The sequence below is a fragment of the Podarcis bocagei genome, assembly GCF_964188305.1.
Source record: "Podarcis bocagei genome assembly, chromosome: 9".
Lineage (NCBI taxonomy): Eukaryota > Metazoa > Chordata > Lepidosauria > Squamata > Lacertidae > Podarcis > Podarcis bocagei.
The window spans coordinates 31,648,438-31,777,626 of NC_138134.1; the positions used below are offsets into that span (position 1 = coordinate 31,648,438).

At 41.1% G+C, this 129,189-nt stretch overlaps 4 protein-coding genes and 2 long non-coding RNA genes across 27 annotated transcripts in view; 3 read left to right on the forward strand and 3 right to left on the reverse strand.

The window, feature by feature from the left end:
• The window catches only part of LOC308595209, an 18,200-nt gene extending 11,210 nt beyond the window's left edge, over nt 1-6,990 (forward strand). Inside the window, exons 2-3 of the long non-coding RNA XR_014011918.1 lie at nt 2,079-2,158; nt 6,834-6,990. This is a non-coding gene — a long non-coding RNA (uncharacterized lncRNA). The remainder of the gene's footprint in view (nt 1-2,078; nt 2,159-6,833) is intronic.
• A 5,397-nt stretch (nt 6,991-12,387) lies between these two features.
• On the reverse strand, nt 12,388-19,301 carry SPCS3 (signal peptidase complex subunit 3). Its single transcript, XM_081209173.1, has 5 exons — nt 18,848-19,301; nt 16,667-16,742; nt 14,896-14,970; nt 13,621-13,736; nt 12,388-12,534 (listed from the first exon to the last, which is right to left on the reverse strand). The coding sequence occupies exons 1-5, from the start codon at nt 18,988-18,990 to the stop codon at nt 12,402-12,404; spliced, it is 543 nt and encodes a 180-aa protein (XP_081065299.1). The 5' UTR covers nt 18,991-19,301; the 3' UTR covers nt 12,388-12,401.
• Nucleotides 19,302-22,060: 2,759 nt separating this feature from the next.
• LOC308595168 lies at nt 22,061-56,874 on the reverse strand. Of its 10 annotated transcripts, XR_014011836.1 has the most exons (9): nt 54,774-56,874; nt 52,556-52,648; nt 52,320-52,464; nt 50,836-50,950; nt 46,505-46,576; nt 44,955-45,045; nt 37,906-37,947; nt 26,820-26,902; nt 23,533-23,604 (listed from the first exon to the last, which is right to left on the reverse strand). It is a non-coding gene; the product is annotated as an uncharacterized lncRNA (long non-coding RNA). The 10 variants fall into 10 exon arrangements; XR_014011832.1 differs by lacking the exons at nt 23,533-23,604; nt 37,906-37,947 and adding an exon at nt 22,061-22,251; XR_014011835.1 differs by lacking the exon at nt 37,906-37,947.
• On the forward strand, nt 23,860-51,748 carry ASB5 (ankyrin repeat and SOCS box containing 5). Of its 3 annotated transcripts, none has more exons than XM_081209049.1 (7): nt 23,860-24,189; nt 43,419-43,498; nt 44,660-44,767; nt 45,121-45,271; nt 45,369-45,503; nt 48,910-49,101; nt 50,838-51,748. In XM_081209049.1, the coding sequence occupies exons 1-7, from the start codon at nt 23,994-23,996 to the stop codon at nt 50,963-50,965; spliced, it is 990 nt and encodes a 329-aa protein (XP_081065175.1). In that variant the 5' UTR covers nt 23,860-23,993; the 3' UTR covers nt 50,966-51,748. The 3 variants fall into 3 exon arrangements, with proteins under 3 accessions (XP_081065175.1, XP_081065176.1, XP_081065177.1); XM_081209050.1 differs by lacking the exon at nt 23,860-24,189 and adding an exon at nt 34,083-34,457; XM_081209051.1 differs by lacking the exon at nt 23,860-24,189 and adding an exon at nt 40,729-40,879.
• Nucleotides 54,114-62,664, forward strand: SPATA4 (spermatogenesis associated 4). Of its 2 annotated transcripts, none has more exons than XM_081209095.1 (6): nt 54,114-54,327; nt 56,925-57,001; nt 57,499-57,617; nt 59,134-59,354; nt 59,969-60,082; nt 60,889-62,664. In XM_081209095.1, the coding sequence occupies exons 1-6, from the start codon at nt 54,189-54,191 to the stop codon at nt 61,014-61,016; spliced, it is 798 nt and encodes a 265-aa protein (XP_081065221.1). In that variant the 5' UTR covers nt 54,114-54,188; the 3' UTR covers nt 61,017-62,664. The 2 variants fall into 2 exon arrangements, with proteins under 2 accessions (XP_081065221.1, XP_081065222.1); XM_081209096.1 differs by having other exon boundaries at nt 54,116-54,331; nt 56,872-57,001.
• Nucleotides 62,665-63,786: 1,122 nt separating this feature from the next.
• Nucleotides 63,787-121,649, reverse strand: WDR17 (WD repeat domain 17). Of its 10 annotated transcripts, none has more exons than XM_081208710.1 (30): nt 121,550-121,649; nt 107,429-107,557; nt 104,088-104,271; nt 102,877-103,107; nt 98,491-98,742; nt 97,375-97,497; nt 94,538-94,725; nt 93,666-93,834; nt 92,331-92,422; nt 90,714-90,796; nt 89,718-89,804; nt 88,732-88,896; nt 86,922-87,124; nt 86,668-86,817; nt 84,547-84,677; nt 83,460-83,585; nt 82,766-82,921; nt 80,966-81,030; nt 80,204-80,336; nt 79,368-79,459; nt 78,759-78,858; nt 77,345-77,484; nt 75,303-75,323; nt 73,204-73,315; nt 70,333-70,474; nt 70,129-70,231; nt 68,711-68,812; nt 65,511-65,609; nt 65,139-65,322; nt 63,787-64,998 (listed from the first exon to the last, which is right to left on the reverse strand). In XM_081208710.1, the coding sequence occupies exons 2-30, from the start codon at nt 107,549-107,551 to the stop codon at nt 64,879-64,881; spliced, it is 3,876 nt and encodes a 1,291-aa protein (XP_081064836.1). In that variant the 5' UTR covers nt 107,552-107,557; nt 121,550-121,649; the 3' UTR covers nt 63,787-64,878. The 10 variants fall into 10 exon arrangements, 8 of the variants coding, with proteins under 8 accessions (XP_081064836.1, XP_081064835.1, XP_081064834.1 ...); XM_081208709.1 differs by having other exon boundaries at nt 121,495-121,578; XM_081208708.1 differs by having other exon boundaries at nt 121,450-121,553.
• Nucleotides 121,650-129,189: the final 7,540 nt, after the last annotated feature.

Consider the following 129,189-nt stretch of genomic DNA (forward strand, 5'->3'; position numbering starts at 1 on the left):
TAAAGCATGAAAATGTAAAATCCTTCTGTGTCATGTAAGCAGCATGCATGTTCTATCATCTCATACATCATGCTCACCTACAATTTAGCCTTCCTATGCCCACACTTTCCTTTGGCCTAAAAAGCCAGGGATGTTGGCCGTGACCTGAAGTGGCTTCCATACAACCTGCTCCCTTGTAACCATTGATACTCAAGCCACACACCCCCTGTCATAACAATGTATTGTCCCTGGGAAAAGGGGGGCAAGCAGGCAGGTCTCGCTTGGCAGTACAGAGGAGCATGGTTGGGCTTTTTTAAAGGCTTGGTTCTTTATGCAGTACCTTTGGAGCATTCTCAGTGTAGGTATATGTAGAAGAAGCAAAGTCCTTGAGTATGACAAATGTGGGAAACGACTGGTTAGTTACACAATGCTGTGCAAATATTGGAAAGGACAAGGAACCATTTTGAATGGAGGCTTTCTGTGGTCTAAGTGCTGCCAAAGTCCTCCACCTTGTAAGTGATGACATGAAAAGATTTATGATATGTGCATATGCAAGCAAACACTCATAAGCATATAAGAATTTATGCTTAATTCTTTTCCGTGTGAAAACCATCACATGAATTATGATGATGAAAACTAAACCTTTGGAGACCCAGGAACTCATAACTCAAAGTTACTAGGATCCCTAAACTGAACAAATATTTCAGGAATCCAACTGTGGTTTGAGAGAACAAGCAGCCATTACTCTATCAGGCTAAAGCATCATTTATGGAGATATTACCCTTAGGGAATCATTGAACCAACTTCACATAGTTCCATTAATCCATAGCATTTGTGTATCATTACTAGATTTTTTAAAAAAAGAACAATATATGTAGATTATGGTGGTTAATAGGGCATCTGCTATAGCTAGGAATAGCCAGTAGTGCACATTTTCATGTTACATTCCAATAAAAGACAAAAAATGGGGGGAAAGTTGTTTATAATGATACATCATCATGTTTTGATATTAGCCATGACTATACTGTATATCACCAAATTGTTTCTGTGCACAAATATGCTGTATATTCCAAAATGAACTTTACACAGTTTTAAATTTAAGCAATCAATCAAATGTATCGCTGCAAAGGCCATAGAAGTCCAAAAAGATTCTGAGTAGCATTTCACTGAAATATTTATACATCTAATATTGCAATCTATTGCATTTTCCACAAAAAAGCAATGCACTTGCCATATATAATAGAGGAAGTATTTTGCTAAAATTCACAACTCTGAGAAGCACTCCCTTTTGGCAACTATTGGGAGAGCTTCAAAGCAGCACACAAATGTTTGCGCAAGAGGGGAGTGTCTCCATTGCTGAAGAAACCAGGTTGATCGATAGTGGACATAACTGAGCAACAGGGACCCTCCTTTATCCACAGCAATTTAAACTGAGGGAGGATAAAAGCCTTTTGTAAAGCCATCTTAACAACAGCCACATGAAGGGAGAAGGCATAGCGAAATAAGATTACTTTTATTAGACGTGAATTCTTCAGAACATACGTTTTCCTTTTTCAGTACAGAGCCAAATTAGTTTCCTCATCATTTTCATTCTAATGGTAAAAATAAAGACGCAACTTCAGAATTATTTTATATTCTGAAGAAAACTTTTTAGCAAACAAGAATCTGTGTTTGTCTGGTTATATACAAACCAGCTAGGGAATACAATCTGACAGTGTAACATGCCGTAGTTATGGCGTACTGTTGCTTTATCAGGAATAAATACAGAAAATCTAAAACCAAAGCCAATCTGAGCGCTGGACAAGCAGTTTTATAAAATTTGGGACAGGGTGCCTAACTGATTCAGATTTGACCTGGTGATTCTACAGTTCGGAGGGTACATTAAACTCATTAATGTTCTTCCCTATGGAAGTAATAGGGATGTGTTTACAGTCTGCCATTTTTGCATACATTCACCCACGATCCATTGGGCTGATCCATTGGGCTTTCATATTAAATGTGATTTTTTTAAAAATCATATAAATTTGCATTAAAATACATAGTTTAAAACCTGCTCACTTTCAAGATATGCATGTTCTATCCTTTCATTCATCTGGGAGGTGCAGATCAAGTCAATTCAAAAGAGAAATGTGCAAAGACTGAATTCCTCAAGCATCATTGGCTGTGATTTCCAACAGTGGTTTGTACTGTAGTAGAAACCTTGGTAGATATCCAGCATCAGAAACCACACCATACATTTAAAACATTCATACCACTTTGCAAGTCAAGGCTTCCCCCAAAGAATTCTGAAAACTGTGGTTTATTAAGGGTCCCCTAACAACTCTCAATGCACTTACTGTAACAAGCTACAGTTCCCAGGATACTATCGGGAAATCTTAAATGCATGGTGTGGATGTAGTGGCTCTCAGTTGAAGACCCCTGCATTATAATGGTTAGGTCCTGGAAAAAACTAGTCCTCAGAGGGTGGGGTACATCAGAAAACTGTACTGTGTGGGACTAAGAGCCTCTTGACAAATCTAAGCTTCCGCTGAAGTTGGAGAGAACAGAGGATCCTAGGAAACTATATGGCAAGGCTGCAAGAAGTACATCACAACTCTTCAGGAAAAAAGGAGCCATTCAATGACTCCAATGTACAGGGAAATAAGTTTTATCACTATAATAACTCAAGTGTACAGCATAAAGGCAGGAACTCTGGTTTGCCCATTTCTAAAGGAAGAATTTGTTCTGGGCGATACAGACCTAATTAAAAATAATGCTGGCTTCCCTTCAATATTCTGCCAGATTTTGCTTTACATTAGAAGGTCTGCTATAATGGGAATCTACAAAATAAGCTTGAAATATGACTCACTGCTATTGTTTTCTCTGGTTTTTCCTCAGCTTCCTATCCTGCCCCGTTTCCCTTGCTCACATGAATGAAACACACTGATGGAAAGATCAAGGCTTAAAAAGATGTTGGTTGTATATTCTGAGTAATGGATTGCAATTATCTCACACTGCAGTGCACTTTTTTAAAAATTAAAATAGGTTAGGTGTTGGTTTTCACTTTAGTTTATAGAAACACATGGAGATGGCTTATGCAAAGGAAGACGACTGAGCCATCTAGTGCAGTCCTCTCCACTCTGAATAGCTGTAGCTCCCTAGAGGTTGAGCAGGGATCCTTTGCAGCCTGTGTAAATTGGGATGATAAAATTTTCAGGAATTATAATGTAGAAGATGAGCTCTGCCATTGAGCTTATGGCTCCTCCCTAAAATACTAAGCTACCTTCACTAAATCAAACCATTGGCCTGTCTTGCCGAGAGATGAGAACTATAAATCTAAACGATGTATTTAGCAATACAGGTATCATTTTAATCAAATCATCCTCAAAGCTAGAAATGTACCCCCAAAAAGCCATCAATAAAAATGAGTTAATAACTGTGCAACTGCCAGTAAAATCCAATAAAATTTGAATGATCCCTAAGTCTTCAGGGTTATTCCTATTGCATATCCTGAACTTCTTCTCTGATCCCAGTCAGAACTCTGACATGCATGTAGTTGCTGATGCTTCCTAAAGCATGCGAGTACCAAAGGTGGCTATTTACAGAGGATGAAAGTGCTATTAATTAGATGGCTGGAAGGGCACAGTGAAGTGTAGCATGTTTCCCACTAAATACATATATGTGGCTATCAGTCTGAGTGCTTTTATGTCCAGTGGCGTAGCGTGGGGGGTGCAGGGGGGCCGGCCGCAACATCTGGGGGGCGCGCTCGCACTTGCAGCTCTCTGCCCCTACCTGGCTCCACGGGTTAGGGGGCGCTTGCCTTGCCCCGGGTGCTGACAACCCACGCTACGCCACTGTTTATGTCTCCTCCGAGGCATTAGAGATTATAAACATTAAAAGATAGACTGGATTCTTACTAAGTAGTACATCCCACTGAACACAGTAGGACTTTTAAGTAGATGCATTTTTACACTTTGGTCTTAAAATGAAGTTTTCTGGAATCAAATATAAAAATGGGCACCTACGTAACACAGCTTTTGAAGAGGCGTGGGCTGACACCTAGTGGAATCTGCTATGGAAACTAAGCAAACAAATTTTTAATGCAATACTTAATTTTCTTCACACTTTTAGTTGATTTGAAGTATTTGAGGATTCTCCGTTCACCTATATCAGAAATTAAGATGGAATTCTACCCCTTTAAAAAAACTCTGTCCCCAGTTATGTGGAATGCTACTCTGTAGCATTCTGTCTGTAGTTGATCCATGTGATCTTTCCTCCCAATGATGGGAGATGGAAACAGCAGTGCCCACGGATAAAGAAGTGAGAGTTATACAAATAATTTGTTTTAATATAATTTAACAACTGACTTAAACAGCACTATGCAACAAAAATGCAAAAGTGTTGAAAATGAATTAGCACAGCCCTTATTAATTTGTCCCCAGACTTTGAAATGTTGATTCCTATGCTTTTATCATTGAGATAAATGTATGGACGGTTTCTGCTCAGAGCAGGAACTGATCATCTGTGCCAGGGTCCAAATTCACCTTTATCTGCTCACAACATCCTCCCCTGCCCTAGTGGGACACTTATTCACCAGCTGATTTTTCAAGTTGAAATATATAAGAAAGAGATAGTGGGAGACAATACGAAACCTCCGTAGTCCTCATTTGCCATGAGGGATGTAGCAGGCAAAATGTCCCAGAACCCACTTTCCAGTCTGAAACTCTGGAGGACTGCTGCCATTGCAGACAAACAAACCTAAATGGTCCAATGGCCTGACTCAACATAAGAGCAGCCCAAAACCTGAAGAGAACCAGGTGTTGTGTGGTGCAGACTATGCTGATCTAGAAAGACCTATGTTTCATTTCCCTGTCTGGTGTGCAGCCTCTCCCTGAACCAGGATAGCTGTGTGACCATGGGTGTGGGATCTGGTAAAGGGTAAAGGGGACCCCTGACCATTAGGTCCAGTCGTCGCCGACTCTGGGGTTGCGGCGCTCATCTCGCTTTATTGGCCAAGGGAGCCAGCGAACAGCTTCTGGGTCATGTGGCCAGCATGACTAAGCCGCTTCTGGTGAACCACAGCAGCGCACGGAAACGCCGTTTACCTTCCTGCCGGAGCGGTACCTATTTATCTACTTGCACTTTGATGTGCTTTCGAATTGCTAGGTCAGAAGGAGCAGGGACTGAGCAACGGGAGCTCACCCTGTTGTGGGGATTCGAACCACCAACCTTCTGATCGGCAAGTCCTAGGCTCTGTGGTTTAACCCACAGCGCCACCCGCGTCCCTTCATGGGATCTGGTAGATAGACAGGCATTAGTGGTGGGAGGGGGCAGGTGCAGTTTCTGTTGACTGCTGTATTGCCCCATGCAAAATTATCATTAACTCCAAGTGACTGTACAATTGGGGGCAAAATCTAAGCCAGTTTATGGACTACAGAGTGCGGCTAGCAGGGAAATGAGCTAGTGGATCCAGCTGCTTTTCAAAAGGAAAGAATCTGACAGCCATAAATCCAAACCAAGTTCTACGCCATTTCATTATAACGTCTTTTTTTAGTGCAGGATTCTATCACATGGATCTGATATATGTGAGCATCCAGAACTGTGCAAATTAGAATACACATGTAAAGAAAATAAATGCTCGTTCAAGTACAGGCCATAAACTCACTGGAAAGAGGTGAGCATAAAACAAACACATCTGTGAACAAACTCGGTGCCCGTGTGACTATAAAACGCTTTTAACTATACTCACAGATTTACACCATTTCACTTTAGCCTTTGAAATGTATGCATTGTAATCATGATGAAAGGGAATGTGCCAGGTGAAGTTTACAGTCCAAATAAGTCAACCACCGCCAACTTGCCTCATTTAATATAAGGCAATAGTGCCACCTAAAGCTGAATAGCAGTATATGTCCATGCATTTGTTTTGTTTTTTAAACTTAACTCCTTTATTTGGAGCAAGTAAAATGTCAGGGTAGTGAGCAAGGTTTCACTGCTCTTCAGGCAGGATGTTAACATAAGGACAACCATGCTCGGTCAGGCAAATAGCCCACCTGGTCTAGTATCCTGTTTGCACAGTGGCCAACCACCAGATGCCTAAAGGAAGGAGCTGAGCACCACAAACATGGCGTTTCCTTAAGCACAGTGGATATTAAGCACAAACAGGCAGGTGGTAGTGGTGATGGGGAGATTGCTTGGCCTCATAAAAGAGCCAATTTGCAGTTTACAATAGCATTAGAGTAGGGGTCAGGTAGGTCTGTAGTAAGTGCAAAGATGGTCTCCAGTTGCTACAAAGACTAATGGGGAGAAATGAGCCATTGTTGCACTTCTTTCAAAAATGTAACACCATGGCTTATTAGGATGTTTTTCTAACAGTTGTCAGAACACACTGATCCTTTCTAAGCCAGAGAGCAAAAAAAAAGAGGGTAGTTCTAACATATGCAAAGTTGAAGATTATTATTAGGTAGTGTACAAGGCAAAGCATTAATACGTGGCCAACTGGGTATTGCTTACTTTTTCTCCCACAGGCAAAGTTCATTATTAGGTTGTAGGTTTTCTTTCTCAAGTTCTAGGACACTGTCGCCTTAGACAAAAGATTCCTATGTCTGTATAACATCTCCGCTCAATTTTTATGCCATTATAAATTGTAACAGGGATTTCTCACCGCGTGCAATAAAATCTTCTCATCCTGACCATACCCCCTTCATATTGCTTCATATTTAGCTTCAAGAAAACTCTGGTGAACTCAAAAGTTTCTTCACTACTTTGTAATTTTTTTAGGTGATCTTAATATTACACTACTGTTGTCCCACCCCCCTCCCAAATTAATCTAATGGACCAACCTGCATTTTTTATTTCTTCCATATTTCGTCCAGCCGTAGAAGTCTTCATAAGAGATGTTTGAGGGGAGACTTTGTGCTGGCCATCAGGCAATGGCTTTTTTAACCTGCCTTGCCCCTCCCTCCAGCCCTAGGAGTCTTTCCCAGATCATGCCGTTAGGAACAGCAGAAACAGCTGGGAAGGGAGAAGGGGAGTTCAGGGATACTTAAAAAAAAAATTATAAGTTGTGTGTCTTTGCTTCTCAATTTGTACTGTGTTATTTTATGCACTGTCACTTGCTGTTATTTTTATTGATTATAGTTTAGAAACTATTAAAATGGTTAAGAATGAATTTCTGTTTGTTATTCACTGATATTTAATTTTATTGTGTACTATTATATTCTAATGGATTATTGAATATTACTTTATTTGATATGTTGTTTGTTTTAAAGTTGTTTTTATTGTAAGGTTTTTGCATTGGACCGGATTGTTATAAGGTGTGCGATCTTGCTTTTCTTCAGCTTGTAAACTAATATAGAAAGGTGGTATACAAACTAAAAGTGAAATGAAAAAATTAAAGTAGCAGAGATTCTGAAATTATATAGGTATACTAGACACCCCCTTATGTTAAAGCATACTCTCCACAATTCCTGGTGATGTGACTCTGCTTCCAGAAGTGACCCAGATCTTTCATGGAATTTACAAGTTGGATCCTCCTAACAGAGGGTCCATGTTGTGCTCGGCCCTGAAACTCTTCCCTAACCGGCTTGTGGGTGGGGCTTGCCCCGCTCCAAGCCGGTGGTGCCACAGTTATGCCAATGGCCTTTAGCCAATCAGCCGCATGGCAAGGTTGGGGGTTGGGGATATTTATTTGGCAGCGCAACGTAGGGACCTCCTCTTGCTTCGTGCTGCCGAACACCCACCCACAAAGGTTGTGTTTGGCCTTGCCTTGGACTTCAGTTGGTTGCCTGTTTTTGGAATGGGGGCCAGGTAGGATTTTTTTCCAATGTGGCAGATTGGCTGTGGCCACTTGGTTTTTGCCTACCTCTTAGCAATCGTCACAACTTTGTAAGGTTTGGCGGTTAGGCACTGGTTTAGGGGAATGTGGGGAGGGGAGGTGCGGCCATCACCTGCTCCTCCAATTAATAGGGTATTCCATTAAAGGAATCCGGGGGTCTGGATCTCGTCCAAAGCCCGGAGAGGGGCTAGGGCCATGCCAGGACCCCCGGGAACCCCAGGGGTGAGCACCAGTCTATATACATTGATGGAGCTCCCCCTGCTGGTTGTTTACCCTTCCAGGCTTCCTACAGGGTGGGGCAGGAGCCAGATAGTTTGATACCAATGCCTAAACCAATACCAGTCACATTTGTGTATTTTAATAAAGTTGTGGCCAAAATTTGCCCATTAACATTTAAACTAAATTCTGTCTCCACTGTGTGGGGGATGGGTTTTGGGGCTCGAAGCACAAATGACTGAAACATTTGTGTTAGGTTGCTAGCAAAATGGCATACTTTACATATACAAAGAGCCCCATGTTCAATTCCAAGTATCTCCAGGTAAGCCTAGGAAATCTACTGGCCTGAAATGATGGAGAACCACTGCCAGTAAATGTAGACTAGCCTTCTCTTGCCTAGTGTCCTCCAGGTGCTTTAAACTATAGTTCCTACCATCCCTGATGGCTGGAGAGCATCCAAAAATCTGAAAAGCACCAGCTCTAGTGTGGTGCAGACAATACTGATCTAAAGAGAGCATTGATCCGACTTGGAACAAGACAGCTTCGTATGTTGCAATGCTAGCGTCTTGGGGACTTTAGATCAGGCTTCTTCCAGCTGCAAGTGATGAGGGAACAGAGTAGCTACACTACAGAGGGCAATATAAAAATGCATGCCGTTTGGCATATAGGGGCAATTCAAACACGACCCTCCGATTGAGGAAAGATGTACACCTGATTCCCTTCCTGCTTATTTAAAAATTTGCTTGAAGGGAAACTTAATTACACCAATGAGCCAGTACAAGCAGCATACTTGCCATGTACGCCCCATGTTCCTGGAGAAGGAAAGAAAAGGAAAAGCCCCATCACATATACCAACCCATTCGCAACAGTGCCAGGCATAGCACCTAGCTGTCTGACCACAGGAGTGCTGCACAAACCTTGTGTGTGACCACTCTCCTCTACAAGAGAAGGCAGCTTCATTTGCAGCAAGCAAAGAAACTATGTTCAAGCAGCTAGGTGCTGTGACTGCCACTCCCATCTATGGTTTCTGTAAGCAGCAGCAAGTCATTCTTCTTTTTGAAAACTTAAGGCAATAGAAGCCAATGAGTTTTCTTTGCTTGCGCTGGCTGCTAAGGGAAAGCAACCTGCTCCCTTCAATAGGAAACCCACCCCCCACTCTCCTCAAAATTAAGAGACACCCTCTTCTCTAGGAGGGTAACAAACAGGTTGCTGTTTGCAGCATAATGCACGTCCTAAAAACAGTAGCCCATTACAAAGAAATTGTAAGTTAAGGGTGACCAAGATCATTATCTTAAGTACTTTCATTTTATATGACAATATACAATTTTGTATATACAATTTGTATAGATAAACCAATTTTTCTTGCAGTTTCGCTTGTCAAATTGTTGTTGTTGGGTTTTATTTGCAGTTTTTAGAATACTAGAAAAAGACTTTTGGGCTTTCCACTGAATAATGCTCTACTTGTTCTTTTTTCACTTCAGCTCCTCTTAATGATCTACACCAGAATCATTGTGGGCTACTACTGGGCAAGGTTTTTTTCCTTGTTTTTTCTTGTTTTGTTTTTTGCAATAGCTGCCATTCCTGATTTATCAGATTGACTTGTATGAATAACTGCTTTAAAAAACAATTTCTTGCCAGGGGCTCATTTTCTTTTCCAAAACACTTACCTGAACTCAGGGTAGTGTGGCGACAGCTTGGGCTCCTGAGGGGGGTGGATAGGTCACTCTTGCCAGAAGTTTGAACTGATTGCTTGCAGAATTTTCTTCTTCCTCCTCCCGTTGCTCCATCTGTTTCAGCTCATCCCACCATCCTTTTCTCCTCCCAAGGCGCCCCCTCCCAGACAAAGAGCCCAAGGGCCACAGGCTACACACCCACTAGAGACACAAAAATACACAAGTCCCAAAAGCTGATGCTCTCAGCTGTTTTTGTGAAGATATGCTGCGTACAAATTAGTGTACTTGTGCCATCGAAAACTTGAGAGCCAGACTTACGTTTCCTACAAAATAGGTTGAGCTGTCTTTGACCAAATTGCTGGGGTAAGTAGTGTAATGGCAATTCTATCATTATGCAAAGAGCACATGTTGTGGGCAAGAGGGGCAGAGAACAATTACTATTTTCAGCACTACAGGAAAATCCCCCAAAGCGGTATGATCAGAATGAAAGTACATGCATCTATAATTGATATCAATGAAGAACTACCATGACCCACTAGCACTGTTCTAAGAAGGTACACTCAGTATTACCGTGCACAGATTAACAACCAAATCACTACAATCACTATTTAATATTAATAAAAGGGTCTCCTCGTTTCACTATGCTAAAGAAGAAAATTAGAAAGTGCAAAAAAGCGAAGAGAAACAGAGGAACAGGCTAGAAGAATATTTTTATGGAACTCTGATGTCTTGTCTTCTACCTTGATCAATCATTGAGAAACTTCTGTCCCAACTATTGATTCTAGCAGTTTTGTTCTGGTATTTGGGGGGATGTAGAAGATGGTTCTCACAATTGTAACTTTGCTTAGCAGGATTACAGATGCGGTCCAGAGATAATAAAACAATTCAAGCATATAGAACTACCATGTGGTTGCTAAAACCATACCAACCCAAGCTTTGTTGCCATTCCACCTACGCTTACATGCCACAGATGCAATGGTCTGGCTGATGAGGAAATAACACCATATATGAAACCATATAGTTAAAGATATAGTGATGCTAATGTCAAGCCTTCTTACCTTTCTAGGTACTCTCATGCACAGTAATGCATGATCCACCTTAATAAAAGTTAAACTTTTAACATTCTAGTATGTAGTATTTATCAATAAGGATGGCAAAAGCACCAGCAGCTTGTTTACTTCCACAAGAAGATACTTTCCTTAAGTTCCTTTTGAGTTCTCATAATCATCTTTCTTTACTTGAAAACTAGTGCTGGAATACTGAAATTACTTCTTAGACATCAGCTGAAGATGTACCTATCTTTGGAGGCCTACAGTAATGATTGAGAGGTACTAGCTACTGAAGAGTTTGCAATTTCTGACTTTTGTGTGTATAAATGCTTCTATTTTGATGTCTGGTTTATTCTATTGTTTCAAGGACTTTGTATTACAGTATATGCTTATATTTTGCAATGAACATTTGTCTGAGAACCTTTAGGCAATGGAAATTTGTTTCCCTAGAAAAATAATCACGGGATTGCAGTTTCATTGTTTTTTGTAGAAAAAGGTAAGCTGCTAGTGGGAAGTCTTAGAGAAATGAACCATTTGTTAATGTAAAAGCCCTTTTCAGGATCTTCCTCCTCCTTCCTCATCTAAGAATTCAGATAATTCCCTAAAGTTCAACTGTAATTGATCTTGTGGTAAGCAATAAATGGTCATCACTGTAAGAAGCTATGTATATTCTGGCTTACAATAGTGTGAGAAACCATGGACATCTCTGCTTGCTGAGAAAGGGGGTGCTATAGCCCTGTTCTCTGCCTTTTATAAAACTTTTCTTCTTTTTTGCAGCATACGATCACCTCCACTCCCCCAAAACGCCTCTGCTAAGTTTTTTTTGGGGGGTGGGGGAGAACACCTGGGGAAAGAGCAATGAAATGTGGGAGAAGCAAAAGTCCTAAAAATCACATAACCCACTTATGCCCATTGTTTAGAAACCCAATAAAAACTTCAGAAAGGTATTTCAGGAGGCACAGATGACTATAGATAGAAGAGACTATGAAGCATCTTTACTGTATCCAATGATCGAAACTCTTGTATTCATGATTGCTGATTAAATTATTCATTCTTTACCTATGAATTCTAACTTTCGTTGTATTTACACTTTAAAAGGAAACTAAAAAAATTAAGGATGCAGCACAGTTTTAATAAGGTGTAGATCATACTCCATAAAGCTTTTTAGAAAATCTTTTCATAAGAAAAGCTGGACTAAATCTTTATAGGAAGTTATTTAAGTCCTTCCCAACTCTGCATCATTTATTAAGGTCTTTTAATTTCGTCATAGCTTTGGATCTGAAATCTCAAGACAAACATCTCCTACCTATAGGGAAATGTGAAAGACCGGAGGGAAACATGAACTCTCAATACATTCAAACCAAATGAACTGTTTCCGGTTTCAAAAAGTTTTATTTGTAAGAAAGTTATTACCTGTCCTGATAACCAGAACAATAACTTTTTGCCCAAAATTTAAAACAATTATTCACCTTTCCTTGAGATTTCAAGTTCATTTTTTTGAATTGAAAGTTGAAAATAAACCAGACAAATTATTTTTCTTCCATCTCAGCTAAACCTAAAGAAACTCAGTACAGTACCTTTGAATTGAGGTGGGCGGGAGACGAAAAAGCGATAAAATTTATAATGTACAAGTATAAAAATATGTTACTCAAGGTTCAGCATAATAATTTAATAGCTTTTTGCCGTTTTATAAGTATCTGGGAATGGAACAGATATGTTTCCTGCTCCTGTCACAAGAGGTAGGATGCCAGCATTTGGTACGACATTCCATGAAAGAGTCAATGTGATGTTTCTGTTGCCCCTGCAATTTGAACACAGTATTAGTAGAATCACTTGAATGCTCTAAGCAGTGTACATTGCAATAAATGCTGCAGCATGCAGGACCATGTATGCCAGCATTAAGAATTCATTAATCTTATTTATCATACAATCCATTGGCCACATGCAAGGGACCAATTTTTCTCACCAAGAAAGTATGACAATGACATTTATGATACTTTGCATCTTAAAAACATATCAAACTTTAGATGTGCTAATCTGCAGAAAGTGTCCTCAAAAAGATTACTGTTAAGCGTTGGAAGTGCTGCAGATCTCAATAGGACTTGAGAAAATCTTCGCAGAGATTTTAATAACAATCTTCGCAGAGCTCTGGCCCAATGGTTGCCAGTGGCTTGAATTAATTAATTTTTATAATGAATGATTTTAGAATGTTGTTTATGTTGTACTTTTGTACTGTTTTATTGTTGTTAGCCGCCCTGAGCCCGGCTTCGGCTGGGGAGGGCGGGATATAAATAAAATTTATTATTATTATTATTATTATTAAAACTAATGTATTGAACCTTAAATCCAGAACCTTAAACAGAAGCACTATAAAAAGTAGAAACTTTGTGAGCCCTTGTAAACACTTTTTCTGGTTGCTGCTTTCCTTCCATCATTTCCAACGTTTCTTAAATAAGAACCCTCTCCTAGTATAACTGTTCCCTGTGCATCTTGCTCCCCATCCCCACCCTGCTCATTGTCTCATCCCTCGTGCTAATTCGTTTCATCTGCTTAGCTGCTGTAGGTTAGATTGTGCTTGCAGGTAATGAGGCGACTACTCCAAAGTTTTGACAGCTTCCAGCTGGCACAACCACAACATTAAATGTGGCTGCAAAAGACACAAGGGGAACTCAGATTTTGCACATAGTAAGTCATGTGAACTATGGCTGTTTGTAAAATGCGTTATGTTGACAGAAAGCCTGTGATAAGAAAATGTTATTCCACTAAAAGAATGTAGATGACAACATGAGCGCATTCCTGAAGGTAAACATTCTCTCTGCTGACGAGTTCTCTCAGCTACATCACTGCATACATAATCAAAACGAATACAGGAAGGGAATTTACTCACTTGAGACCATTTCCATCATCAAAGAAGAAGTATTTTGATTTCATGTCTTTCAACAGCAGCTTTGGATTATCCCCTCTTAAAATAATTTTGTCCCAGAGGACAACCTGGTTCAAAGCCTGCAATTAAAGCTGCCATTAATCACTAAAAGGAATAAAAAAAATGGCAAAAAATTCTCATCAAGGAAGCTGAACATGGAGATAGCCATTCACCCAGGGCTTGAGGGGTGCTGTTTTCTTTCAGTGATATCGTAAGAGTTATATGCTCAAAAGTAAACTACATAGTAAAGCATCGACAAAAAAAGTCCTTCCTGAAAAAACATTGCAGCATTACAATAAAAAGAAGTAAACAGTTCATGAACTGCTTTTGGAAAAATTAACACCTAATAAAATAGACTTTGTTACTGTTATCAAGATTTGTATTGTGTGCATAGCTGACTAGTAATTCAAAGCTATGACTGTGCACCAGATAGATTGAGAACTGCAGCCCACTTCCCCAAAATGCCAATCTGTTACTAAAATAAATGGAAATTGGAATAAACTAGTATTTCCAGCCTATTTACATGTTTTCTGCAGAGGACTTGGTGGATCTATCTAGCAAGAATCACAAAATATGAGTGGCAATGTTTCACTGTTTGCCTTCTTTCAGTATACAGAGACCCTGTTATCACACCACACTAAACCACAGATGGAAACAAACTATGCTTTAATGTAAATATACATTTGCACTTGTGCGCTGAAAAGTTTTGCTCTGCTCCTCTTCTACCACTCATGCTGTGCTGCTGGGAAACAAGACAATCCACCTTGTTACAACATGAATCTGGGCTCATGCTTCACCCTTCCACCACAAGCAATGGAAGCTGTGTTTCCTGTTCAATTTCCGAAGCGCATTTGAAAACTGAAGCAGTTACTTCCGGGTTTTTGGCGTTCAAAACTGAAACGTTCGACTTCCAAGACATTCGAAAACCAAAGTACCACTGTAGTGTTAAGGTTTAGTCTTATGATAAGTATTGCATGTTTTATTGTAAGTGCTGCAACTGGATTTTTATGAACTGTGCCAATCCTGAATGTATTGGATTTGTGACCATTATGCTCATTTGCCTCAGTAGCAGTAAAAGCTCTGCTGAATGAAGTACAATTGCCTCTGGTCTATTTTTTTTTGGGGGGGATGACTCTGCTACGTGTTTAAGTTTTTTCCCGCTCCCCCTTCGTGAGTCGACAGAAATAACTATACAATTAGTATGCATTTCCATTTAACCACTTTACAAGTTATACTTACATTCTTCTTTGTTGAATATTCTGCTGATAAATACAGAAATAATTGTTTCACATTCCAGTCAAATATACTGTGCAGATGTGTGAACGTTAAGGAACATATATTGTTTCAAATTTTGAATATTTTCAAAAACATTCGTTCAGTGCAGATCAACTATCCAAGCATTTTAAAGCAGAAATGTGCTATTCAGAAGGCATTTCTCAACTTAAGGCTTTTTCTCTGTGATAAACAACATATTAACTGAGGATTCATGACATTTTAATTTTTGTAGATCAAGAACAGCAGTTTACTTTTGTAAAAAAAAAGAAAACTGCTAAAGGTTCTTATTTTTGTGTTGGGGGAATAAGAGACAGAAAGGAAGGGGTGATCACTCACCATTTCCAAATCTATTTAACTCCCCTGCATTCTTCCATGAGTCCCAATTCTTATTTTTTTAAAAAATCTTCAAAAGGAAATCGATTTTTCATATTGTTTCAAATAAACCATTTTTGCTCATTTTAAAACATTTTTATTCCACATTACCTCAGATGCTGCTTACAATCAATAAAAGCCATACTATCAGATACTGGTATTAAACAGGTAATAGAATATATGCATGCCAGTCCTGTTTATTCCAGCTATAGGACTGAGAAATTTGGGATTTTGAAGAAGCAAAGCCGAAGTCTCTTATGTACTAGAGTTCTAGGCCAGTATCCAATAACTAGTACAACTAGTTCAGTTTTCAGACTTGTGTAACCCAAACAGTAGTTCCTTATTCTACATAGCAAACTACAGATGAAGCTGAAGGGAGTTTCTGATATGACACTGAGTATGCAGTTTCAAGACAAGAAATGCCACTGGGATAATGAAAACACTTAGGGCAGGCCTGCATAACGTAGGGTCTGTGTGCAAATTGCAGTTCCCTGGGGAAACTTCTAACTGAAACACTTGTCCACTGTTGTTTTCACTCTTTATGGAAACACCTTCAGATTGCAGGTGCCTGAAAATAGCAAGGGTGGGCGCTCAGCTGCTTCCTGGACTCAGGGCTGCATGGCTGAGTTTGTGCCAGTATGCCTGTCCTGTTTCAACCAGGCAGCCATACTAGGCAATGAGAGGGGGTAGGACCAGCAGCAGAGCAAAAAGCAAGACTGGAGGGAAAGGATGTGGGTGAAAAGAGAGGAAGGGGACGACGACCACAATTTGGTGAGGAGAGAGAACAGGGAGAGTTGTGACAGAGAGAAAGCAAAGCAAAGATAATGGGCAAGAAAATGAGGGTTAACAAAATGTGGCATTGTTTTCCATGAATAACTTAGTGGCATGGTCCCCTTCTGTTTTTGTTTTTCTAAATGTAAATATTTGTGTTCAGAGTATCCAGGGTTAGCTTTAACCATCATTTAACACCAGATTTATAAATTGGTTTGCAAATATTTGGCAACCTTCAGTAATGCAACACCATAGCGCTAAAAGGGAAGGAAGGGGAATTCACCACTGAGATAAGAGAAGTGTGCAAGCTTGTAGCCCACTCAACCATGGTTAAGTGATCAGGTGTGTTACATCAGCACCACACTAAAGAATCAGGTATCATTACGACATTAATAACAATGCTGTAGTTGAGAAAACACTAAAATATAAACCAAAAATTCTACCCTTTAATATCTGTATCATGTATTCTCCATTCCCAGCTTTTGTTAGAAGTAGCTTCAAAGATGTATAGATTTTTTGTTTTCTCACCCTCTAGTAATCAGTACTTAAAAACAGGATTTATTCTGAAGCTCTACAAATTTTTATGAAGGATATCTGCAGTAATGTCAAAAGTAATGATTCCAAGGTCACTTCTTTCTCCAGGTCCAGTGAAGTCTTCTACATTTTTCCTAAAAACACACAAAAAAACACATTATTCAAACTTCTTTGCAGCTGGCACAAGATAATATTAGTGTCTTCAGAGAAAGGATACTCTTATTCAGTGGGAAAAAATGGGAAACATAGGCAGTGCTGAGGCTGGTCCCTTGTAACAGAATGTAGAATGAACAATAATAATTACAGTTTAAATATACTTCCTGAAGTTGACTTATCTTAGAATCCAAGCCAATAACTTAACTTGGATATTTTAAACATGCATATCTAAACATTCTCCAAAATTTGGAAAAATTAAAAGTTTTAAACAAATATTCCCTTAGAGAATGCAAATGTTCTGTAAGTCATAAAGTATTATGGCTACACAAATGTTTACAGGGTTGTGTTTGGAGGATTCAACTGTTGAAGTAGCAAGGCCAGCTTATTTGTAATAAGGAAGTTACTTTGTGCCAGAGGGCAAATGGGAGGACCCCCTCCCTCACCTGGCTGGTAGTGAGAAGACAAAAGCCATAGTGAAAGAGGAGAGCTGTGCTAGAAGCAAGCAGAAGTCAGGGAGTGAGAGTCATGCCTGCTTTCTGCTGAAATCCAAGGCTGTGAATATGGGAGAAGCAAGACCTTCTGGGATGTTAATGCTGTGAGTCCCTCCATCATAAGGTATGTGTGTGTAGATAAACCAGACATCCTAAAGACATCAGCCAGTCTCTACTGTCCCTAGGAATGAGGAAACCAAACCCTAGGTAAGATCCTGGGACGCTCACACCGCTCGGACACTGGGGTGGCATGCAACATTATGCAGGGCAGCAGAAGGGAACTTAGGAGTTGGGCAAGAAATTTAGGCAAAAGTGAGCCAAGTGAATGTCACCTGTGATTTCAATAATGTATAGGCTACATAATTTAATTTCCTTTACCTTACGAGTTATAGTTATCATAGCCATTATGTGATGATGACATTTGGCAACTAATGTTAATGTTCTTGCCAAGAGGCACAATGCGAGAGAACACCAGAACAAATCTAATTCTCCATGCACTGCCATGCTTTTATTCATGAAGAGCAGTCACATTTAGCACATTTTAATAGCATAGAGTATGATGTTTGAAGCCCATAATTTAACACATTCAGCTGAGATGTTCCTACTTAGCTCCAAATGCACCAAGGAACATAAAATCAGTATGCAAGCACCACAAACGATGCATAGCAGTCTATGAAACCATTCAGAGCAACACCAGTCAGCAATGCTGAGAGCAGGACTTGTGTTTGTCAGAACAGCACGGGAATTTGCTGTAAAACAACACTGCCCCCCACCCCCATGGAAACAGACATATGCTTGGCAATATGCTGCCAGGGCAACAGCCACTGACGTGTGCTAAACCCAATAGACGAGTTGCCTTTCATATGTACACCCTGGAGGGAGCCTGCCAGAGGGCGGACACTACAGCACCAGAGAGTTCGTGGTGCTCGCTCATTGGCTCGCACAAAGGGGAAATGAGAGAACAGGAAGGAAAGGTCTACTGTTCTGAGACCCATAATCGACAAAGAGAAAAGGGAATCCAAACTTAGATGATAACACAGAGAACAACGTGCGATTATTGCAGGATCAATAATACACAACGCTTTTATCCGTCTTCAGTGACAATCCCATTTAACATGAACATTCCACTGTGCGACTTATTTGCAGCAGGAATGGGACTGATGTGTGTGGGGGGAAATAATAATTATTGCTGGGAGGTGGGGTAACTGTAATACACATCAGCCACTGCCATGGGCGCACACAAAGACATCCTGATAAGTTATGCCCCCGCCCCAAATCACTTCGAGGACCACAGGTGAATATTAATGGAGCGAAGGGAGATGGCTCGTTGCAAAACGTTTTGCACATGAGGGATGCTCTACAAGGAGGGCATGGATTTTTTTTGGGGGGGGTGAAGGGAGAATACTTCGAAGCAAGTCAGGCTTCGCCTTCTGCACCCCAATCTCCTCACCCCACATCCTTGCGGAGAAAGGGGTGAGAAGGGGAACATTTTCCGCCCACTACTCAAAAGACTTCGAAGAGGCTCAGCCCCCAGGAGGAAGAGGAGGAGGAAGAAGAGAGGACCCCCAACCCTGCCCTCGCCCCTCACTCACAGCATGACCCGCGAGACGGCGATGCTGACGGGCACCGTGCGCTCTTTGAAGGCGGTGGTGATGAAGCAGCCGAAGGTCAGCGCCGCCATCACGCTCAGCGAGAAGGCGAAGAGAGAGTTGGCGCGGGTCAGGACGGTGTTCATCTCTCCCGCCGGCCGCTCCGGCCTTCACCACACACACACAAACACGCACGCTCGCTCCGGCCCTCTTCGCCTGCCTGCCTGCCGGCCGGTCGCACCACCCGCCTCCGCCGTCTCAAGCGCGCAGGCAGGACCAGCGAGCGAGCCTCGGGTGGCGGGGAAGCGGACGCGGGAGGAGGGGGGGAGCTGCTGCTGCCGCTGCCGCCACCGCCGCGCTGCGTGGCTGAAAGGGAAAGGAGGCCCGAAACGGCCGCCGAAAAGCCGAGCCCGCCCAGTCGCCCGCGCGAGGAGGAGCCCAGCCAGCGTCCCTGCGCCTCCCTGCCCGCCTCCCTCCTTCCCTCCGCCCTAGCTCGGCCTGCCCGGAAGTCCCATCGGCCTCGAAGAGTCGCTTCCGCCCGCCCGCCGCCGCAAGAAAAAAAGAGAGATAAAAAAAAGCAGAGTGATAGTAGGGGAACCACCTTCTGGCATGGAATGGGGATCCGAATAGTCGGAGCGTCACGGCGTGTCCGCGCGCGAGTGAACGGAGAACAGCGGCGGCGGCAGCAGCAGCGGCATTCGGGGGCGGAAGGGCAGGAAAGCGGCTACCTTCGCCTCTGCTGCAGCCCGAGGGGGGTTTTGTGTTGAGGCGCCTCTTTCGTGGCATTTGCCATGCAAGGTGAATGTCTACTCAGAAGTAAACCCCACTGAGCTCAATAGGGTTTGTGCATTTAGAGATCGCAAGCCCTAGTTGTATGGACATTAGCGACATTAGCTTATCTGCATATCTTGTTTTGTACTGTAATCGTTCTGCCTGCATCTTGATGACATGCCTCATCTGTGTAGTACCGCGATGGAAACCTTTGCTGGTGAGGTTTCATTTCGCTAATAAAGACACTGTTTTGTTTTGTTTTTTAAAAAAGACTGAATCGGTTTTTTAAGCAAACAGTTGTTAGAGAGTTACTTTAAGTCATTATTAACTTCCGTCACCGCCTGCACTGTGGAGATCGTGAGGTTTGCTCAGGATTGTGATATAATCACGTTCAGGTACAATCCACCCACTTGCAGCTAGTTGAATGAATTGTGGCAAGGTGATAAAGAGACAGAGTCCAAATCAGCACCGTGAGAACGGACTATAGTAAACTCTCACTATAGCTCCCAGCTACCCCATCTTCAGGGTGGGGGGCAATGAACAATGGACATTTTGTAGGACATTTAAAAAACCCTTCTTTAAAATAAAATAACCCAAAGAAGACTTGACGTTGGAGAAACTTAAACTTAGTCCTTCCTTCTAGAGGAGGACGCGCGTTGCTCCCAAGTCACTGCACCGAAAAAAGCCGGAACATCTCCCTTGTTGCTGCCTTATGAGCAACTGCCTTGTTACCACTCTGAAGGTAAATAGTCAAGCCGTCAAAAATAGCCAGGAAATCCGGTCTGCAGGCAAAGGAACAGTCTAAATTCTCTTATGATTGTCTCCTCCCGTTCTATATAACCCGCTGCTAGTCGCCGCAGGCAGCGAGTGCCGCCTGACGGCTGTCTGCTAAAAAAGCAGCTTTTCGAATCCACCTATGAACTGATCTGTATGGAGGGAAGTTGAGCTTCTACACACGGAAATGCAATGCAGTATTTTGCCCCTTAACCAGCTCTTCAAGTGACAAGGCTTATGGGTCAGTTACTTCATGGTGCCTGAAAGCTCTCACTTGGGGGGTGGGGAGTGTGTGTTTTAATTCAATATATTTTGACATCCTGGCTAGGATCTAAGAAAAGCAGGAACTAGTTTAATAAGCCCATGCAAAATCTGTTTGCTTTAAACACCAGCTTCCCATACTGCAAATCAAGCAGGTTTTGGTTTTGTTTTAATTAAGAGTTGATCACTTCCCTGGTCCTTTGCCTACTTGCGTTATTCTCATCAGGGTGGTGGCTTTGATTTGCCTTCCTGTGATTGATCCATGTACACGGCTTTGTGTTTCCAACTCAAGACCCATTGAAAAACATCTCATCCAGTTCAAGCTTTGAAAAACTTTTTCATATTCTCCAATGTGCTACCCTTGCCATTGTGGCGGCACGGGGTTGCCATTCCGTTAAAGGACTTACGCTACTTGTCAAACGGTTCATTTATCCAGTCTGTATAACGTTTACTGTATATGTAACTTGTTAAGATACAGTTGTACATTTATTTATCCATTCCATGTTTACAGCATGTCCAGGCTTTGTCTTTCACATGGCACCTTAGCATGTTTGTTGTCTGAATAGTTATAGCCTATCTCTATTCTAGCTATTGTTCTAGTAAATTTGGTTTTATACTTATAAGCCAGTTTGTGGTGGTGGTGTTTTCCTGCATGGCCCAACCAGCTCTTTTGGACCATTCTCTTTTATCCCACTTAACTCCTCCCACTTGTCTGATAGGCCAGCTCTGCTAGGAAACATCTTCGTAAGCTTCATTGACGCTCCCCTTATCCTTAGCCAACTGTCTCATAGACCCTGATGGCAACATCCACCCACCTGTGCACCTTGAGAGGCCTACCTGAGTGAGCAAAAGTAGAGAGCCCACTGCCCCTGAGGTCATCACGCTGCCTGTGTCTTCCCTAGGGCCATCAGAAGCCAAGCCAAATTAGGCCTCCTCTCCTCCATTATTTAGTGGCCTTTCCTCATAAGCTCAGAAGTTGGATCTCTCCAAAAGTTGGATCTTCAACAGCCCCCTGGTCTTTTTATCTGCCATTTTGTCTGTAGCGACTCCTTCGCTGGAGGCTGGCTCTTCCCTGGCCCTGTCTTGGAGAACGTTTTCCTGCTCATGCACTCCTTTTCCCGCTCATGCACTGCCAATCATGTTACCAAGCAGCAGCTGTGCTGGGCTTTGTGTTTGTTTTGTGCTGCCAGACATTTCTAACCTTGTGACTAGTTCATGTGGCAGTTTTTTCCTTCTGCCTAGAGCCTTTCCATGCACGATTGTTTCCGCGTTTTTTCTACTATTAATCTCAAGTGTTGTAAACAGGCCAGGTGGGATGTTTTGAGAATGGGTAGCATAATTAGCCTGCGTTTGTTCTCCCTGTGACCTTGCATATCTCAGAGTGCCTTTTGCTTCACCATATGTAGGTAAGCTCTGTTGGTTACTTCCCCTTTTGATCTGGCAGCAGTGGCATGCCTGTCACAGCTACTGCTTTGGGATGGAATTCTGCAAACAGCTGTCAGATAAGAGATGGATTGGTGTACTGGCTGGCGATATCACAAAGGCACTGAAGTTGCCACCCACCTCTGTGGCTCTGAAGTGGCTCACCCTAGATGCAATTCCTGGAGAAAGAGATATGAAAGACTCTCTCTGGGGTCAACGGTTGTAGATTACTCAAACACAGAATATTATTTATCTTTCCTAAAGCTTTTAAACAAGCAATACTACTTCTGCGCACACTACTAAAGAGGACAGGCTCACATTAGTGTTGCACACTCCACTTCTCCAAGCACTGAGATGTAGGAGCACAGCACTTACCAAGATTTAGAAGGCCACTGGCATTTTATGTTTGAGGGTGGGGTTTTTGTGTTTTTTACACAACTATACAGGTTGAAGGTAGGTGGAGGTATAGCTTAAACATTCCAACAGACAATCAGAGTTCACTGTTTCCACATCAGATCTTTAAGGATACACCCAGCACCACAAGATGCTGTTAATTCAGAGTCCAAGAAATCAGGTACAGTATCTCTGTTTTCCCCCAAACCATAGTTTGTCTTCACAAGCTGGCTATTTCTTGCACAGAATCCAAATGATTCTCCAGTTACTTCCTAGGCCATTTATCTGTAATTTCCCTAACAAAGGAGATACTTGCCAGGGCCATCCTGTCTAAACCCCAAAGCTTCAAACCCTAGAAAGTTGGAATAGCTATCAGGCAAACAAGACTATGTTTCTTTTAAACAGGGGTGACCTGGTGGAGGAGAAAGTCTAGTCTTTTGCATCATACCTTAGTTTCTCAATCTCCCTTTTTTTAAACAAAACCCCAAAAACAATCATTTTCCCTGCAGGGCAGCTTTCTCTTTGAAAGTCTGCTTAAATTTGCATATATATATTTGCATATACAAATTTGTATCATGCGTTTGTGTGTCCCAAGTGTTTTAAGAACTTGGTGACACCTCTGCTTTCAAGACCATATTAGTATTTGAGAATGTGTCCATTAGTAGAAATCTGAAACACAGCCTTAGTTGGAGCAGTCAAGTAATTTCGTTGTCCCCGAAGGGGGCAATGACAATAAAGATATTATTATTATTATTATTATTATTATTATTATTATTATTATTATTAGCTCATATTAAATGATATTTCAAGCAAAGCCACTGGTGTTTAAACATACATCCAAATTGTTAAACAACATTCATTATAACAGGCATAGACAAATGTCTCCAAAATTGCATCAGCTTCCTTCCCTTCCAGGGATCTGTCATAGGCATAGCCTAGTTAACACACCAAGCCCTTTTTCCTGGCTTGGCTTTCCATTTCATTCTAATTAAACAGAACTCATCCTTTTAAAATAAATATGTTGAGAAAATGTAAGAACATCACTTTAATAAAAGATCCAACAAAAGTGTGTATGTGTGTTTATCACGTTTTCAGGGAGGGTGACAATCTTCTTTCTGATTGACAGCAGGTGGTTAAAACTGTGGAGTAAAACAAGAACAAGTTGTAAATAATACCGTTTGACAACTATTCTTCAGATGCAAAACTGATGTGATTATACACAATAGATATGTGAGCTGTGGAACGAAGCTACTGTTTTAGTATGGAGTGTCATATTCAAAGTGTTTGAAACTGTTTATATGTGTTCTTCTCCAGCTGAAATACCATCACACTAGCAGGAGCTCAAGTGAACTCAGTGCTATGTACAGTATAAATAATCCCCATATTTTGAGCTGCAAGCATCATGACCAGCTGATATTTTCTTTCCTCAGCACCAGCTGTTCCCTAGGAGTGTCTGGCTGGAGCCATACTATCTTAGCGACATATTTCGGAGCTGTATCTAAACACTGACAAAGCCTCTTGTGCAGCAATGACTGTCGTAGAGGAAAACCGTCCTTTTGCCCAACAACTATCCAATGTCTACTTTACGATACTTTCACTTTTCTGCTTTAAGCTTTTTGTGAAAATCAGCCTCGCAATACTCAGCCATTTCTATATTGTAAAAGGGAACCGTAAAGAGGCAGCAAGAATAGCTGCTGAGTTTTATGGACTTCCTCAAGAACAAGGTACGCTTTTGTTTCCTTTATCACCTTTGTCATTTCTTGTTATTGAACTGCTAACTTTTATAAGTCTTTTCTTTAAGCAAACTAATCTGTAATTTTCCATAATCTTTAGGCAACCTGTTACTGACCAGACTTTCCCACTTTATTTTCACATTGAATAGTATTTCATAGAATCAGAATTGTAAAGTTGGAAGGAACCATGAGAGCCATCTAGTCCAGCCCCTGCAAAGCAGGAATCTTTTGCCCAACATGGGTCTTGAACCCTTTACCCCGAGATTAAAAGTTTCATGTTCTACCAACTGAGCTATAGGCTGTTTTATGATTACCTGTTTTATGATTACCTATGATTCAATCTAACACGAGTAAAATGTTAAAATAGTAAATTAAAATTGTGAAATTAATCTTCATTTGCTCTGGTTCTGTTTTTATCAAATGGAGGAAGGAAAATGCCTATAAAGTACTGGCTGACATTAATAATGCTTGCATAGGGTAACTACAGCTCCTTGTTTACCAAGATTATTTGTGCCATAACACTATCCAACTTATAATGCAAAACTATAATATAGAGTGGAACCTGATTCTTAATATTTTTGAAGATGGTAGTAAAATCCATTTTTCATCTGGTTTATAAAATTTCAAACATTTATATTATGAAGATGTGATATTTTTTGTAAATGTGTTCAAAAGGGTATATATATGTCACAAGCTAAGCATACAAAGAGCTCGCTTTTCTTAGGCCTCAGCATTCAGCAATTCACTCCTAAGTAATATGCAATTGTGGTCTGTATGAGTAAGGGGCGTCTGCACTGCAGCATTTGTGTGAGTTCTTTATACTCAAAATCCCAGAAGTATGTGTGTCAAAGGAGGCCATCAATTCTAAACAAATGGGTATGGGATTTTACATTATGAGACTTATAATCACTTGATTCTTTGGTGCAGCCAGGTTTAAAGATTTCGGTTTCTGCCCATGATATTGCAGGAGCCAGAGGTGTTGCTGGTGCCAAGGATTGTCCAAGTCCAGGAAGGATTCCTATCTGGCGGCAAGGCCTGAAGTAATTATTTGGCACCCCTTAACCCAGCAAATTATTAACACAATCCTGCAACCAGTGGCGGAGAACATTCGGGGGCAGGGCTGGTGTGCATCCCGGGGGTGTGGCACGCGTCCTGGGGGTGCGGCACACCACCTGCGCAGGCGTGGCTCCCTGCGCAGGCGGGGTGGCAGCCGCGATGGCACCCTACCGGAATCACGCTGCCGGGGGCAGTGTGCTCCCCCCCGCACTCTTCTTCCTCCGCCAGTGCCTACAACTGCCTCCTCCCTACAAACTGCCTGTGATATTTACTTATCGATTGGGAATGGTTTAATGCCAACTCACAGGTTGCTGTCCCAGCTATCATGATCCCAAATACTATGTTTAAAGAAAGAAGTTAATTTTCAATGTGGTGTATCTCCTCATGAGTATATGCAGGGGTGCAGAATGTCTCCATCCATGACACTAATACATCCATGAGCCTCTCTTGTATTTGTTCCATGTGTAAATATTGTTATTGCAATGTACAGTGGTACCTCAGGTTACATACGCTTCAGGTTACATACGCTTCAGGTTACATACGCTTCAGGTTACACACTCCACTAACCCAGAAATAGTGCTTCAGGTTAAGAACTTTGCTTCAGGATAAGAACAGAAATCGGGCTCTGGCGGCACGGTGGCAGCAGTAGGCTGCATTAGCTAAAGTGGTGCTTCAGGTTAAGAACAGTTTGAGGTTAAGTACAGACCTCTGGAACGAATTAAGTACTTAACCCAAGGCACCACTGTATTTAAATGCAATGTAGTTCTACTAAAAATAGGTTTGCAATATAAACTAAGGTAAATATAACTCAATTTAAATATCAAATGTTTAAAAATGCTCTTAACAGGAAATGACAGCTAGAGATTTGAAGAAAGTTTCCCATTTATTTATTTAAAACATTTTTATACCACCCTTCATCATATGAGATTTTAAGGTGTCGTATATCATAAAACAGTATAATTATCAAATAAGTAAGATATCAGAAAAACAACAACCCAGAACATAAGCCTCATACTGTTTTAAAACTGAGCTGAATGCAGATGGGATACTATTTAATGAGATATATTATACTTCATTTCCCTGTAATTGAGTATTTTCTCTTTCTCTGAGGTGACATTGCCATATGTTTGCTTCTAGTGGAGTGCTTCTGAAATGCATCCTATTAAGAGTACATATTGTATGGAAGCTGGTCATCCAAGTTTAGTTTTATGGAAAAGCATTTTCCAGTGCCAGCCTAGGAGAATGGTTGACACAATGGCTAATTCTAATGCATGTGTTTATGGGAATCATTCCAAAAACATTCGCTTGGAGCGACTGGAAGAGATTCTAGACATAAAATATAGCAACAACTAGCATTAGGAAATTAGATGGGATGGGTATGTGTTAAAGTGCTAAGAGTATTTCCTTTGATAGAAATGAATGGCTAGAAGTTAGATACATTCCCAACAGCATTATCAAATCAGGAAGGAATTTTCCCCCAGTTTATTCTGAAGGTTTCTGTCTCCCTTGTGGTTCAAAATACACCCTCAACAGAATGAATCATCCTTATTTTAGGCAATACTTACAACATTGCTTTGGACACAAAAGAGGTTAAGTTGATTGAATTGTTGCAAGGATCTAAGTGCAGTTCTTCCAAACAACACTCCAGCTACAATTAAGATTATAGATATTATGATTTGTGTAGTAAGGGGGAAAGTGTTATGTGATTTTCCTCTTTCTAGTACATGCATGGGGAACCTCTGCACTGGGCATTCTCCTGGAATGACTCCCTAGGCTGGGAGTTGGGGGTCTGCAGATATAGGCAATCCCTGATTTGCACGGGGGTTGTATTCCAGATCATCATGTGTGGTGGCAGAGCGTGTTTAAGCCTACTCCATTACGCACACTTTTCCTGCCACTTCCGGGTTAGCGGCGGTGCGCATGTGCATGGTCATATGTGCTTTGAACGTGTGCAAAATGGTCATTTACTATTGCATGTCAAAATATATACCTTTTGTGCAGAGTGGAGACAGAACTCCCATAATACAGTGGCTGATGACTCTCCACAACAATGACCTTATGTGAATGTATCAAAGGAGCCATCCCCATGAAATTTAGCAGGGGTTACTTCTGAGTAATGTATAATTACTGTGACATAAACCCACACTAGAAATTGTGGGTTAATGGCAGGGACCGCCCCCCTTCCTAAGCCAAGGTTGATTTCCTCAGAAGTACAGTGGTACCTCAGGTTAAGTACTTAATTTGTTCCAGAAGTTTGTTCTTAACCTGAAACTGTTCTTAACCTGAAGCACCACTTTAGCTAATGGGGCCTCCCACTGCTGCCGCGCCGCCGGAGCCCGATTTCTGTTCTTATCCTAAAGCAAAGTTCTTAACCTGAAGCACTATTTCTGGGTTAGCGGAGTGTGTAACCTGAAGTGTATGTAACCTGAAGCGTATGTAACCCGAGGTACCACTGTGAACCTCATTGAGTTCAGTAAGACTTATACCCAGGTAATTGTACACAGGATTGCAACCTACATCACCCATCTCCTTTATTAGTCATACCTATGAATTGTCCCCATAAGCTCTGGAAATTCCATAGAAGCTCATATTTCTTGATGTGTTATCTGAAGAGGTTGATGGCATTCATACAGTCAGGAATGATAAGTAATGTTTTCCTACTACCCTGTTTAACAATTGCAACTGATAATGTCACTCAACAACAGTTGTTGGGCGAGGAAAAATAGTACAAGATGTTTTCTCAGCTCACATTCCAGATAGATCATAGTTCTATTAATAAAAACTATATAGGAACATCCTAGCTTTCTAGGTATAATAGAGCTCTAGTGGTCATGAAAGGAATATGGCACACGGTACCCAACACATAAAAACAGCAGGATTTAGCATTTTATTTTTCTTAAGCTGTGTAGTCAACAGTTGAGCACTGTGGTTTTACATGAGCTCTTTTCTTAAAAAACATGTCCACCAAATGATTAATACGCAGAGATTTGTTGAGATATTATAATGAGATGAGAAAATGGTTTAAAATAACATCCCCCCCAAACCCAGAAGCATTCCTTTTAGGAATGGCACAGATGGAGGTTCCCAGAAGTCGGGGGGGATTATGTATGCAACTATAGCAGCTCAGATTTTGTTAGCCCAAAAATGGAGGGTGGGGGAGGTCCCTAAGAAGGAGGAATGGCAACTTTAAATGATGGAATAAGCAGGGTTAGCATACCTAACCAGCAGAATAAGGGAACAAGAAGATCGAGTCTACAAAGAGGAATGGAAAATCTTGGTAGAATATTTGGGAAATAATTGTAAACAAGTGAAAACACTAACAGGATTAAGGTAAATTCAACAGTATAAAAAGATGAGGTAATATGAAAAGGGGGATGGGATTAAATGGTTGTAATGGTTGTAATAGAATATGCAGTAATAATGGGAAAATTAACCATGAAAAGAAAAGAAAAGAAACCATGGAAAGAGAAGAAGAGAAGTCAATGAATGTATTATTATAACGGTGGGTATTTAATGCTGGGAAATCTATAACTGAAAATTTCAATAAAAATATCTTTTAAAAAAGAGATTTGTTGAGGTATGATGAGTTAGTTGCATTCATATAGATGGTTAGGGTTACCACTTTCCCCATCTGAAGTGGACTGTCCCTTGTCAAGATCTTGAACTTGTGGATAAAGCCATAAAATCTCTTTCTTAATATGTGCATCCCTAATGTAGTATTCATACAGGGCTGCTTTTTCCCTTCCTTACTCTGACTCACTGGGCATTTTTGTAGGCATGGAATCTATTGCATATGCTGCATAGAGGGTCAAGGCCTTCTGACCGTGTAGTGTCTAGGGCCACCAATTCCTGAAAGACACCATTTTAGTACCTGGGAGGGTCCTAGGGGCAAAGCCTGACAGGTAAAGCAGCTATGCGCCATACTTTACAGAGGGCAGTCTTCTCTCTGAAGGTTTTCTGGTCCAAGACCAGTTTAACATTAAATAACTATAAGGGAAAGCAGTCACGACATGGTGACAGCAGACACGAAATTAAAAGACGCCTGCTCCTTGGGAGAAAGGCGATGGCAAACCTAGACAGCATCTTAAAAAGCAGAGACATCACCTTGCCAACAAAGGTCTGTATAGTTAAAGCCATGGTTTTCCTGGTAGTGATGTATGGAAGTGAGAGCTGGACCATAAAGAAGGCTGATTGCCGAAGAATTGATGCTTTTGAATTATGGTGCTGGAGGAGACTCTTGAGAGTCCCATGGACTGCAAGAAGATCAAATGCATCCATTCTGAAGGAAATCAGCCCTGAATGCTCACTGGAAGGACAGATTCTGAAACTGAGGCTCCAATACTTTGGCCACCTCATGAGAAGACTCCCTGGGAAAGACCCTGATGTTGGGAAAGATGGAGGGCACAAGGAGAAGGGGACGACAGAGGACGAGATGGTTGGACAGTGTTCTCGAAGCTACAAACATGAGTCTGACCAAACTGCGGGAGGCAGTGGAAGACAGGAGTGCCTGGCGTGCTCTGGTTCATGGGGTCACGAAGAGTCGGACACGACTAAACGACTAAACAACAACAAGGGAAAGCAGGAACCCTGAAGTTACCTATCAACAATTAGAACCTGGACAAGAGACTGAACAGACAGGCCACCTAGTCAGTTTTTCTCATTATAGTGAGATGAATTGTATTTCTTTTTAAATTATATTAAGTAATTCTGAATCTGCATCTATAAATACAAATTAGCATATGAAAAACACAAGCAAATATTTACTATTGTCCTTTTTCACGTGATATATTTCCTCTTTTTGGCAATATGCAAGTCACGTACCTGCTGGCAGTCTCAAAGGACAGTAGCTGGAGTAGAGCCCTGTACTCATGGGCAGAAGACAAGTAAAAACACTGTGTAATCTAGGTATAGACCTGTTCCATGTGTTTACTTGTCCCCTGCCACCAAACAATACATTCATCCATGATATCAAGCCATCATCACATATCATTCTTACACAATCCAGACTCCAACGGTGTCACAAAGGAAAAACTAAAATTCCATTTATAACTCAAGCAGATGAATCTAATGTTCACATTAAACGGCACCCACAATTCACTTGTATGCGACATATTGTTAAAAATTAAGATTGCCTTATAGAAAACATAGAAGCTGAGATGCTTTCTGATTGTTTTTCAGATTATGGCAAAGAACTCAAAATCTATGCAAAGCAGATCTCTTTCCTTCTTTTTCCCATGCAGGTTTGCATCCTCCCTTTCATATATGCTCATTCATCCAGTCTGTCTCACAGACAGACCATGATCTCTCTTTCACATGTACACACTCTCTCTCTCTTCCCCATAGTCTGTATCTGGTAGCTGTTGCTGCTTTGTTCAGCAGTAGTTATGTGAGATGGCTCCTTTCATTCGTGTAGGAGGTCTGAGGATCTGTGTGCTGGATAGGGGCTGAATCTGCTAAACCATCCAACTAAGACAGAGAGCTGGCATGTGGCAAGAGGTTGACTGGTTCAATGAAGCTGAATGGGCTAGCCCAGTTGCTCCTTCTGGCCTTTACTGTCCATCATTTTTATCTTCTCCCTCTCCAATAAAATCCAGAGCAAATGAGTAGTAAAACAATCAGTGTGACACTCACCACCACTCACAATAGGGAAGGAGAGTGGTCCAAAGTATGGCATAAGCCATATCATTGATTGCGTGCCAAGGCCCCATGACCCGCAGTTCCCACACAGACAAGTGGATTTTGGTTTATGGGTTTGAATAGGCCACAACTTTATCAATTATAGATGTGAGGGATTTGGCTTAGGCATTGGGTGAAGCCAGACTATATATTGACTCCTGCCTATCTGCCGGGAGACCAGCTAAGGGTAAAGCACCAATAGGGGGAGTCCTATGGCTTGAATGGCCCCCGGAAGTGCCGCGGTTTAAATTTCCTGTGGCCACGCCTACAGCCGGCACTGATTCGTCAGCAGGGTTGCCCCTGGGCAGAGGCCCACCCAGCGCTGGTGACATAGCTGGGCAGTGACAATGCGGGGGCTGATCTCTGCCCCCAGCCGGATCATTGCGGAGCCCGATGCCTTCGCAATGCTGCCCACCAGAAAAGGTAAGCGGACTTTTGAATGCCTTTCTCATCAAATACTTTCAGTTTTTCTATCTCCCAGAATAAGCATGTTCCTGCACACGTATGCAGAATTTGAAACGAATGAATAAAATACACCATTTTAAAAAAATCTGGTTGAAAAAAGCAGCAATGAGAATAAGGCCAGAGAAAAGGGGGGCTGAGAGAGGGGCCAGAAAGGGGAGAAAATATAAAACAGGCATAGGCAAACTTGGCTCTCCAGATGTTTTTGGGACTACAATTCCCATCATCCCTAGCTAAAAGGACCAGTGGTCAGGGATGATGGGTGTTGTAGTCCCCAAAACATCTGGAGGGCCGAGTTTGCCTATGCCTGATGTAAAGGTTCAAGATATGTGATTTGGCCCCCAGGTGCAAGTGTCCCACTCCCCACATTAATCTATACTGTAGACCAGTGTTTCCCAAACGTTTTTGGGCAACGGCACACCTGTTAGCCGGAAAAAAATCTCGCGGCACACCACCATTAAAGCCCCGCCCCGTGACGTCAGCGCGCAGCGTCACGCCGGGAGGGACGCACAAAAGCGAAAGTTTTTTCCCTCCCCCTTGCTGGGGTGGGAGGAGGCAGCAGAGCGAGGGCAGCTGAGGCGGCGGCGGCTGTTGTGGTGGCGGCGGCGATAGCGGGCGGAGGAGGGGGCGGCGGCGGGAGTTGCTGCTGCTGTTGTTGCTGCTGCTGCCCAGACATGCCGGCCTCCTCCTCCTCCGCTGTCTCGCGATCCTCCCTTTTGCGCGCGCTGCCCCGCCGCTCGGCACCACCACCGCGGAGCCGCCCCCGGCTCGACGCGGATCCTCGCTGCCGCCGCCGCCGCCGCCGCCGCCTCTCACCGCCCGACTCGCCCGCCTTCCTCCCACGGCACACCAGCCGATGTCTCACGGCACACTAGTGTGCCGCGGAACACCGGTTGGGAAACACTGCTGTAGACAACACTAGATTTGCTAATATTTATGGCCGGAATCATAAATGCATTGGCACTTAGAAAAGCTTAAGTTAGTTAAACAGGACCACAAGATAAGTAAGCTTCTTTTACTGGGGATACCACTACTGTAATAAGATCATTACTCTGGTTAATCTGTGTTGTAACTTTATCCCAGATTAGTCTCTTCTGTTTGCTTGTTCATGAAGATTTTCTTCCAGCACTACAAGGAGGTTATTTAGTGCCATGCCAGAAGAGTATTTGCTCTGGTTTACGAACGTTTACAGTTTGTGCTCCTGTTTAGGTCAATGTACGAGAAGGTAGTTTAATAGCTCTTTACAACTGTTACTAATGCTTAGTCCTTTCCCCATAAATTGTGGTTGGGGAAACCCAGCCAGATGGGCAGATTATAAATAATAAAATCATCAACATTCTTGTATCTCACAATGTTGTTGTTGTTGTTATTATTATTTATTAAATGTGTATACTGCCCTTCATCTGAAGATCACAGAGTGGTTCACAACCCAAAAAGAGAACACGAAATACATAATAAAACAAAAATAAAAAGCAAAGGCCAAAGAATATTAATCAGCAACCTGACCACCAAATTCTGCACCAGCTGAAGTTTCTGACGAATCTTCAGAGGTAGCTCCACGTATATGCGTTATAACTTAGAGGTTACCAGAGCATAGATGACAGAAGTTAGGCTATCCTAGTTCAGATAGGGTCACAACTGGGCCACCTTCTTAAACTCTGTGCCACTGAGGCCACCTGAACCTCAAAAGACAGCAAAGGATCCAGGAGTACCCCTAAGCTTCACTCCTTCAGAGGGAGTGTAACCCCATCTAGTGCATGCAACCTCCTTTCCATCCAGTCTAGGAAACTGCCCACTAACAGTGCCTCAGTGTTATCTGGACTGAGCTTCAGTTTGTTGGCTTTCATCCAGTCCATTACCAAGGCAAGAAAAGGTCCAGCACATCCACTGCCACACCTGCAGATGGAAAGGAAAAATAGAGCTACGTGTCATCAGCATATTGCTGACAACGTACTCCAACACACCTGATAAGCTTACTTAGCAGTTTCATGTAGATGTTGAATGGCATAGGGGATAAAATTGAACCCTGAGGAACCCCACATTGAAGGCTCCACAGAGCTGAGGAGCACTCCCCAAGCATCACTCTCTGGAAACGACCATCCAAGTAGGACCAGAACCATTGCAAAGCGGTGGTACTCACCCCTAACTCAGACAGCAACTCTACAAGGATAACATGGTCAGTGGTATGAAAAGCCACTGAGAGGTTGAGAAATATTAATAGGGACACATTTCTCCTGTCTCTCTCCCAGCAGTGATTATCATATAGGGTGACCAAAGCAGTTTCCGTGCCGAAACTGGGCTGAAACCCCGATTTAAGGATCTAGAAAATCTGTTTCCTCCAAAAGCACCTAGATCTGGTTATAATCACCTGCTCAAGAACCTTGCCTATTACAATATTAATATTTCAGTTTTGCAGTAAAAACTTGAAAATACTCTGCCCATTGCAAAATGGCCAAAAATTGCTTTATAAATTAATTTGCAAAATGCTTTACAATTGTTATTATGCTTGCTTTCAAAACATTTCTGGGTGACAGATCCCTACTGTGCCCTTCCCCCCCTCCCCCTTTACAAATGGAGAACCAACATAACCAGGGAAGTCTTTCTTTCTAGGACAAGTGTAAGTGAGGGGGAGGAATCAAACACCCTCTTCCATTTTAACTTGTGTAAACAGACCCAGGCTGCAGCTAAGCTGATTCTTTCTTGTTTTATAAATAGAACATGCCAATGCAATCCTTTCCTTCCCTCACTCTAGCTGCCCGTCCTGCTAGTAAATATTGCAGGATGGTGTAGTAGCTATTTTACTGCAAGTACAACCAGACAGCTTGTGAGAAAATGACAAGGAGGGCCGAGAGCAGTTAGCACTTTGTGGACATTCCAGAGGGAAGAGCATCTGCATTAATGACACGCAGGCTTTGGCAGGAGGGAAGAGAACGTTAAAATCATGTCCACAAACACTGCGGTTCAGAGGAGCTGCACTAAACAGAATCTCTCAAAGAGAAGCCTAGAATGCATAGGGGAGTGTTCTGCGAAACGAAAAGCTAGCTGGGGTATTCTCACCAGTCAAGGTCAGTACAGCAATCATTTCAACAAGCCGATGGAGGCTCCAGATTTTTCTAATGTGAACCATTTTTGCAACATCAATTTTATATCGTGACTGTTTTCCTAAATTAAATATTTCAATGTTATTGTATGGCAATAGAAGATAGACACAGCTTTGATCTAGTTTTCTTTTAGTGTGAAATTAGCTACAGCATGTTTTGTCTGAGGTATGCTTTTGCAGATGTTGAAGTCACATTCAATATACAGCAAACCAAATGCCAGGGTTGCTAAGTACCAGGGACTGTTTACAGATCTGAAGGGCTGGAGCGACCTTATATGTAAATTGTAAATATACATGGGGAGGTAAACAAGGCAGGAGACCTTGTAAGAACTACATGTGACATGCAAATACTGCAAATGTTAGTTAATATTATATAATCTGTCTGTGTGCACCTGCATTCAGAAGCACTGTGATGCATACAAAATAAGTTTACAATAACTATGAAAGGAGCTGTGAAATTTGTTATAAGTTCCTGTCATTTATATGCTACCAAAAATCAATAAACCTGGGTCCCCTCCACCTGAGTATCAGTTTATTTCTGGATTGGGTTCCACTTTGGAATCATTATTGAAATATATAGATTCATTTATTAGAGACTTGGTTCCAGCTTAGGGTCAAACTAGATGTGACGCTAACTAACCACAACCCAGAATTCTGGGCTTGGAACCCCCCCCCTTAAAAAAACAACAGCTGCCATGGAGGCTCTGATTCAGATTTGGATTGTGGCACAGAGAAGGTTTTTACCCATTTCCTCCATGCCAATTTCCCTGCCCCCAGGTGTTACTAGTCGTGGGCAGAACAATCCTACCTGGAGTCTGAGGGGAAGGGAGGAATGTTGTGACAGATCTATCACCACATCCGAAGCCCCATCAGATTGTGCAAACCATGGTGGAAGGTGGGGAGCAGGTAATGTCACAATTTCCCCCTTCACCAGCCATAGATCCCTTCACCAGGCACGTCAGGGATCTATGGGTCTTTGGATCCAGTGGGTGCATTCTCCTTTTTACCACCAGTGGTAGCTTTCCATCCTCTAACATTGCAATGCCCCCATGACTTGTGGCACTACTATCCACAGGTAAAGGGAAATGCCAGTCGTACTATTTATCATGAGGCCACTAGGCTGGGACATACCACAGCTTTCCCAGTTGGAACAGGTCTCAACTACAGCAAATTAAGGCATAAAAGCCTGTTGGAAAACTGCCAAAGGCAGCCTCCACAGATGCAAATAAGTCCATTTTGCAATGCCTCGTGAACGTGTTAGGAGAAGCCCAGGTAGCTGCCCTACAATGGAGCAATTTGTAGAAAAGGCGGCTGTGGTTGCTGCCGACGTGGTAGAATGGGATGTTAAATTAACTGGATGGGGTAATTTAAGAGTATCATATTGATACACACTCTGATCCATCTAGGCAAAGTGGGTGAGACTTTCCCCCTGCGTAGATATAAACAGGGTATTTATGTATTTTATCCTAGCAATATACACCTTTAGTGCTCTACAAACATCCAGTGAGTGCCAAGCCTTTTCCAACAGATGGGATATATTATCTATAAGAGGATATCTATGTAAGATAATATAGGTTTAAAATAAACAAACAAGCCTAATTCTTGTAGTTGATGCGTTACCAGATTCAAAAGGTCAGATTCAATAACATTTTGCATTCTGGAGTTTAATAATCTGAAACTCATATTAAGATGATCATTTTAAGGCACCAGGCAAAATCCAATGTTAGTCACACTCAGAGCAGACCCTTTGGTATGTAATGCACAGTGGCTGCTTTCAGATACCACATACTTCAACCCTCCAGTTGTTGTCTGGAGCACTGGGAAGAAGAACATGCCTCCTTCCTTCCCATTTCCTCACCAAGCCAAGTTTGCAAAATACAATTGACAATCTTCGTTTGGAGGAATCACCTCTAGTTTGCTGGTTCAGACATCAATAAGAATCTGTTTTGACAAGCCAGATTGTGATACATTAGGCTGGAGGTGTCAGAGGAGGAGGGAGTTCTGTGCACAGAACAAAATCCTGATCCAAACCACATAGACTGTGGGATCAGAGCATGTGACATATGAATGCTGTCGGAATACCTTGGTGTTAGACTCCTTTTGAAAGAAATTATGTAGGAGGAGTAGGAAATAGACCTAAACAGCAGTACTGTAGGAAAAGGTAAAGGACCCCTGACAGTTAAGTCCAGTCGCAGGCCGAGGGAGCCTGCGTTTGTCCGCAGATAGTTTTTCTGGGTCATGTGGCCAGCATGACTAAGCCGCTTCTGACGCAATGGAACACTGAAACCAGAGCAGTGCACGGAAACACCATTTACCTTCCCGCCAGAGTGGTACCTATTTATCTACTTGCACCCCTCTTTTTTGGCATGCTTGCGAACTGCTAGGTTGGCGGGAGCTGGGACCGAGCAATGGGAGCTCACTCTGTCCCGGGGATTCAAACCGCCGACCTTCTGATTGGCAAGCCCAAGAGGCTCAGTGGAAGTGGTGGAGCTTCATGCTCTGGCATCGGGGGGGGAGAGCAGGCGGGGGCTGGAGCGCATCCTGGGGGTGGGGCACACTGCCTGTAGGGGCGTGGCACACGTCCTGGGGGCTGGGCACACTGCCTGCGGGGGCGTGGCGCCCAGCACGGGTGGGGGGGCAGCCACGATGGCACCCTGCCGGGATCACACTGCCAGGGGCGGGATGCCCCTCCCCGCACTCCTCTTCCTCCACCAGTGCTCAGTGGTTTAGACCACAGCGCTACCCGCCTGCAGTACTGTAGAATGGGCAATTTAACCCTCTCTCTCGTGATATTTTTCCCCTCCCCCTAACCCTCCCATGCCATTCACTTTCCCCGTGCGTCTGTTGTATCAGCAGGCACAGCTGAACGTCGTTCTTGCTGAAAATTTGGTCTCTTTTCAGTAGTCCACGCCCTTTTAAGTCGATCCAACCTCTATACCTGTTTGTACTAACGTTGTTGTTGTTTAGTCGTTTAGTCGTGTCCGACTCTTCGTGACCCCATGGACCAGAGCACGCCAGGCACTCCTGTCTTCCACTGCCTCCCACAGTTTGGTCAAACTCATGCTAGTAGCTTCAAGAACACTATCCAACCATCTTGTCCTCTGTCGTCCCCTTCTCCTTGTGCCCTCCATCTTTCCCAACATCAGGGTCTTTTCCAGGGAGTCTTCTCTTCTCATGAGGTGGCCAAAGTATTGGAGCCTCAGCTTCAGGATCTGTCCTTCCAGTGAGCACTCAGGGATGATTTCCTTCAGAATGGAGAGGTTTGATCTTCTTGCAGTCCATGGGACTGTACTAACATACAGCATTTATATGGTTATATGACACAAATTACTTTTAAGCACCATTGACTTATACTGTTCACTTAAACACATGCTTAAATCCCTCCAATGTAAATAAATCTCAATTGAACATACTTAGCTTTTCAGTGCTTCACGGAGTAGATCAAGCTAATACTTCTAGTCAGAGGAAGAGGAATGATACAGGTATGTCACTTAAAACTTGTCAGTTTAAACAAGGAGCGTTGTAGATATCATTTGCTATTAATATAACTGCCATTTTGTTAAAGGGTAGAATTTGAATCTTTAGAAGACATTATTATAGCTTTGAATTTGATTGGAGACAGATTACAAGTTTTTTTCTGTATAAATCCATTAACCAGCCCACTTCAGTGGGTCAAAATACATGAGACATGAGATTCATGGCCATCATATCTCCCAACAAATCTTTAAACACTAGCTGATGTCCTGGAGCAGCAGCGTTGAGAAAACAGGATTCAATCATCCTCCTAGTCTGGATTTCCTGATCAAAAACATCTCCCAGAACTTCACAGGGTGGCAGATAGAGGTCCCTGCATTTTTCTTTTGCAACAAAACTAATAGCCACTCAATGGGGTGCAATTTAGGTTGAGAAAACTGTGCAGAAAGTTTAAGCATCACTCCTTCAGTACCATTGCTCAAATTCAAATTCGAGCCCTCAGCCAGTAATTTAAGTTAAGAATAGAAACAATGGGAGATATGACTACAGATCTGTCACATCCTGTGGAGCTTGGCTTTATTGCTCATGGTGAAGGTGGCAGATCCAAAAAACCTAAATGGATTGGCATGTGTCAGTGGAAAGATTGGCATGTGAGCATTAGGATATTCATAGAACCAATTATCTATTATAATCATACATAATAAATATTAAAATAGCAATGGTGCTATTTATCTGATTACTTGCAAGTATTTCAATGCACATTTAGGCTGCAGTTTCTAGAAATAAGTCCCATTAGGCCTGGCTTCTGAATAGACCTGTATACCTTTATGCACTATATATCTTGTACAATATAGTTTACATTTTCTAGATCTCTCAAGCTCCTTTCGCTTTCAAATTAATTACTGTAGGGTACTTTTTTAAAGCTCTGTATAAGATATATACGACGCCAATTCCTACTGATTTTGTTGGAAAAGGCAAGCATGTGCTTCTCTCTCTCCAACAGAAATAAATTGGTTTTAAAAGTACTTCTCTTTGCTAGAGCATGTCTGTTGTCATGGTGAAAATGAAAGATGAGAGGAGATATTCATAATCATGTGGTATATCTTTAATTTGGGACATTTTGATTAGAATTTCACATGCTGGGATTATAATGAGCATTGTGCAATAACTTTAACATGGCTCCTGAATGGTGGAAAGGTGTATGGGAAGAGGAAACAGCCTTGCAGTCTTCCATCTAGTTCTGGATAGTCTACTACATACACCCAAAGGCAGTAGCTCTCCAGGGTATCAGACTCCTTCCCTGTCCTGCCTGAAAATGCCAGGGACTGAATTTGAGACTTTCTGTCCACAAAGCAAGGACTCTACCACTGAATTAATACAGCCCCTGCTCTCCCTGCTGCAGATGGGCAAATGCTTGCTAACGAGGAAAAAATATTTCTGTTTCTCTCAATTCTTAGGTATTTTTGTCCCCATAGCCTTCCCTTACAAATTCCTTACCCATCACTTCTGGGTCCATTAAGCTTAGCAGCCCTCTCACCTTAAGGAAGCATCAACATCCTCACACAGTTCCTGCTGGGCCGCCAATCATTCACCCACATTTCTGAGGACAACTGCAGCAGGGGGTAAACAGGCCATGTCTACAAAATCCCATCTTGTATCAGAGTAAATGGAGATGGAGTGTCTCTGCAGACAAGATCCCATATGCACCTATACGACTGCTTCGATCAGCAGAACTGGCACTGTTACAAGTGCCACATAATACCGATTTTCACATTTGGAAGAACTCAATCTTTAATGTGGCAGCACCTACACTTTGGAACTCCATGCCTATTGAAATCAGGCAGGCGCCTTTGAAAAGGGCCCTCTAAAAATATTTTTGTTTAGATAAGCCTACCCAGATATTTAGAAAGTTGTTGCAGGTTTTAATCTGTTTTTAGTTTATTGTTACTTTAACCTTTCTAAAGTCTTGATTTATTGTTGTTAATTCTTCTTATTGAATTTTTTCGTTGCTTTTTTTTTGTAAACCACTTTGAGATTTTTTTACAATCAAACTATATAAATTTCATATAAATATGAAATAAATAAAATAAATAAAAGCTGATCTTACATGTTGGGCTTCCCTTCTAGCATGGCTAATGAAAGAGAACCATATAATCCTATAGTATATTAACTTAGGTCTTCCACAATACCTGCTTTTGCCAAATGTGTGCATAAAACTAATTGTCTTATAACTTTAAATATAGGGGTCATGTAGTTAAACTTTTTATTATATATAAATATATATGGATATGACAGGAAACAGCTCATATAGGCTATGTTTGGCATAATTTATTAGACAAAGCTTCATTTGATTTTTGATTCAGACCCACTGGAAACAATCCATATTCATAATGAAAATGATATTTTTTTATTACACGTTTAACTTGTAAAATGACTTGCAGCTTTTATTACATTTGCTCCCACAACAATCCTGTGAGGCAGATTACAATTCTTCCTATTGAGCTGAAGCTAAGAAATTGCCTTCCTGAAAACCACCTGACCAATTTATAGTGGATATTTTGATTTGAATCCAGACCCAATTCTACATCAAGTTATCTATTATAAAATGAAACAACAATTATACTTTATTTAAACTATGCATTATTATATTTAAACTATGAATTATTTCATGTACTGTGTTTCTATGGAGCAACGAAAGCTGGCTTATTCCTAAACTCAGGGCTTTGGATATCTGTTTACTGCAGAGGCTTTACAGGTGAAAGTTCATATTATAATGAGTGCAGAGCTCCATCTAAAATGGCTGAAGTGTATTAATAGGCAGCAGCAAAAGGAAGAGTTTTATTTCCTTGTTTAACATGAGCCGGATTTATAATTGCGATTGGCTGGAAATGCCATGGGGAGATGGAGATTTAGGTACTGTATACATTTCTAAATCATTCTTTGTACTTGACTGTTCGTTATAATTCTTAGCCTTATCTCTGCAGTATTACAGAACTGTATACTCCAGTAAATTAGATACCAGCTGGCCTGGAATGCAGAGTCTAAATATAACTTGAAGTAGTTTGCACTTCAGTCAGAGAGAAAAGAATCATAGGGAGATTGTTTTTGAATAAAGAGTATTTTTGCAACTGCCTTTCTAAAAGGTATATTTTTTATTTGAGACAGCTGGGTACCCAATCCCATCTCCATTACAAAAAATGGGAAAGCTATGAGAGCAGAAGGTCACTGAAAAACATGCAACAATTCTCTAAAATAAATATACATAGTGTATACCAGTAGTCTTATTACAATCTACAAGTCTGTCTGCAGTAGAACCAAGCACAAAAAGTCACTACCAGCCAAGACAAGTTGCTGAGTTTCATACACTCCAACTTAGCCAGGAAGGAAACCCAATGATCCTATTTTTCCCTTTGAGAGTGGCTTTTAAAAATGTTATTAGTGTGCTCAAGAGCACTTCAGGTTTCATTATCATTTCCGTAATAATCTTTAGAAGTTAGCTGTCTTGGAGGGAGGGAGATGCTTCTTGACTAGTGCATTTATACATATGTATACACAGAGACGCAAAACTCCAGTGGACTACTTCCTTCCAAACCACCCGTACAGATAATAACAGGGGTGAGGAACCCTTAAGGGTGGCCCTTAAGATGTTGCAGGACGTCAACACCCATCAACTCTAATCACTGATCATGCTATCTGGAAATTTTGGAAGTAGGCACTCCAATAACCTTTGGGGGGCCACTGATTTCCTTCCACTGTTCTAGATCCAGTTTAAGACAAAACACCCTCTTAAACAGAAATAGGGATGTTAACATGTACAGAAGTGTGTTTCCATTTTCACCCATGGAATGTTGCAATGTATACCCTGATGTGGACAGTAGTGGGCAGAGATACCCTGCATGCTTAGTGCAAAGCAGGACTTGGGTTATTTTCCAGCACCATGGGAAAAATAAAATTGTGTCACTGCAGCAATGAAATGTGCAGACATTTTTCTGCATAGCACAAGTGAACACATGTAAAAAGAGGCACAGTATTAGATAGCAGATGTAGCACAGATAAGGATAAATATGATTTGTAGAACTACAACTGCAATGCTGGATTAAGATTTTTTAAATAATCTGTGAAGTTAGCATCTGGGATCTTTTCCTTATCCAAAGTTCGAAATGCTAGAGAGATGTTAATAAGGTACTTTATATGCTTGCTACCATTTCCCAGTGCAGCAGCTCTTAACAAAGTCTTAGGGCGGCAGCTCAGTTTGGCAGTAAAACAAATTGGCACAAGAGAGAGAGGAATTCTCTGCAGTGAGGATGCGTCAGTGTGATTGTAAACAGCAGCCGCTAATAATTTGTTGCAAGAAGAGCAACATTTTCTTCTTGTTTTGTGGTTGTCGGATATACATATTGATTAGGATTTTTAAAGTGCTGATTGCTTTTCTAGCATAAACTAAAGGTGGATTTAGGATAACTTTCATAAATTGTACCAGGACACCCATGTACCTCAGAAGAGACCTGTTCAATGCAATGGGTGGTCACCAGAGTTCTCATGTTAACTTTTGGCAATTTTTTTGTTATCATCATATGAATACCATATTTGGGTCCTATATTAAGGTGGACCCTACATTTTGCTGTTGAAATTACTTACTTTCTGCAGCACCCTAGAACTGCAAAACAAAGCACTATTTCTGCAAGGCAGAGCAAAGAGTTGCAATCTCCATCTGGAAGCAACACTGGATTATAGATATTTCAAGCCACCTTCTGACTAGTCAACTTGCATTTCCATTCTAATGTGTTAACACTCAAGAAAGTCCCATTGATCTCAATAAGATTTGCTCTCAATTAACTGTGCGCTAGGGATGGGGGAAATTAGATTTAGCTTCCTTTGCAAGTGAGGCTTGCATTTGGTGCCTTTTACGTTTGGCACCAATTGCAAACCCCTAGGATTGCTTCCACTCAGGATGCCTCACTTGAGAACTCTGCCAAAAATGGGTTTGCAAACCCCAGAACTCCCAAGTGCAGCTGATCCCAACAGGAGTTGTGCTGACTGGAAGCGCCTTTTGGAAGGGATCTTCTTTTGCATTCTGGTTGCAAAGGAGGAAAGGAAAGAATTGGGAGCGGACACTGAGTGCACTCTCATTTCTTTCCTTTTGAAGCTAGGTCACCCAACATCATGGTCAAAGTGGCCTATGGGTTGGTGGTGAAGGAAGTAGCCAGATCCTGTTCCCTATTTTCAGGTGGGATCGTGTGAATTTTTTTTTTTACTTTATCATCTTTTTCTACATTTACAAAATAATTAATTTAATATTTAAACTGAAGGATGGGGTTTATATTTAAATAGGAATTATGTAGGATTGGGGTTGTCTAAACATAAAATTGATCATCAGTTTATTATTTTATATGAATTCAAACATATCCATTTTTGTAATTTAAACTATATGGTGGTATTTATTGTTCCCCAGGCTCTTGGGCAGATCGCTCACCACTGCATGATGCAGCGAGTCAGGGACGCCTCCTTTCTCTGAAAACTTTAATTGCACAGGTATTTCAATCACAGTACGTTTCCCCTCCCCCGTTCTTTGTTACAATCCAGTGTTTTAATATGAAAATTGCTGACATTCTGAACTAGCAGGTAAGAGATAGCTAAACAGCAAAATTGTAAATGACAAAAAAACCTCCATCCAACCTTATTAACTGCTCTAATGTATAAATCCCACTATCAACCCACTTCTTCCACCAATAGAATTAATTTAGCATGAGCATATGGGTCAAAGACATAAACCACATCTCCCAGCTGCTGAGATTGCAGGTGGAAATAATCCTTCCCCTTTTATATACATAGATCCTAATGCCATCAATCCACATGGAGTGCCAACTATATCAGGTGGTATTTACCGTTAGTCCTACTCAGAATATATCCATTGAAATTAATGATTAATCTGCGTGGGATTTAGGTTGTATTCCACAATCACCTTCATGATTACGCATGTAGGGGTATTTACCAGAAAAAGAGGCTTGCCAATAGCTTGTATGAGCTAAGAAGGCAAGCCTTAACATATAAATTAGGACCTGGGAAATCAAAACTTCCAGTATTTACAACTGCATCTTCTAATATGAAAAACTAGGTGTAGAGGCCCTATATAATTCTAGAGGAATCAAGTTTGGAGCTAGTATCAGCCCTAACTGTAGCATTTTATAGCTATATCTCAGGGAGAGGCATTCTAGAAAATGGAAAAGTTAACAGTATCTTTTCCCCTCCTTTCCTTCTCTCTGTATAAAGTAGTGAGGGAACTTTTTTAACTTCATAGCATGCAGCTTCCCAAGCCAGGAAAGTTACTGTAACTACTTCAGTCAGTTTATAACACTGTTTTCTCTAAAACATTTGTTTGGATTAACAATTTAAAAACTTAAAAAATATTTTGGTGGACTTTACGAATGGAAGGAGAGGGGAGGCAATATTTGCAGACTCCAGAATCCACCCAAAATTAGGAGCTGTTGAACCCCAGAACTAGGTGGAAGGTGTAAAAATTGCTAATGGAAGTGTCTGCTGGGTCAAAAACCCTTCTGTGAGCATGAGGGGGCACCAATTAGATTTCATCCTTTGATTTTAGACCTTATGCTGGCTAAGTAAAGTATATTTTGCCTATAATATTCTGTCACTTGGACAAACTGGCTTACAGCTGTTAGTTCTTTTCCTGTTTAGGGATACAATGTAAATGCTCTGACCATTGATCAAGTGACTCCACTACATGAAGCATGCCTAGGAGATCACGTAGGATGTGCAAGAATTCTTCTTGAAGCAGGAGCAAATGCAAGTATTATTTTCTAAATAAAATAATTTTCTTCTGTATGTAAGAACATAAGAATAGCCTGCTGTAGACCTTGCACTGATATCAATGTACTATAAATTGTGGCTGGAAGACTCTCAGGTGGCATTCAATGCTTTCAATGGCAAATTTTACTAAACATCGTTACAAGGTGGTATACAAGTTTCCTACCTCTGTTCCTTTCTTATCATCTGCATGTTGCCAGCTCTTTCATTCTCCTGATTTTTCATCGATTGAGAGGGGGAGGACGGGGGGAGACCACCTATATTCCCAAAGCAGAAATATAATATGCAAACAAGTATTTTAGTTCTACTCATAGCAATATCCAATACTTTAGGTGAATGCTACAACAATTGATGGAGTGACACCCTTATTCAATGCATGTTCAAGAGGAAGTGCATCTTGTGTAGAGCTTCTACTGGAGTATGGTGCCAAAGCTCAGTGGGAGACATGCCTCCCTTCTCCAACTCACGAAGCAGCTAGCAGAGGTAAGAAAAGAGACTAGCTGAATGAATCAAAAACTACATCAGGCATTATAAATCCAATTCTTAGTTTGAGAGATGAATTGCACTCTCTTTTCACTAGGTCATAGTGACTGTCTAGAACTTCTGATCTCTCGGGGCATAGATGTTGACCAAGATATTCCTCACCTGGGAACACCTCTATACGTGGCTTGCATTTCACAGCAGAAACAATGTGTACACAAGCTTCTGCATTCAGGTACATAAGGTTAATTAATATATTTTTACTCTGCTTCTTAAACTGGACCAGAGTTTCATTGTAATGCATAGTGTATTGTATTGCTATGAATGAACTAGTACATTTGATCTGACCACTTTGTTTTGCTAACTTATCTGCTAGGGTGCAAGTGTAAACATTCAAATGTACACATATCCTAACACATGCATTTTCCTAAAAGGATAATCTTGAGGTCATCTATCTTGAGATATTTACTGGAGATGACTGTGTGTGCATAGACAGAATTACATTGACTTTTATAACCTTGTAAAATTTGAGGGATTTAGTACGGACCATCCTAGTCTGCTCGCTCTGAGGAGCCAACAATAGGCACACCACGGTTTATTTTAAAATGAGTAAAGGTTTAAAGATGACAACATGTCAATGTACAACAAATAAATAGCAGCAAAAGCAGCTTTGTGACTAGAAATGCCACTACAGAAAAGTACAGAAAATAATAGGTTAATAATGCATAAACATGTGAGCCCAGCCACATGTTGCCTGGAACATTTACTTAATTGATGTTACAGAGACAGAAGGAAAGGAATAGAGATTCATCTAACAGTGTTTAAAGACACAGCCTTGCTATGCGGAAAGAGAAAGTCCCAGGGATTAGAAAAGGTTACAGTCATACCTTGGAACTCAAACGGAATCCATTCTGGAAATCTGTTTGAATTACAAAACGGTCGAAAACTAAATTGTGCCTTCTGATTGGCTGCAGAAAGCTCTTGCAGCCAATCAGAAGCTGCAGTAGCCCCGTCGGACATTCAGCTTCCAAAAATAGTTTGCAAACAGGAACAGTCACTTCTGGGTTTGCGGCGTTCAGGAGCCAAAACGTTTGAGAACTAAGCTGTTTGAAAACCAAGGTACAACTGCATATGTAAAATAGCAGTTTTTTTGTCTCATGAGAGCCAAGTTGGAGATAGACTGGAGGAAATACAAGTCACAGAGAAGAGTGCTAAGGTTGAGATTGTTGTTGTTACCTGTCCCAGTGAGAAAGGAATAAGATGGTAATGCTCCAGCTTCTGGAATTCTTGTTATGACAAGAAGGAACCCTGTTAAAGATAGCAAAACATTCCCCTTTAGTAAGATACTGGCTGGTACCTCTCTGTAAAGGGTCCTGACTAATTCCAAAAACAAACTAACAAACATGGATTGGAGACAAGGAAGCATGGAGCAGGTAAAGGTAAGGACACAACCTAACCAAAGCCTAAATGAATGAAAGAAGCAGCACACTTCCACATACCAGGACAGGAGTAGTGCATCTTAGAAAATATTGATGTGGAGCAGCCTCCCAATAAAATGAACAAGTTGGGGGATGCCATGTGCACCCAGTTATAGGGTGTGGGGAGAAAAATCTTCTTACTGCCAAACCCTGAATGCAAAAGGAGCTGTTCACATAAGGCTTGGACTTGTTGACTACCGTTTAGCAGCAAAGTACATGAGTGAACAATTCTTAGGACATCCAAGGCTACATTTCCTGTTGACAAAGAAGGGGGTGAGCGTTGACATTCTTAAGAAATGTAAATGGAATATTCTTGCCCCGATGACCTCAGTTTGTTAACAATGTGCCTCCACCTTGCAAAAAAGAGAATGGACTTGGATTTCTCCAGATGGGCAAAAGGATTAGTTAATTTAATTAGGACATGTTATGCTTTCCAGCTGATAATCATTTATTCTCACTGGGGTTTTGTTGTTGTTGTTTTTGCTGAACTAAGGGTATGTTGCATTAGATTAGATACTGGATTCTGGAATTAATTGGGTCATGGCGCAACCTCTTGCTTATGACTAGTATGTGCTGGAATTATTGTTGACTCATACACAGACTGGGCCTTTCCTTGTCCATCACAAGGATATGCTTATGGTCCAGAGAAAAGTCAAATTATACATATAATTTTGGGTCATGTATAGAATTCCAACTGAACCAAGACGATTAGTAAAAATTTGTTTAGCCAAAATCATGAAGCATCCACAATAATTACATTAAGTGTCATTTACACCTTCTCCTCACTTATCGTACTTACATTGTATTTCTTTTGACCAACCTGGTTCTAAGATGAAGATGTTAATCTAGAGCCAATTAATTTAAAATTCTCTAGGAATAGGAGTATACAATATCCATAACTAGCCTGCATTATATGAACTATATAGGATATTTCAAATGATGACAATTCAGTTTTGCATTCATTTAAAGACTGAGTTCCATCTTCAGCAAATCTCAGAAGTCACACTGATCTTTTATAATGTGAGGATGACAACATCAGCATCCACATCACATAGCTGAAAGTAAACCTGTGGTATCCCCTTTCTCACCTTGCCTTCCAGACTCTTAATTCTTGTAGCCCACTCCCAGGTCATTGCCAACTTGTCTTCAACTTGGGGCATAAAACCGGAAGAGATTATAAACAAACAAGGACTAAGCACAGTTTAGAGTAATGTTATTGTTTATTGAGCCTTGGAAACAATTTTCTCTTATCACAAATAAAATAGCATTTTAATTCCATAGCCTATTGTCTCAAGCAGTTGATATCCCTGCCAACTTTGTATAACCAGATTTCACGTGAAAGGGTGCCTGGGAATGGTAATGGATTGGATGACTGCCAATAAACTGAAATTCAATCCTGACAGGACAAAGACTTGGTGAGGGTGTTTGGCCTGTTCTGGGTAGGCTCATACTCCCTTCTGAAGCATTAGTTTCAAAGTTTGAGAATGCTGTTAGATCTGGTGCTTTCTATGCAGATTTAAATAGCCTTGGTGGCACAAAGCACCTTTAGACCAGGCATAGGCAACATCGGTCCCCCAGATGTTTTGCGACTACAACTCCCATGATCCCTAGCTAACAGCACCAGTGGTCAGGGATGATGGGAATTGTAGTCCCAAAACATCTGGGGGGCCGAGGTTGCCTATGCCTGCTTTAGACAGCTAAAGCTGGTGCACCAGCTATGGCCTGTCCAAAATAATCCAGAATCATTCGTGCCAGTATTGGATTATTGTCATGTGTTATACAAGGATCTAAAGTTGAAGACAATTCCAAAACCACAGTTAGCACAAAATATATCTGCTATGCTACTTACTTGGAGCACCTTTTGCCAATCATTAATCTTCATGATTACTCCCAAATAATTTCTGGAGGGTTTTACTCATCCCTAGCTAAGTATACACTACAATCCACTATCCTTAACAGATACAGGGAATATACAACAAAACTAAGAAAATTGTTGACAGCCTTAGCAATACTTTTATATAAAGTATTTGGTTCCAGTGTTTAGAATAAGAATCTAATTTTTGAGAACAAGAATTTAGACATTGTGATTTGGCTTTGATTTAATTAATATAAATTCCTCATTAATTAATATATATTCCTATTTTTCCTGTTCTAAATCTATAGGTGCTAATGTACAGAAAGGAAAGTTTTTGGAAACTCCACTACATGCAGCTGCAAAGCAGTCTAGTGCTGAAATAGCAAATGTACTTCTGGAGTTTGGGGCAGACATAAATGCCAAAAATACAGAGTTTGAACGACCTGTAGATGTAGCTACTCCACGGAGTCTGGTGGAAACAGTATTGCTTCTACAAGAAGGTAAAGGGGATATGTTTATATCAGAGTAGTAACCATGACTTGAAAATTTGGATTTGGCACTTTTAGGGGAGAGCTATGTATAATTTCTGGAAACAGTGAGTACCAAAGCAAATGACAGCAAAAACCGAATAAAATTAATTGCCATAAATTTGAAGGGACAGTGATATTCCCCCATTTTGGAAAACACGATTGGAACAGAAATCCCACCCCCACAGCAATTGAAAAGGTATACCTGCATTGGGGGGACATTTCCAATCTAATCAAGGATGAGGAGGGAAGTGATAAGCTCCTCCTGAATAATTGCATCCATAGTAAAACATCTTCACATCTGTAAGACAGGCATTGCCAATGTAGCACCCGCAAGTGGGAGGTGCCCACCAGTACCTCCTATGGCACCTGTGAAAGGTTTGCCTTTAAATGTGAACCAAATTGAAGTTCCCTCCCATTCGGAGTCAAGAAGCTGCAGAGATACTGAGAACTGCTGTGGGGGTTACAGAGGCTCACTTGGCTGCTGACCATAGCTTCTTTTATACGGTTTTAACAAAAGACCCTAAACTACCTCCTCTGTAAGTAAGATATGTTAGGAGAGTTTGCAGCTTGGGGAAATAGATTGGAAAGATCACTTACCATTTCTGGAGTTCAAAGGCTTTATTTATGCAGGAAGTAGAGATGACCGAGAGAGAGCAGACATATTGTCTTAACAAGTTGGGAGAGAAGCAAAATGGCTCAGCTTTTAGAGGGGAAGTTATCTTAGAGTCTACTAGGAAGTAGTGCCCTCATGTGGTTTGTAGTAACACATGCATTAACTAGAAGCTCAGAGGAAATAAATTTATTTGTTATTCTCCAGCAAGGCGAGCCAACTCCCACTCTATGAAAAATTGCATAGAAATCCCTTCCCTGTGAAAACAGAATTTCCCTATCCATTTTTTGAGGGAAACAATGGTTCCAAGAAAATGGAGAAGGAAGTTCTGCTAAACACTTGTTAACATTGACAGGCGTCTTGTCTGGTGAAGAAAGGTTCCTTCTTCTCTTTCCCCACTGCTACTGAGCTTTGGGTGAATTCTTCAGACTCATTTTTTATTTTCCCTCTATTTTGGTGCTGTCTGTTGCCAAGGGGAGAGCAACACATTTGATTTGAGATGTGACAGCTTCTTAACTTCTTCCTGTAGTCACATTGATACTGGGCTACCTTGACCAGCTCTGAACTAGAGTGGTTTTCATGTCTAGGACATTTTTTAGGTCTCAGATAAGTCTCAGATTTTCATTTCATGGAAAAACTGCCATTCTTTTCCTCTCATGGAACTGACTCTTCTGTTACAAGACATTTTAAGTGTGCTGCTGAACTTTCACATTCGGGTACCTTATATGATTACTTAATTAAATACCTCAGTGCTTTTTATAGAAAACTGTACTGCAAAATGACAAAACTTATGTTGGTAAAAACGGAGGGCACTTCAAATATTCAGTTGAAATATATATGTTTTTTAATGTTATGCTAGTCAACTGTGAGTTTGAGCATACCATAGATCAACTTTTGTCAACCTGGTGACCTCCAGATTTTTTGATTGCAGCTCCCATCATCCCTGGCCTGGGGCTGTTGAGAATTTTAAGTTAAAATATCTGGAGGATACCAGGTTTCCAAAGGCTTCCATTGTAGGTTGTAATATAATTAACACATTGCAAATTATTGAAGTAGTGAATTGCCACAATTTCTTTTTCTTTTTATCTACTTACAGCTACTCCATGTTCTCTTTGCCAACTGTGTCGGCTACGTATCCGAAACTACATAGGAAAAGCCAGGTTGCATCTTATACTGCAGCTCCAGTTGCCAACCATGTTGAAAGAGTTTCTGCAGTATAGATAAAGTAGTGACTAATTTTTCAAAACTTGAAAAAAAAGCAGTCTAGTATTTTACTATATGTTTCATGTGAAAAACTGTTGAGATGGGGAAGGGAGGGCATAAACCAACATTTACTTACTAATATATATCTCACAACTGAAGCTACATTATAATCCAGTGATATTTGGGATTCCTTGAGCAACCTGATGGAGAGGGGCTAATATAATTAAATAAAATAGAATTTGCTTATACTCTTGAAATTTGCTGTACACTGTAATATAATGTTCACTGATCAGCCACTTCATTTAATTTTATCTTCCTTTAGGGGCTTTTGTGGGGACTGTTCCTCACACAGCGGATGTGCAGGAATGTGCAGGGATTCCGGGGTCAGTTACAGCATTTCCCAACCCCCTGTGTATTATTGCTAAGGGAGTTTGCCCGTTTAAATGCTGTTGCTCTCTAAGGATCTGCTCTACTCTTCATTCATTGGAGGAGGGGGGATGAAGCTAGAGAAGATGATGGGAACTGCAGTTGTCAGGAGCAACAGCCTTTTCAGTGGACTGGAGGCTGGAGTGGCAATAAAGGTGTACTGTAATCCAAAAACTCTCACAGAATGTTGTGTAAGTGAGTGTTGTGCAATGCTCAAGACCTGTACATGTGTTTAAGATCTTTTGTTCACTGGCACAGATGAATTATTGTTTGGTTTTGTTATATTCTGGTTCAAGGTGTCTTGTTCTGTGTGTATCTAGAACAATGGGGTGTTAGATGCACTCTATAAATATATATACATATTGAAAGACCATAAAACAGGTGTCTTTTTTCTGCTGTCCCTGCTTAAGCACTTCATAAGGAACACCTACTATGAATTAAGTTCCCTTTCTTTTCTGTTGGTTACATGAGGCACTGTACCATGAACTATTTAATATACAAATCTTTCTACTCCAGCACAAGTTTAATCACATTGACTGGTATTTAAAACTCATTTTGTGTAAATTCTCCCTCTCTCACAGACACTTAGGGTGTTGTTGAGGGGCAGTGAAGGACTTATACCTATCAATGGCATTCATTATTTAACTGTTAAAAAAAGAGTATTATTTTGCAAACATGAGACTAGGCACTTATTTTTAAAGCCCAATCTGTTGCTAAGTAATCAGAACGTGAGTGTGGGATGAAAGTAGAACTCATATTTTTTTTTCCTTGTATATTTACCATTTAAAAATGGGTGTGCAGGTACTGTAATTTTTATGCTACTCTTAATGAGTAAGGGTGATAAACTCCCTCTGTTGTTTATCATCCAGTGTAAAAAAACAAAACTCTACATAATAATCTTGCTGTCAGATATATTAAGCTGGTGAGGTAATTTGGAAACAATACAAACACCACAGTTCAATATTCAGGCTTTGCAAGATAAAGAGGACTCTTTCTCTGCAACAAAGACTTGGGGAAAAGCCAAAACAAACTCTGAATGCCTTCCTAAATGTCAGTCAGATGACACAGACCATGGAAATCTGTTTCGCCTCTTCCTATTAATAAAAATAAGTAAATACATAAATTGCTTTTAATACTAACATGACATTTTAGAAACTGCTATTGAGTACATTTTACTAGAGATACCTTCTCTAATTGGCTGCTACAGTTCATTTCCACATGCTCAGGCAAAGATACAAAGCCTCTGTCAGCCAGATGGAGTCTTCAGAGTTGAAGAAGCTGGTTTTGAGGAGATATTTTGAGGGGAAGTGAAATATACTCAGAGTCGCAAAGTGATTTCATGCTCTTTATTCAGCTCATAGTGGTGAGGAGGAATGAGTGAATGTCCCCTCAAAGTATCTGCTTTATATACATTACTTACACAATGGGCTGCACATGATTGGCTAATTCTGGAATTCTACTGTAAGCCAATCAGGTTGTGGATTCACGTACATCTGGAGCATGATTGGGTGGTTCCTGCCAACCAATCATACTGCTGCATTGTTCTAGGACCAATCAGACTGCTGCATTCTGAATCCTATTGTTCTAGGACCAATCAGACTGCTGCATTTTGGATCCTATTGTTCTAGGACCAATCAGACTGCTGCAGTTTGGATCCTATTCAACTCAGTACATAACAGGAAGATAGTAAATTGTTACTGTACCAGGAGTTATCTCAGACACAAGGGGCAGTATGGCAGAAATCAGGAGGGAGGGGAACTCAATGGTGGTAAAATTGACATAAAATCTTGACAAATAGCATCCACTGGGGACAGATGCTAGCAGTCTGAATGTGGAACTAGTATATTCTTTAGAGGTTTTATTATTATGAAAGTAATAAATGTTATACTTACGAGGATTTGCGTGTAAGCTGTTGTCAAGTGTTGAAAACACCGTGTGCTAGGACACACAATACAATCGTATGCACACCGACTAGGAAGTTACCAGGATTGTCAACCAACCAAATGCCAAAGCAAATAAACAAGCAGCCTTAGGTTTATGGTGTCTTCATAGTCAGCAATCCATGAGTTTAACTCACTTGGAACTAAGTTTCATGGAAATTTTGGGATCATTTACCAGCAAATCTGGCACAGAAAATTTCCCTTTCCTGGGACCAAGGCAACTACGTCAATCAGGAAATCCTGAATAGGTTATCACTCATAATTTAAACGTTTATTAGTTGGTGGTGCTTGTTTGTCTTTTTTGTGTTATTTGTGGAGGCGTGCCCCCCCCCCAAAATCAGCACAAACTCCAGTCAAAGGAGATTTGTATTTACATAAACACATATATTAAAATTACAGATTAGCCCTCAGTGGCGCAATGTGTTAGTGTTTGCATTTTGTACGTTTATAATGTGAACTACCCTATTCAGATGAAGGGCTGCATACAAAATTACTATTAGTATTTTTTAAAAAACTTGCTGGTATATGTAAAGTCCCTCCATCTCTGATTCCACAGGCCATGTTGACTACTGGGCTAATAGGAACTGGAGTAACAGCATCTGGTAAGAGTAACAGCTTCTCTAAAAGCAGAATCCCAAGTCTTTCACCATCAACGGTGGGTGGTATGTGCGTGTTGTTTGCGTGCTGTGGTTTTGTTTTGTTTTTGTGTGTATGTGTATTTGGTCGACTTCAAAACAACAACCCCCCCTTCTCTGACGCAGAACACGCGTTTCCTAGCAACAAACAGCCCTGCGCCCAGGCGTTCCGACGCATGCGCCGTGGCAGTGCTCCTTTTTAAAAACAGAGCGGCGGCGGCGGTTGCTTTGGCAACTGCCGTTATGGTGCTCGAAAGCGCTCGCGAAGGGAAGCTGCCTCTCCTCATGTCCTACTCCACCAGCCCGAGGCGCGCGGGGCTGCCCCGGACGGTGCTGCGCTGGCTGCAGAGCCTCGACCTCAGCTTCTCGCCTACGCATTTCCGTAGGTGAGGCCGCCCCCCTTCCCACACGTTGGCCGCTATGACACTTCCCGCCGTACCTGGGCGCCTCGGAGGCTGAAGACGCGCCTCGGGGTCAGCGGGAAGAAGGGGCCTGGTTTGCTTTTGGCTCCCTCGGCTGCGTCTCTCTTGCCCGTGTGGGCGCCTCCCCTCCCGCGAGAAGCGACTGCAAATCTCCCACGGAGCTCTGAGGGAGCTTGAACCGAAGCCCTTTGTTCACACGAATCCCCCTTAAGGCCAGGCCGGCCGTGAGGGCGCTTGCTAGAAAACACGGGAGGCTCTGGGGGAGGGGAGGGATCGGGTGCCAAAGGCCGTCCTTGGGGAAGGAGGGGTTTTTGCTATGTGTATATCAAATGTTTTCAGACCGAAGGCTGGGCGAACCGGGGAGCTAGAGAGAGAGGCCCTTTTAGGAAGGGGGGGGGGAAAGCACCTGTGTTCTGTTGTCATCACTGCTGGCAACGCCTGGTAAGATAGCACCAGCCTCCCCTTTATCCGTTGAGAATAGGTTTCCTTAAAAATTAAACCTGTGGGCTTGCGAAGTTTAGTCCAGAATTATGGTCCACAAGATACCTTTCTTTCCCTAGGAAGAAAGGCTTTCATGGTGGCAGCCCCCTCTGGAGGATTTGTAGTGGCTGCATCACAATCCTGGATTTGCATAAAGGCAGCAAGCAAAAGTGAAGTCAGGTTGCACAAGAGTAGTGAGCATGGCATGACAGTGAGAAGGGAGAAACACTGAAAGGTGGAGGGGAGGGGGGAACTGGCAGTTTTAAACAATGATAAGAGGTTTGAATAAAGTACTCTACTGTGGAATATTTGAGAGCTCTCATGAGGCAGCTGAGGAATGGAAGAGGGAGTAGTTTGGTTACAGTGAGAAGGGAGATGTGAAAGGGGGAGAGTGGCAGTTTTAAACTTACAGAAGTTTGAGTAAAGCAAGGGTGGGGTGACACGGGAAAACTGGCCTTAAACAACACAGAGGTGGAAGAAAACAGGGAAAGAGACAATTTTAAACAATGGTAGATTTGAGTTGAGCAGAGCTTTCCTAACTGTTGTCACGACACAAGTGTGTCGGCTGCAGTGTGTAGGTGTGTCACACACATACGTTCCCTGCATTCCTTCCAACGCTGGAAAGGGGTTAGTTTAACTGCCTATTTGCTAGTAAAACTGAATTACTGTGTAGCAAAATGATGCATGTCTAAAAAGCTCCGGAATAGTGTTAGCAGGGGTTTCACTGGGTGAAATGAGCATGGCAGTTAAAATAAGGTTTGAGTACAGCAAGGACTTGGGAAGGGCTCTGTTAATTTTGGGTGTTAACTTCTGTGTTGTACCCATCTGCTATTTCTCCTTGTTAAAACTGTTATAAAAAACACCCCAGTGTCCCAACACTTCTTCTTTATACAAACTTCTATTGTTTTAGTACAGCAAGAAGACAAACTGAAAGGGGGGGGGGAATGTCTGTTCTAAACTTTCCACTTTTCCATTCGTCTTCTGTCTCACGTAAGAACGATAAAGGATGAAGAGCCTTCAAATATTCCATAGTACCTTCCCACAATGTATATCATTCCTGATACCATGTGTTGTCTTCAATAAGTTCCAGATTCAGTGCAGTAATTTGGAAGGTGCTTTATTAATAAATGCCCATCCATCAGCTGAACTAAGCCTTTTCTGAGTGAGCTAATTGACAGGCTTGCTCTTAAGATTAAATTCATCTTAAAGATAAGAGTAGGAAAAAGGTGACAGTGAAAATAGGGGTACAAAAGCGGTTGCTAAGGTGAGAGGGCAATGTTTTGTGCGCAAGAGGGGTTGTAGAAAAGGAGAGAGCATGGGCATAAAAGTGACGGTGAAAACAGGCACAAAGTGGGCTTACAGACCAAATAGTGGTGACTTCAGACATTGGGTTGCGAAGGTGAAAAGCTAGCTTAGTAGATATGTGGGGTTGAAAAGGGAAGCTCTAGGGGTTAAGGGGGGAAGGATTGGTGAGTAGAGCCCCTAGTATACTAACAAGCGAACAATGTGTATACACTGATGTAATATTATACATTCTTGTGCCTGCATTTCAGTGTTGTGAAATCACATATGATTCTTTTGGTTATTACTGGGTATTCCATTGGCCATAAGCAACAGAAGTTTTTTTTAAAAAAAAATCCTATCTATGTTGCAGAAATACATGTTTATTCAGTATCTTCACCTATTGATAGTTTAGTAATATATTATCTAGATTTCTGTTTAATGCTGTTTACTCCTTACAGCAGAACCTCTCTCTGGTTTCCAGGAAGACTTCCCTCTCCCTTCTTCTTTATTTATGTAACCTGTACAGCTGGCAGAGGAACTTACAGCTGTTTTGTTGACTTATGGATATGAGAAGGGGAGTGGGTAGGGATTTTTTCTTTCCACAAGAAAGTACTGTAATGGTTGAAAGCTCCAAAATTGATTTGGTAATGAAACAGAGGCTTCCCATCCAGGGAATGCCACTTCTTAATTAAGGCATGTAACTAATAGTGAACTTTTATTTATTTATACATTTTGAGTAGGGATTTTTCAAATGGCTATCTCATTGCTGAGATATTCTCTCGGTACTACCCAGAAGACATTCAGATGCGTTCCTTTGAAAATGGCACGTCCCTACCTGTGAAACTCAGCAACTGGTCACAGCTTGGAAAGGTATTTAATGTAGTAGTGAATTTCAAATATATGTTAAAGAGAAAAGGATGGGAACTTCTTTACTGTCTCACCCATTTTTATAGTGCAGTGCTATACATGTCTAAGATGCAAGTCTCATTCAGTTCAGTGGGGTTTACTCCCAGGTAAACTGATATAGGATTGCAACCTAATCTGTAATTATTTTCGTATGCATGATGCTTATGTACATACATGTATATTAAGATGTAATGATAATGGTATTTCAAATGCACAACTACTTGTGCTGGTTTTAAAATAGAAAATACTTTTGATGTATGTTTCTTTATTTGCTATGGCCCCAGTGAAACTTTGCATATTTATACCTGCCATGACGTATGTTATACAAACTGTGAGGCTAAAATTTTGGAGTCTACATTGTATTTCAGATAAGAATAAAAAACAGTTTTCATGTCCTTCAAGAAGAGCAGATTTCAAATGAATTAATGTATTTGAAACAAATTCTTCCTCCTTTATTAAAGTTCTTTGCAAAAAGAAAGCTGCATCCCATCCGAGAGCTAATTGATGGAACAATTCATTGTAAACCAGGAGCTGCAGAAATATTTCTACAAGACATTTATACAATGCTGACAAACAGGCGGTGAGTTATATTTGTAATAACATTATATTTGAATGTTGCAAGTTGATGGCTAAAGATTGATGATACCTGTACTATCTGGTTTGGTATCAACAAACTTATTATTTCTATCAAACAGCTATTAAATAGCACTAGTCTTTCTTAGACTTTTTTTCAGAATTAGTGGAACATAAATTCCCCCCAAAAATCTTTATTCCTCCTTACTAAAGGGGGAAATTAAAAGGGGCAATAGCATTTACAACTACATATAATGCAATTCTAGTTGGTGGTTTGATGCATAATATAATTGTAATAAAAAAATGCATTTAAAATACCTTATTCCTCAAAGTGCACATGCTGTGTTTTAGAAGTAAGGCTAAAAATATATGAAAGCCCTGGTACCTGCCTATAAATAAAATAAAGCTATAAACAGATTCCGTATAAGATAACGGAATACCAGCAATGATCAATGGAATATAGCTTATTTTAATATCATTAGATACCTTATGATGAAAAAAACCCCATGTCATAAACATAAATTGGTATATCAATGTGGTCATTTTGTAACATAAATGCCTTTTACAGGCCTCTTGAACATTTGCCTTTTTTTCTTTTCTCCTCCTCAGGAGCTCCTTAATGGAGGGAGGTGAGCTCATTAATCCATATGTATAATATACTGTAGTATATCTTTACAAGACATTACACAGGGTGGCCTCTTAGATGAACTCAGGCACCACTTCCTTTCCCTGATCTCCACCAAAGAAGTATTAATAACACACACTGGGTTTTAATATAAAGGCTTCAAATTTCCCCTCTGCTATTCTCTGGTCTTATTCTTCATAGGTAAAGGTAAAGAAACCCCTGACCATTAGGTCCAGTTGTGGCCGACTCTGGGGTTGCGGCACTCATCTCGCTTTATTGGCCGAGGGAGCTGGCGTACAACTTCCGGGTCATCTGGCCAGCATGATTAAGCCGCTTCTGGCGAACCAGAGCAGCGCACGGAAATGCCGTTTACCTTCCCGCCACAGCAGTACCTATTTATCTACTTGCACTTTGATGTGCTTTCGAACTGCTAGGTTGGCAGGAGCCGGGACCGAGCAACGGGAGCTCACCCCGTTGCGGGGATTCGAACCACTGACCTTCTGATCAGCAAGTCCTAGGCTCTGTGGTTTAACCTACAGCGCCACCCGCGTCCCATCTTTCCTCAAAAACCCCTTTATCTCTCCCAATCCAACAACTGTCCAAAATCCCAATTGTCTCTCTCACTGACAGTTAACTCCCCACTGAACTGGTATCTCCTGTCAATCAGAGCCCGAAATTCCACAAACCTATCAGACTGAATGCACATGATCCAGGCCTGTCTAACAAAACCTTAAAGTGATAGTCTCTTTCTCTTGCATCAGAATTTGTCACCAAAAACTACTGCTACATAGGCTTGCAACATTGTAACAGCACAGGGCCTCAAACTGTCACAGAGGTCTCAAAATTTTTTTTTCATTCCAAACACAAATACCTAAATAATTATAATTTCTCCCATTAGTATAAAACATATTCAGGATGAAGAGATTGACTTTACAGACAGTAATTATCAGGATAAATTACCAATGGTTGCGAGATCAACTGCTTCAAGGGCTATTAAGACCAACATTAAGCTAACAGAAATAATGGTGGAGCCCAATATTCAAAAAAACAGACAAAAAGTAAATGCCATTATCAATATGCATATGCAGCGACGGCAGCTTGAGAGGGAGCAGGTTCCAGGTGAGTAGCTTGGGAGGACAAAATGTTTCTTGAATGTCTTCTCTCTATTACATGCAAGAATAATGAACTGCAAGTTTTGCCTTTATTCAGGGTACATCAAGAGGGCTTCCTCTCTGGAAGGCTAAGGAACTCTAGATCCATCTATGATTTATTTTTTTCTGCCTTGTAATGATCTTTTTATTGAGGGAGTATTTAATTTTGGCTACCTGATTATTTCTTTGCACCCCTTGGGTTGCTTTCTGCAAATTTTCTTTCCTTTTTATTACTTTATAATTATTGCATTGTATTAGATTGCTTCAATGGATTGTTTTTTCATTGTTTTCTGTTAGCTGCCTTGAGCACTGTTCAGTGGAAAGGTGGGATACGAAATATTGCCAGTGTGTAGCTACACTTCTTGCCACACTGAGGGATAGAAGCTTCCCCCCCCCCCCGTCAAATTATTCCACACATTCTGATGTGGCACACACAGATTAATCTTCTGGTGGTAGTTCTTTATCTTTAATGAAGGATGGTTTTACCTTTCATCAGTATTAAGTCGTGTTGAAAAGACAATGATATTGAAAATGTGATGTGTAAATCGCAGTATTTGCACAACAAATTGCTTTGTTTTTAAGAACGGTTTGGTATTAAACAAACGCTGGGGGAGCGTGCCATTCGTCGCCCTTCCATGATAGTTCCTTCCGTGAGTACAGTGAAGATTCAGAAGGAGAAATCTCTTCCTGTGCCAAGTAAGCATTATTTTTCTCTTTTGAAAGTCTCACACTTACTACTTGAATGTCATTACCATTGATCAAATTTAAATGTACATTAATTTTTTCATGAAGGCAATCTTATGAACATTTAATTGAGAATAAATCATTGGGACTTTTGAGTAAATGTAACTTAACACCAGGTTGCATGTTTAAACAAATGTCTATGTTGCTCAAATGTATAACCCTCCCTCTTTAATGTAACTTCATTGTGGAGAAGGCTATTGGTTTCTTTTAAATTAAGCTTCATGTTATAAATCTATTCTAAATCTATTTCCTGCAAATATACTCTATTAAATATAAATCCAAGAAGGTGATCACAATATGGTGCCCTCCAGATATTGCTGGAATATAGCTTCAGTCATCCCTACCTCTCGCCCTTTTGGCTGGAGCTGATGAGAGTTGGAGTCCAACAACATCTAGAGGGCACCAGATTGGTTTCCCTGATCTGAAGTTTTCAACCAATTAAATACTTAATCGGCTGTCTTAATCTGTTGTTGAAATTTAGATAAATGTGTCTATTAATTACTCAAAATCTTCATACCGTGATGAGATAAAAGAAGTGCAAAATAACTTAGTTTAATAAACAATGTCAGTTTAATTAAAAATAAACTGATCGTGCCAGCTTTGTGAAGTTCAGAGATGATCCAGTAGCAGATTTAGAATAGCTTAGATTGATAAAGCCTGCCTTATAAAGGATTCTTAAAAGATGCCACTTAAAAAGTGCTTTGTTTTGTAACTGCATTTGTTGGGATGTAAAAGTACTGACCTTTTTTTCTGCTTAGGTGTAGCATCCACAGAAATCAGAGGCAAAACGGGTGTTCGTTTCAAAACCGTCCAAGTGAAACAAGCTGAGATGCCCTTTAGAGGTGAATTAAATTCTGGCACCTTAAACCATCTTAAAGAATTGTAACTAGAGAAGTTTGAGAGAGCTCTTTTTGAACACAACAGAAGTCTTATGAAGTCTTTGCTACCATATTGGAGAACATGTGCCTTACTACTATGCTCAATAAAGCATTTGTGCTGAGGCAAATACAAACTTGGAAGCTGGTAGGTGCACAGATATAAGCTAAATGAAAAGCAGATTATCAATGCTTTTTACACTTTATTGGATTCTCAAAAGTGACTTCTAATGCTGGTGTATCTACCCTTGTATTCATAGGTAATGGTGCAAGTTTAATAAAACATGATTATTAGGGCAAGCTGGGTTTATATTTTCAAACATTTTTCCTAGCATTAAAAAAAACACAATCTAAAATGATTTAATTTGGTGAAATCTATAATCCTGAGCAAGCTTTTGAGCAAAGCTTGGTAGAAAGTAATGTCATACATAATTAAATGTTAAAATCAGCCAACCTCGCTAACTGTAAGGAATTTCTCCCAATAGCATTTTAAGTACTTAACATATTTTTTGCACTCTAACTTTGGTGTGTCCCCTTAGATCACCTATACTTTGTTCTAATGTAAAAGTTTCCTTCTGTGTGGTCTTTCTGACTTCAGTAATGAAAACATTTTCTGTTTATTGATATGGATACTGAATTTCTGTGAGCAGAAACCCTTTTCATGGGAATACCCCTCTGTGAGGGCGTAGAGACTGCTTTTTTGCTGAGTTTGTCTCACCCTTACAGCCCGCTGAAAAGGTTCTTTAAGGAGTTTGAGAGACTCTGTTGAATAATATGAGAGGTTGCATGGGGACCTATAGCAGAAAGGGGAAACTGGTTGAAATAGCCTCCCTGCATTTTTCAGTAAGAACTTCTGTTGGATCTCAAACCCTTCTGCCAAAAGCCTCTATTTGCAGAAGGGCCATTCAGTCCAACACAGTGATAACTAAATGTATCTCATATGCATGTATTATTAAGAAGATATAATGCATTTTGCTACCTGTTGGTGCTCCTAACTTCGGTGCTGGGACAGGACAGAAGTAGAAAAAAAGTAAAATTTAACTATTGTTTTGACAAAATACTACCTATTCTTTTATAGCTTGACGTGAAAAATGATTTTTTTTTTTTAGTCTTTGGTTCCACATTTTTAGGACATTGACAAACTGGAGTTTATTCTGAGCTGGCTGGCCCGGATGGTGAGGGGTAACAAGCAGTTGAGTTAGCTGTGTGTGCCCAAACACTTTACAGCTTTGGTTTTTCTGGCCTCTTTCATTGCAAAATCATGAATTACCTGTTATATCTTTAGTCCACAAGCTCAGACATTTCTACAAACATGAAAGATAGGAGTTCTGCTATAGCTATTTTTTTGTAAACAACATACTGAATAGTGAAGTAGTGTTAATGACATGACCATATGCATCTGACAGTTTTTCTTAATCAGGTAGTCACTAGCTTAAGGCAGGGTTCCATCACAAACCAATAAATTTAGGTTACAAATTTAGGTTGCACAATTAAAGCTGGTTGGGAGGTTTTGTACAACAGACCAACTTTGCCCCCAGAATCAGACTTTAGCGATGGGGAAATGCACTAGACAGTGTACGATAATGTTTGTGTGACACAATGTCTAACCTTGTGAACAAATAAGGATGAATATGCAATAAATAGATTATCTAGAAGTGACTGGTCTCTATATTGAAATCATTTTCATCTTTGTTGTGTTTATTTACTTCCCTAGTTGGTATATTACCCAAACCAGGCTATAGAAAGTTCTTGTCTGTTTTGAACTGAAGGATTGGCTCTTTCATTTAGCTTAACTTCTCTTTTTAACCTTCTTACAGTTCTGGCTGCTTGATCTGTATTTATAGCCAGACATGGAATTATTGTCTGTGCACTGGACATTCACTAGCATATATTCTAGACCTATAAATCCTACCACCAACACGGGCTTCCATTGGCCTCGAGTTCTTTATGATGCTTTGTCCATCTTCCTTGCCTAGACAAATTTTGGGACTGATAGCTTTTGAAGCTGCCACACAAGCAAGCACAAGTTTTTATTTCTTACACTCTTAAAGTTCTAGTTTAACTGCAGAAATACATACTTCCTGTTCCAGAGCAGGCTTTCGGACAGCATCTCACTGCTTGTTCTGCTCTAACATTGTTACTGATTGGCTCCAGAAAATTTCATAAAATCTGGAGAATAGCTACAGACGGAAATCTAGTTCCATAAATTTCTTCAAGCTTGGCCAACATTTTATTCATCACTTTGTTCACCTCACGATACTGGGGTTGCAGCCTGGGTCCTAGTAGAAAAGTGTACCCTTCCCTGGTAGGAACAAATGAAAATTTCAAGTACTCTCGTTCACTCCCTGCCTTCAGATAAAACTCTTGTTTTATTAACACAGGAAGCTGCCTTATACAAAGTTAAGACCACTGACTCAATATACAGTGACTGGCTGCTGCAGCTCTCCAGGATTTCAGACAGTATCTCTCCCACCCCCACCTGGAGATTGGGCCTGGTACCTTCTGCATGCAAAGCATGTGCTGTACTGCTGAGCCATTGTGATTCCTTAACAAAAGAATTCATATTCTTAGTCAATTTGGTCCAGAGTAAATGAAATCTTTCCCATCCCCAATCCACCCCTTTTTCGTAAAACTCCTGTCCTCATCAAATGTCTTTCTACCTTCCCAGTGCCACAACCTCCAGACATCTGAATCACATAGGACACACTTAACTCTGTCCACAATATCTGAACCAGGAATCTGGCCTGATCCTTCTCTGTAGCAGGATTGTAAAACACAATCTGGAAATCAAGTAAACATTTATTTTGGCCATAAACAAGATATTTTTGTAGAAAAACAATGGTGGTTGCAAACATAGGACTTGTCTCTAGTATTATGAAGGAACAGCCACAGTGGTTCCTCCACAAAGTTTATTCAGTGAGGCCAACATGCATACTTAATTTACATGTGGTGTAGAACTTCTCACCTCTTTTTTTGCCATAATTGTGTTTTTTAACAAGAGGACAAACAGTAGCATAAACCCTTTTTATGAAACAATACCAATTTATTTAGGCATCTGGACCTCTGAATACAGTATTTTTACAATCACTAGAATGAAAGGAATTAAATACTTTAAAATTTACATCATGTATTTTGGTACATTCCAATAAGTAGTTTACTTACAAATTTTTCTTTGAAAATAAATTTTAGAAATATGCTTACTCATTTAAAATAAAGAGAAGTGTTGACAAAATATAAGAAAAAAGATTCTCATGCCAGTTGAAGTGTAAAACTAAGTATTCCAAAATACTTGCTAAACAATCTGTGTTTACTATACAACCATTTAATTTACGCATGAATAAATTATTAGATTATCAGAATACAATCCATCCTCTATAAGAGCTGCATAAGCTCCATTCGTTTCAGAGGATATTGCACGGCAAACATGTTGCATTCAGTAGGATGTGTGCTTAGCTTCCACCACAAGGATACAAATACACAAACTTTACCTAAAATAGGAATCGTATACTCCCCATCATAAGCTGCTAGTTCTAAAAGCAGCCATACTGCTCCAAAATGTCATAAATAACATGTGAATGCATTTCAAATTATGAGCTTCAATTTGTGCTATCCTTGCAACTTAATAGAGTGCAGATACTTCTCTACATGCTTCACATGTTTGTCCACAGAAACAACATTTTAATCTATTCTCTAAAGTCCATGGCTACCAATGATATACATGACTCTTTGGATTATCAAATTTAATATAAAATTAAATTTACATAAAACTATCCTTCAAGTGGGATTCAACTTCAAATCCTCCAGCTAATAAATATAAAATGATAGCAACCAGCATATTAGCTGTTTTTAGTAAAAGTGAGTTATGTTCTTTTGTTAGAATGGGTTGAGCCGTATTCCTGTACCCAGTGGAGAGAAAGGGTTCACTTTTGCCCACATTAACGCATCGTTGAGTGAAATTGTGGATTTTCCATCTTCAAGGAAAAACACTGGACCCTGTTGGATGTAAGAAGTATGGGGGGAGGGAAGCAAAATATTACACATTAAAAAAATACAGTACTCTTGAGATAGAGCAATTGTGGCAGAAGTTAATACTTTCAAACTTCTAAATGTAATCCAGCTCCACTAAGAAATACCTGTATCCTTAATCCTGTCAAGCAAGAGATGTGAACATCTGAATGACTAGGAAGGTTAGAGCCTGTAACGTAATCTGGTCCAATTGTTACTTTCAGAGGTTCCTCTTTTATTCGAGACGTCAGTGTCGCATATATCTCTTGTTGCAATTCAGATGGGGGTGTAGGGGGCAATTCATCAGCAGATCTGTGTGAGAAATATATATCATTATTTGCAATAGTTTTCTTGACTTGAAACATACTAACAAGATTTTTATTTATTTTAAAAAAGCATCTAAAAGTTAACAGAATTTCTGATACATTTGTCCTCTGCTAAAAGACAAAAGATCACAATTTCAAATCATATAAAATTCTATTATGGTCATTGTAACCTACTTGTTTAGTGATTGAGTACAAGCTCTCCAAGCATCTAGTTCCTCAGAGAGTTGTTCAATTTTCAGGGGTACACACACCTCCCGTCTTTTTAAAAGCTGGCTGGAAAAGAATGCAATGTAACAGAAGTTTTGAAAGCATATGACAAATTCTAGCTCTATACAATTGGGCAATCTGAACAAACATTTAAAAACTGCATACAAATTATACAGACTGCTTTCTCACCCCATATGGAAGGTTTCTGGCAGGCAACAATGAATCATATATATATATATATATATATATATATATATACACACAAAAAATTATAACAAATGAACAAGCCTCATCAGCCCCTCTCCCCAGTTCCATTTGAGAGCACTTGGAAGATATAACTACTTTCACCAGTTTGAAAAACACATTATGTCACAATCAGCAGGCCTTAGTGCGAGTGAAGAATCACCTGCCTACCTTTTTGTTTCATATCCTCTATAAGTCCTTGAAATCAGTTCAGTCTCAGAGACTTTTATGAAAAATACCTGCTGTTGATGGCCTGGTTGAATTGTAAACAGGACCACCATGGAAGTCAATCTTCCAGGTATTTAATACAATATCCCTCTCCTTTGTACAGAGTTCCAGAGTAGCTCACAAGAATTTAAGACACAAATAATAAAACCAATGAAATTTATTTAAAAGCTAGCAGCTTTTAAAGGATAAAACTAACAAAACTGAAAGGCCTGAGCAAATAAGATTAAAAAAAATGGTATGAAAAAAAAACCAGACTGGGGCCAGGTGAGTATATCTTGGAGAAGGTTTAAAGCTACCACAGAGGAGGCCCTATCTCTGCTCGCCTCCAGAAGTAAGGCAAGGAGACATGGAGAAAGGCCCTTGGAAATTTTAATACCCAGGGAAGTTCATATAAAAGAAAGGGCTGTTCCAGGTACCTGGGGCTCTCAAGCCATGCACGTACTTTAAAGGTAAGTCCCAGCCAGCACTTTGCATTCTGCTCAGAAACACCATTATCCTTAATAGTTTTAAAACTGGCTAGATGTCTTCCAATCAATCAGTCTTGGTAATTTTGGTGCATCATTTTGGACTACCTGAAGTTTCCAAGTAGTTTTCAAAGACAGTCTCTCATACAATGACTCATACAGTCTCACATACAATGTCTAACTGAGATATAATACTGGATTGTGTCCAGGCTCTTTGTCCAGAGGGGTGATAGCTGACACACCTCCCTTAGCAAGTGAAACTATTTGGACCTCTAAAGTCCAGTTCTAGAAGCACCCAAAAGCTGCAAACCTAATCCTTTAGGGAGAATGCAACCCAAATCACACTGAATAGAATCTCCCAAACCAGATGAACCATCCACCAGCAGAACCTCTTTCTTGTCTAAATTTCAACTTCTTGGTCCTTATCCAGTCCTTTACTGATTCCACACATCATTTCAGCATCTCAACAGCCTCATCAAAATCTGATGAAAAGGAGAAATAGAGTTGGCTGTCATCTGCATAGTGATGACCCCTCACTCCATTTCTCCAGATATTATCCCTCAGCATTTTCATGTACAGCACAGGGACAAAATGGAGCCCTGTGACACACCATAGCATAAGACCTGCTGGAAATGACAGTCCAGAACAGAACACAAGTACTGAACTGCACTATCCCCCAATTGCCAGTCTAGAAAGATGCCATGATCAATCATATCAAAAGTCATTAAGAGGTCCAGGAAAATTAGAAAGGTCTCCATCTGCCATCTTGGCATTCCTCAGTCATCATAGAGATGAAGGTAGTTTGGGGGCAAAACCCAGGTCTGAAGCCAGACTGAAATTGATGTGGATTGTCTGGGTTGTATGGTAAACACCACACTTAGCACAAGAAAGGTATATTTGCAACCTGCCAATCATAGAATTGGAAGGGACCATGAGGGCCATGTAGTCCAAACCAACATGGAGCTCGAACCCACGACCCTGAGATTAAGGGTCTCATGCTCTACCAACTGTGCTATTTAGCACAATCTGAGATTTTCAAAGCAGTCTCACAACCACCTCCTTCAAGGCAGTCAAGACCACCATGCTTGCAAGGAGGCAATAATGGCAGCTAGGTTCTCTGCGACTGGGCACACAATTACCTCCTAAACCAAGTTGATCAACTCTTTCCTGCTTATAGCTGCTATGGAGACAGGAAGGGAAATATTGAAGAAACATGCAGCAGGCTACATTCCTTGAAGCTCCTTATCCACATACTAGATTCACAATTTTTGAAATAAATCCAATAAAATACAACTAAGTAGTGCTCTAGATACATCTGGCGTTACTGTAGGCTAGGGATGATGGGAATTGTAGTCCAAAACACCTGGAGAACACTAGCCCTGGCTAGTGTTGTCAAGCCCTGGCCCATTTCATCAGATGTAACACTCTAACCCAAAGGTTGGCAACCTAAGGCCCATGGGCTGGTTCCGGCCCATGAGCTTCCTGGAACCGGCCCAAGGCCATTCCATGGATAGGCGTGGGGATTCTGTGCTCTTTTTTTCATGGCGCCATTTTTTTCTCGCCACAGGAACTGGCTTCTGGGTCAAAAGAGTGCCCAAAATAGTGTGTGCGCACGCGCACTCCTCACCCAGAGTGCCTGTACGCATACGTACACACTATTTCCAGGGCACTTCCGGGAGGGAGGAGCGCCCATGCGCACACGCTATTTCCGGTGCTCTTCCAACCCAGAAATAGCTTGAGTGCATGCACGGGCATGCATGGGCACACACGCTCCGGCCCACCGAGAGGCCTGAAAAAACGTTGCAGACCCCTGCTCTAACCCCTAAAGTATTACATATAACCTATGCCAAAAGAACTAATAATAATTGTTAAGGCTACCACATCCATATGTTTAGTTCATCTTTGCTATAAAAAAATAGAAGCTATCTCTCATTAGTATTTCTTATTTCTTTACCTTGTATCGATTTGCAAAATAAAATCCATTTGGAACATTACGCTAGAAAATCCCAATGTCCCTTTGAAACAGTATTTGTGGTTCCCATGTTATATGCCAAGTAAATCAAGGCAGCTGAGAAATTAGATTTTACAACGACTAAGCCAATTTCAAAGGGATTAATCACTATTCAAGTGCCAAGGAACATCATAAGTAATAATTGACAGCATTGGAGGAAAGGAAACAATCAAATCCATCATAATCCCAATGGATGCAACTATGATGTAATAAAGAATTACCTTGTATATTCATAAAGTGCTGGCACAATGCTAGTGTACTGTCTTCTAATAGCCAGTAATGCACCAATGTAACCACACAATATTAACAACTCATTTCTAAATCTGAAAATAGAAGAACATTAATAAGTGCTTCCATTATTTTGCCCAGTCATTATGAAAAATCATAGACATAAAACTTATTTACTATTGAGCAATGGGACCTTCTCTCCTTCCTCAGGTGGCCCCAAAATCTACTCCAGAGCTGCTTGCCACCACCCCCCAAATCATTTGGAGCAGATTCTGAGGTCACAGGAGAACTGCAGTGGAGAGGAGATGGTGTTGAAGTCCCACCGCTTAAGTGGAAGTCTGTTCCACATCCACATGGACAACTCTGGATAAAACCCATACTCTCTTTCAAAGCAGTAAATTAACATCTGTTTAAAACATAACAAAACAATAACAAAACAAAACAGCAAAAGCAATGCCAGCTCCAAACCTTAAGGGGGCTTTTGCTCCCCATACCTCCACATACCCTTTCTCCTCCACTTCTCTCACACACTTTTCTCCAGTGGTGCTGCCACTTAAATCAGTTTCCGCACTGGGCAAGTGGAGATGTCACTTATGAATGAGAACCAGGGTATTACATTTTGGGCAAATTAAAGTGGTGGGTGTCCACTGCAGATGGGAGCAGATCTTGGCAACTGTTCACCTACTCATCACTGAAAGGACAGCCTGGTGGCCCGGTGACAGCACTGGATTTAGGGCAGTGTGGGTGGTTCTCCTTGCACAGGGCCCAGGGGCACAGAATTTAGAAGATTCATAATTGAGAAGATCCATTTTGGGGTGCCAAATTTTGGGCTCACCCAGGGCAGCCCATTAGGAAGTATTACCAAAGTCTGCCCCTACCAGTGATGAGGGCAGTAATTGGTGGTACAGCCAGGTCAGACAAGTGATGGACACCCAACTGCTGATGCTGGGCCGGAGCAAAGCCAAAATCTAAAAAACATCTAGCACAGGGAATATCTCCAAAGGAACAACCCAGAAGCATATCTAAAGCCAGCAAAAACCGGCAATATCCCATGTTTACAGAATACATGGTTTAAAAAAAATGCTTGCAGAAAAATGCATTTTTTTTACCATAAGTATTCTTTATAATGAGGTGAAGATCTGACCTCAACATGCTCTAGAATAAAACACTGCAGAAGTCAACTGCACTTCTACAAAAAACAGAATCTGTTTATATATACATGAACTCATCTAAAATTGTCCTATGTTCATCTGTTTAAAATGGTCAGCTCTGGTTTTACTTTATTTCTCTTCAGCTTAGTTGTGCTGGGGCTATTTAAGACGTACTGGCAATCGAGGGCACAGGGGTAAATAAAGTCTAACCATAGATATAGCTCAGATTCAATTTCACAACTTTCACAAAGCATACTTACTCACTACATTTATGAAGTAACAACTTTTCTGTCCGGATATAGCTTAGAAGATCAAGAAATGGACAGACTGAGTCCAAGGTCCACTCTGAACTACTGATTTGTTCTGTAAAACACAAAAGGAGAAGAAAAGTTTAAAGTGTTGAAGAACGGAAAAACCAAGCAAATATTAATCTTTTGGATTTTCTGACTCATTAAGAAGCCTACCTTTCACATAATGAATGCCTATCGGAAGTGCTTTTTCTGGTTCTATAGTTAACAAATAATACTTTATTGATTCAAATATATTTCCTTCCTCCTGAGCTGTCTCTGCTAACTGCATACATTCTTCTACATCTGGTAGGCTGCACTGAAAAACAAAACATTTACAAAACAACATTTATGACAGTATTTGTACAGGAAGCTGGGGTTTTGCACAAGAATGGGTGCAGTGTCCAACATGAAATGCTCCCCACAACTTAAAACCGGTTTCTTTCCCAGGCAGTGCAAAGGAACATTACAAGGAATGGAAAGTCTGTGTGCAATTTGTGTATCCTGAGGCTGTTGTCTTTGCACTAGGCACATTATTTATGCTCCAGAGTACAAGTAATCTGCGTGGCATACATAGGGGATGTCTGTCCAGACTTCTCATTCACCATAATGCCCTTGCACATACATACATCCTTACACTGGGATAGGAAAACAGGGCTCTGCTAAGTCCTGGGGGACACCTCTGCATTGCAGCATCACGCCTGAACAAAACTGGACTTCACTCATTGTACACACAGCTAAATCTATAATATCCTTTTCATCAGAAAAGAGTATTCCGTGTAAACCTACTTTTCAAGCTGATGTAGATACCTTAATACTATAATAAGGCCACTGATCAACAGCTCAGTTATGCACACTAAGCTTCATCTGTAGAGATACTTTCTATTGCCATCCGCAAGAAAAATTACACTGGTCAACAACAAATTTGCGTTTTTTTCAGTTGATTTAGGACAAATCTGATACGCTGAATCCAAAAATCACATTGGTTTTGCTCAATCAGGTCAAGTTTTTGACCTATGGTCACATCGTTTTTTTACGTTTTTGTTCACATGTACGCTTGTGTGGAGCATTTTAGAAGAAGTTGGTGGGGGTAAAATGCCATGTCGAATAATTGTTTTGATTGGAAATGATTATTTTAATGACAAGAAGTATTCAGGTCCGATAGTTCTGGGTGATTACGTCGAAAAGGGATCAGTTTGAAGTCATAAAACCCTCGAAATCTTCCATAAATTGGTGCGGCAAAGCATAAAGTTGGGGGATCAAAACTAAGTTAATGGGGCAGCCGCCCTACAAAGTATCCTGATCTTCAATCAGCACGTTGTCCTGTAGCTCATTGTGATGAAATTCCAGTGCCTATCTTCAGAGAACTTCCTGACATTAGTGACGAAGATGCCTCCAGTGTTGAAGGACATAAAGAAGAAGAAGTGGTTCTTGAAGATGATGCTCCACATCCATTTTCCCAAAAGGAGTTGAATGATCTAGTTCGCGGCCTTAGCTTGTCAAAGGACTCTGCCGAACTGTTGGCATCCAGATTGAAGGAAAAAAACCTCCTCTCTGACAGTGCTTGCATCAGCTTCTTCCACAACAGGCATCAAGAGTACCTCCGTTTTTTCTCGGAAGAGAAGGACTTGGTGTACTGTGCACATATTGCACAGCTTCTGATCAAGCTTGGAGTGCCACAGTACGAACCCAAAGGTTGGAGACTGTTCATTGACAGCAGCAAGCAATCACTGAAATGTGTTCTGCTACACAACAGCAACCAGTTTGCCTCCATACCCCTGGCTCTCTCGAGTACACTGAAGGAGAACTATGAAGCGGTGAAGTATGTGCTGGAGAAAATTGGTTATGATCAGCATAAGTGGTTTATTTGTGTTGACCTGAAGATGGTGAACTTTTTGTTGGGACAACAGCCTGGCTTCACCAAGTACCCATGTTTTCTGTGCATATGGGATAGTAGGGACCGTCCTCAGCATTACACGAAGAAGGACTGGCCAGTGTGGGAGGAATTGGTGCCTTGCAAAGAAAGGAACGTCATCAACGACCCTCTGGTGGACAGAGACAGAATACTCTTCCCACCGCTGCACATCAAGCTCGGCTTAATCAAGCAGTTCACCAAGGCTCTGGACAAGGATGGTGACTGCTTCACTTACTTGTGCCAGGCTTTTCCAGGATTGACCATGGAGAAGTTGAAAGCTGGCATCTTTGATGGTCCTCAGATCCGTCAGCTCATCAGAGATCCAGAGTTTGGAAAGTCAATGAACAAAGTGGAACTGGAAGCATGGAAGGCATTTGTTCTGGTAGTGAAGAACTTTCTTGGCAACAATAAGGCCAGAAACTACGCAGAACTTGTCAACAACATGCTGACTGCTTTCAGAAACCTGGCCTGCAACATGAGCGTCAAGATGCACTACCTATTTTCACATATGGACCGGTTTCCTGAGAACCTGGGTTCAATGAGTGACGAGCAGGGGGAGAGATTCCATCAGGACATGAAAGAGATGGAGACCAGGTATCAGGGTTGTTGGGACACAGTCATGATGGCTGACTACTGTTGGACTCTGAAGAGAGACCTCCCTGCCGCTGAGCATTCCAGGAGTTCCAAGAAACAGAAGTTCAAGCCCTGAAGTTTGAAAAATGGTGAAGCAACATGCAATTTACGTGTACTTACCTTTATCAATGCCCACCATTCAGTTTACAGTAAACCTGACCTGATGGAGAGAAACGGATGCCATTTCCTGATTCAGCAGTGCAAAAATACCCTAAATCAGTTGTAGAAATCTAGACAACATTCAAAAAGTAAAAAATTGTTGCCCAGTGTTATTGGTATGTCCAACAGGAAATGACTGCTTCTTCCTGTGCATACAGGACTTGGATAGCAAATATTTTTTAAAAAAGTAAAGGTAATAAATAACATAGAGGATTATGATTATAGTGCACTCTAATAGGAAGAATCCTAAAATAAATGTATCTAGGTATTAACAAATTAACATAAAACTTCTTCTGCTACTCACATAAATGGTTAAGAGACAGTTGACCTCTTAAGTGTACCTTTTCATGTAGGTCATTTATCTCTGCTGTGCATCCAGGATAGAAAGCACAAAGCTTTACTAACTGTAGCTCATTATTGGGGATCATCATAAGAAGATCTGCTGCTAAATCCCTGTGAAAAGACAAACATGCCACAGTTATTTAGCAATGTAAAAAGGTGGCAATGGGCAATGCCAGAATTAAGATTACTTGTTCTGCTCCCGTTCCTCTCTTAACTGGCTGTGAAACTGTAGGTGAGGTGAAGCTACTTTTATGCAGTGGACAGCTCTGGAAGAGAGTGTGGTAATGTAGAAGATACTGCATACTAACAATGAGCTCAACAGCCTTTAATGCAGTTGTAAAATGGATGTACACAGTCCTGACTCAGATTATCACCTAAACCATGATTTGGGTGACCAGCAGCAAACCTCAAGATGGGGAAGTGAAAAAGCTTCTTACTTTCCAACAAACCACAGTTTCACAATGCATTGAGCTTGAGGAACTGTGGTGTGTTCCGACGAAAGTCAATTAACAAAACAAATGACCACTAGAACAAATTCTGTTTGGTCATTACAGAGAACTGTGGTTTGTTCTAAAGTGAAAGCAGAAGCTTCCACTCTCCTTGTCTCATGCTTGGGCCACTATCAAATTACCATTTTCAGATCCCCAGGATAGCAAACAGCTATGTATGAATACTTCAGGTAATTGGGACATGCTTTGGTGAAGTCATAAAATACAATTATGTATGAACAACAACAAAAATCTAATTCAGGTAGATTTATCATTCAAGATCAAGACCACATCTTTCAGTATCATTTCAAAAAAATTAAACAGCTACTAAGTTTATTCCATTTTCAGCAACTATATAGGCCAGGCATGTCCAAAATCCGTTTTGGGGGCCTAATCCGGCCTGTCGGCCGATTTAATCTGGCCCCCATGGCAGTATATGTCCTGGGCTAAAATCCTTTAAAAAGTTCAACAATGAAAAGCTCAACAGCTCCGGTCGGCCCTCACGCATGTACACTTCATCAAATCTGGCCCTCTTTGAAAAAAGTTTGGGCACCCCTGATTATAGGCAGTCTGTGACCTCTTAGAAAATACATCTTGCAACTCCAGAAATATTGTTGCTATCAAGCTGTCTTAGTTCACTGTAGATGGTGTGCATTATATAGTCAATAGTACATGAGCCTAACAAGTTGTTATCACAATGAAGGCATGGGAAACATGTGGCCTCCCAGATGCTGTAGGACTCCAGCTCCTAGCAAGAATGGCCAATAGTCAGGAATGATGAAAATCCAAATGAATCCATCATTCAGCATTCTGTATCAGGGAACCTCCATACACAAAATGGGAATGTGCACATTGTGTTATCCATGACACTATCAAGGGGAAATTCTGCATCTTCATATACCAGAGCCTTGCATGAACGAAGAACCTCAGGTGTATGACTAGCAATTGCTTTGTTTATTGAGTAATGCTCCACATGGGATTATATTTTAAGTACTGGAGGAGTGCTTTTACAGAAAGCTATTTGCCATCTGCGCTCCAAGAAATAGTTGGCAAGTATGTATACCAATTTGTACATCTGCATATGCCCAAATAAATGTTCACTTAGGATAGATTATGATCCTTCTATTGCTTGGCTGGCAAGGCAGCCATCAACTTTCAAGAAACGGTTGACCAAAGAAAGGTTTTAGGAAAACCTAAATATTGGAGCCAATCTCCAGTGTTGCCATTAACACGGCTGCAATGCTGGCATAATATTAAGTATTCAAACACCACAGCTGTTGAATCACTAACCTCAGTTCTTATGTGCTAGTATAGTATCAGGATCAAACTGTCAGAACTGCAAATGTTCCGCTTCGTGAAGGCATGGGATAATCCCATGAGAGGGGAGGGATGTCTTAAGGATATGCCCTTACTTTTTGTTCTTACAGGTTGAATTCTCATCAATAACCCATTATGTTTCTTTTCAGCCAGTCTATTCTACTTATCATGCAAAGTATTTTGTTCTATTAGAAAAGCCAGCAGAGGATGAAGGATTTTCTTTTCAGTCTAACCCGAAATGTCATGCTTTGCAGAGGATAGATTAGAATGTCCTTCTAGAGAAAAGAATGTACCTGTATCCAGGTGATGGAAAGCTAAAACAAAGATATTCAAAATGTAACAGACAAAAACAGCATTCATATACTAAACACACACAGGACAAATGGTGAGAGGCTGGGGAAGAAGCTGGGATTTTTTTTAAAAAGCAGGGAAAGGAACCGACAGCTCCAAATTCTTATTCTGCTTCTACTACATCCAACATGCAAACTGCAATTTTATGTATCCCATGTTAACTATCTTTTGACTTTTTATGTAAAAACAATCCTACTGTTAACAAAACAAAACATTACCCAAATCGCAAGGCTTTAGGCAATAATGAATTCCAATATTTATTTTCTTGGTCATGATTTTATTTCACATTTTACAATCAATGGGAAATATAATACTGAGAATAACTTGAATAACTCAAATCAACTGATTTTATTGGATTTACTGAGAGTATGGCTAGTAGTGGTTATCACCCAAGCTGCAAAAGAAAAAAGCTCTATTGACTCAGAAAGCAATATGCTAAAAGCTTTACGTTCTCTTAAATGGGAAGCAAAGGATAAAGCTGCGAGTGCTTGCAAGAAGTTGGAATGTGAATTCATTGTGCTTGTGGAATCCAATCATACAAACTCTGGTTTGTATGATTGGATTCCACAAGCATATGATTTTGCAAGGAGTAGAAAGGCTTAGCTATAAGCTCCGCAGCCATCTCAGTATGCAGCTATACTCAGGAAGGTTACAGCATGCCATCACAGAAAGTGCAACACATACTGCTGTCCTCACCAAAGTTAATTTTGGTGCAGTGTGGGTCATGGGCAACACCACCTGATTTTTGCTTATATTTTGTTTCCCTTTGGCCTCTCCTGTACATACCTTAAAACAACTGTGGGCCTCTACATTTCTGCACCTTCCTCTTTCATTTTATTTGTTTGCCAAGGAGCTGAGAAACATAAATGAGCACAGAAAGGCAATCTCCAAGACTTTGTTATAGCTGGAGAAGACTGAGCAATTGCTAAACTTAGAGGACGGGGGTGGGGTGTCCCTTTTCACATCCCCTACCATAAAGTGGCAACTGCCAATATATTTCTCTCATCCACTTATGTCTAGCAGCTACATGCAAGACAAGTGTCCCTGAAATTAAGAACAGATTTTGGACACTATCATTTAGTCACAGAAAAAAATGAGTTCTATTAAAATTGCACTCCTGACATAAGCCACAATCCAAAGTAACTATTTTCTTCCAACCCTTATCAAAACCATGAGGCTAATAGTTATCCCATAACACTTTGCTTGGATACGCAAAGCAAAATGAAAGGAGAAAAGCAAAACATCACCCCAAAATTTGAAACAAACTATGCTGGATTTCTTCACATTATCTGAATCTAAATTGAGGATTAGGGGACGATTCTCACGCCACCCTTTTGGCTCATTTCAACATGTGCAGATTTATTCCCTCGTGGATTATCTGTCAAATCAGCCACATGGGTCAGAAAATCAACATAGATTATTGTGTGCGCACTAGCAATCTGTACTTGCTGCAACTTAGTCATATGTCCATTTTATGCATGGGGCATTCAATCTGTGCAATGTAGTTTTAATGTTTGTGGATTGAAAAAATAGGCTCAAAAGGTACTCAGAATAACTGATTCTAACTGAGGTGGAATCACAAAGGTGGTAAAGACAAATGTGGACACACACAAGCATGCTCCTGGTGCACTTTAGTCACCCAAGCAGAGCACAAATCCTAGAACTGTCTCAAAAATCTACCCTGCCTACTGATATGGTAGTGATTACTCCTGCAATATGGAAGCACTTGGTACTAGCCAAATGAAAACCTATTGACTTGTTCTTGCTAATTTAAAACGACATTTTTCTGCTCTAAGAACATTGGTGTTTGTTCATAATATGCTACTGTAATTGAGTTTTACTTTTTAATAGCTTCTTCTGGATAAAAAAACCAAAGGTTCCTCAACGTTGTTGTTGCTGTTTTCAAAATATGAGACTCTGGTGTTCTATAAAAGTGTCCAAGGTTTGTTAGAGTGAAACATTCTTTGGAGTAAGAAGTTCTTACCATGTTGTTATAGTCATACATTTTCTTGCTAGTAACTCTAGCGCATATTGTGTTGCTTGCGCTGCACATTCTCCTAAGACAGTACCCACACTGACTGCCAATTCCAGTTCATTTCCACGAATCAGGTTTGCCATGGCAAGCTTGCTCAATAAGAAAATCATATCATTAAGCATCACAAACACTTAGGATTCATTGAGACCAGCATTGTAAAATATTTACTTTCCAATGCTACATTAAAGAGTGACAAAAACATGCATTAATGAACAAGACTCATAGTTTGACCTGCTTTACTTTATATCACTGCAAGCAATATTTTGTCTATAAGCAAACCAGCTAAAAGTGAATTACTATTTTAAATAGAAGAGACACGTCAACCCAAGCTATTGCCAGCTTCTAGAAAATTTAGAGTAAACAGGAATTTCTGTAACTCATCCAACCTTCCCAATATGAAAAGCATCTAAAGATCTCACAATGGCCGCCCACCGTCTTGCCAGTGAGCGGTGGTTGTGGCCCAACACAGCACCTCCTTTCACCCGGACATGCCATTTTAGAATGTTTCCCCATCCCTGCAGAGGGTTTATTCACAATGGAAGGTAATGGCCACCAGAATAGTTATTTGTCCACCAATGAAGGGTTTCCCTTTAAGAGATTGTTAAGGAGAATGGGAATAGGATCTTTAGCCTGTGTGTGCTGCCTTTCCACTCTCACAGGTGTCATTTCTCAAGGGGAAGAGCGCAATTGGAAAAGACCTTTTGAAAATCAACACTTTGGAAAGAGGCAACGCTTATGAATTTGGGCCTAGCAAACTGGAAATCTGGCTTTGATGCAGGCTTGGCTCTTAGATATGGACTAAGGGGCGATGTGACAGGGGAGAAATTACTATCCACCAGGAGCTGATGTTTCTTAACTATCAACACTATCTACATTTTAGGGACAATTGTAGGAACTCCCTTGGGAATTACTGTTTCCTGAAATGGTCAGCAAGTATCCACGGCATCTTGGGGCCAGCTTTAATATCAAGATAGCTGGTACATAAAAACATATCTCGAAAAGGGACTTTCTCCACCACAGTAGTAGTGTTGTTAGGCTTTGAGGCCTGTTATTCCCACAACTTTATCAGCTGCTGCTTGCAGGAATTTTCATCACCTGCTTTGTAGCATTGCATGTTGTAAGGAATGAACATGGTAAAAAGCTAACTAGAAAATAATGGTAACACAGCAGGGCTGGATAAGACAGGCACAAAGCAGATTCTCAGCAGCATAAAAATCTCCTAAAGTGATGTGGCAACAGAATCTGGCTAATAGGAATGGCTTTTAAAAATTCTTTTAATAGAATGTATGCAAATGTACAAAACAAAGAGTAATTATTCTGCACATTTCTATTTTGGTATAGATCAAACAGAAAATACTTTTACCTCAATGTTCTCAACAGCTAAATGGCAACAAGCAGCTAGCACCGCACAGCCATCCTGAAAATACCACTCAGACAATTCTTTACTGACTTTGTGCAGGAGTCTAGAAAAAACAAAAATAGAAATAATTTGGATTAAATAATTAAAACTAGATAAATCTACCAGATGTTGTTAGTGCATCCTTCTGCTTTACTATCTGAAAGTTTGGTCAGCACCACCACAGCATGAGGCAGCCCAATCATAAATTAGTTTTGGTTATTGGCAGTGCTTTTTTCTGGGGGGTGCAGGTGAATGCATAGCCCTAAACATTTTGTCAATCGAAGTTTGGCCTCAATATGAGTAGGAAAATGAGAGTACCCCTAAACATTTTTTAAGAAAAAAAAAGCACTGGTTATTGGAATATAGTGCCCTGGTTCATATACCATGTAAGTCATAATTCAATCGTAAATGTGTCCCCCATCTCAAAAGGGACAACAAAGATATGGCAAATCAATAGCTTACAAAATTCAGTAAAAAAAATTGTCAAATCTCAATTTAAAATGCCACATTAATTTTGTGACAGACAAAAAAACAATAAGATAACATATGAAAAATAACCACTCAGTGACTCACTCAGTGAAATCTTCCAAGCTGTTTCCTTCCAAATCTGCTGTTCCATTTGATTCTAAACACTGGGATGTTTGCATATTTCCTTCACATGCTGACTAAAATCGGTTAGAAAAAAAGTCAATCAAAAGCAACATAAACCATTGTCTTCTTGGTAATATTATTTGTAAAAAGGGGTTAACAGTGAAATGGGAACAGTCATATCACAGTAGGAGAAAAGAGCCCAGCTACCATCTGGAACAACCATATTGGTACATCTCAAACTGATGGTATAATATTTATTACAAGTCAAGGAGCTATCCTGTTATAGTGAAATGTGGGAGAGTAAAATTCCAAGTACTTTGACGAGGATGTATAAGCTTCTATTATCCATAACAGAATGATATTCTTAGCAAAAGCTGCCAAGCTTTGTTTTGTAGCTAATATAGGTCTGTTTGTTTGATTTTTATTCCAATACACTGAAACCTTTCCCTAGCTCTATTAGTGCCACCATTGCACAAAATACCTGGCACTCATACCAATCCACAGGTATAGGATTCTGACAATAGTGTAGGCTAAACAGGTCTATCATTACTAGGCTTTTCAAACTCAGGATTGCAGGCATCATAAACACCAGCTTTAATGTCACCAGCATATGAGTAAATTCTTATTTTTTGCAGAAGCAGAAAAATCTAGAGCTTTACTATCCCTTCCTTTTATTTAATAATTTCATGGTTCTAACATAATTCTTCTACTCAGTTTGCTTTTCTTGTTGATTTAGATAACAACACAACAGGTATCCGTGTATAGCAAAAGTTATATTACATCCTAAAAGAGTTATTTACTATCATGTACAGTGGTACCTGTGCAACAAGCAGAGCTTCTTTAAGCTGGCCTCTTGAAGTAAAAAATGTGACAAGTTTCTTCACATCACCAGTTGCTATACAGTATGGAATAACATCATCATTTTCTTCCTGAATTAACTGGTCAGCTCTCCTAATCAAAATTGAAAGCACTGCCGTTATTAAGTTCATTTAAGTTACGTTTAGTATCAGATCCATTCAAAGAACATCAATGAGGCATCAAGATTTATATATATCCTTCTGAGATACACAAAACTCTTCCCAAAAGCACTGTTTCCAAAAACTTACACTCTCAAGCATTTACACGGATAGTTTCAAATAACTAATTGAAAAATGCACCACCAGATACAACTTTTACATGACTGTTGCAGATTCCTTCCTAACCAGGGTTTGCAAATAAAAACAGATGTCTATGGCAAGCAGGAAATGAGTTTGAAGAGATATGTTTGTTTCTACCACTATGAATCATTTCTGTAAATATGGCCACTTATTTAATTGCTCAGCCCTAACACCGGGTTTATAACAAAGTTGAAAAGTACTGGTAATCAACTTAATTGTGGTTAAAGATGCCAGAAGAATGGGGGGGGGGGATTTCTGGAGGGAGGCAAGGGAGGCAGCATGTGATGCTATAGTCACTCCTGAATCCAACACAGAATTAGGTTTCCTTAAGCCTACAAGAATCAGTATGCCAAACTCTGTGTTGGATTCAGGCCTATGCCTCATAATGTGAAAGGGTGACTTAAATTAGAATTCACATCTTACCTTTGCATTAATTTCTTCCAGTATTTCATAGATACCCCTGGTGCAACTGAGAGAGCTTTGTCCCACTAAAACACAGAATATGTCATTATTTTCATCTTAACACAAGAAACATGCAAAATAAAAAAATTCCTTCCAGTAGCACCTTAAAGACCAACTAAGTTAGTTCTTGGTATGAGTTTTCGTGTGCATGCACACTTCTTCAGATACACACAAGAAACATGCATTATTCAACGGATTTTGAAAAACCATTTCAAATTCTCTTCCCTTTATACGGACATCATTAACAAATTAGCCCTTTCTATTTCTATATAAAAATTAGTACTATCTGAAAAAACGAGGTCGCTTAAGAAACCAGTACGTCATTTGTTACCCTTCAGAATAGAATCACTGAAGAATTGCATGTTTACTTCACAGAGTCATGTTTTAAAATGCAGTCATTTTGACGTAACTTTTTCCAGAGATCATAAAGGGTGAAAGTACTGTAACTTTTTCAGACACAGCTTTCTCAAAATACATTTTCTGGTTAACAGTAACGCAGGAGAGAGAAGGGAGGACATTTGCAGGAGATAATCATCAAATAGGAAAGGATTCTTAATCCTTCCTGGCTGCCCACCAATTCTCACTTGCAGCCCCTTCCCAAGGCCTTTACTCCCACGGGGTGGGGTGGGTATCCTGCATTTGTCTTGTAATGTGTTATTTTGATATGGAAAACATCAACAGCATACTAAATATGAATATGTTAGACCTTATTTAATGTAAGCTATTATAGTACTTTACAATATGCTTAATTGTGGGAATGAGGGGGGGGTGCGCTCTCTCACACACAAACACACACTTGCCAGTTTATTAAAAGTTTCAGCAAGGTTGACAAAATAAAAATAAAATCCAGCACCATTAGTCCTATGGCAATAGCATTGTTATAGTTATTATGAGGTACAAATAATAACAATACTAGCTACAACAAGTGCTTCTTAAATACACGAATGTGCTATTTTATATACACAGTAGTAACTACAGCAACGTTAACTCAGAACAAAAACCAACCTTTCAGAAGGCATTTGAACCTTTTAGCACACAGGGCACTTTCATTTGTCCACATCTGTCATTAAATATATAAAACAATGAGTTGGCAGGAATATATATCAGGCATAGGCAAACTCGGCCCTCCAGATGTTTTGAGACTACAATTCCCATCATCCCTGTCCACTTGTCCTGTTACCTAGGGATGATGGGAGTTGTAGTCTCAAAACATCTGGAGGGCCGAGTTTGCCTATGCCTGATATATATTCCTGCCAACTCATTGGTTTATATATATATGCTCCAGAGTGATACTCACATCTGGTCTGAAACTCAGGGAAGTGGGAGAAAATGCGACCTCCCCTCCCCTCTCAAGTGTACACTGAACTCTTTTAACATATCATAATGTAGTGTTGGACGCGGGTGGCGCTGTGGGTTAAACCACAGAGCCTAGGGCTTGCTGATCAGAAGGTCGGCAGTTCGAATCCCCACGACGGAGTGAGCTCCCGTTGCTCGGTCCCAGCTCCGCCAACCTAGCAGTTCGAAAGCACGTCAAAGTGCAAGTAGATAAATAGGTACCGCTCAGGCGGGAAGGTAAACGGCATTTCCGTGCACTGCTCTGGTTCACCAGAAGCAGCTTAGTCATGCTGGCCACATGACTCGGAAGCTGTACGCCGGCTCCCTCGGCCAATAAAGAGAGATGAGCACCACAATCCTAGAGTTGGCCATGACTGGACCTAATGGTCAAGGGTCCCTTTACCTTTACCTTAATGTAGTGTTTACCTGTCCAAGTTCCACCATAAGTTCACAGTATCTCTGAATTTGCCCAAGTCTTAGATGTATCTCTGCTGCTTCTTTTAGCCTTTCTTCCTTGCTAGGTGCACCAATTCCTCCTCCAAACTTAGACATCTTCACAGTAGTAAGTTCTTGGGCTTTCGACTGAAAGATGAAAATGGAAAAAAAAATCCCATCAAGTTTTCTCCTATAACATGAGTTAAGCCTTGACAAATTGCCCAAACGTAGGGCCTCAATCTCCAGAGATGTTAAAGCAGAGCAGAAATGCTGCTGCACTTTATCTCCCCAACACAGATATTTCAGCTCTGGTGACCTGTAAGGCAGAAAGGGTAGGAGGATGTGCCTGGTCAAAGTGGGCAACCTCTTTCCCCAAACAAGGTCAGTGACTTCTGTGTTAAAGAGTATCCGCTGTTGTAAAATATTTTATTGCACTTAATCTCGTATTGGTTAAACCCATAACAATTTCTCTGTCAGAAAAGTGCCTCACATGACAATGTAGGCAACCCTTGCTCCCAAGGGGGTTATTCTTAAGTAAATATTCCACAGACGGTAAGAAATGCATGTATTTTCTTTTTCTACAATATCATTTTGCCTTGTGAAGCAAAATGAAATCAGCAAAAGCTTATTTCTTTTGTAATAAAGGAAGCTAAAGCTATTGCATCAACCTGCATATTTAACTTACCATTCTAAATCTAACCAGATGTTTCATGTGCATTATTCCTTTGCAATAATTCTGTGGAAGCAAGCTATCATCTTGGCCTTTTATTACAGCAACAAGATCCCATAAGTTTTTACTGCCTCCTGGGGGCTGGAACAATAAAAAATGGAACACAATGTTGTTTAAGCCATATCAGAATTAAACCTGCAATGAAAGTGATTATGTTTGTCAGTCAGTGCAAAAGTAAAAACAGGTCAATTCAAAATTAAACAAGCCAATACAGAATCCAGGTAAAAGCGAGGTGTTACCACACAGGTGTTCTTTCATTGTTAGATCTCTTAAATGTACTAAATCATTATAATACAAACCACATACTAACTTTACAGAACAGCATAATTGTATAAACTTAAGACCACTAGTCATTTCATGACAATGGATCCACAGAATTACTTCCGTTACAATAGGTGAGGAAAAGCATATGACTGCTGAACTCAGGGGCTCTCAGTTTTCTTCAAAAGTATTTATCCTTCACTCTTATATTAAAGAAAATTGTGGAAGCAGCTACAGTACCTTCAGTGAGCTTGTTTCGTGCAACCAATCTCACTTCAGTGTGGGATTCTGTCTCTACTTGGCCAAGCCCTACCTGGCCATGAACACACAGTTGCCTTGGTAGTTTCCAAATTGTACAATGGGAACACTGGATAATTTTAAGGTGAGTAGAAGATTGTGAAGTACTTTCCATCTTAGAAATACTATATATAAGCAATAAGCGTTGATGTTGATAAGATTTATTAATCTTACATACCCTCTTCAACCAAACCCTGCTAAGAACACTGATTATGTTACAACTCCCATGGGTAGTCATAATTTATGTTATATTGTGCGCCTAAATAGATGTGAGATCCATGTGTCAAATGACAAATCAAGTTTATTATTTTTTGTAACAAATGAGACATGTGAAAAATGCATTTTGTAATATATAATACAGTAAATATACCATTTTGTGAAAGGTTTATTATACTTACAGTGCAGCCTTGCATCTAACCCATTGAGACTAAAGTTCTATAGCTACATCTTACATGCACACAATTTTTTACTACTTAATACTTACTGATAAACATTCGGAAAACCACCTCAGTTTTCTCCCTCGGGGATTACCAGCCAATTTGTCTACTTCTTGTTTAATATCCCTAGATACTTTGCCACATAGCAAAGGAGAAGCACCTACTTCAACAGCACGATCTATTAAAAACAAATATTTACACACCTTGTTAGAAACAGAGAAGACAATGAGGAGGATATATGGCTATACTCCGAAGTCCACTCAGGGGTGGACGTTTGCACGTCAAAATTCTTCTAGTTGTTGGCCTCTGGCACCCTGCAAATTGCAGCTAGGGATTCCACAGTAAACCCAGCAAGTGTGATTACTACCACATATGGTGTTCTGCTGGTGTAGGAAATGGTCCTGAATGCTCTATTATCTCCTATTTACCTTCCAATGTGATGAGAAACTAACTGGCATATCCATTGGGCAAATGCTTCCACAAGCCAGGTGGAAATGAAGAAAATAAGAAGCTGAATGCTCATTAGCATTCGTCCCTGAATGTGGGATGCCTGTCAGTAAACGATGCTCAATTAGATGCACACCTCAATGCACAGTCATGTGAAACTACATACAACTAGAGCTATATATGGGTAAAGTTTAATGTGCACGAAGGTAAGCAAGCAAATCGGTAATTTTGAGCCTGTAGCTGTCAGTCTCTTGGATGGTCCGTGTAGTTGAACTTGCAGATCCATGAGGGGCCACTAGGGGTGCATCGGAAGATGGCTGACAATAACATCTCTCCGACCCACAGGAGGTAATTAGGAGGCTGTGATGGGAGTAAATAGCCTCCCTACCCCCCCCCAAGGTTGTGGGGGGGGCTGCCCTTGCCTGCTGTGCCCTATACCACCCCCGAATTTGTGGGGATGGGGGCACTAGGCAGAATGCCCTCCTGTGGATCTCGGTGCTCCTGGACACTGTCTCTGATCCGCGCCGCTAGCTGCAAGAACTTCAAAAGGAACAATTAGGAAGAAGCGAATGCACATATTTCAAGGAAGGAGGGGGAGTAAAGACTGCTAACTGAAGAGTTATCTGATAAACAAGACGAGTCGGAGGAACAAGAATCAATCATAAGAAGATATGCCAAGACTCGGTATGGCAAAGGGACTGATGGGGGAGGGGGGAAAAACTCTTCCTTTCTTTCCTCTATGTGATTAAACAAGAATCCCCCCCCAAGTCAGAAATGCTGTTTTAATGACTTAAGCTGTGGATTTACGACTGTGTGGAGATAAATTTTCTAACCAAAGCATGTTTAAAGAAGAGCGTGGAAAGTTTAAGAGCTTTGGAATGACGCAATTAAAAATACCGTCACCATGTTGGCAGGCTCTGTCGGAGGACTCTGTCGGAGGACTTGAGTCTGGGAGGAGGAAAAGAGCTGTTTTTATATTGTGGGTGAGACTCTTCAGTGGGACTTAAGAACGACAGATCCTGAGATTAATGATGGAAAGAGAGAAGTTATTTATGAAAGTGATGATATATGGAAACCATCTCGATATGAGGATTAGACGAACGGAAAAATTCACACAGGATATAATTGGTGTTTATCTGTTTAAGGAGATTATCAGAAGAGACTGATTTGGATTTTAACACAGTAGCAAGAAGATGATCGGAATCCCCCTTCAGAACTTGAAATATGGGTCCCCTCAACAAAAATTTAAAATTCGGCTTTGTAATTCGGAATTTATGTGATTTGATTTGATTTGATTGCTCGGTTAATAATTTTTTTTTTAAAAAAAGAACTTGCAGATCCAACTTCTCAAATTGTTTTATGCTTTTGTACATCAAGAAAAGGCATAGAAATCGTGCTGCATCCAGAATTGTGACCAATACAGAAACACTGTACTTGCACATGGGAAGTACATGAAACAAACTGGTAGTGTAAAGCACATAAATTGCCATTACTGCTATTTCAGCTGGGGGTGAGTAGGTACATAAGACTCCTGTATGTACAAAAATTGACTTGAAAAGCAAGAATATCCAAGACTCTCCACAAACCTTTCATGAACATGCAAGAGGATGAGTGGAAAATGTGAAATAAAGGGATAGCTTTGTATATTCCTAGTCAGCATCTATCTATCTATCTATCTATCTATCTATCTATCGCTCACATATACGTGTATATTTACTCACCAGTGTTTCCGATAATCTCATCCCACGATCTGTCTGCCAATATATTTATCTGGAGAGGATTTATTAGAGGTGTTAAAGACCAAAGCCTCACAGTAGAATCTCGTGAACAAGAGGCCATAGTGAAGGGACGACTAGGATGGCATGTTAATCCTAAAATACATTGTAACAAATTTGTTTTAAAATACTGAACGGCAATTTTTTAGCATACAAAAACTACTGAAAATGTATTAATGTCAAACATTAAAATATATTACCATAGACATCTGCACCGTGATCATACACTGTGTCCAGACAGGTTCCCTCTCTTGTATCCCACACTTTGATTGTATAATCCCAGCTGCCCGATATCAGTAAGTAAGGTATTTCTGTATTCCACAGCAATCCCCGTACTGGTGCTGTATGCCCACTAAGAACATTTATACAAGCATCTTGTGTATAATCCCATATTCGAACAGTGCTGTTAAGAAAGAAGTAATATAGTTTCATTGCAGCGCTTGACCATCTCTAGACAAAACTCTTTTTTTAAAAAAATCCAGATAACACCAGAAGAACATCTACAAGAATTGCTGACACCACAACAGTCATTCACACTTACTTTCCCTTACTAATGACATATATAAAATTTAAGAGACCTGTGTGAAAGAGAGTTGTCCTAATGCAGTGATTCTCCACAGTGAATAATTCCTGATTTACTGGGAAGGAAATTTATTTACTCCATGCTCATCAGTGGAACAAGCATTGCAGTAGACTGTCATGTTTTACTCTTGCTGCCATCCACACAGAAATGTAACATTGTCACAACTGCATATGAAGCTTTCCATAACACAGTATTTCCTTTTTCAGCTTCCCCATCATCTTCAGGTCTTCACCTTTTTCTCTTTTTTTAACTTTTTTTTTTTTGACCAGGGTACCAGCATTTGTACACTGCAAGCTTATACACATCAACTCAAAAATAAGTCCCTCTTATATTAACAGGAGTTAAACACTATAAAGTGTGTATGGAATTGGAGACAAAGACTTCTGCAGCCTGCCTTGGGATGGTGATTATTTTCAGAGCACTAAGCAATTTTAAAGGAAACCAGACCAGTGAGGAGAGGGGTACTGTTTACTTTAGAAAACACAAATAATTGCACTGCTGGAGAGGCCTAATTTGGCTGATGAACAAAGATACAGAACTGTTATAGCAAAGGATGCATAACACAACCAATTAGAAGCCACCACTATAATACTGTTCATGCAGACTGCACTATGGGCAACATGTGATGCATTTAAAAAGTGATATATATATTAACCAGCAAGTGCAGTTTGCCACTTTGATTTCTCTACTTTTCTTCTAGTTGCTCACAGATAATCTAGACTGCTGCCTAATTACTGCAATGACCTCAGTGATGCTCAGCTTTCCCCCAGCCTGTATTTTCATACCGTTAAGAGGTACACAACTTTTTTGCAGCCATAACAGAGTCCAGAAGGAGAACTTTGATATCCACTGAATCTCCATGCTGAGGCTGCCCCTAGCATTCAAACTCGAGATTCCATGGGTTTCCATGATGGCCATGGGGATGTCTCAAGTTGTCCGACACAAATGGCAGGCCACACCCTCAACTAGGTTTCTGCTCCAGATAGAGGGAGTGGGGTCTGGAGATGAGTGGTGATGGCTGTCACCCTCTTGTAAGGGTCAGATAATTTCCTTGTGAAGTTTGGATTTACAGCTCCAGTCCTACTCTGCAGGGTGGTGGGCAGATTAAGAAGATCGGTGTTCGGAAGCTAATGGAATCCAATGGATTACTGAATGCCCTGGGGGAGTTTCCAGTAGATAGTGCAGGCGACCCTTGTCATTGTCATGCTGCGGCACAGAGAGGTCTCAGGGTCTTGACACGGTTGCTCTCGAGTGCCCTCTCTCAGCATTGTGGAGTGCATTCTGTACTTTGGTACACCGGTAAGCTAAGGTCAATGAAACAGGCTGGATGGCAGCTAGAGTGCAAGTGGGAAAAGTTGTGTTATGGACAAAAACCATCTTTTTGCATTGCTAATCCCACCACCGCAATTTCAGCCAAATATGCTCACCCATCATCAGAACCGCTGCAGAGGATCCCTTCCCTCAGAGGAGACCATCTTACATGAAACACTTTGGCAGTATGCCCACTGAATACTTTCAGTGGCTGATCAGAGCTAGTTGCTAGGTAATAGACACGGACATTTTTATCTTCACATCCAGTGGCTATCATATCTCTGCAAAAGGGAGTAGAGTCATCAGCTACAGAAGGCACAAGAATTTCACTGTTCACACATAAAGGTAACAAGACGTTTGAAAACTTGCCCTGCATTATTACATTTTCATTTTAAACATCTAACGGTAGCAGTCATCCTGTTTTCAAATTAGTTGCATCTCTTTAAACAACAACAACAAAACCAGAGAAATCCAGTGCCGCCCCCTTACTGCAGCCAGGACTGGGAGTGGATATAAAGACAACACAATTTGGGAAGGGAAGGTTGAAGTGATGGACCTGATTCCTAGAGAGAAGACACAGACCAGAGAAGGAAATATGTGGACTAGTCAAGGGAACAGCTACAGCCTGTAGAGATGTCGTAGCTGGTCAGAATAGCATCACAATAGACCATCAATACCCAAGGAAAATGTGCAACAATTTTACTGACTTTTAAAAAAGTCTTTTTTTGGAACTCGGGTGCATGGGACAGGACACAAAACAGCTGGACAGGGAAAACGTGAGAGGAGATTGTTGCTATTGGTTTTTTGTAGATGCCCCATAAAAAGTGAGTGACAGCATGACTACTTTACAGCACATGCACAGTACAATAACTGGCAGAAATCAAACTGGAATTTGACACTGCCAAGTCTTCCAAGGATATAAATTCTCAGCTCTAGGCCGACCTGATCAGACCATATTGCCTTTTACTTGATCCTACTGAGCTACATCACAGTAAAACCATTACATTATTCTAGCTACATTAATTTTGGAACAAGCTTATTCTAACATTTATAATTCTCTGAGTCTTTAAGACTATGAAGTTAATTATATGAAAGTACTCACTTGTTGTTCTGACTCCAGTCACAGCCAAAAACTGAAGCTGGATGTTTGTACTTGTGGAGAATTTTGCCATCAATGGTCCGAATAATGCTGAATGAATTGAATATGGAAATCAGAGATTTATAATTTTGTATTTACATGGGTTTATTTGTTTGTCATGGCACTTTGGGGGAAAATGGAAGCACAGAAAAGGAGTCACAGCAGCAACTACACAGAACAAATGGGGCTAGCCCAAAAGCTGAGTTAAAATTTTATAAATTTAATAATCCTCCATAGTGATCCAACATGTTTTAGGTCTGTATGGCTGTTCATCAGGGAACTATGAATTGATAAAAAGTTCCACATTATAACCACATTTTTTAAAAATCACATATTTGTCCTTTGTTGGGACATGCAACATTATGACAATGCCTGCTCTCCATTTACATTTTGCCAGAAAATCAAATCAATTAATACCATCACAATGTATATCAGTGGTGATATATCAGTGGAGAACTTACAGCCTACAGGCCTAATTAGGCTGTAAGGTCTCTGAATTTTGGCCTGCAAGGCCATGTTGGGCAAGCAAAGCCCTCCTGTCAGTTACCTTACATCATATGACATCATCCGCAGAGATATGATATCTCCCATCTAAGGACTAAGTGACAAGATCAGAGTTAAGCCTCTGCTGCTGCCACAATGGTGTGATTCCACAGCACTAAGACTGGAGAGAAGCCTCTGTCTGCTGCCTTCTGAACCACATTCAAAGGCTGATCTTATAGCTGCAATCAAAGCAAACTTAGCACTGGCAAACTTCAGTGCTAAGATTGGAAATAATCAGCATTTTTGTTTAAAAATAGTGACAAGTGACTGAAATCACACTACAAGATTTCTGGAGCATGCATCTCCATATCAGTAGATAGGATCAAGTTCACATTTGCCAGGTAGTAGTCAAATCAAATAATGCTTTACTATTTGTCACATAAATTTTCATAGAGTTGTCTTCAAAATTGCACTCACCAGAATCCATCTCCACTGCAGGTTGCTATCCTTTTGGAATCTTTATGACTCCATGCAATGCAGAAGATTCCACTCTTTCCATGCTTCAAAAAATGCAAAATGCCTATCAATAAGAAATAATTCACCCCTTTTTTTCTTATTTATATACTTTTCTTATGGCTCCCCACCCCCGCTTTTCCAAGTAGGAGTAATCAATATTTTCTACCAGCCTTTAAGCAAACATAACCCCCGCTCACATGAGGCATTTTGTAATGACAGGGTGTGACCTCTTTTGGGTAATATTTTTGCATTCTTCATGATAAGAAAGAGGATGAAACAGAAAGCTAATGGATTCTAGTAATTTCTGTCTTAAGAACTGAGGTGAAGACTGGAGAGTTATAGCCAAATGAAGATGAATAGATACAACCTTAATCAGTTCCCCAACAGCATGTTAAGAGTATCTTTTGAACTTCAAAGATTTTAAACAACAGTTTGCAAACTCTAAAATGCCACCTTTAAAAATAGTAACTCAAGAGTAAACATTTAGATGCACAATCATAATACTAGTGCTTTTCTGAATTCCAGACAATAAGGAAACTAGATGCAACTTGAATTGTGTGGATGCAATTAACACATGTTTTCATTATGCAAACAATAGCCAGGAAGGAGTTTTAAAGGTCTTGGGAGATGGGAAGTTGAACTACTTCTCTTTCTGCCAATTGAAGGTTCTCTTGAAACACAAAAAACAGCTTGTGAGAGATTATTTTTGCTGGCACCAGGGCAGGAACACAGTTATAAGCGCTTCAACCCCTAAGATCCAAGGCTGCTCAAGCCACTTCATGACTGCTAGTTACATAAAAAACTGTATTCATACAATTAGTGTCACATCTAGTCTGGCTCCAAGACTATTTCTATATGCCCTTAGGCATAGATCTCACTCCTTATTGAAATGTTTAAGTAAGACTCCAAAAGACCACCACCGCTTGAATCTGCAACACTTCAATTTTAAACTGAGGATACACAGAAAACACAATATTCTTATCTAAAAAGTAGCATTTTTAGGATGACTGAAATGTCCCCAGGGGAAGGTGTGCATGATGGGAAACCGGCAAACCTTCCCCACTGTGACTTTTACTACTGTCTGTTCATTCCGCAAGATTGTTTGGCTCTATTTGTTTTTTTAAAATGGTAAGTGGACACTTTTATTCTAAAGTGTTCCCCACCAAATTGCTGGAGGAGGGGTATTTTTCACCATTGACTAAATAAGTCACAAAAGTTTCACTTTTGGCCTAGAATTTTGTTATAGTTTTGCAGCTAAAGTTTAATAGCTCTTAGGATCAGGCTACGGGTACACATACTAACTGAACATTTCCTTAAGCAAGCATTAGTGGGAGCTATAAGGTAAAGGTAAAGGTAAAGGACCCCTGGACGGTTAAGTCCAATCAAAGGCGACCATAGGGTTGCGGAGCTCATCTTGCTTTCAGGCCGAGGGAGCTGGCATTTGTCCACAGACAGCTTTCCGGGTCATGTGGCCAGCATGACTAAACCACTTCTGCAGCAAAAGAACGCTGTGAGGAGTGCCAGAGCACACAGAAACATCGTTTATCTTTTAAGAACTTAAAACCAAACTCACATTACCTCATTAAAGCGGGTTATCATTTTGCCCCGTGGGACGTCCCAGATGAAGCCACCATTTCTGGAAGTTCCACCAGCTATGCAGTTCAAGTCTCCTTTAGTAAAGAGTCCATTGGATAGATATAACTATATTCTTATTTATCCTACCTTACCTATTGCCTATTAAGGGCTCAGAACAAGCAATATAATGAAAGAACTTCCCTGAACTTCCCTTCTCTTTGACTCTTCTAAACACCTGTTTTCATATTCTTCCATAAAAACGTCCTCAAAGTTCTGCTTATTTTCACTGTTCTCTTTACCTAATACTCAGTTTCAGCTCTACCTCTGATGTTACCAAAGAATAACAAACCATTTTGCTCATTCACTATTATTTTCTCAAACAGTCAGGCTTTTTCCCCTTCCGATTTTCTTTTTCCTCACATGCATCTAAAGATTCCTTAGCTTCTTTACCCTTCATGGAACATGCCTAGTATGTTTCTTCATTTAGAATGAGATGGCATGCTGCCTCCTATTTGCCATGACTTAACCAGTTCACAGTGTTTACAATTGGCATGACTTGTTCTTTTGATCCTTTCCATTACAAGCTGCCCCGACTAAGCCCATTTCTGACCAATTTTCTCTTTCTGCACAAAATAGTGCTGCAATTTGATTTTTTTCTTCTTCACTCATATATAGCACCATGTACACTTTGCACCTAAAAGAAAAATCTAAGTTCTACAAGGTAACCAAAATTTTGCACTAGCCTGAACTGAATTCTCCAACCGAAATGAAATGCACAAATTAAGAACATCTACATAATTTCGCTTATTTAAAAATCACACTGTCATCTAAATGATTTGCTATTGTGCATTTTCAATATGACTCTATCAGACACAGAAAAGAAATGTAGTGGGAGATTAAAGCCTTCTTTCTTAATAAGAAAATCTTATTCAGTACCCCTCTGAGCTTCTTAGATTTCACCAGGCACTGCTGACACACCTCTAAAAGCAGTTTTGAAATTACAAAGTCGATAAATCTGCTTTTTAAAAACTCCCCCAAACCATAAAAACAAAGCTGAGGTTTGTGCCAGGTACTATATTCCTGCCCCCAACCCAGTTGCAAGACTCACACTACTTCAGAGGTCATTTGAGGGGGCTCCTCATAGGAAGCTGTAGTGGAAAAGCCCCATTCTGTATATGGAAGAGCCCTTGCAGTTATTTCACTCTGAGCTGTGCTTTTTTCTTTTTTTTGCATGAGGTTACCAAATATACATAACTCTGGATACCCACCAATCTGAGCTAAGAAGCATTCTCTTTTCTATATGAAACTTTGGTTATTTCTAAGTTAAAACATTCTCACCTGGAGCCCACGAAAGGGAGTATATGACTCCCTCATTACCAGGAGAAGTGTAGACAGCAGTTAAAGTATTTATATCCCACACCTTTATTGTTCCGTCAAAGGATGCGGTAGCCAGAAGGTCAGGGTTGTCAGGCTTGAATTTACAATCGAAGATGGTTTCGACATGACCCTAGAGCAACAAAAGAAAGCCCTGTTACAAGAGAAGAGGCTTGACACCAGAAGAGGCTTGCCAGGTTGGGTGCAGAAGCTACACTAGCTTTCTGGCAGGCTGGTCACTGCTGCTTACCGGGAGGGAAAAGGGCGAAGCAGTGGGAAGGTTGGTGCAGTGCAAACACACCATCAGAGCTAATCTAGCACTCCTGCCAGAGCGTTTAAATCACGCTGACCTTCCTGCTGCCTCCTCCCCCCATTAGCCTGGGAATCTAGCAAAGTGGCTCCATCCAATCTGGCATGCCACTTCTGGATGACACTTCTACTGTAGTTTTCCAAGTCCCTTCAAAGAAGAAGGAAGCAAAGGGCCTAATTATTAGCACACAAACTAGTTATTTCTATTTGGGCTACTTCACATGTTCAAAAAGTATTCTCCGCAAGGTATTCCTCTGTCACCAGGGTAAGTGCAGATAGAGGAATGAACACATGGACATAGCAATATCCCCTTGGGAATGCTTCAGATACTCATGATTTTTGCTGGTAGAAAACCTTGAGTTGGAAATTGCAGCTGGGAGAAACATCTGTATCCACAGACAGAACCAATGACATATATTATTCTCCATGTGAAAGCATCCCCAGGAACACTTAGGGCACATCTCTTGAAGATTTTAAACACCTTAAGCGACCCCGAGTTCAAAGACTGGAAAGAAGAGCAAACATACCAGATCTCTAAGAAAATCCCATTTCTTGGCTCCCATGTCATAAAGTCCCACTCCACCATCCATAAAGCAGCAGACAGCATGCCCGGGAGGGAGAGAAAATGCTTGGTTTTGTGTTAGAGTTGGAGGTGGAACAGCCTCACTTGTAGATGACATGTGGTGGTTTTTGGTAGGAGACTGTGAAGAAAATGCTGAATTAAAAAGATAAAACATATTAGCATAAGTTTTATGTTCTGCTACATTTAAAACAAAGTATTGTCCACTTGCTACTGGGAACTACATTTCTTGGGAAATTGCGGCAATTAAGCCCTATCTGATTTATTTCTTACATCTGAGAACTTCTTATGTATGAGAATTTCCTAATTTACTCTCCAGTACTTTGAAGCCATAAACTTTCTTTTCCTTAAATGTTTAAGTTTCTCAGTCCAGCTGTCTCCTTCAGAAACAAGTGTTATCTTACTGAAGCATATGGCACAGAGAGATTTAGTACAATAAATTTATAAAATCAGCTGATGAGAAGTTCTTTTTTACTAATAGTATTAATTTCAGTCACAGAAAGCGGAACTGATAATTCACATAGCATCATAATACTAATTATATTTTAATAGAAAGACTTGCAGTGCCTCAAGGACCACCTCTCCCCATGAACCAACCTGGACCCTTCAATCATCATCTGAGGACCAGAGGGTGGCAACATGAGTATGGGCCTTTTCTGTGGTGGCTCCCCACTTGTGGAACGTTCTCCCTGGGGAGGCTCGCCTGCCACCTTTGCTACATGTCTTTAAGCACCATGCGAAAACAATCCTCTTCTCCCAGGCCTCTAGCTAATTAAACGATCTATGACCTTTTAAACCGTTGGGGGATCTTGTTTTTGTTTGTTACTATGTTTTGTATTTTTGTTTGTTTGTTTATAAAAATCACCGTGATCCTCAGATGAAGAGTGGTATAGAAATTTAATTAATAATAATAATTACAGTAATTATAGCATTTTCTCTAAGTAGTCAGAACATTTTTCATAAAAGGTAAAGGACCCCCTGGACAGTTATGTTCAGTCAAATTTGACTATGGGATGTGGCACTCATCTTGCTTCAGGCCAAGGGAGCTGGCGTTTGTTTGCAGACAGCTTTCCAGGTTATGTGGCCAGCATGACTAAACTGCTTCTGGTGCAACGGACACCATGTCGAGTGCAAGAGTGCATGGAAGTGCCGTTTACCTTCTCGCCACAGCGGTACCTACTTAACTACTTGTGTTGTTATACTTTTGAACTGCTGGTTGTCAGGTGCTGGGATACAGCAATGGGAGCTCACCCCATTGTGTGGATTTGAACTGCTAACCTTCCGATCGGCAAGCACTTCAGTCATAGTTTCTGCTCATAGCCCACTACTCTACACCAGCTATCCAGTTAGTTTCAACAATAAGCATTTGTATTACCTTAATATCTGAATATATGCCTATATGCACCACCAGACCATTATAAGAAAAACAGAAAATTTAGTACTAATCAAACACATTAGCAGGTAAGAAGTATACATTTAATACATTGACTCAGATACTATGACTTTGTTATGCAATCAGCTTTTGTTTCCAGTGTTGACAATACAAAGGAGATGTGAAATGATGCAAGATTGGGCCAGTGGGAATAATTAGGAGAGGAAGGCACATTAGCAGGTTTGAAGATGTCAGCAACAGAGAGAAGTAGAATTCAATACAAATACACATATTCCCTTGGAATATACCACTTTGGAGCACATGAAAGTGACTCCTCTTGAAATGAAAACAGCAGCTTCTGAGGGATGATTTTGTCAGGAGATAAAAAGTTAAACTCCCCATGGTTCCAAAGCTGCTCAGGTTTCCCCTCAGCTGCTATTTATGTAACAAAAAATGTGCTGCAAAAATGTACAGTAAAAATGATGTGTACAAAAAACATACAGTAAAAAATTACTGTAGTTGTATTCATATAATGTCACCTTTAGTTTCACTCTCAGCTGACCCAATACTCTTCTTGCAAATTCAAAAAAAGAGAAGTATTAATGCCACTCCCAAACCTTTTTAGCCTGGTAGAAACAAAATGGGATGCTGTTTTTGCACAGGTAAAGGAGACCCAGGTAGGAAAGGCACTCCTGGTATGATTCTCTCAAATGGCACCCCTCCCTTAAACAGCCAGAAGACTCATCACATTACTGCCTTTGGCGAAGGGTGTTACAGGAATTAAGACAAAGAAAAGATGGTAAACAGAATGGATTGCAGGTTGGTGAGGGGGCGAAAGGGAGAAAAACAGGAGGACAAAATGGAGCACTCAGGGATCAGTGAGCTTTCTACACATTGTAAGGCATATTAACTAGCATGCTTTCAAATCTTCTTACTGACATGCATTTTGAATTATAAAATGAGACTCTCTAAAGTATTCCAATAATCTTTAAAGAGGAATTCCTATTGTGCGTGTGTGTTTTAAATGGTGTTTTGGAAGACTATGCATCCTATATCGGCCCAGTTCACACATAACAATAAACTATGGTTTACCAAGATTAGGCAGTCTGTACTTGCTCCATGACAGTGAATTATTTGGAAGAAACAACCCATAACCCTGTATTCAGAAGTAACCAAAAGTCAACACTTCACAGCCTGTTGTTCCTGCTGGTACCAGAGAAGGAGCAAAGCAGGCGCAACAGGGCAGCACAAAGTAGCAGGCTGCTCAATCCTGACAAGCCATTCACTGTGGCTTATAGTTATGCTATATTGTGTTGAACAGCAAAGAGTTTACAAGTGCAAACAGAAAAGGGAAAGTTAGGAAAAGGAAAAGGCACATTTTTTCTTACTTTTCTTTAAAAAAAGATACTTACATTTTTTCTTTGGGGGAGAACTAAGAACATGTAAACCATGGAAACCTGTTTTCTTCAGTTTAAAATTATCTATTGGTGTTGTACGTGACACATTCCAGACACGCAACACACCAACTTGAGAATCTGTATTAAGAGAAAAATCCAATTTCTTTTCTGATTATCAATTCAAAAAGTTCTATCCATCTAGTCCAATGACTCAAAAATTTAACAACTGCAATATATTTTGTACATATTTATGCATACATATTTCTTGGTAGACAAGATAAACATAACACAAGTCATGAACAGAATATGACAAACAGAGCCCATGGCCTGTTTCATGAGTGTTGTTTGTCTTCACCAGGGCTTTTCAGCCAGAACTCACTGGAACTCAGTTCCAGCACCTTTCAGGTGGACGCTATTGCCATTATAAGAGAACAAGAGAGGCATTCATGGCGAGTTCTAGCACCTCTTTTCCTGGAAAAATAGCATTGGTCTTCACCTATTTTCACACAGTGTGTGAGCCTGGTTTCTCAAGTACAGCATGCACACCAGCAAACAGCGCATGCTTTCATGCCAAGAAAGTGTGTTAGGCCTCAGTCTGTTCCCTCTTCTTATTTATCATGTGAGTTATCTAGTTTTCAAGAGGTATATATACACACAATGGATATAAGTGTACATATGTACATGCACATATCCACACCCTTCACCTTTTTCTTTTTAGAATTAACTTTCCTAAACCAGATACAAAACTGTTCCATGAACAAGGATGAGAATAGGAGAGGAAAGTGGTCCTGGCATTGTTATGAATAGTTTTTACCAAAGCCAGCTTTTCTCCCCTCACCACCCAATTTAACCCAAACTAGATCAAACCCCCACAGAACCTTCTTTTCCCCTTTCCATAATTTGCTTCCAAGACAGAGAAAGTTACATATGTTTTCAGGGCAGAGATGCTGCTGGCTGCCATTTCTATCACTCTTCAAATGTTCTGTCCTCACCTTTAGCTAACTCACAATTTAAATCACATTCTACTGAAGTAAACTGGAAATAACCAACTGGCATTCATGGCTCTGGATTGTGCCTGTGCATTACATATCTTACGATTTCATAAAACAATGTGTGAAAATATTTATTTACCTCCAGTGATAAACATTCCAGGAGCACTAGGAACCCATGCTAAGCACTGCACAGATGCTGCTGCACTAGGAAAACTAAAGACTGTTATGCAGGACAGAGACTCTGAATCAACTAGACGAATTCCATTGTGCAGATTTGCAACAAGAAGATAATCTGTAGAGAGAGGGTCCCATTCCAGGGCAGTAACGGGATCTTCCTCATCTGTACCTTCAAGTGATTCTGGCCTTAGAACATGTTTCTGACTCTTAGAACCTTGAAAAGGAAAAGTCGTATCAATTTTTAGAGCAGGTTAAGAGTTCGCTTTCCAGATACTGAACAAAAGTCCCAGAAAGTAGAAAACTTTCAGTAAATGCAGATCCAAGCTACTGGATGCAGCAACTACCCGTGATGATTGCTCCCAACAGAGTCAATGAGCTCTAGAGTGAATCTGTGACACTAGAGGTTGTTTACATTCTTCTCAGCAGATATGAGTTTTCGGGTTACTCAACGAAAGGCAAAGCCAGTGCAATTCTCAGGAACCTTCTATTGTTCTTGTTAACTGAAGTTGATTTTCTACCAATAAAGCTGATTTGGGGGGTTGGGATAAGAGAAAAGCTGAATCCATGATGCAAACAATTGTTCCATGGAACAAACCTTGGTCACTAAATTGGCTCCTGGCTTAAGCCCGAATGTCGGTCTTAGTGGCAGAGATTTTTCTTAGCCTGAACCTCTGGATTCTGAATTAAGAGACAGGATAGATAAAGGAGGGGAAAGACAGACACAATTTTGCCAAGGTGACCAGGTCAAAAGTTTGGATATTTCCTATGGCTCTGGCCCAGAATGCATCTGATAAGACCCGAGGATCACATCAGGTGCCGCAAGAAAAAGGAAAGCTTTATCATGGACACTCAAGTGGTATGACTCCTGACCTACCATTTACCAGTTCATAAATAAAATTCTGTTCTAAACAAATGAGATGGAGAAGAGTAGAACCAATCAGCAAGTAGTAAAGGGGGTTGGAATGTTGGGGAGTTGAAAAGCTTTTCATGTTATTCCATGTTTCTTCACTATTCTCCATCTTAGCAAGCAGTTTCACCCCAATACCATTTTCTGTAGTGACTTACCTCTTCTGGTAAGCAAAACTTTGTTTTTAGATTTCATTTTTGCTGCTTGAACTAATTTTACACGGGGTTGGGTTTTTTCTATCCTAAATTTTCCACATACCTTTTGTAACAATTCTGCTTAATCTTTTGGGAGACTGCACTTCTCCCTGATTAGAACTCTTCATCGTGGCGTTTACCTTTTCTGGTTTTGGCCTTTGTGCAGCTTTGAATAGAATTGTTTCTTATAGGCTTAGGGTACAACCATAACCCCAGCTGGATAGCAATAGGACCTAAAGGAGCTGCAGAGTTGCTGCCAGAATCCACAGCCCTGTTGCACATATTGGTTGGGAAAGCAGTGGGTTTTTTAATTATTATTGTTATGCCAATTCCAGGGAAGACTCAAGCCTCCCACTGCAACTTGAGGCTTGTTGGGCTAGCTTAGACTCCAGTGGATATTTGCTTAGCAGAGTTCCACTTCTGAAACGCCCTATTTGGAGGGATTATACTAACTACTGCTGGCAGAGATCCTTAGAATGGGGCAGGCTCTACTAGATGCAGTGGGACTTATTGGCAAGCACACATGCACGGGATCAGGAAACCAGAATGACTTCTGCATAATTATTTATTTTTACATTTGAATGAATACCAATCTTTAAGTTAAACTTTCACATATCTGCAGTCTTTTTTGTTGTGTGCCTCCACTGTGTTACTAGTAGCTAGAGAGAGCTAATTAGTTGAAAATAAAGTGAATGCACTGGGTAAAACGCTAAATGCTAACAATTAAAAGCCATTGTTGCATCGTGCTAGTTACTCAATAATGACTCAGCCTTAAATTACAGCACGGAAGGTGTTCAGTGCTTTTCTGGAGGGCAAAACAGCACTTTGTAAGAAAGAAGACCATTCACTGTAATTTCCTACTAATGTCTTGTTAAAGACTGAGGGTTCAAATTCAACTGCAGTATCAAGAGATGCAATTCTGCAGCAGCTTCTTGTGAACGGCATGCACTTGCCTGAACTTCTCAACGCTTTCATTATAGAAACAGGCATCCTTGCAAAACAAAGCAAGTGTACAAACTTTAATGCACAGATAGCGTCCCCCAGCCTCTAAATGCCCCATTCATTTCAATGGAAGCAACAGACACTTTCATGTCTATCCTGTCATGTTCATGAAGCAAGAAAGTGAACAAGGCAGCCTGCTTAAAGTATTTCATGTACATCTTGAGATTCATCCAGAGCTCTGGATTGGGGGTAACTGAAGGATCTTAGGAAGAGAACCCCAAATGTGGTATGATACCCATACAGTCATACCTCAGGTTGAAGTAGCTTTGCGTTGAGCATTTTCAGGTTGCGCTCCGCGACAACCCAGAAGTAATGGAGTGCGTTACTTCCAGGTTTCGCCACTCGCGCAGGCGCAATGCTCAAAATGACGTCACACGCATGCGCAAAAGCAGCGAATCGCGACCCGTGCACATGCAGACGCGGGTTGCGTTTGCTTCAGGATGCAAACGGGGCTCCAGAACGGATCCTGTTCACATCCAGAAGTACCACTGTATTACGAGCAATGCCTGGATGAATTCTAACAAATCAGAAACTAAGGGTCATCTCTTTAACATGATGTTTTTAATCTTTTAGTTATAGTAAGCATCCGTTTTTCCTCAGAGCTAGTGTGTATGTATAAGTTGAGCCCATGCATATCTTTGGCATAAAAAATACACCAGCAGTCTTTGATTCCATCATAAAGAAGAAAAAGGAAACTGCATGCTTCTGCTTCCCTGTAGGATGCAGATTACACAGAGGCATTCTAACATACAAATGTTCCAAATTTATACTGAACAGAACTGACTGGTTCATCCAATTTTAGCAAAGGCTCAACAATTCTAGTACATGGAGGTGAGAAAGTGAGATGTGACTGTGCGCCTGTATTTTTAAACCTGCAATTGAAAAGAAAATTGTTGCATCCAGAACCTTCTCCGCAGAAATTAACTCATTAATGAATTCATTTTATCATGTGTCTTTTTCTAAATTGGTCTAAGGTGGGGCAAATGGCTAAAAATAAGAAATCTGAACAAAATGGCTCATGATAGCTCTCTTCACTGTGACGAGTCCAAGTGCAGATTGAATTTCTACTCTGACAAGCTTGGTTCTAAACTGCCAACACTGAACAGAATGAAAAACAAATCAAAAGGATCCCTCCTTCTGAAAATGAGAACTGACACAGAACTGCAGCAGTTGCTATAGCAATATGAAAATGAATATGGTCTTGCAGAGACTGGCTTCATTCATCTAAGCAAACCTGTAGAAGCCACATGCCTACACTTGTAGCTATATAAAGATATATCCAAAGCACTGACAATCAGTCTTTTTGTTCTGACTGCCGCTCTCCAGAAACATCTCTGTTTTGAGAAGTTATAATATACCATGCTTACTGACTGCCAGTTTATAACCTCATGATGTGCCGTATCTACCTTTTCTTCCACATGGGAAGCTAATGTATCAAGCAACTGGTATAAAGTGGATGTCAGAATCAGGGGTACCAACTTGAATAAAATATTAGGGGGCCCAGGTAAGTCCTGCCCTGCATAATCAATCACATGATGTGGTGCATGAACACCATTTGAATGGCAATACCTATCAAGTTGGGGGGGTCAGCCCCTTCAAATATTTTATTGGGGGGGGGCAAAGACCCCTCAGCCCCTAGGGGTTAGCTCCTATGGTCAGAATTCTTAGTCATTCCCATCTATGTATGATAAATATATACTTTTTATTTTATTAGCCTGTTGTTAACAAATATTTACAGACCTTGTTTGCATGGTGAACCTAACTTTGGCATATTGGTACCCGGCAAACATGCTGGCTTATGAACTGATGCTCACACCTACTTCCCTCTTCCCTGGTCCTTTTAGCACAGGGATTGTGTATCATCTGAGCACAAAGCTGCAGTTAAGCTCTCCCCTCCTTAACCATGATCTGTAGCCAAGACTAAAAGGACCTGGTAGCAGCAAAATGAGTGCGAGTTCCTCTCCACTTTGCATGGTCCCAGGAAGACACAGTTTGGCTTACTGCAATTTGCAAACAAGGCCGCTGTATTCCAAGAATGTGCTTATTATGTAGTAATAAATTATGATGCCTTGTTAATCTAAAATCAATCTTGTGCTGAGATTTCCATTCCCTTCCATTAGCAATGCAATGGGGCGGGGGTTGGAGAGCGAGTGAATCTGTGAAAAACAAGTGTCCAGTTTTCTCAAAAGAATGGTTTTCTTCACCATGCACCAAAACATGCATATGTTATAAAATAGACTCTTACCTGGCTGAAAAATAGAAAGACTTCCATCAGTGTGTCCAAATACTACTTTCCCTTTTTTCTTTGGATGCCATCTAAACAGGCAAATGTCTGACAAAAAACTGTGAGCATCTTTATGTACTGTTACACCACTGTCCGGTCCTGAAACTGTCCAAATATACAAGGGTCCTCTATGGGAGACAAAAGCAACTGCATCACCTGCATTCCAACACCAACTAAGAGATGCAGGAATTCCTGAAAAACAAAAACAAATCTAAGAATCTAAAAAATATTTGGTGCCACATCTCCAATAGTGTGATACTGAATTTAAACAAACAGGCAACTCAAATAACATTCATCTCTCAGTCTGAATATTCACTCTATGAACACATTTCAGCCTTGAGATTAAAAACACAAAGAGAATGTGTGCTGGTTCTAATGTATTTTTTTTCCTCTTCAAAGGAAGAATTTCTCTGGAGAAACACATAAGGAAGTTATTACACTGGAATGGAAAGGTCACATGGTTTTTATTTTTCTTTTAAAGGAAGAGCTGCTATTTGGTTATGGATCCTTCCTGAACAAAACACAGGGAATTTCCATTCAAATGTAATCTGTTCCCTCCATAGGAAACATCCTGAAGCAGACTGATGGCAAAGCATTAACGGCGGAATTGGCTAAGGGTCTATCCTTAAATATACATACACATAATCCAAATTAAAATACCTTAACTGCCGCCTTTTCTACTCTAATTCATAGTAATGGTCAAGCAGAGCCAGCTGTTTTCACCACAGCAATCTCCCTCTTTTCTATAGTAGGATAACAGAACAGAGGTTTGTAGTTTCAAGCTGTTGTCTGGGAAACTGAATGTATTTGGTTTTTGTGTCATGACCACTATCATGACCACGTTTAGGCTCCTGTGAACTGAAATGGTGTGCATGTCAAGAGGGGCAAGGTGATGTTCACCAATTCCTTCTCCCCTCCCCTGCACCACCTCCCATTCTATTCCAGATGCACCCCACCCCCAAACTTCACAGATTGTATGTGTAGGGAACTAAAGTGGAAAATAAGTAAAAAGCGCGCGCGCACACACACACACACGCGCGCACACACACACATTCTTCTGCTTGTGGGAGCCTTGGCTGTCTTCAACTGACAGAACAGCACTTCTGGATTCAGCCTTTGGTGGCTTCATTTTGCTATTAATAAATGTCATTAGACTCAAATTTCTCGCTCACCTTTTGTACCATCAAGTTTTGCAGTAACTTTTTGTTCAGCCACATTCCAAATTATTACTAAATTATCTGCGCTTGCACTTGCAAACAGGTCGTGGTTATGGGGACACCAGGAAACGGCTGTGATTGTCTTCTTGTGCTCAGACATAATTGCCCACAGTTTGAACTCATTGTACCGATGATCGAGCTAAAAGGTTACATAGATTTAAAATTAAATGTAAATACACCTCAAAAGACAGTATGTGCATCTTGCTACTTTTAGAAACATTGAAAACTAATTACACATGCATTTTAAGTATGACAGAAGCTTAAGAGCCACTAGGTTGCGTCCCACAAGCTTATTCAGAAGGATATAAGGAGGGGTTGGGAGAGAGAGAGACCTTTAACACCACAGGAGATGTAAAGGTGGCTAGTGGAGGGGGGGAATCACCACAAATCAGGCAGAGATATACCCGTTTGGGCAATATTCCCTTGCCCCAGCAGCGCCATCCCAGAAGAGTCTAAAAGGGCCCACAAACCCTCAAGACAGTTGTTTCAGGGGGCACAGGAGCTGCAAGGGAGAGCGGGGAATGGGAAACTTTCCTTTCATTGGCTTCCTTAAGTTGGCTTACCTTAAGTTCCAAGAGTTGTAGCCAACTAAGTTCTATTCAGAATACAGTGGTGCCCCGCAAGACGAATGCCTCGCAAGACGGAAAACTCGCTAGACAAAAGGGTTTTGCGTTTTTTGAGCTGCTTCGCAAGATGAATTTCCCTATGGGCTTGCTTCGCAAGACGAAAAACGAAAACGTCTTGCAAGTTTGTTTCCTTTTTCTTAACACCGTTAATACAGTTGCGACTTGACTTCGAGGAGCAACTCATAGAACGCGGTGTGGTAGCCTTTTTTGAGGTTTTTGAAGTCTTTGGTGATTTTTGAAGCTTTTCCAAAACTTCTTTTGCAGCCATTTGGTAAATTAAACTTTTAAAACTTTTTTGGGGGGTTTTGGATTTTGGGTTGGGGTGTTTGGAATTCAAAGACTTGGTGTTGGGGAGGGGTTTGCAAGAATCTGGAAGCTTGTGTGGTTTTTTCTGCATTTTTATGATTTTCTGTGACCATTGGGCCACTCTGCTGTTTTTTAAAAAAAATTCTGGATTTGAATTTCTGTGTGGTGAGTGGCTGGGGGAACAGTTGGGGAGGGGGTTCTTCAGCAAGAAGCAAAGAGTGGAAGAGGAACCTTCTTCGAGTTGTCCCCCAGAGTCTTAGAAAATGTACTGTACACTTTGTTGATTTTTAAATGTTTTTCTGTCATGTTTAGAAACTTAATTTATTGTTCCTTCAATTTTTGAAATGCTCTTTACAGTATGTGTGACTTTAAAGAGCACTTATTAAACTCTTGTTGTACCAAATTTGGCTTTGTTTGGACTTTTTTTGACCATAGGAACGCATTAATTGAATTTCAATGCATTCCTATGGGATTTTGTGCTTCGCAAGACGAAAAATTCGCTAGACGAAAAAAACTCGCGGAACGAATTAATTTCGTCTTGCGAGGCACCACTGTAGATCCACTGAAATTAATGGACATAAGTTAGTTACATCCGTTAACAGCAATGGGTATGCTGAGCAGGACTAGCACTGGATACAGCCCCAGGTTTCTGCCTTTAAACAGCACGCACACATGAGGATATATTATAAAACTACCAGTATGTCTACAGAAATATTAGGTTCCTGAAGAAATGTTTCCAAAAAAAGAATGAAGCTCTTAAAGCTATGAGCCTGGATTAAGAAGGGGGCACATGTACACACATCTGGTGGGCATATGCAATGTTTTGCAGTTTTGACAGCAAGAGAAGGCAACAGCTTGAAGGGAAATCCAAGATGGAAACCTGATGCATAGAGGTCACAGTTTTCCCTAAACAGCTCTTGTGCCTACCTTTTTTTTAAAAAAAAACAACCAAAAACGTGAGAGTTTAAAGAACAATTTGGGAGTCCTAAGGCAGGCTGGGGAAATTAATGAAATTCAAGAGGACGAAATGGGATTGGGAATCATGCCTGGAGCGGTTGTGGATGCACATCTGATTAGAGATGTGTACCTAGCACTCGGTTCCCCCGCACATGGCACTGAGCTGAGGGGGGCACAAAATTTAGAAGATCCATAACTGAAACCATCCATTTGGCGATGCCAAATTTTGAAATTGTACAGGGCACCATATTAAAAAAGATTACCGAAATCCATCCCTGTGTGTACCGTAATTGCAATGTTCACATAGGCTCTCAGTGAAACTTGTCAGATTTATTTGTTGAAGCAGACATAAATGGACATCTGTATCTGGGGCTGCTGTTTTACATGCAACCCCTTTGCTACATCGAGACACATGACTTTTTGGCCTAAGTTACAACTTTTGAAATATATAACAATTCTGATAGAGAGCAGTATGCAGTATCTATACCACAGACTCCCAAGTCACTCCAGCTTGGTTACTCTGGTCCTGAACTAATGAACCGCTAACAGAATAAAAAATTAAAATTTCCCTAAAAAGGAACTTTATACAGTGGTGCCTCGCAAGACGAAATTAATTCGTTCCGCAAGTTTTTTCTTCTTGCGAGTTTTTCGTCTTGCGAAGCACGGTTTCCCAAAGGAATGCATTGAAAATCAATTAATGCGTTCCTAGGGAAACCGCCTTCAGACCAGGTCCGGGGACAGTCTGTCCCCCGACCTCTTCTGAAGGCTGGGGGGGGGACAAGGGCTTTTTCTTCCCACCCCCACCTCCCGCCCCGCAAGCTCCGGGGACAGGAGGGCTTTGCTGCCGACCGCCAGCATTTTAAAAGCCCCTGCTGTCCCGGGGCGATTTTAAAATGCTGGCGGGCGGGAGCGAAGTCTCTGCTGTCCCGGGGAGATACACTTCGCTCCCGCCCGCCAGCATTTTAAGATCGCCCGGGGCAGCGGAGAAATCTCCGCTGTCCCGGGAAGGCAGGCGGGGGGGGGAGCAAAGACTTTTGCCCCCCGCCGGCCTTCAGAAGAGGTCCAGGACCTCTTCTGAAGGCCGGCTGTGGGCGAAAGTCTTTGCTCCCGACCGCCAGCAATTTAAAACAGGTCCCCGGAGATTTCCCTATGGGCTTTCGTCTTGCGAAGCAAGCCCATAGGGAAATTCGTCTTGCGAAGCGCCTCCAAAACAGAAAACCCTTTCGTCTTGCGGGTTTTCCGTCTTGCGAGGCATTCGTCTTGCGGGGTACCACTGTATGTAGTTAGATTTTGTTTAAAAATAAATAAATACAGATCTGTTTAATCCTGCGGCAACACTTACTAAGAAACATTACTGTGTAGCAGGAAAGAAAAATATTCACAGAGAAATCTAAAAATCCATCTCACCTGATATATATAAATAGCAAGAGTTGCACAATAGGCAAATCTATCTCCGCTCGCAGCACAGACGTCTTTATTCCATGGCTGACACCCAGCAGCTAATAAGCCCACTTGCTTAACCTGTGCCATTTTTGCCTGGAAAACAGAGAAACAGAATAATTTAAGTGATGTTTTATTCGGCACTTTGATGTAGAACAGTCTGAAGAACTAGAAAAAACATAGCTGTAAAGCAAGAAGACAGAAACTTGAATAAAACCACGCAAATATCCTTGTGATTAAATAAGCTCAGATTCTTTAATTGGTCTTTGGGACAGGTGAATGGAGACTGTGCATAGGTGCAATCTGCAAAGGCCAGCTCTCATACAAACTTCACTCATTAATTCCAATACATATTACAGTTCTGTTGAAACTTGCACATTTGGTCTAATTTTCTGATTACATCATTATAATTAAGACTGTGATAACTACGTATATATTTGTACCCAGCTCTTTCCCCACCTCACACCTAGAGCTTTTTTTCCAGGAGGAACTCACAGGAACTCGTTTCTAGCACCTCTCAGGTAGACACCACTGCCATTATAAGAGAGCAAGGGAAGCGTTCATGCTGAGTTCTGGTACCTCTTTTTCTAGAAAAATAGCACTGCTCACTACTAACTGATGGTCTAGGTTCTTAGATACTAAATGCTGAAAACAAGCTGCTGAGTCTGGGCTGCTTCAAATGAAGTAGTGGGAGGAAGATGGAGAGAGAGAGATGGTTTTCCTTCTGTACTGACATTTTCCATCTGCCTGAACTAAATGTACATGGGGTAAGAGTCTACTGAAGTGTGTTTATTCAATTTGGACAAATAGAAATTGTTTAGAAAACTGGATTTAAATGCATGAAATAACTCCTCTGCCCTGGCCACCTGAGGAAGAAATGATTGACTAGGGGAAATAATTTTTTTTTAATGAAAAGCCTGAAAGAAATCCCAAGATGATATGAATAAATTATGCTTAAAGTGCAGGGTGGATGAGTATACAGCAGCAGCCGCTCACTTGCCTGTTACCCAGCAGGGATGCCAAGATGGAGAGGCACTGCACCCTGGCTTTGGGCAGATCAATAATCACTGAGCCAGTGAAGCAGCTTCTTTCTTGATAATGGAACATTTCAGGCTGTCAGAACCTGGCTAGTCAAGTTTCATCACTCCAAAATGCCACTTTGCAGGAAGGCGCATCTAGGACTTGCGCAGGTGTTATTCTTTGGTATTATTATTAAATTTATTACCCGTCTTTTACCAGCAGGCGGGTAACAACTATTTAAAATGTAGTATTAAAAACAAATTACAGTAACGGGAATAGGCTGGATTCTAAAAAACACACGTGTTGGGAATCTGAGGCCAGTGAGGTCCCCCTCACTATGGAGAACTGCAAAAAACTTGGACTGCACTGCATTTATTTGATCATAGTATCTATCTGATCTTTCTTTAGAAAAATGAGAGTTTTGGTTAGCTCAGTTGGTTAGAGCATGATGCTGACAAAACAGGTGGACAGGAAAATGACACATTCACACAAGGAAGCACATTCATTAATAATTTTATCCCTATATACACAGTCCAGTAAATGCCCAACTATGCATCTAAGCCCAGTTTCCACCTATAGATAGGGTGGTCCTACTTTTCAGAGGACAGTCCTCTATTTGAAGGACCTCCCCATTCGGATCCAGTTTAAAGATAAACCCTTGAAACTGCCCATGATTCAGGAGTCAGCAAACTTTTTCAGCAGGGGGCCTGTCCACTGTCCCTCAGACCTTGTGGGGGGCCAGACTATATTTATTGTTGGGGGGGATGAACGAATTCCTATTCCCCACAAATAACCCAGAGATGCATTTTAAATAAAAGGACACATTCTACTCATATAAAAACACGCTGATTCCCGGACCGCCTGCACGCCGGATTTAGAAGGCGATTGGGCTGGATCCGGACCCCGGGCCTTAGTTTGCCTACCCATGAGTTAGCACATGCACAGCAGACTCAGCAGGTAAAGGTCATAGTTTTCTGCCACAATGAAGAGATGTATCTTATTTCTATTTAAATAAGAGTAATTATTTCTGAATTTGCATTTAGCATACACAAATTTTATGTAAATTCCTATCTTCTTTCAGCCGCTTTATTAGAACCCCTATCTATAGGATGAAAACTCATTACTAACATCCTACATGCAAACTGCTCTTCCTTAGAAAACCTAATGGGATCTTCTACCATTCCACTTTGTTGTCACTACCAGTCTTATTGAGCTGATTTCAGACATACCCACATTGCTTCAAAGAGGACCAAGCAATTGCAATTTTCCTCAAGTTGTCCATTCACCATTTTGATGTAGTTTCTGATCCTCAGAAGCCAGAAGGCTGTGCATGGAAAACTCACATATTCCAAAAATGTGGATTTTAATTTTTTTTATTTTCTACCTCAGTAATACAGTGGTACCTTGGGTTACATACGCTTCAGGTTACATACACTTCAGGTTACAGACTCCACTAACCCAGAAATAGTACCTCGGGTTAAGAATTTTGCTTCAGGATGAGAACAGAAATCGTGCTCCAGCAGCAGCAGGAGGCCCTATTAGTTAAAGTGGTGCTTCAGGTTAAGAACAGTTTCAGGTTAAGAACAGACCTCTGGAACAAATTAAGTACTTAACCCGAGGTACCACTGTATTCTAAAATCAATTGTGCAAAGATTTGAACCACTAGTCAACATTATGCATCCAAACCAGAACTAGCTGACTTCCTCAGTAATTTAAATCAGTCACAGAGAAGCACATTCACCACAAACTGAAAGCAACTCTAAGAAAAAGAAAAGTTAAACCTCTTCAAGAGTAGGAATATATAAGTCTCAGCTATTCAAGACACAGGTGACACAAAAGCATTTTGCTACACTCACATTTTACATCATAAACAAAATACTAGTAAAAAATGATGTCTGTGGTTACCAAAGCTACAACAAAGGGGAAGGGAGAGAGACCTTTCTCCCAGCCAGCCACAACAAGAGCAATATTTTAAGCCCTTCCTCATTTCTAAATATAGAAAAGTGATAAAATTGAAGGACTATTTGTTCTAGATCTCTTTGAACATAAGTATGTTTTTAATAAAATGGTCTGGCTTGAGAAAGCTGGATGACTCGGTTACCCCTACCTTAACAGAGATGTCATTTTCTGCAAGCCATTTAAGGATTTCCATGTCCGTTCCAAAGCCTGCAGATTCCAAATATGCAGCCTCTTTCTGTCTATAATGTGAAACCGCTTTACTCGACGGCTGAGGAAATTAAATCCTGATGCTGTTAACGAAAGAATACTGCTACTAAAAGATGCTAGAGAGCAGTCCAAGCATGGTGGAGCACTAGACACACGACACAGCAATGTCAGTAGCCTGGCAACTACAGCTCTCAAAGAGGTACCATGTTAATATGCAAGTGTGCATTTTCCCGTAGTCTTCCTGTTCTAGCTCTTGTGTTCTCAGTAGTGGGTCCTACTTTGTAATAACACCTTATCATTGTGTATAAGTAAGAGAGCCAGTGTGGTGTAGGACCTGGGGGACCAGTGTTCGAATCCCCACTCAGCATTAAGCTCAAGGGGTACCCTTGGGCAAGCCACTGCCTCTCAGCCTAACCTACTTCACAGGGTTGTTGTGCGGATCAGTTGAAGAGTGGGAGCAGAGGCGGTTTTAGGGGAGCACGACCAGTTTGGTCACACTGGGCATGGAGCCTCAGGGGTTCCACAACTATGATCTAGAATGGAAGGCGAGAGGCAGGGGGGGTACCAAATTTGTGCATTCCACAAGGCACTGCTGAAATTTGAGATTCCAAGGACTGCCACTGGTGGGACAACCATGTACGCCACCTTGAACTCCTTGGAGAAAAAAGGGGATATAAATAAATTAATTAATCAACTTATTGCCAGTCACATCCAATGCATGCTGTCTTTCTGTTTCCAACAATTTGTGTGTGCAACAAATGAGAAAACACTGAAATGTCGTATATAATGCCATTTATCAATTTCTGCAGGGCATTCATTTTAGCCAAGCAATGTTATTATCTGCTGTGTGTAGGGGGGAGCCATCTTCAAGGAGGCACCCACCCAGCTCTCACACACAAGGTAAAATAGCTCTTCTAAAATATCATCTGCAGTTTTCATAAATACTTTTTTCTTTAATCAGGTGACAACCCTTAATACAACCACGCACATAAGTTACAAGAAAAGAGACTCCATCCCTCTGTCATGTCTCTGTCACTCCCATGTGAGTAATGCATAGTGCACATACATGCAGCTGCAGCATGCATGTATATGTGTACATACATACTATTCACAAAAGATCCATCTGTCTGACTCATCACAAATTATGGCATGCATATTTGTATGTTTGTATTGTCAGTGCATCTTCCTTTGTTTTGTTCTCTTGTGCTAAACTGCGTTCATTCAGCTTCTCATGTTTGAAGCCACATGATGCTACAACCTTGCAGAATGTAATCAGATCTGGGTCTCAGAAGTATCTGAATGGAAGATGGCGTGGAAACCGTATGCACACAGCCTTGAGCTCTACCCAGAAAAAGCAGGATATGAAAGATATTTAATAAATTAATAAATTATATTCATATTATTTCTTTTAGACATAGTTATAGCTTGTTGTGATTTTTAAAAAATACAATATTGAACTGATCTTTTTATCCTGCTGTACCATTTTAAAAACTGCACTGCTGAAAGATGTTGATCATAACAACAAAGAGGATCTATGCAGCTGCATTTGTGCACTGTGATGTATTTCATGCAACTTACAACCAGTGCACCAAAATTCAGACTTTTCCACTCCCTCTACTCTCTCTTAAACCCATAGAAAATTATAATTTCCTGAAGCAGTTGTTCGATATCTTTAAATTTCCCCCCCAAACATCATACAAAGATCACCATAGCAACCCTGTTTCTTACTGCAAAATACTGTTAATGCCTACACCAGTCTTCAAAAAACACTGAGTAAAATTCAATGCTGCATTTAGTAAAACTGGCTTAATATCTATTAATCGCTTCTTAATTATTTCCCACCTTCATAGCTATTGCATCAATTTCGACCAATTCAGTAAAATAAACATTTTGCAGTATATTGTATTTTAAGCACGGAACCCCAGACAGATTCCACTGTTTGCAAACTGACAGGTTACCTTTAACTCCAAACATCAAATTGTTATTATAAAACAATGTATTACATGATTAATTTTAATTTCACCTATCAAATAAAGATTTCTGATTCAACCACTGCACTGCAGTGTGAAGTATAAATGCTATAAACAACAGGCAATACGCTGCAGAAAGATTCAGTGAGATTAAATACAAAGCAGTTATTTCTAGAAAAGAAAGGATCTTACTCTTTGCAGTCCATCATACCAATCGCCTTCATCAAACCAATACGAAATACAACTCATCCAAGCCATTGTATATTTGAAATGTAGGATATGGTAACTAAGCCCTTGAATAATGCTAAGGCAATATGGATTCGGTGTGGAAATTTCTGAGACTACACAGAGATGAGCCCAATGCTTTGTGAAATCAACTCATCTATAAAAGCAAGTATGACTATGACTATTTCATAGAAAACATTTTTAAAAGATTCAAGCACAAATAAGATCCATATATGGTATGAGATCCAAACAAGGAAAGGAGAACAATTTAGGATGGGGGGGGCAACACAAAACCATTACTATATTATTATATTGAAGTTTATTAATGTTTCGGGCTATAGAAAACAACATAGGCTGTCTCTCTTAGTTCAATGGGATTCACTCCCGTCCCAAGTTAGTTTGCATAAGATTGCAGCCTAAGCACTAATGCAGTAATGGTGTGTTGGGAATTAAATCTCAATGAAAACTGTGCAGTCAGGGCAATCTTAAGTATATCCAGTGCCATGGTGCAAAGATCCCTCTGTCCCCCGCCCCCATTTCCCAGATTTGCCAAGTTTTTTTATGGCGCTGCCAGCAGTTTCGGAGGAGGCAGGCAGCGGCTGGAGGGCGGCTCCTCTGGCGGGGAAGAGGCGGAGGCTCCGGGCGAGGCACTGCTTCAGCGAGGTGGGCGAGGGTGGCGAGTTGGTGCCCAGAGGCGCCACGCCCAGCCTCCGCCTATTCCCTGGCACCTGTGCCACAGTGGCCACGGAAGGTAGAGGCTCCGGGCGGGGTGCTGCTTCGGAGCAGCATGGCAGAGGCGGGCGAGGGCAGCGAGCTGATGCCAGGAGGCAACGTGTCCAGCCTCTGCCTCTTCCCTGGTGCCCTCCAGAACTTGGCACCCTTGCCTCTATGGGCAAGACGCCCCTGTGTGCAATCAATCCAGTGGCCCATACAGTCATACCTCGGGTTACAGATGCTTCAGGTTGCGTTTTTTTTGGGTTACGGACCGCCGAAACCCGGAAGAACCGGAACGGGTTACTTCTGGGTTTCAGCGGTCGCACATGTGCAGAAGCTCTAAACCGCGCTTTGCGCATGTGAAGAAGCACCGAATCACAACCCGTGCATGTGCAGACGCGCCGTTGCGGGTTGCGAACGCTGCGGGTTGCAAACGTGTATCCCGCATGGATCACGTTCACAACCCAAGCGTCCACTGTATTTACTTATAGAAGTATTTCCATATTACCATATCATAAAATATCAAGCTGGTGTATACTGCTAAAACACAGAATATCATTTTTAAAAATGAAATGAAATTTAAAACGCATGTAATCATTAAGGTGACTGGTGAGAGACACCCCCACGCACACACAAAACAGCTGCAAAGGTTTGTGGGCAAAAATAATATCTTGAAGAGATGCCTGAAAGTTAAAAGCAAGGATGCCTGCCAAATCTTTGCTGGAATAGTGCTCCAGAGCATGGGATAGGTGATGCTAAATGTCCAACTTCCAGTTGAGGCCAGTCAGACCTCTCTAACATCGGGGCCTGTGATTGAGCTAAGATCTAATGGATGTCCAACACTGCATTTCTTTTCTTGTATTCTAGAACGGTGACATGCAAGCAACCATAAGTTGTTTGAAATTTTCATCATTGTGATGCTTTCAACCGCATATTTTCTTGAAAGTATGTGGCACTTTTTATTTTTTTTAAAGAGCAGACAGGTGTGAGAAGGAAGCTTAATCTTCCCCTTCAAATGTCCACTCAAGTAAAAGTGGGGGAGGGGGGGAGAGAAGAGACTAATTCCAAGACTGGAAGCAGAACTGTGTGTCATCAGCATATTGCTGACAACGTACTCCAAAGCTCCAGATGACCCCACTCGGTGGTTTCATGTAGATGTTAAACAGCACAGGGGATAAAACTGAACCCTGAGGAACCCCACACTGAAGACTCCACAGGCCCAAAGAGCAGTCCCCAAGCATCACCCTCTGTAAGAGTCTAGCCACAGCAATGCCACCCACCCCAAACTCGGACAGGTGCTCCAGGAGGATACCATGGCTGATGGTACTGAAAGCTCCTGTGCGTTGAAGGAGAATTATAAGGGTCACATTTCCCCTGTCTCTCTCCTGACACAAGTCATTATACAGGGCAACCAAAGCAGTCTCTATGCCAAAACTGGGTCTAAACCCAGATTGAAATGGATCTAGAAAATCAGTTTCCTCCAAGAGTGCCTGGATATAGTCTACAGAAACTTGCCCAAGAAGGTAAGATTGGCAACTTACTTATGCTGCAATCCTATACCCCTGATTTCAATGGGGCTCACTTTTAAATAGACATGCATAGTATTGCACGGTAAAAGAGCAACTCCACCCTCACCCCAAATTCAATCACAGTCAACCTTATAAGGTGCATACATGATAAGGTACAAAGGTAAATGACCCCTGGACAGTTAAACCCAGTCAAAGGTAACTATGCGGTGTGGCACTCATCTCACTTCAGGTTGAGGGAGCTGGCGTTTGTTCACAGACAACTTTCTGGGTAATGTGGCCAGCATGACTTTTTTTTTTTATAATCATATTTATTAAAATTTCCAATAATAACAGAATAAGAAAAATAGAAAAGATAAAGAAAAGAAAGAAAAAGAAAGACAAATTTGAACCCTTATTTTCATAACCTTCTTTCTAGGACTCCCTCCTTCCCCTCCCGACTGTATTCCCCTTTCCCTAAGTTGGTTCCACAAGCTCTCATTCCCAATTTAAACCTAATATGTTTAACATTAGCCAATTTAAATTTATACAATCTTACCATCACTCCTCATCTTTAACAGAAATAGAAAAAAGATTTTTTCCCCAAGATCTGCCCCAATTTCCTTCCACGAATTCTCCCCCCCTTTTTTTAAAAACATGTTAGATCAAAATACCATAGTTATATAAAGAAATAGAAGATAAAAGATATAAGAAGATTCAAAAAGTTGGTTACATAGCCTTTGGATTCCAAAACTCCCCCTCCCTTCCCCGGTTTGAGTTCCCCATGTCCATCAGTCTATATGTTATCAGCCTGGAGGTCTCAAGTCCATAGCCAGATTTTTCCCCGTTCCACCTTGCCGGTTTTCTTTTAATTTGTTTATTTTAATGATGTTTAACTTCAAAAATCCAGTCAAATAGAGGCCTTTAATTTCCTTAGTCTTTGTTGCTCCTCCCATTGTTCTTTCCGTGTCGTAGTTGGTCCTTTGTTCTTTTTATTCCTTACTTTCTCAGGTTTCTTGTCTTGTTCAGCTGCTAAAACGTTCTTATTCCGAGATCTGGTATCTCTACAGAGGTTTGTTATTCAGGAACAAAAACTTACGTCCAGTCCCTTCCTTTCTTCAATAAGAGAATTCTATTGTCTCCTTTTAATGTAAACACCTCTGTAGACAAAATACTATTTCAAGTTTTGCTGCTTTCCCAGAGAGTAAGTCCTGTGCTCAGCCCAGAGTAATTTTCCACATACGACCACTTGTAATGTCCCGAAACCCCTCTAGGGGGATTGCAGTAACTTTGTATCCTCTAATCCAAAAGTCAAGTTGTTGTTTCTTTTTTCCCCAACAATTTATATCCATATAATGTCAATTTGTAACAAAATTAACCAGCAAAATACTTGTAACAAAGTCCTCTTTATATTCTCAAGCTTTGACAGCTACTTTGACAGCTGTCAAAGTCTCCGTCTCTCTTCGCCAGGCTCCGCGAATCGCCCCGGTTCCCGGGGGGGTTGCCTTTTCCCTCTCACCCTCCACTCTTCTCCTCCAGCACAATTCTTGTAATTTCGCATCGTGGAATTTATGATTTTTATCAGCGGTAAACTTTTGAATCGATCTTGGTTACCCAGTCCTTGTTTTAGAATGTTTACAATCAGGGGGGGATTGACTTCCTTTTTAGATCGCCCCCGCTCGTGCCGAATCCGAAAAAAAATTCTTTTTTTCTCCTTTTGTACCCGGTTTCCCAATTACTCACGGGTTGTTGTTGATAGTCCGAATTTCAAATGGAAGAAGCCAGCGCTCTCCGTCGAATGGCATGCGGCTGCGCTCGGCAGGGGAAGCGATAGACCCAAAGCACCACGCCACTCCCCGGCACCCGATCCGAAGCCTTTAAAAAGGCTCCTTCACGAGTCGGGAGGGCGCTAGCGGTGCCAGCCGGGTCCCCATGTCCACGGGCTCCATGCCCGTGGTTTTTGAGGGTCCCCGCGTGTGGCCAGCATGACTAAACCGCTTCTAGAGCAATGGAACACCGTGACATAAGCCAGAGCGCACAGAAACGCTGTATACCTTCCTGCCACAGTGGTACCTATTTATCTACTTGCACTGGTATGCTTTCAAACTGCTAGGCTGGAAAAAGCTGGGACAGAGCCAGTGGCGTAGCGTGGGTTGTCAGCACCCGGGGCAAGGCAAGTAATTTGCGCCCCCTAACCCGTGGATTTGCGCCCCCTAACCCGTGGATTTGCGCCCCCTAACCCTACCCCCAGATGTTGCGCCCGGTGCAGCCCGCCCCCCTGCACCCCCCACGCTACGCCACTGGACAGAGCAACGGGAGCTCAACACGCCACATGGATTTGAACTGCTGACCTTCCAATCAGCAAGTCCAAGAGGTTCAGTGGTTTAGACCACAGCACCACATACATGATTTGGCTCATCTGAAGTAGTATATCAAGGTGAATTTCTATTAATGCTTTCAATATTTATTGATCTATCACAGGCTTTCTGCTTAATATACAAGTACTTCTCAGTTTGCTTCTCCCTTCCAACAAGAAAGTCTTGGTCATTTTTTCCAACATATGAAATTAGAGCTTGCCGTTTATTTAAAACAAAACGTAGCCGAACAATATTAAACTTATAACAAAGATAAATGGGGATATTTTTGATTTGATCTAAATTTAGACCAGCTTTTGAAAGTAATCCCAGGAGCCTTCAAAGGAGATATAAACACAAATCCCATCCAATGCATTGCTACTTAATTCTGTGATTAGTGTCACCATGGTGACCGAGCCAGTCCAGACCCCAGGAACCCTTGCTTAAAAGTCTATGGTTCTACATGGCACTAACCACATAGCCTCCAATTAATACCAAAAGGCAATAAGAACACTATGCACTCTGCAGAATCAAACCCTGGATCCAGGCCTGCATATAAAGTGAAGACATTGTAACATTATTACAGTATACACAAGTTTTAAACATTCAAACAAGTTTCTTTTTAGATTTCTAAAGTCCAGGTTTCAGAAGACGCATGCATAAACTTCCCCTAGTCCAAAGTCCATTCCGGGGGCCTAATCCGGCCCTCTGTTCAATTTAATCTGGCTCCCGTGGCAGTATATGACCCGGGGTAAAATTAAAAAAAACCAACAAAAAAAAACCCCTCAGCAACTATGGGGTAAAATTGTAAAAAAAGTTCAACAATTTCAATCCTACAAAAAGCTCAGCAACCTTGGCCGGCCCTCACACATATTCACTTCATCAAACCTGGCCCTCTTTGAAAAGGGTTTGGGCACCCTTGCGACCATATACCATACTTATTGAAAAGTTTTGCTTAATCTGCTTAACAAGTTAAGTATTATGTGGCAGCAGTCCACTGGGACTAGGGTGCAAGAACTCACAAGTATATAAACGATGATGTCCCGGGGGAGAGAGCGGAAAGAGTGTTAAGGAGTACCCTGGAGCTTAACAGAGTAAGCAGAACTTCAGAATCTGAAGGTGAAGCTGCTGCTACAGAAATCCTTTTAGCACCTTATACAAGGAGTTAAAAGAAGTCTAGGCCCATATGAAGCTAACTGAAAGTTTATTTCAGTAATACCTTTACGGTACTGACCAAAATGTCACAAAATTATAGAAAGCTTTTGTACTCTCCAAATCTCTTAATAAAGCAAGATAAATAAATAATAAAGCAGGGGGAGGGGGAAAAACCCTCCCCATAAATTGAAAAATTAGGCTACTAGAGCCATGGAATCCAACATGAGGCACAACTGTCCTAGTTGGAGCTGATGGGAGTTGTAGTTCAAACCATCAGGAGAGCACTAGATTGGAGGAGGATAGTTTATAAACAATAGCTGAAAGAAAGGAGAGTTTTGTGAAAACATTTTCAAAGAAGCTGTGATGTTTCAAGGATAGGAATACATAAATATAACCGTTCCTGTTTAGGCTCTCTACAGGCATTCAATCTAGTCATTGTCTTTATTGCTATAACTAAAATACCATACTACCAATAACATCAAGAACCAACCCATGGACACCCCAAGTATCCCACTGGAAAGCATTATTACTTCCTATAAAAATTCTGTTCTGTTGTTGCTTCTCTCTCATGTTTATTTAGTAAAACTGAGAAACAAACAGTTGAAGGGGAAATTAATATAACTGGAATCCAAACACAGCAGGAAGGCTCACTGGATAATTGCTGAGTAACAAAAAAGGCTTCTTAACCCTTATGATCAATCTTATAAAATGGTTGGCTAGTGGGTTCCAATGGAATATTCCTCTGGTGTGCTGGGGGGTTTTTGGTCTGCAATAAGTTTTTTTTCCTTTTCTTTTCTTTTTAAGGAAGGGACCACTGGATCATGTTTCCTCAGCTACAGTCCAATGTAGCACTATTTTTCCTGGACTGAATTATTCAGTTCTGCTGCATATACACAGTACAGTACATCAATTCTAACTCTGTGGATTACCACATAGTGTGCTGCATGAAAGTTTAGCATGTGGACTGTTAGTCACCTGTACTTCTGAGGCAGTTTTTAAACAGATTATAAGCAGTGTCGGAATGCAGTTCACCATGAGGCTACAATAAACTCTCTTCCTAATTAGCACTTCCACAAGTTATTTTTTAATGGTCCTTTGCAAAGGCACTTGATGCACAATGTACATAGCTTGAGTGGGGAACTCACTAGGGATCCACAATCACCCCTTTTGGGTAAGATGTACTTTTTTCATAGACCCTAGCTATGAGTCCTTCTTCAAGAAGCTGGCTGAGCAGCGTGCTCGTTGGCTGGCTCTTGTGATTATTATTAAAACACACACACAACACAACAACAAGAACTTTCAAGTTGAAAAATAATAATAAACTTGCTTTTTAGAAAAGGTACCAAATCTACATTTAAGTAGAGGAACATGTCATATGCCTAAAACCCTTTTTTTTTAAGCTAAAAGCTGCCCAAATTATTTGAGTGGGGTGGAGTGGAAGAGATGAAGAGAGAAGAAACCAGTGTTCAGTTTGATAGAGGAGGAAAGGTAAGAATGAGAAGAGCCAACTGGGCCTGTTGTGGGAGAGCAGGAGCTCCTGTGGATGTGTACACAAGTAATCATTACTCACACTGCACACACTTCTTCCACTTTCCAATTTATTTTTCTGATCTCATTGTAAGCCACATGTTTAAACATTTTGCATTTTAATTCTCCATAAAATCAAATGGACACTCTGGGCAGATATCACTGTTAGACAAATGGATTATTCAAAGGGAATAATAATGCTAACCCCCAGTGCCATCATTAAGCAAGCAAGGTATTTTCAGCTTTTCAAAAGCACAGAAATTCGATGTCGCCATGTTTTTGTCTTTAAAACAACCCAGTTCCATAGAGAGATCACTTCACACTGCCTTCACATTTCATCATGCAACTGAATGGGGGCGGGGATAGTTGTTGGCTCTTCAATACAGTACTTGGCTTACAACATCGTATTCTTTAAGTTTGCTTGAATGTTCTGTGATCTATTTGAGTGCTTGCCTTACTCTATTGTTGCTATTTATTGTTCAGCATCTCTCTCCTTTCAACCACTGAATGTTGTAGATGCGACATCTTAAAGACTAATAGATTTATTGCAGTATGTAGTCCCCTGGATGGGAGCCTACATCTGATGGTTCTAGTCCAAGGAAGCCCATGCCACAGTCAACCTAAGACAATTTGTTTTTCCTACCACAACCTAACACAGCTGCACCTCTGAATGTTGTAGACACGTACAAAGTAGGGAAAGCATTGCAGCACAATGCCTGCCCTTTTATACCAAAAACTGTATACACTTTTCCTTCAAATCTACATGCAACAAGTTGTTGTTTTTTTAAGTGACGGCACGCTGTCAGAAACCCTGCCTGCACACACACAGAACAAAAATCAAAACGCTTCTATTATTACTGCCTGAAAAAATGCTTGTTTAAAGTAGCCACTTCCCACGTGCACCCGGATCACAAAACATGGAACTGTAAAGTATTCTAATCCCGCCCCCTTTAAAAAGAAAAAGTTAAATACACCCTCTCCTTTCGGATGGGGTGGGGGGGGGGTGGGAAGCAAGCATATTAATCCGAAACGCTTGCCAGAAAACGTACTTATTTCTCCATAACCTAAAAAAGAAAGGAGGCACAAGAGCTACAGATGAATATCATGAACAGCAGAGAAGAGCGTGAAGGGTTGGAATCGGGACCACAAGCCAAGTACGAATTGCGAGATAAACAGAGCCCAAAAGGAAAGGCGGCCAGGCCAGTAGAGCACAGGCAGGACTCCCGCAACGTGGCTGCAAGGGCTCCCAGGCTGCACGACAACAGCCAAGCCACGCCTCAGCTTCCTTCCCCACCTAGGAAAGGTCAGCGAGGCCTCTTTCCCGCCCGCTTCCCACCTGGGGAACAGACAACCTGCTTGCATCAAGGGCTACAGGTTGGTCTCCTCGCCACACCAACCCGCTCTCGGCTCCGCTCGCTTGCCCGTCCTCCTCCTCCTGCTGCTACTGCCTACCTGCCCGTGGCAAGGCGCTACTGGACTTGCCCGCGCACGCACGACAACGCGCGCGCACTCCGCGCGCGCTGACAGCTCCGAGAGAGGCGCAGCGCGGCGAGGACGCGGAGGAAAAGAAGCCGCCGCCGCAGGCGGGAGGCTAACCTCGTTGCCTTGGCAACTGGCTGGGCCCGCCCCCTTCGCTTCGCGCGGATTGCTGGCTGCTCGATGGAGGGGCGTGGCGTTCTCGTGATGGACGTCGCGGCAGCGGTAGGGGGGCGGGTTGCCAAGGCAACGGGCCGGGTGAGAGGGGAAAGGCTCAGCCCACAAACAGTATCACGGGCGGCCTGGCCTTGGAAGGTGGATTTTGCCTTTTGTCTACGCTCACTTTTTCTCGCATGCCTCAGTTTTTTAAAATTTGTAACCCCCACCTCTTTCTTCTGGAGCGAGGTTTTATTGGGGAGGCAACCATGGTCAGGAAAGGGAACTTTTAAAAATGCGTGGATAAATGAAATAGTCATAAATATACCACCCATCTGAGGAAATGGACCCTATTCCATGAAAGGTTGTGCCCTATTTTTTATTTTTTTATAGCCTTTAAGGTGCTATTAGATTTGTGGAATGCTCTCCCCCAAGGAGGTTCATCTGGTGCCTTCATTATACACCTTTAGGAGCCAGATGAAAACATTCAACAAGGCCTTTGGTTGATTAACATCTTATACCCCTTTTTAAATGTGTTTGTTTTTGGGGGAGGTGTTTATTTGTTCTGTGGTTTTTGTTATTGTTTTATTACATGCTTTTGTGTTTTATATATTGTGTTTTTATACCATGAGCCACCCTGATACCTTCGGATGAATGCAAGGACTGTATACCAGTGTAATAAAATGATAATAATTCTACTTGTTTTTCTTCGCCTCTTGATGACTCAGTGCTGTGTGAATTTATTCCATTGGAAACACTGTGCTCAGAAGTGAGATGAAATGTTCTGTTTGTGGCATTGGATCTGTGATGAGTTATTCCTCTTGGGTCTGTGCGCTCTGCAGAACTGCAAAAAGGAAGAAGGCTCCTCTTGAATCCCTATACGTCTGGAATTTCCTGGACATATACGAAATACTGCAGTTGACAGCAGTGTCTGTGTGGAAATTGGCAAAAATGTCTGGGAAAATCCGGACGTATGTTGGCAGTGCCGTTGTTGCCTATTTCCCATAAAAATAGCTCAAAATGCAATTTTTCCTTGTAATTTTGCCAAAAAAGCTCAACAGCTTTGGCCAAAACTAAAAGAAACTCAACAACTTTGCCAAAAATGCTACACATGCATGGCCCACCCTCCCTTGTTGGGAGCATTTTCACCAGATTCAAGCCCACTTCTTTCCCCCATTTTTCCAAGTGAAGCCACCTTATGGTGCCTCAATCTCCATTCTTGTTTCAGGCTTCCTCCCTCCTCTTTCTTTTCTATGAGATTGCCTTTCTAGCCTGTGAGCTAATGCAGCCATGTAGTGCCACTGCTACATCTCTCCCTCCCTCAGGAAAGAAACCTTGTGTAAACAAGCTCATCCCATGATCAGTGGCTCTGCAGAACTGGTTCCCCTTTTAGTGCTTTCCCTTCACTCTTACTTTTCCTCCTCTCTCGTTCCTCCAGATGCGGTCGCCAAGCGGTCATCGCTGCATATGGTATGGTGGCTGCTGTTGTTCAAGACCACACACAGCTTGGCTAGGAATTCCATCCCCGCTGCCTGACTGGGCTGGTCTGGACTGCAGCCAAGTAGGCAGCAGGACATAGCCCATCCAGCCCACTGATGCCTCTTGCAGAGTTGTCAGAAGGTTGATCTGCACTACATAGCACCTAGGATTTATTTATTTATTGTGGAGGTCATGTGATCAGATGACAGCTTTCTGGACCGTACATCTTCAGACTGCAGGTGAAAGTCTATTTCTGAATGCTTCCCATAAAACAAAACAAAAATGTTAAATCTGCTTGCAAGTCAAAAAGGGAAAAAAGCCCATCAAGGAATAACATTTTCGCCTGGCCTTCTCCCCTGCTGTGTGCTGATTTGCAGGGAATTTTCAATATAATAATAATAATAATAATAATAATAATAATAATAATAATAATAATAATACATTTTATTTATATCCTGCCCTCCCCAGCCGAAGCCAGGCTCAGGGCGGCTAACAACAATAAAATAGTACAACATTCTAAAATCATTTCACTGTAAAATTAATTCAAATCAAATTGATGGCAACCATTAGGCTAAAGTTCTGTGAAGATATACACTGTGTGCCTTGGATTTCATGAGGGAAGGAAGATGAGGTATAAAAATGAGGGGAGGGGAGAGACTTCATCAGGCAAGGCCTTCCTCCACCTGCCTTGCTCCACCCTCTAGTCTCTGCTTCTCAATTTGTATTGTATTATTTGATGTATTTTGGCTTGCCGTTTTTATTATTATTGTAGTTTAGAAATTATTTATTGTAACTGTTAAGAGTGAATCTCTGTTTAACTTTTATATGCTGATGTTATTATTTTATGCTATTCTAATGATTGTTGAATGTTTCTTTTTTGATGTAGGTTGCTTATTTTAAAGGTATGTTTTATTATCACATTTTTGTATTGCATTAGATTGTTACAAGATGTACATTTTTTTTCTACAGTTTGTAAACCGCCTTGAGTATTGTAAAATAGAAAGACGCTATACAAATGGGGGAGGGTGATGATAAATTTAAGAAAATAAACAATGATCAGAAGCAAGTCCCACAAAATTCAATGAGGAAAAGTATATTACACCCCAACCTCTGAGTGGTGGGAGATTCCAGGGGTCCCAGGCAGGTGCATTTACTAGGGTCTGTGCTTCCTTTTGCACAATGAGGAATAGCGGAGACTGTGGTGTCTTTATGAAATATGGTTCATTTACACATATATGCAACCTGAGGCTAGATGGAGAGAGTTCAGAGCATTCACATCCTAAAAGGGTCCTCTTCCTTTTATTGTTAAAGCCTCAGATTCCAAGAGATTCCGCAAACATTGTATTTGACCTCTGTGCGGAATAAAACAGACATACATCCTTCTGTCCTGGAATGCCCCCCCCCCTTGCAAAAATGAAACGTCTTTCCTGTTTGCTCACACCACCCAAACTAACATCCTACACCCTTTAAACCAGGGGTTGGCAACTTAAGGCCCATGGGCCACAAGTGGCCCACAGGGGTCGTTTAGCCGGCCCACGAGCTGCCCCCGAACTGAGCCATCCACTCGGCGAGTCCCTGCGCGCTGCGCTAAACCGATGTGGCATGGCGTGGGGACTCGCTTCTGCTGCGCCAAAAATCACGTCTACACAGATGCCGATGCCTAAAATTGCATCTGTGCAGACGCAGATGCCGGAAGTCATGGGTGCGCAATCTGGCCCACTCTGCTGGAGTGAACCGGCCCAGGCGAGGTAAACCTTGCAGACCCCTGCTTTAAACCCTTTTGCTTCTGCCCACTAACACACAGCTGGAGAAAGACCCCCACCCCTCTTTCTCTGGCATAATCTTCACCTTCCTAATGGTTTTCTTAATGACTCAGCCATTATTAGCTTTGCTCGCCTTGATGGTTCCTCTCCCAGGTTGTTTCCTGGACAGGGAAAGCTGAACCCAGCTCTTTAAAGTCTAACTTTCAGTTTAACGCTCTAAGCATTGGTTAATTCTAACTTTTATTAAATCCAGGAATTATGGGGAGGATCTAGCAACCATGAGTTTAGGGGATCCTTGGCCCTCCCCCCCCAAAAAACTTATAACACATATTTTAGCCATGATGAATATTGTGGGTTTTTTTTTTTTTACTTCATACAGTTTATTATAGTAGTCCTTACAACACTCCTGTAAAGTAGACCAGCAGCATTATGTGTCAAAGATGGAGGATGAGCTAAGAAGACACAATGACTTGTGCCAAAGGCTAGCTGGTGACAGTGGCGTAGTGTGGGTTCTCAGCACCCGGGGCAAGGCAAGTAATTTGCGCCCCCTAACCCGTGGATTTTAGCACTCGAGTCTCTTCCGCACCCCCCCCCCCAGATTTTGTGCCAGGTGCACCCCCCACGCTACGCCACTGCTCCCACCACAAGTCTTCAGGACAGCCATCCGAAGGCTGGCGCGGGGAGAAGGTCTCTCCGCCCCACCGCCAGGCTTCGGAGCATCCTTCCGAAGCCTGGCGGCGGGAGGAGGTCTCTCCGCCCCACCGCCAGGCTTCGGAGCAGCCTTCCGAAGGCTGGCGGCGGGAGGAGGTCTCCCCGCCCCACCGCCAGGCTTCGGAGGAGCCTTCCGAAGGCTGGCGGTGGGGCGGAGAGCCCTCCTCCCGCCGCCAGGCTTCGGAGCATCCTTCCGAAGCCTGGCGGCGGGAGGAGGTCTCTCCGCCCCACCGCCAGGCTTCGGAGCAGCCTTCGGAGGAGGTCCGAGGACAGTGGGGAAGACGCACTGCGCTTCCCCGCTGTCCCGGAGATTTCCCTATGGACTTTCGTCTTGCGAAGGGCCGGCCAAACGCGCGCCCCCCCCAATGTTGCGCCCGGTGCGGCCGGCACCCCTGGCACCCCCCACGCTACGCCACTGGCTGGTGAGTTGACATCTAAACAGAGATTTGAACTAGAAGATTCCAGGGTGAATACTCAGGACTCAAACAGCAACTACATTAACAGAAACAGTGTGTTTTGCTTTCATTTTACTACTTTCAGCACACTGAAGAGCTTAGAATATTCTGCTTCTCTGGAACATAACTACTTTTAAATGAGCAAAGCAGTGCTTTTCAGAAGAAGCAAGAGTTTAACATTGTGCATTCTGAGCGCGTATGTTTGGATTCTACTGCCATGATCTCTACTAGATTTGCAGGAAGGCCTACTTGGACAGAATTTTTACGTTACAAAAGTTGAAGAGGAATTTACATTGTATGTATAATCTATACATAATAATAATTAGACTATAGAAATAATATTTTTAATGCAACCCTGTGCTTAGATGCCACTATTTGATGTTCAGGATTGCAGCCATGTTTAAAAAATGTGATATTATTTCTCACCCCCTCCATAATTTTCATATACCTCACCTTGTCAGTTGCTTCTAGCAGTGGCATGCAGGATTATCTCCCCAGGGGAGGGCGGTTACATTATCCATGCAGTTCTATCTTTATGGTGCTCCTAATCTATATGCAGCCATTTCCTGTTCTGAACTCAGTAGTAGAGTGCAATAGCATTTCCTAGATAGTTTTGGCTTCTTTTTCCTGGACAGCTTACTTAAATGAAAGCAGGAGGAAGAAATATAATCAGCAGCACTACTTGGTCAGCAGAGGTCGCTTTCTTTCTTTTCCCTCCGGCATATGGACACATTGTCTGAATTTATATGCACACATATAGTTTCAGGTAGGTGGGATCACATCAGAATAATGTTATAAGATGGATGTTTTTGCAGTATGAATAACCTTGCAACGCTAGTATAAATCAACAACAAAAGTATTATGTGATGTAACCTCATGGAGACTAATCTACAGAAAGGCAGGCTTTGGACAAAGCATAGTAAACAGATACGGTAATTGCTTTTTGAAGACTTCATGTATTTACATCAAAAGATCTAAGCTAAGAGACAGATCTATAAAGCCACTGTTTGGTGACTTTTTGAGTAGAGTTCTCGATGTTTCGAGCACTCTCTAAAGTTGTTATCTCCATGCTGTGAAAATCTTCAGGCTGCTATGAAAGGATCAAAAACAGGCCTGGCTTTTACTTACTGGTTTTGTTTGGTTGGCAACCCTATTTTATACTTACTACTGCTTCTTGGGCTTTCTATACTCAGTTAATAAAGAGTCATGATTTTATGTTCAGTGTACAAAAAGCAGCCAAAATTATTTTTTACTTTAGAATATCAGCCAATACAAGTATAATATCTTAAATCATATCTCTCTCTCTCTCTGTGTGTGTGTGGGTGTGGGTGTGGGTGTGGGTGGGTTGGGTAGGGTTGGGATTTATAGTGTTCAGATGTAGTTAGACAAATCTTTGTTTTTCAGTTGATACTGTCTCCTGGGTAGCATAACAGACATTATAGTCAAATTAGATGTGACATGGAAGTTCTGTGAATGGAACTCTTGACATCCTTTTCCTTACAAAAAGCAGCTTCAAGGGACCTAAACCAGACCTGTGAAGTATGGGATTTAACTCTTTCCCCTAGTTCTGTGCCATCAAAGCTAGTCTTTGCTTTAATTAGCAAAACCTGCCAGGTACAAAGACTTATCTCTAGGGCCAGTTCTTGTTTATCTAGTACTATCTGGGAATTGGAGTCTGCATCATTCCTCTCAGCCCTGTGTTGCAGTAATAAGAATGGCAACAGTGCTAACGTTTTGGAAAAGCTTTTGATATTATATAAATATATAGACAGGATGGGGAATTGGTAGTGTTCTAAATGTTGCTGAACTCCATCTTCCATCATCCCTTACTACTGGCCACAGAGCCGTCTTTCCCATAGGGCTTAGTGGTGTGTCGTGCCAGGGCGCCAGCCTCTCAGGGGCGCCCCAGCGAGTGGGGGAGCTGTGCGGCTTAGCCAGCAGCCTCCCCTTTCCCTGCACTCCCGCCAGCTGCGCCCCACCAACCATATGGCTGGCAGGTGTGCAGCTTCCTTCCCAAGCCTCTGTGGGGATTGCTCTCCTGCAGCGGCATGGGGGAGAGTTGCGCCCCCCTGATGGCTAGCATTGCGCAGCTTCACCCCTCCCCACTATCTGTGGTAATTTGGGGGCACTGGATGGATAGTTGCACTCCAGCGCCACATCTGCTAAAGACAGCCCTGATTGGCCAAGCTGGCTGGGGCTAATGGGAGTTGCTGGCCAACAATATTTGGAGACTCATAGTTCCCTGCTCTTATTTATGCAGTCGTACCTTGGATGTCAAACAGAATCCGTTCCAGAAGTCTGTTCGACTTCCAAAACATTCGGAAACCAAAGTGTGGCTTCTGATTGGCTGCAGGAAGCTCCTGCAGCCAATTGGAAGCCGTGGAAGCCTCACCGGACATTCGGCTTCCAAAAATAGTTCACAAACCGGAACAGTCACTTTCATGTTTGCGACATTCAAGAGCCAAAATGTCCAGGAACTAAGCTGTTCGTAAACCAAGGTACGACTGTACTTTGCTTTAGTTTGGATATATATTGTAATAAGCAGGGAGAGGTATAGACAGGGATATGCTAGGCAAAGGTTGTGACCAGAAAGTTGCGATCTACTAGAGGAGAGGAAATAAAAATGGAGTGATATGTACTGAAATTTAATTTAGTCATTTTTTAAAAAATGTAACCAATTTTTGAGTACTTGAGAAAGCACTTACTAATTACATTACTCTTACTAATAGTGCTGTCACTTATTGCCCAGATTTACAGGAGATATAGTAACAGTTTCCACCTGCCTTATGTACACCCTTACAGGGGGATTCCCTATTCATATGTTTTCTAAACAGGTCCAACTTCCCACTGAATCTGAGTCTGCTACATTTTCATAAAGCTAGATTTTTGCATCTTGCTGAAAGTGAGAAGAGCACAGACTTCCTGAGCTGGGTAACATTCTTCCAGATTATACTACGAAACACAGCAAGCACTATGCAGTAAGAAAACCCTTGTCATTTGAATCCACACTAGTTGTAGTTTTGATTCAGAATCAGGAGCAGTCTATGACTTT

Bases quoted from the DNA above. Each gene is read 5' to 3' on its own strand.
- WDR17 (XM_081208704.1), bottom strand. From the start codon at position 112,875: ATGGCTTGGATGAGTTGTATTTCGTATTGGTTTGATGAAGGCGATTGG. The intron at 86,818-86,921 runs GTAATATATTTT...AATGTATTTTAG, and splicing joins TCACGGTGCAGATGTCTATG to GATTAACATGCCATCCTAGT. The intron at 73,316-75,302 runs GTACATTCTTTT...GTCTTTTCACAG, and splicing joins TTTCCATCACCTGGATACAG to GGATTTAGCAGCAGATCTTC.
- SPCS3 (XM_081209173.1), bottom strand. From the start codon at position 18,990: ATGAACACCGTCCTGACCCGCGCCAACTCTCTCTTCGCCTTCTCGCTG. The intron at 13,737-14,895 runs GTAAGTATAACT...CTTTAATTGCAG, and splicing joins AATATTCAACAAAGAAGAAT to GCTTTGAACCAGGTTGTCCT. The intron at 12,535-13,620 runs GTGAGTAAATTC...TTCAAATTGCAG, and splicing joins GATGATGGAAATGGTCTCAA to GGGCAACAGAAACATCACAT.
- ASB5 (XM_081209049.1), top strand. From the start codon at position 23,994: ATGACTGTCGTAGAGGAAAACCGTCCTTTTGCCCAACAACTATCCAAT. The intron at 24,190-43,418 runs GTACGCTTTTGT...ATTGTTCCCCAG, and splicing joins TGGACTTCCTCAAGAACAAG to GCTCTTGGGCAGATCGCTCA. The intron at 49,102-50,837 runs GTAAAGGGGATA...ATCTACTTACAG, and splicing joins AGTATTGCTTCTACAAGAAG to CTACTCCATGTTCTCTTTGC.
- SPATA4 (XM_081209096.1), top strand. From the start codon at position 54,189: ATGGTGCTCGAAAGCGCTCGCGAAGGGAAGCTGCCTCTCCTCATGTCC. The intron at 54,332-56,871 runs GTGAGGCCGCCC...CATTTTGAGTAG, and splicing joins TCGCCTACGCATTTCCGTAG to GGATTTTTCAAATGGCTATC. The intron at 57,618-59,133 runs GTGAGTTATATT...TTCTCCCATTAG, and splicing joins ACAATGCTGACAAACAGGCG to TATAAAACATATTCAGGATG.